General features: G+C 36.6%; 3 protein-coding genes across 11 annotated transcripts; 1 reads left to right on the forward strand and 2 right to left on the reverse strand.

Moving 5' to 3' along the window:
* Window positions 1-12613: 12613 nt before the first annotated feature.
* Window positions 12614-54693, reverse strand: AMER2 (APC membrane recruitment protein 2). 5 transcript variants are annotated; one of them, XM_087937161.1, is made up of 2 exons: window positions 52568-54547; window positions 12614-12736 (listed from the first exon to the last, which is right to left on the reverse strand). In XM_087937161.1, exons 1-2 carry the CDS (start codon window positions 54444-54446, stop codon window positions 12699-12701), a joined length of 1917 nt encoding a protein of 638 aa, XP_087793287.1. In that variant the 5' UTR covers window positions 54447-54547; the 3' UTR covers window positions 12614-12698. The 5 variants fall into 5 exon arrangements, with proteins under 5 accessions (XP_087793287.1, XP_087793288.1, XP_087793289.1 ...); XM_087937162.1 differs by lacking the exon at window positions 12614-12736 and adding an exon at window positions 31301-31414; XM_087937163.1 differs by lacking the exon at window positions 12614-12736 and adding an exon at window positions 31968-32068.
* Window positions 54694-88899: 34206 nt separating this feature from the next.
* Window positions 88900-106295, reverse strand: MTMR6 (myotubularin related protein 6). Of its 4 annotated transcripts, none has more exons than XM_087937165.1 (15): window positions 106083-106200; window positions 104328-104574; window positions 103990-104106; window positions 103165-103327; window positions 102908-103065; window positions 101650-101778; window positions 100493-100627; window positions 98967-99099; window positions 97864-97973; window positions 96891-97016; window positions 95746-95795; window positions 94341-94541; window positions 93259-93393; window positions 93053-93179; window positions 88900-92250 (listed from the first exon to the last, which is right to left on the reverse strand). In XM_087937165.1, the coding sequence occupies exons 5-15, from the start codon at window positions 102959-102961 to the stop codon at window positions 91996-91998; spliced, it is 1455 nt and encodes a 484-aa protein (XP_087793291.1). In that variant the 5' UTR covers window positions 102962-103065; window positions 103165-103327; window positions 103990-104106; window positions 104328-104574; window positions 106083-106200; the 3' UTR covers window positions 88900-91995. The 4 variants fall into 4 exon arrangements, with proteins under 4 accessions (XP_087793291.1, XP_087793293.1, XP_026564571.1 ...); XM_087937167.1 differs by having other exon boundaries at window positions 103990-104033; window positions 106083-106132; XM_026708786.2 differs by lacking the exon at window positions 104328-104574 and having other exon boundaries at window positions 106083-106295.
* Window positions 106296-112751: 6456 nt separating this feature from the next.
* On the forward strand, window positions 112752-138047 carry NUP58 (nucleoporin 58). Of its 2 annotated transcripts, XM_026708778.2 has the most exons (16): window positions 112752-113125; window positions 115303-115439; window positions 117009-117044; window positions 117669-117818; window positions 118936-119070; window positions 119509-119619; window positions 121279-121303; window positions 121845-121910; window positions 122171-122345; window positions 123390-123469; window positions 123896-124014; window positions 125254-125336; window positions 126384-126585; window positions 131645-131743; window positions 134622-134717; window positions 135880-138047. In XM_026708778.2, exons 1-16 carry the CDS (start codon window positions 113013-113015, stop codon window positions 136047-136049), a joined length of 1797 nt encoding a protein of 598 aa, XP_026564563.1. In that variant the 5' UTR covers window positions 112752-113012; the 3' UTR covers window positions 136050-138047. The 2 variants fall into 2 exon arrangements, with proteins under 2 accessions (XP_026564563.1, XP_087793283.1); XM_087937157.1 differs by lacking the exons at window positions 131645-131743; window positions 134622-134717; window positions 135880-138047 and adding an exon at window positions 128779-131209.
* Window positions 138048-144179: the final 6132 nt, after the last annotated feature.

Here is a 144179-nt window from a genome sequence, read left to right on the forward strand (position 1 = left end):
ATGTCTATGAAAATATTTTTGACTGGTTTTCCCTATATCCCATAAGAATGCGTGCCACCCCCTTTGTAAGTCGTGGCCTTCTAGAAATAATATTCTTTTATTAGTTAACTTCACCCAGTCCTTCAACCAAACTAATGAGGTGGCCATATAATATAACTCCCAGTTTGGGACTGCTAACCCTCCTCTGCTCTTTGTATCTTGCATTGCTTTTACATTTATTCTGGGTTTTTTCCCTTGCCAAATAAATTTGAGGGTTGTTTTGTTGAGTTCTTCGAAGAACTTTTTGTGTAATTTAATTGGAATCGTTTGGAATAAATATAGAAATTTAGGGAGAATGTTCATTTTAATGGTGGCAATCCGGCCTAATAGTGAAATTTGAAGTTTACTCCATGATTCTAAATCTTTCTTTACCTGATGTAACAATTTGTCATAATTGTTTTCTTTAAGTGACTTACAGTGTGGTGTTAACCAAATTCCTAGATACTTCACTTTCTTTGTCACTTGTATTTCCATTGTTCCTTCTAATTCTATTTTCTGTTTTTCTGTTAAATTTTTGGTCATTAATTTAGTTTTTTTCTTATTTATTTTAAGTCCTGCTACTGCTCCAAAATTCTCCAGTTCTTTCATCAATTTTAGTCCCCTATCTATTGGTTCTTCAATAAAGAAGATCATATCGTCCGCAAATGCTTGCAATTTAAATTCCTCTTTCTTAACCGTTAATCCCTTTATATCTGAATTTTGCCTAATTCGCGTTAATAATGTTTCTAATGATAATATGAAGAGCAGTGGGGATAGTGGGCAGCCCTGTCTCACTCCTTTTTCTATCTTTATTGGGCGGGTATGTTCCCCGTTTATTATTATATTAGCTTGTTGTGTGTCATAGATAGTTGTTACAATATTTTCAAATTTGGTACCCAGATTCAAATTATAAATTTTTTGAATTAAAAATTGCCAATTCAGATTATCAAAAGCTTTCTCTGCATCTAAAAACATGAGTGCTACTTGTCTCTCAGGGTGGGCTTCATAAAATTCTAGTACATCTAATACTATTCTTAGATTATTCTTTATTTGCCTAGCTGGGAGGAATCCGTTTTGATCTTCATGTATATACAAGTTTAGCAGTCTTTTTAATCTGTTTGCTATAATAGAAGTAAATATTTTATAATCAGTATTTAGAAGTGAAATCGGCCTATAATTGTTTATATATCTAGGATCTGTATCCTCCTTCAAGATCAACGAAATCAACGCCCCCCTCCATGAGTCCGGCATCCTGGCTGCTAGTAAAACATCATTAAAAACTTCCAACATAAATGGTCCAATTTGTTCTACTATACCCAAGCTATTTTCTAAAGCACCCAAAGGCCAGACAAGGAATAATGGATGGAAACTGAACAAAGGGAGATTTAACCTGGAAATAAGGAGAAACTTTCTGACAATGAAAACAATCAACCAATGGAGCAGCTTGCCCATGGAAGTTGTGGGAACGCCATCACTTGTGACCTTCAAGAAGATATTGGCCTGCCATCTGTCAGAAATGGTGTAGGGCCTCCTGCTTGAATCTGTCTTCAATCTGTCTTCCTAGGACTTTGATTCTAGTTCCCTGATTATATTCATTGTCTTCTTTGAACCAAGTTAGCTGAAACTTCTGAAAGATGGACGGTTAAGAAAGATAGATAGATAGATAGATAGATAGATAGATAGATAGATAGATAGATAGATAGACAGACAGACAGACATGGCGACCAACATGAAAAAGGAGGGAAGATTACTTTCCACCATTTGAAAACTAAGCTTTTCTTGATGTATAAGCATTTTCTGTTTTACAGCTTGATCACTTATGCTAATTCATATTCCACTGGTAATTAACAACTTTTCATTAGTACTCTTGCCAAGTCACATATCTATGATATGCCTGTGCATTTCATTTCTTTCTTTTTTAATCGTTAACCTTCTCATTGCCTGTTTCTTCAGTCTTAAATATAGCTGAAAAACAATGATCAAATTCACACAAAGCCATGATTAGTTATCATCTGAGTTTGCACATTGCACCCTGTCTGCAAAATGTGTACATGGCAAAAAGGAAAAGGAGGGGGGGGGCAATGAAATTTTGGAATGCATTCAATGACTCTCCAAATAAAAGCATGCATCTTGCGAATATAATTAGAACAATTCAGTATAGTTCCTCTAAAAAGGAAGCTCTTTGTTTTAACCTTCCTTTTAGACTATAACATCTGCAATTGTTACTATGATAAGGGAGGGATAGAGAAACTGTCACTGAGCCAGATTTTTCAATTAGCATTGAGAGGAACATTTTAACAGAAATCAGATTTCACAATAAGTTCTGGAGACTATTACAGGAGAAGACAAGGATGTTACTGTGGATAGCTAACTAAAAGGTACATTTTCATATATACCTTTTGTATACAAAAATGGTTTAATGTAAAAGAATGCTCAGTACTTGAGAAAACACAACTAATGAAAAACTCATCCTGATCACTGTATTTTTCGGGCTATAAGACATCCCGATGTATAAGATACATCTAGCTTTGGGGGAAGAAAACAAGAAAAAAAATAGCCTCTGCCTTCCAGCAATTTGCCTCCTTGCAGAAAACAGTAAGGTCAGTTTCAGCACAGCCTGATTAGCACAAGTAGCTGATTGTCGGTTGGATTAGCCTCCCGATGATCAGCTATTTCAGGCTCAGGGATTGCCATAGCCTATTGCCACCTCCACGTGCCCCATTTTTGGCCTCCACATCCTGTGTTCAGCCTCCGGGCACCCCATTTTCGGCCCATTTTGCGGCAGCAGGGATTGGAACAGGCTGAAAATGAGTGGGCCAAAGAGGCAGAAGAGTGGGGACCGATGGGTGGGTGGGGCTTCAGCAACATTCAGCTGTATAAGACACACAGACATTTCCACCTACTTTTTTTGTGGGGGAGTGCGTCTTATACACTGAAAAATCCGGTATGTTACAGCAGAATTACAGTCTACACAAAATGCCAAATATAATCTCAGAAGCACAGCCCAAATCATTGGAGATCATACTGCTGAAACAATGCAGATTTAATCAGAAATAAATCCCATTGTATCCTGATTTGCTTATTTAATATATTGAATATATTTCTTTTAAATATTGATGGTAATTGGTTACAAACTATATAGAAACTCAGAAATGCACCACTTAATGCTGATAATGTAACAATTTCTTTGAGTTCAGTTTAACTCTTGGAAATTTCATAAATTTTCTTGGGAACAAAATGTACATGGTTTGTTATTTCTTCTTTCCAAGATGTTTTTTCCAATTTCTGAGTCTATGATTGATGGAAGAGAAGTCTTCCATAGAACTGTAAACTTAGCCTGAGCCTGTTCAAATTATGATCCAGTCGAAGTAGCCAGATGCTACCATCTGATGAGATTTATTTTTTATACTAATATTTTTTTAGAAGTACAAGACATGTTAAGTCACAATAGAGCATAAAGAATAGAATATATGGTTCACTAGTGGTGAGAAAAGTAAGGTTATGCACTTAGAAAAACCACAAGCACAGGATAGGCAGTACTCCGAACAACAATAGTGGTTAGGAGAGGGATCTAGGTGTCCTGGTAAACCACCATTTAAGTATGAGTCAGCATATACTGCGGCTGCCCAAAAAAGCCAATGTGGTTCTAGGCTATCTCAATAGATGAATAGCATCAAGATTACAGGAAGTGATACCAAATGAAAAATAAAAATGCTGAGGTCCTAGAAAGAGTGCAGAGAATATCAAGAAAAATGATAAGGGATCTGGAGACGAAATCTTACGAAGAATAGCTAAAGAAACTAGGTATGTTTAACTTAATGAAGAGAAGTCCGAGAGGAGACATGAAAGCAGTCTTCCAATACCTTCCAATACCTCCATCAGCTTTCTCTTCCTTTTCACATTAAACATTGCAATCTGAGAATAATCTCTGTGATATCTTAAAGCTTTTGAATGGGCAAAGGAAGCCTTCAGGTTCTTGGAATGTACATCTCTGATAACTTATTTAATGTGTTGTGTGAACTGGTCTATTTTGACTTATTTATAGTAAGTTATGGTTAATTATTACAATGGGAGAAAGACCTTGCAGAATAGAGATGCAGAATAGAAACCTATGGTGTAAAAGATAGTTCAGCCCATAGAACGAAAAGGGGCATGGGAAGCAGAGGTGGTATTCAGCCAGTTCTGACAGGTTCTGGAGAACCGGTACAGAGGTGGTATTCAGCAGGTTCTGACCAGTTCTAGAGAACTAGTAGTGGAGATTTTGAGTAGTTCAGAGAACTGGCAAATACCACCTCTGACTGGAGATTTTACAGTATCCTTCCCCTGCCATGCCCACCAAGCCATGCCCACCGAACCGGTAGTAAAAAATGTCGAATCCCACCACTGAACTGATAGTGGAAATTTTGAGTAGAATTCAGAGAACCAGTAAATACAACCTCTGGTTGGCCCTGCCTCCATCTATTCTCTGCCTCCTGAGTCCCAGCTGATCAGCTGGGTCTTCTTTTGTTGCCCTGAAGAGGAGAACAGAGCTGGAAAGCAGTTTAGTGGGGTGGGGAGGGAATGGGGATTTTACAGTATCATTTCCCTGCCACACTCACCAAGCCAGGCCCACAGAACCAGTAGTAAATTTTTTTGAATACCACTAGTAATGGGAAGCATTTTAGATGGGACCCTCCCTAGTTTCTGGAAATCTTCTGATAAATGAGGGGCGAAATGGTTTCAGACTTTGATTTTGTTAGTGTAACCTTACAATAAAAGTCCTGCTACTATTCATTGTTTGTGCTTCTTGTCAGACTTCCACAAAGGGCCAACGTTATGTCTGAACTTAATGTGTGAACCTAGTTAATGAGTAAGGATAGGACTTAGATTAATTTGTAGACTAACTGTCTGCAACAAGTTATTTTTTCAAATAGTTTTCAAGGTATGTTTTTTATTTCAGAGTGACCCATTTTGAGATGGAAACAGTTGTTCCATATTCAAAACAGGCCGCCTCATTTCAAATTCAAGACAGCTCTGCTTAGTGTTTGATGCATTCTGTTTTGAGCTTGAAAAAAAGCTTACAAAATGGTCAAAACACCCTGTCTCAAATACTGCATAAAACAACCGTGAATTTGAATTAGAAACTGTTTAAATTTGAAACATTTTGCACATCACCAGAAAAAACTATTATTGCCTACTTGACTCGGGCTTTAAAATTTTTAAAAGCAGGTTCTGATTCAATGAAGCTGTGGATACAGTGTGCATCTATTATTTAAAGAAAAAGACTAACAGGATGTGAGAGATAACAAGAAATGATACTGAAAATAGGGATGCCGATATTATAATACCCTTACATAAACCCATGATGCAAATGAAATATTGTTTGCAGTTCTAGTTAGTGTGCCTCAAAAGGGATATAATGGAGCTAAAGAAGATCTAGAGGAAAGCAACAAGGTGAACCTGGAGGCATAGCAGTTAAAGTGCAGTATTGCAGGCAAATTCTGCCCACAGTCTGAAGTTCAGTCCTTATGGGGCTCAAGGTTAACTCAGCCTTCCATCTTTCCAAGATTGATAAAATGAGGATCCAGATTGCTGGGGGTTATATACTGACTGTGTAAACCACCCTGAAAGTGCTATAAAGCACTACGGATGATATATAAGTCTAAATGCTACCATATTACTATGATCAAGAGGCTAGAACTGTTTTTCCTGAGAAAAAGTTGTGACATTTGGGCCTTTTTGGTATAAAAAGGAGACAAATGAGGGGGGCATAATTGAGGTGTACAAAAGAAGCATGCATAATATGGATAAAGTGGATTAAGAAAAAGCTATTTTCCCCTTCTCCATGCACTGAAACCAGAGTCACTCAATGAAATCGATTCCTGGAAGAATCAAGACAAACCAAAGGAATTTTTTGTTTTGCACAAAGTGTAATTCAACTTTGGAATTCACTACTGTGAGAAATAGCTTGCTGGCTTCAAAAAAGGGTTGGATCACTTCATGGAAGTCTGAGGATCCTTGGCCATTAGTCCTGTGGGCAGTTTGATTGCTTCTGAAGGCTATTTGCCAAAAGACTAGCAGGCTTCCTTGCACAATTTTTTGGCCACTGTGAGAACAGTCTGATTAGAAGAGCCAGGCCTCTAATCCAGCAGTGTGCTACTTAGGATCAAATCTGGTTACTATCTGAAGAAGTGACTGTCAGGATGTCTACAGGTTATAGGTTAGATTAAGAAGTCTCACACTCTTTTTCTCCTGGAAGAAAAAAATGGCAAATTAAATCTGTTGCTGAAAAAACAACATGAATTTGTCTAATTATCAGCAATCAAGACCAGCTTTAAAGAGATTTTTTTAAAAAATTTATATTTGTAATTTTAAAAATACTTCAGAATTATTTGTTTTATTCCTCCACCTAATGAGGATGGAATTCTTAGAATGTTAGAATTTAATTACAGTAAAATATTTTGTAATTATACATCTGTTTATTTTTGCAGTGGGTATATTGCTTTCCAACACAAAATTGCTTCAAACTGGTTAGTCAGAAAATAGCAAAGTTCTGATTATCTTGTAATCCGAAAACAAGTAATAAGCAGGTGGTTTGGGCTCACTAGCCTGGGGGAATGCTAATTAAACAGTCCTTTGGTAACCTAACCCATTGATTTTATACTAACTGACCCTAGTGGAGTTCAAGTGAATAGAAAGTCTTTGCCAATCCTTTTCAGAGAGACATATGCATTATCTCTTTCTTTTTTCTTCATACACAATGAAAGATTTTTGGGAAGACCAAGCTATTCCACCCTGCTTTGGGAGGGGGGGAGGGAAGGTGTCGGTATATGAATTCAATGAGCTGCTTTTTATCTGTTTTCTTAACTGATGTGTTTTAATATCTTGTTTTATAAGTGTGTGATATACTAAAAAGGCAGAATATTTCCCCTAGAAACTCAGAGGCAGAAACTCAGTCCCCCACCTTTGTAAATTACTCTGGCCTGGGCCAGTCTATTTTACATAACAGAGATCGACCTCCTTCAGGCAGAGCTATAATAGGAATTGCCCAAAGCCCATTCATTACATCATCAACCAGCAAAGCTCAACAAAGCCTGGGACTCAGGACAGCCTACAGCAGTGGTGGCTAACCTTTTTCGGCTCCTGTGCCAAAAATTGTGTGCGCACTCGTATGCCAGCACCCAGAAGGCAATGCGTGTTGCGCCCCCCCACACCCCCTGAGCATGCATGTGTGACCCCTGAGTGCCACACATTTCTGCGCATGCATGCATAATCCCCCATGCACCATGAATCTCATGCATCTCTGTGCACATGTGTGCATCTCCTGTGCACCCCCGCCCCCGTACATATGTGCCAGATACCCGTCAATCAGCTGTCAGGTGGCGGTGCACACATGCATGTGCAGTGGGGCTCTTCCGGGTGATCTCTCGCATGCCAGCAGAAGTGGCTCTGCATGCCACTTCTGGCATGCATGTCATAGGTTCGCCATCATGGGCCTACAGAGTTGTCCCTGCATGGCCCCATTGGAGTTTGACAACCAATCAGAATTCAAGCTCACATTCAAATCCCAACAGAGGGCATAAAACCAAGGATCTCTCAGCAATTGGCCTCTTTTTTCTTTTCTTTCACCCAACATCGTGAAGTATGTGATCATGCTTTTCACTTTGGAGCTCCAAGCCATGTGGTCCTGTCCACCATTAAACCATCTTTCCAAACAGCCTCAATGTTATATTAGTAGCCTAGAGGATAAATATTGAACATGTTGACCAAAGCTTAGACAAAAGTGAATGCTAGCTTTACAGTCAGAAGATGTATGTCCAAGTTTCTTCAAAATGTAGCTTTAATTAGATATACATCCAGTACATATATTCGGGATCAAGACAAACATTTCCCATGAAGTCGGGTATCATTCTAATCTATGGCTTGTTTAAACAATTCATAGCAGATTCAGTTCAATCATCAACTAAACCATAAACTAAGTTTAACAGTTCACAATGTCTGATTTCCAAGAGACTTACAATGGATGCTAACCCAAACAAATCACACTACAGTTTATTGCAGTATCTTTATTCAGCCACAAACTTAAAAGGGCTTATGGTAAATTAATCTATGCACAAGTGAATAGTGCATTAGGAATGAACTTATTATGGTTTGCAAGTTAGAGTAAATGTATACAACTACTGTGTTTGCAGTAGCAGATTGCTCAAAATTACTGGAGTAGTTTATGCAGGGCACCAAGCCATGGTTTAGCTCAGGTATGGCTTAATAAATAAAATGGTTTCATATAGCACAATAAACTATTAATTTTAAAAATCACAGTGGATGAGAGTGAGCTTTATTTATGTAACCCCAAGAGGTTGGGTTTCACAAACAAATACTGTATAATTTGTCTGGTATAGACTTAGTGTGTTTTGTGAATTCAATTGCTTGTGATTTTTTTAGTTGGTTATTAAACCATGGCTACCCACACTTTAGTTAACTGTGTTTCTGAACCACTCTAACTCTGGCAGCACCATTCAGCAAGTGAGTCTTGGTCTAAATCCTACACTCTGTTTCACAAAGTCATCCACCTTCATATTCTTGGGAGCTAGATTCCATCAATTAGAAGGTGCTAGATTGTTCTTGAAACACCAGTAAGTGTGCTAAATTCTTATAGACATTATTTTGAACAGGTGAAGTTTCTCTCATTTTCTCCTTACAGCACATATATATTTTTTACTTGCAACTACCAACAGAACTGAAAGAGACTTACAAGCAGTTAAAAAAAAACTGTGGCAATTAATGCCTCACAATGGAATCAGTGAAGCTGGTCTCACTAAGACCCTAAAGGGTAATTGAATAGCTAAGTCTTCATAGTGGCTAAACAAAAGCAGGGGAGCATTATTCTATTGTCAAGGTACCACAGCAGGGAAGATCCTTCCTCTCACCTTCATGCAATGTACTTCAGCCAGTGCTGACAAGAAGAGAAAAGCTTCTTTTAATGTTCACAAGGGATATTTTGACAGAGCAACACAAAGCAAGACGCTTTCAACTTTTGTACATGTCCCAACATATAGAAATGCTATAAAAACATTAGGAATTGTGCTTTACATGAAAAGACATCTGCAGTGTCAGTTGGTAGGACTTTATTATTATATATGATTAAGCTGCCTCCAGTTTTGTCAAAAACTTCCAGCACCTTTTCCCCACTTTGGTCTTCCTCTGTGATGACCAGTCAAATAAGCAATAAGAGTCCCTTTATTATCTCCAACTTTGCCCCCAATGTCCAGGTTACCTTTGGCTGGAAAAAAAAAAACTCTCCCAGGAACAGCTTTTAACTGGAGAAAATTCAGTCCAAAACAAGGTACATACAAACTATAACTAAAAATCCAAACAAACCAAGCTGAAGTAATTAACTTGACAGGGCAGGAGAAGGAATTTCAGACTTGAAAGCACGGCAAAACTCACACAGTTGGGAAGATGCCAGGAACACACATAAGCCACGACGATACAAGATAAATTCATGTTTGCTCCCAACATCTTGCAGTGAGCACCTTCCTCTTTTGTACACTGTTTTCCTAGCTGCAGCTAATGAAGGGAATCAGGACCCTTTCCTCTCCCGTAAGCCATGCAACTTATGTTGCTCCCTTCTCTGTACCTCCCTGTGTGCCCTAGGATGAAGAGGAGATGGACCTGGGTCTTTCTCTGAATTCCCTCTCCCTTGCTCTACCTCTCTCCTGCTCTGCCCAACCAGACTTTGCCCTGCCCCAGTTTCTTCCACAGCCAATGAAGCCACACTCCCACTCCCTGTCAGCTGCTCGGCTTCCCCCTCTGAGTCAGATTCTGACAGGGGCATGACATCCTCTGTATGTAATGAACTGCAATTCCTATAATTTCCATCCAGACTTGGGACCCTTGTACTTTAGCGTATTTGGAGGCTATTAGGACGTGAACAGTTGTTAGATGGCCACTTACTGAGGCCATGCATTGTTCAAAGCCATGGTTTGTTGATTAAATCACAGTGGATTGGGTGTATGCATCACTGTTTACATAATCCAGTGGTTATGTCTATACATACAACTAGGAAAACAAAACCATTTGACACTTCATATGTGAAACAAGCCTATGTAATCAATACGCAAGAGGAGAAACTGGTTTTGTGAACCTGAAGTTAGCTAGTATTCCTATCATTGTCACAGATTTTCTCTTTTTGAGTTTAGAATCCTACTTACTATGCTTTCTACAAATGGGTTAAGATTTAAGGCAATCACTATCCACACTACTGCCCAAATGAGGGCTCTTCAGATTTCTTAATTAGCAAATGTGGGAAGTTGAGCTGAAGGTCAAAAGATGTGATGATCCTTTGCTGGCAGATCAAAGCAACTCTTTGCGACTCAAACTGTTCGGCTTGGGAAAATGTTGTAACTCAATCTGGATGTTTCATAATGAGTAAATGGGCTTGGGGCAGCCAACCATTGCTGCCTCTGCCAGTGAGCTTAACAAAAGGTTAAAGCCATACAATCAGGACTTGAAGCAAAGACCAGGTTTGAGGCCTCTGTTACAATGGCTGCCCATTTGCCTGATTGCTTGTCATGGAAGATTGGTAAGGGCTTGGAGCATTGAAGGAAGGCTGTACATGCCATCTGGCATTTTAACTTATCTTGAGAACATATGCATCATCTCAGTCTCAGGACACTTAATGTCTTCCTTTACAAAATCAACACCATAAAACCCTGACTCCTTTTTCTAGTAGTATTCTCAATAGTACAAAGCTCCTTCTTGGAGGTAGATACATATACAGCAAAACACCCCCGTGTGTAGAGAAGCCACAGGCAGAGAAAAGCTTTTCACTGGTGTTTCTGGCCTCTAAAAATCTCAATCCTTCAAATGCTGACAGAAATGTCAGGTAAGATCTCTCTCCTCCCTGTCGGTTCCACTTGATCTACCAACTGTGAAAAGAGCCCTGATGCCACTTCAGACTTTCTTAACACCCTCAGCATGTAAGAGTGACTGACTTTTTCATCCATATGTGAAGGAGTTAGTTCACATATGGTGGGATTCAAAAATTTTTACTATCAGTTCTGTGGGTGTGGCATGGCTTGGTGGGTGTGGCTTGGTGGACGTGGCAGGGGAAGGATACTGTAAAATCTCCATTCCCTCCCCACTCCTGGGGGAAGGTTACTGCAAAATCCCATTCCCTCCCCACCCCACTAGCCTACTTTCCAGCTCCGTTCTCCTGTGCAGGGCAACAAAAGAAGACCCAGTCGATCAGCTGGGACTTGGGAGGCAGAGAATAGATGGGGGCAGGGCCAGTCAGAGGTGGTATTTGCTGGTTCTCCGAACTACTCAAAATTTCCTCTACCAGTTCTCCAGAACTGGTCAGAACCTGCTGAATACCACCTCTGGTTATTTAGATTTAAATTGGAAATCCTCATTTCAGACAAGAAATGCAATTTAATTTTGGAACAAATATTTCTTAGCTCTTTTGCATACAACAGACACAAGTGAACCTTTTCTATCCTGATTGATTGATTGATTAGGTACCATGCCTGTTGATTTTTAGCTATCTAGCCACTCCTTATTTCTTTTACTCTAAATATTTTTTATTTAAAAATTACACAGAAATAAAAGATAAACATGAATTAAAAGTAAAAGTGAAAAAATATTTTTAAAGGTACAGAAAATATTACAAATCAAATTAAAAAGGACAGATATATAAAGAAGCAAGTTTTAATTTTCTTTGCAGCAATTACAAACTTAATATTTCTCCTCCCTCTTTAAGGATACATCATACCTTCTTTTCCCCCCAAATTCAACCCTTTTTAACCAGCAAATCCACAAGTCACCAATTTATTTTTTCCCCATTTCCAGCAAAAAGTCCAACAGAGGTTTCCAGCTTTTAATAAAAGTACTTGTTGACCTATCCCTGATGAAAGGACAATTTTGACATTTCTGCAAATTCTATCTTCTTCGCAATCTAATCCTTCATTGTAGGACTACAGCATTTTTCCAACTTCATGAATGCAATAGTCTCACTTTTTGTACCATGTACAAAAAGCAATCTTCCATAAGTCTTTTCTAATTAGCTATCCACAAGTCCCAATAAAAATGGTTTCATCTGAATATTAATCTTTACTATTTTTGTATCATTATATCTATTTGTATTCATTATGTTTTTGCTTTTTCACAAGTTTTTCATGCATGTTAAAATGATTCTTCATGTTTTCCACATTTTTGGCATGATTAGAATTACCTTTACACATGTTAGATAATTTCTCTGGTGCCATACCAACAGTGCATCCTTTTGTAAAAGTTTTCTCTTAAATTGTAATGCAATGTGAATATCAGTCCTTTAACCACATTCTCTTCCATTGATCCATCCATATATTATAACCAAAATTCTTAGCTCATATTATCATACACTCTTTAACTTGTTCTTCCATTTCAAATGTCAGCAAATGTTTACAAACACAATAGCTGAATTCATTGTGGTTTACCAATATACACAAATCCTGCTTTAGGATTTGCTAGGACATTTTGTGTAAACCTTTTGAGATTAAACCTCTAGCAGAGATGAGGGCAATAGAAGTCACTAAGACTTTGAACTTTTGAATCAAAGAAAGTGTTCAAGGGGGTTATTCATGTTCAAGTATCATACTTCTCAGCAAGCAGAGCAAGATAGATATTTGCTTTAATGTGTTGCGTATTGTTCTCATATTTTGCTACCATTTTGCTTCATCTTTTTTTGTTTGATTCTTCCCTAGAAAAAAGAGAGAAAGGAGTTTGTGAGAGAGATATTATAGATAATCTTTCAGCTTGTAAGTCAAGTATTCTTAAACAGAGGAAGCCTAGAAATTTTCTCTTTTGATTCCTAAATGGGATTCAAAAGCTACTACCTCGTGTCAAAATGAACCTCCATAATGAAGAGGCTGAACAAAAGGTTTTCTGGGAAGACCAGTTTAATTTCTGCCCAGTAGCATCTCTAAACATTATTCATATTCATCTCACCTTACTCTTTAAACAGTGAAAAATGGCAAGATTTGGGGCTCTTTAGAAGAAAGTCACTGAAGGCCTACTAATATTTTGCAATATTTGAGTTTATTTCAAATAATTCAAGGGTAGCAAGGCTTATTTTAACCAAATTTATTGTTCTAGAAGTGGCAAACAATTATTTCACTTTTAATTATTATGGAAATCAAACGGGCAGACATCGGGATTGTGCGATCAATTTTGTTCATTCATGCTAGCTGAAAATGCCGCAAGATGTACCATCAACACTTCTGGAGAGTTGGATTTAGAATTAATAGTAAAAACTATGAAATGCGGAATTTTTTTCTAAGTACCAGAATAGAATGAATATTTCTGAATCAATGTCTAGTTTGATTCATCCACAGCAATTGTTCAATGTTCAGCCTGTTGCTTATAGAGCCTCCATAGTTCAGAGCCTAACAGCAAATAGCTTTGTCTATCTATTTATTATTTGTGAGAATTGGTAAGTTTTTTTTAAAGAACTACAGAGGAATGTAATATAAAAGAATATGAAGAATATTTTTTGGAGATGGTCCACTCCATTTTAAGTCTTTCATACACTGTTTAATTCATTAAACAACCTTATTCGTCTTTGATATCACCTGAGTATATTTGCAAGAAACAGGAAGTAAACTCTGATGCTCAATAAGGTAGTTAACCACAGATGCCCTGTGAAACAACATGGTATAACACAGTAACATGAAGGGCAATCCTGATTATTTTTCTGCTTCATGAAAACCCTACTGGCTTGATAGAGGCAACAACCAAGCTATGAACTATAATGAATGTTACCAATCTTATTTGCATTTTGAGAACTTTATTTAAGCTAGATCACCCTCAAATGAGGAATGAATCTGCAAACTTATCAGATTTCTTGATGTTCTCTAGAGTGCAGGAGTATAATTTCATCTCTCTTTCATGCTGACTAGGGACTCCTGGCACAATATAATTGAAGGGCACTCGGTCAAGGAAGAATGCATATGTGTGCTCAGCTGGGAATAAGGTTTAGAGCAAGTCTGCTTGTGAGAAGACATATATGGGACTACCTTGTAGGAAGAACGAAAGTTCAATTCATTTAAAATTTGGATTTAGAAACAGTCCACCTTGAGCTAATTTCTTACATGAAATTTGTTCCTTTAAAAAATTGTTCATGAAAGGGATGGAGTGCTTACCAGCCAGAGAACACAACTGTTCTATTCATCCACAGTAAAAGATGAACATAAGAGGAAGCTAATTCCTCCCCTTGAAAACTACAAAAGCCAGCTTTGAAGCTGGCATCCCTGAGCACAATGCTGACAGCCATTCATCTGAACTCCTTGGATCTACTTTGAAGTTTTCTTCTGTCCTGTTTTTAAAAACTCCTTGCGGACAGCAGTATAAAAAAGAGAAAGAATCATAAAGTGTGCTTTCTGTTTAAATATTTTAACAGTGATGATGATTTTATCTTCCTTTCACATTTGCTTTCTAAATAATATGAGCCTTTATTCTACCATTCAAAAATAGAAACACCTTCTCAGGCTGTTGACCCTGCTGAGGTCTGTATGTTATTTTTGCAGATAGATGATGAAATCATGTAAAATACAAATGTCACATAAATGTTTTAACAATAAGCCTATGATGTTTTGATACTGTGGTTTTGGAAAAAGCAGTTCAAGGAGCAAGCTGGTAAAAGCCCAAATAATCATTAAAAGTGGATCTTTTTCTCTTTTCAAATAAATTATTATTGAAAATTGTACCCTAGGGTTATAATAAATTGAGTGCAATATAATGATAATTATAAAAATTGCAGAACGCATTCAATTATTCAATGTAAATAATAATCAAAATATAATAATCCAAATACTATCATTACTATGCCATCCATTCATGTAGAATGTCCCTACTGTATGCATTCTTCCAAAATTTGATAAAAAGATCCCTGTCAGTCACAATTCATCAATTACAAGGGATGAGAAGTCATAAGTGAACAATAACTTTGGAATTATGTATGGTTTTAAGTGTGACATGATTGCAAGTATAGAAAGAGACCCCTTCAAAAGAATATCAGGGTCAGCCAGTCAAATGTTCTCGATAAGATCACATCGGTGAAATGAATGCATAATTTATGCTTGAACAAAGGGTTTTCTCTACACATAGGAAGCATTGTAACTGAGAGAATATGGGCATTGTTTTACTTTCTGTATTCTTTTTATGGCTGAAGCCCAATTTCCCTTGTGAAAATATCAGCAATTCTACGTAAAAGAGACAGTGCTTCACTTATAAAGAGATGCCATCATAGTTTCCTTTTTATGAATTAATAATTTCCACTGAAAATATTTTCTTTTCCTAGCCTGTAAGCTCTCAGGGAAAACTCAGCTAGTCCTTTGCTATTAAAGCAGCCCTGTGTTTTATTATTAAAAGACGGTAAAAATGTAGGATATCATAAATGAATGGTATGTATGAACTTGTGAAGGAAGTCCATACAGGTCTTGGGATGTAAGGGCATTTGGGCATTAAGAATCCAGTTAAGAGCATTTGGATAAGAATATAAAGAAGGGGAAACAACAAAAACAATGATATGACTGTCTAGATTGTGCTATACACTGTCAGGCTAGGCAGAAGGTCTGGATGACGCTCTCCCATGTAAGATTTCAGAATTTTAGAGAGAAAAGACATTGCAAAGATGGGATATCTATGGAGGTTCTCAGTCACCCAGGTCATGGTTATTCTAAAGGTGCTTTTTCAAGAGGCAACTGGGCTTTCTGTTTTTTTCTTTGAAGATGTTTCGCTTCTCAGAAGAAAAAAACCCAAGATAGTCGAGTTGCCTCTTTAAAAAGCATCTTTGGACAAAGATGAGATAATTCAGTTACCCAGACATTTGTTAGAAAACTATCTCGGGCAAGATTGCATGGTGCTTTTGCTGCCTGATTCATTTTACAAAAGTTTGAAGAAGAAATAATGAATTTGCTTTCCTAGATGTGATACCAGCCAATTGGGAATTGCTTATTGAAGAGATTACGTAGAAGTAACTTTGGGGGGAAGAGATTACGTAACAGTGAGTTTTCAGATACTACAGAATCTAGTGTACATGCACACTAAATTCAAGTCACCCAATTTCAAAAACAAAGTGCTAGGCAGGAACTCATGGCTAGTAATCTTCAAATTAAAGAAAGTACAAGTAAGTTGAAAACTTCTGAAAACTTTTGCAATCATAGGCTTCAGCCACAGAGATGCAATGTAGTACCAACAGAAATGCAATATGGTATTGAGATGAAGAAATATCATTGTTCCTCTTTATTCTGTGTTAGGGATATCATATTTAGAATATTATGTCCTGTTCTGGACAATGTATTTGTCCAGATGATATCACTAGCAATAGCACTTAGACTTATATACCGCTTTATAGTACTTTACAATCCTCTCTAAGCGGTTTACAATGTCAGCATATTGCCCCCAACAATCTGGGTCCTCATTTTATCGACCTCGGAAGGATGGAAGGCTGAGTCAATCTTGAGCTGGTCAGATTTTATAATAAATATGATATGATATGATATAATTTCATAAATATGATAATAAAAATTTTAAATTGTTAACTAATTGTTGAGGAAATTGCACATATTTAGCCTGGAAAAGAATGGACCGGGGAAATACGATCTCTGTCATCAAGTATCTTAAGGACTACTGTATTTTCCATATATAAGACACTCTCATGTATAAGATGCCCCCATGTTTCACGTAGTTTCTTGTAGTGAGCACATTATAAGCCAGGGGGTTTAGCTAGGGGCGTCATGGCGATGTCATGTGACATATTGGGACCCCTTTGCTAAGCCGGACAGGGGCGGGGCCAGCACATGAAACATCCAGCCCATGGACCACAAGTTTGACAGCCTTGCTATAAGCCATCACTGTGCAGAAGCCATTTTGTTAGAGTGAGTAATACAACAAGAACAGGAAATGCATCACAGGAACAATGGAGATGAAATCTAGAGTGGCAATGTGATGACAAGTGACAAGTATAATAGAGAGGAGTGATAAAGCTGCATATAAGATAGAGAAAGGGAAATCATCAAAACCATAAAAAAGCAAAAGTTAGAATTATTTTGGACATGTGATACGACACCTGGAAAAATATAGCATACTTCACTTAATCCTCCAGGGGAAAACTGAAAGCAAAGGAGGTCCAGACAGTAGAACAACATGGCTTCAAAATCTAAGGAACTGGTTTAGACAAAACTCACCAGCACTTTTTCGTGCAGCTGTTGATAATCACCAACATGACGGATATGGCACAAGAAGAAGAAGAATTAAATGTGTATACCATGGGTGTCAAACTTGCCATGTCACATTGCTGTCACATGACATTTCGTGAAGTTTTTTCCTTCCCAGAGCTGAGGTGGGCATGGCCTGCATGTGATGTATCTAGCCTGCCGGCCACCAATTTGACACCTGGTGTATACTATTGAATATTTCCAACCTCCAGTGTCTTTACAACAAAACAAAATATAATGGAAACTTCTATTGCAAGAAAATGAAGATATAATACATTCAAGATAGGAAAAAGACTTTACAAACTGAGTTCTGAAAAGTCCAGCTAGAACTTCTCTGCAAAGCATCAGAGATGGTCTTGTAGGTCCTGTTCAAGGGAAGAAACTTCTTCATGACTTGTTCATAACCTAGGAATCCAGTTTCTCAAATAAGCACTCCTTTTCCTGGCCATTGACTGAATGTAGGCTAGACCATGAGTTGAAAAAAAGTGTAAAACTCAATGGAAATCCACTAAGAAAAATCCAGAGATGTGTTACCAGGAATTAAACTTGTGATTTGTCAATCTTACATAGGGCTGCCTGATAGCTCAGAGGCAGGCATATCTTTTACATCTTCAGAAAATAGCTCTGAAAGAATTTTCCTTAAACCTTTACAGACAATCTTTTACAGTCCAAGGACTGTCTTTTGAAGAAATGCCATTTTTTTCTTTTTGAAGGCCACAATAGATAGGTAGAGAGGTTTTGGGGTACTGGGAATGTTTGTAAAACATTTAAAAATATGTATATAGCTCAAAAAAATGAAAATATGTTGACTGTATTTTCTTTTTTTTTTAACTGAATGAGTTTCCCTTGGAAAAAAGTTTTCTCCAGAGGAAAGTAGGAGCAAAGTGCAAATTTGTTTGTACTTTTATAGTTGTTATTTTGGAGTGGCCAAATTTTATAATCTTGGGACTAGTGGTCCCCAGTCCCACTAGATTTGGTCTCTGTTTCTGACAGATCATAGATTAATGTCTGTCAGAAGGCTTCCCAGATCTATTTTTTCACCGTGAACTGATTCTACTTGTGATTTGTCAACACTGCATATAAAGCCAAATTCAGGTAAAAGGCTTTTGGTGAGCAAGAATGCTTAGTATAGCTAACAGGCAAGGTGAAGTTGTGTTTTTTTACTGCCACCTTCTGATAGAAATAATAATAGCAGTTGCTGGTGTTCAGATCAGGCACCTACTCTATCAAAGACACGTCCACAGAATATTAAGCAGATCCAGCACTGTGGGAGAAATGCAAATTTGCTTCCATGTATATGGGTTGCCTTCTCTTTCATTGGTGGAATTAATCACTAGTGAAATTATGATGGGCTATTTATAACATTGCATTACCAGTCATCTAGAGCAACCATACGTAACTTTATCAAGCAGAAGACGGATGACTGATTTCATACAATTTTTAAACACTACGAATGCTTTTAAAAAAATAAAAACTAGTCCCAAACTCATAAAAGCTCATATAAGGATACAAAGCTCTTGTAAAATTTGGTGCTGTAATGATCTTTGGGCTATTTATTATTAATATTAAACTTTGGAAGTTAGTGGGTATTATTTAAAACATCAGGCCTGTCATTGCTTCTCAAACTGCTAAATCCTGTTAAGACAACAATGTATACCTGTCTTTTTTAAAAAAAAAACTGGAGAAATTTATTTTTCACATTGGCAGCTGGATGTCCACAGGAGTGGCCCCAAAAGCCCAAGAGTGAGCAGCAACTGTGTGTTTAAGCCCTGCTCTTATCAAGTGCTGGGGAAATCAGAAGATCTAGGCAGTTCAAACAGATATAAAGATTTTTGCAAGCTTAAGCTCTCTACAAGAATCTGAACTATTAACAGTCCAAACAAACTGGTGGTAGATAAGAGTCAGTGGAATTCAAGGTGGGTTGGACTTTGATCTCTTTTGGGTGTGAAGGGACTCAGGACTGTTGACCTCTCTCTCAGGCTCAGCCTTGTCGTCTCCTACAGTCCTGTATTTAATCCAGTTCTTGTAAAAAGTGGGGGTAGGGCATTGATTGCATGTTCACTGCTACCTCATATCATATCTATATATTGCTGTAAGCCACCTAAAATCGTTTGAAATGAGATGGGTGGCAAATAAATGTAATAAATAATAAACATGAAATTGAGAAACTGCCTATCTCACTCACAGAGCAATTCTGGGCAGTGTACAACTAAAAACATAAAAAACATACAAATCTTATATCTCACTAAGATGCAGTTAAAACAAAAATAGAATAATTAAAGTTAAAAGGTAGAGGGGAGGGATTTCAAGGTGCTAACCCAGGGGTCAGCAACCCGTGGCTCTGGAGCTGCATGTGCCTCTTTCATCTCTCTGCTGCAGCTCCCTGTCACCAGTCAGTGCCACAATTTTGAGAGCAGCTTCCGGTTAAAGAGGGGTGGGGGGAAACACAGCATGCCAGGAGGAGACTCTATGGTAAGGGGTGGGTTTTCCGGTTGGATCCACAATTGATAGGACAAGTTTCAGTTAGGACAAGTAGGGGAAAAAGGACACCGTGCTAGGAGGAGACACTGTGGTGGGGGAATCGGACTTCTGGACAGCTCCAGAATTGAACAGGGGGGCTTCCGGTTATGACCTTTGTGCTCTTTGAGTGTTTAAGGTTGCCGACCCCTGTGCTAACCTATCCCCAAGGTTGTGTATCCATCTTTGACACCAAGCAAGTGCTTCAGATACTCCTGAAAGGCCAAGGGAGAGTGGGGTCCTGTATCACCTCGGGGTGAAAAATATTCCAAACAGCGAAGAAGGCACTCTTTTTTTTTTTAATTGATGGGGTCTATATGATCAGGTGAGACAGGCTGGTGTAATGGTGTGAAAAGGATCCTGCAGATAACCTGGCCGCATGATTTTTTTTTTTAAATCCCTGTTGCTTAACAAAATTAGCAACTAGAATCAATAAATGAAAAACTAAGGAAGTTAAAATACACAGTTCTGCTTAACAGGACACAAGTCTACACCCAGAGGGAGAGAGCAAAGTCCATAATGGCTAATCTCTGAACTGTGAAATCCCTGTGAAATTTATCCTTGCCTTGAACTACCTAACTCCGCATAATCAGGCGTCTTAAAATCACTGATCTTAGAATTTGTTCTTTAACATCAGAAGCAACCAGCCTCTCAATTCCTGTTGCTTCACAGATATACACAGAAGTTTCTTGTGGGAAATCTGGTATCCTGGAACCAAAATCCCGGATATGATGAGTTGTCTATGTGACCAGCAATCCTTCTCTTAAGCCATACAGGAGAATATAGATTTTGAAGGTATATGTGGATTCTTTTATGGCTTTCTGTGACATGTGCTCTAGGTTGGAATTTGTCCTACAGCTCGATCAGGCCAAGCACAGATGTAGGTTCTACTGATTATAGATTGCTGATATTCACTGAGAAGATATTCTTTGTAGGGGAGTATTTTTAATAAAAATTGAAACTTATTCATCTGTACAAATCTTTCCTTGATTTTGTTGGTGCCTAAAATAATAATTTGATTAAGTTGATTTTGTTTGATGTTTTCAACTGTTTAGACTTTATTGTATTCATTACAACTGTTATCATAAACGTGTTTGTTTTTTTAAAAAAGGAGTAAAACACTGTAAATTCATAATAAATAGAGCAATGATATTAAAAACATATCAGCAGTGAAAACACCAACAGTGCAGGGGAAAGGGGTGTGAATTTCAGTAAAATAAATACTGAAACCAAAGCAAATATAGGCTATAATTCACATAATACACTGAACCATAAATTAACCATCTTCATTTTAACCTAGAATGTTGTATGAACTATATACACAGGAAGTTGGTTTATGGTTCAGTATCTTTCAGGAATAGAAAATTTCAAGCATCCAGAAAATTAGGCTGATTAGTCAACATCAAATTTATTTATTTATTTATTTGTCAATCAATTATAAGATAACAGGTATAAGTATAAACATAGTTATGAATACATGAAATGGGTACATATAAGAGAAATAAAAAGAAACAATAGGACAGGGACGGTAGGCACATTGGTGCACTTATGCACGCCCCCTAAATCTGCTAATTGTAGACACACATCTCATCCAAACACATCCATTATAACAAAATCAGGGTATTGGAATTGAAAAGCCTGACCAGTCAATTTTGAAGTTGTGTTTACCTCTTAAACACAAAGATTCATTTAACTAATAGCAGGAAAGGTTGAGATACAGGACAACATGTAACATCTACCTCTGTCTGTCTCTATCTACCTTTTGTTTAACATCCCATAAGTGCATAGAGATTATAGAGTTTCCTGTGTTATTCAGGTATGATCCTGATATTTATCTTTTAATCTTTTTTTTAAATATACCCATGATAGAGAGAGATCATTTGGCTCTTTCATGGCTCTTCAGAAACTTCTGCCCTTCTAAATTTTCCTTTCCCTCCCAAAGTCCATCCTACTTCATTTTGGCCTACTCAGAATTAAGTCCTTCATTCTCACCTCTTTGCTTCTCTCTTCCTTCAAAAATAAAAAAAAAAATTCCCAGTTCAAGGTCCATCCGCTCACACTTGTGATGTTCCCTCTCTAAACTCTTCATGCTGCCATTGTCAGATAGTCACTTAATTACCTGGTGAGTTTCCTAATGTCTTGTGTTATGTGTACAACAGACAACAGATGTCTTACTGAGTGGGGGAACATACTGGGGGCAAAAGAGTTTGTTGTTTGTCAATCTCAATTGCAGATTTTGTGGACTGGGTAAACACTAAGCAATTCAGAAATTCATTTCCAGCTCCTCAGGGGTCCCAATATTCTATCTTATGAGAGGTGGTACCAGCACATCGATAGGTGTGAGTTCTATGAATGCTGGCTTAGTAAAATAAGTTTAGGTAAAAACCTTGCCTTTTTGTAGAAGAAAAGTGGGTAATTTTAGATTAAACCTGAGAGCAGAAAAAAAATATTTGACCAGCTTGGACATCAGCAAGGACAAATATTTAGTTGGCAAACTCAGCAAGCACCCAGTATTCTATTCCCTCTGCACTTAATGAAAAATAACATGGAAATATCAGAACAGCTTAAAAGGTAACAGTTACCACATTAGTGTTATATGTAATAGCTAAGATTTAATTGTGGCATGAGCTGGCCATTTGGAAAAACCACAAGCGGAAATGGCCTTCAGAAAAGGGCCTAAATCTGAACCTGGATTCTACTTTAGGCTATAGATATTTTCTTCCGTTGTCTATTCTGTCGTTATCTCTACTTGTTGTTTGGTTCTTTAGGGATAACTGGATTTTTTCGCCAAAATACTTGACGCACAGGCTGGTACGCATTTTAGTCTCCAGCTTTGTTCTCAGTGTGCTATTCCCTATGGGAGAGGTATGCTATCCCTCAAAACTGACTGCCTTTGATTAAATTGAAGCTTGTCTTCCAGCTGGAACTCTTTCAGGTTAACCGTCCCTAATCATTTTGGACAGGAACCATCTGTTAAATCTCTTGGTTCCCAAACAGCAGAACAGAGCAGAATGGTAAGATTGAAGAATAATGTTGTGGGTGAGGTGTTTCATGAGGACATGAAAATTCGCCATGATAACTAATTGGCCACATGTTAGTACAAAGGTAGAGAGCGGTACTGAATCTCTAATCAGTGATCCTCTAGGATCCAACTCATAAGCAGCTTTGAACTGTGAATCTGGAATAGTCTCTTTTTCTCTCTGAATTTCTTCAGGGTGTTTTATGTCAGTCATTTAATGCGAGTTAGGTCCTTTTGTTGTTGAAAACAAAATGTAATAAATTGACATTTGCTCCAGCCTTAAAACTACGTAAACAAATTATAAGATGAAGGAGCTGGCAGAGAGGGCTAAACTGACAGCCTTGATTACAGAAAAAAAAAAATACTATGTTAAGTTTAATGCTGATTGGAAAGCCCTTTTGGACCTTTTGCACAAACTAGAAAAACAGTGAAATTATGATATATGGATTTTATGACTAGAAAAATAGTACAAGACAGAAAAAAATGAAAGTAACCATTTAGTTGAAACAGATATTGGGAGCTCTATTCAACTCTGTTATTCTAAGGGTGTCAATTTTGGGGGTGGGGGAATGAAATAGGTTCTGAAGTTAGTACATATAAGTAACCTCAACTTACGCCCATAATTGAGCCTGGCAATTTTCAGAAACCAGAGAATAACGCTGGTTTCTAGCAAAATCATTGTAAATCGTAGATGGAAACTGGTTGCAGCCAAAATGGGGGGCGGGGAGAGGAGCAATGTCAGAACATTTAATCCAGGTCTTAAATCCCTTTTGAGGTGTCTATTGAAACTTCAAATAGTTGCTAAGCAAAGAGTCATAACTCAAAGACTATTTGGATAATGTTTTAGTCTAGATTTCTTTATAAATTGTAGTTCTTCACTGAAATCTAATTAGATTTTTCAAAATTTTCTATCTCTCATTTCTGCATTTGCCCAGCACCCATTCTCACAATCTTCTTTTCATATATGTCCTTATATACATCCTATGAGCTGATCCTACCATGTATTTGAAATAAAGAATTAAAATGGCACTTCTAAAATCCAGATAGATTTACTATATCCAAGAATGCAGCTGAAATGGCCGCAGCTTTGTACAGTAGGAGAAATTTTGGCCTTGGTTTTCTTCCAGGATTGTTCCTTCTTAATTTATGTGGATTAAACTATTCTTGTTTCTGCACAATGACTCTCTCACATCTGTGTAAATCAGAAGTAAGCAGCCTCGTCTTTCATTTAGGCCAATATCCTGTCTCTAAGAACAAGCATTTGTGGATGCCCTGAAAGGAATATAAAATAGAATGAAATATCCCTGTTCCTGGCATATTGTACTTTCCCATCCCTGGAAAAATTGTGATTTTGCCAACAAGAGCTGCTTCCTGTTTCTTTCTTATTCAAACCCCAAAGAAGCAGCTAGCTGATGTTTTTTTTCCTCTTGCCATAATGCTGCTTCTGTTTCTGATTTCTATTAAAATCACAACTTCATATTCTGTTGAGAGGCATGCTAGAGTGACATGAGGAGATGAGAGGTTGATAATTGTATTCAGAGACCTTCCTTTAATTTCACTTAAAAGCAGTCATTGAATAGTTGTGGAACAGAACAGTTGGAGGAAGGGATGATGTTGCCATCATCTACCTCCTGCAGCTATGTTGGACTGCCACTTCTGTCTCTTTCAGCTTTAGAGAACTGAAGTTGGAGTCCAAATTATCTAGACAGAAACAGGTAAGAGGTATCATCCTTTCCCTGTAGCCATCTTCTTCCGTTCAAATTAAACTCCAGTTTGAAAACTATACTATAATTGTTCCACCAGTAAAATAATAATAATAATAACCTTTTCCTTTATTGATGCTTTTGTGATCCAGTTTTCTTTCCCATTTGGGAAGTAACAATTATTAAAGGTGTAAAATATTGTATTGAATGGGGGGAGAGTTGTCAATCCTTTATGTAAAGCAGACATTTAAAATAGTCCCTCCAGCTATGTTATAATGACAATTTCCAAAATTTCATACTTTCCTTATATGTCAATTTAAAGAACAGTTTATTGCCTTGTTGATCTCTAGTGCTACTGTAATATTAATACTAATTACAAAATCTGTGCATGGACATAATTTCCATCTGTCAACTACAAAAGACCACACTGCTTGGATGACATATATCATATCAATACATTATGGCATTCCAAGTTCTTGGAAAGAACTCTAGGCATAGAAAAGCCAACATCAGCTGAAGAATTGACAGTTGTGATTTCATATTTTTGTGTATATAATAAACAATAGCTGGCTAAAAATGCCAAGTCCAGTCTGAACATCTGGCTGACTGTGTGATGAACCATAAACAATCAATAATTCAAAATAATGCAATTAAGGCCAAAATTGAAAAATCGTCAAATGATTCAAAGTAGAAATTGTGCAAAGAAGCAGAAGAAAGAGTAGACTATATACTTGTGGAAGAAGATTGCACAAACTTATTAAAAAATGATGTAATACAATTTGTCAAAATGATTCCCTGGAACATCTTTACAAATTATCATCTGCCAATAATACGGTAAAAAAAATTAGTGGGAACATATAGTTGAAACAGTAGTTGAAAACGAGCAGGAAAAAATATTGTGAAATTTCTGAATACAAACTGATGGCTCACGAGTCACAACATACCAGATTTAATTGTAGTTGAGGGGGGAGTGTGTATAATTGATGTCGCAATACCAGAGAATAGTGGAATAGAAGAAAATAGAATTGCAGAAGATCAGAAAGTATCGAGATCTGAAAATCAAAGTTGAAATACTAGGGCATAACTTTGCACACTGGTTATCAGCCTATTGGGTGATACCAAAAAATCATGGACAGCATTTTGTCAATCTGCACATTTTCCATACAATTACAAAAGGTCACACTTCTTGGTCTGTACATGTGATAACCAATACATTGCAACATCCTAGGTTCTTGGAAAGAACTCAATGCATATGAAAGTCAATATCAACTAATGAACTGGCAGCTGTGATTTCAGGTGGCTATGTATATAATAATAACAATAATAATTAGCAAATGTCAATAAGAAAGACAACATGTCTGAATAGTGGATGTAGCAGTGCCTGGAGCAGAAGAGAAGAGAAAGAACTGGAGAAGATAGAAAAATACAAAGATCTACGAATAGAAATAGAATGATTGTGGCAAAGGCAAGCAAGGGTAGTACCAATAGTAATAGGTGACTTGGGTGCAATCCCAAAACAGCTGAAGCACCACTTGAGCACCATTGGTTTGACAAATTCATCATCAGTAAATTACAAAAGGCGGGTTTACTGGGAACAGCATCCACCCTGCAACGATATCTGTAACACCATCCAACATCCACATCTGCCTATCCCAGGTCCTGGTAAAGATTCAATAGGCAGACAAAAATGCCAAACCCAGTCTGAATATCTGTCTGACTGTGCTATTATTATTATTGTTTAATAATAATAATAGCAATGCTACTTTTTTCCTAAAGTATCCCTCAATGTATCTCATTTAATTCTGAATATTTAAAACAAAACTATTGCCTAGAACAGGGGTTGGCAACCTTAAACACTCAAAGAGCCATTTGAACCCATTTCCCACAGAAAAGAAAACACCAGGAGCCACAAAACCCTTCCCAGGCCTGACTATATCCTGAGCAGCCACAAAACTAGCATATGAAGTTGAATTAAACGTTCTGTTTTCTTCTGAAACTTTTCTTTTCTTGGATTTACCTATGGCTGGACTACTGGAGGTTGAAAAGCTCAATAAATTGTGTTCCAGTGGGTGTCACACATTGGCAGTTGTGACATATTTTGAGTGACAGGGAATAGAATGGAATAGAATAGAATAGAATAGAATAGAATAGAATAGAATAGAATAGAATAGAATAGAATAGAATTCTTTATTGGCCAAGTGTGATTGGACACACAAGGAATTTGTCTTGGTACAAATGCTCTCGATGTACATAAAAGAAAAGATACATTTGTCAAGAGTCAAGAATCATAAGGTACAATACTTAATAATAGTCATAGAGTACAATAAGACTGTCTAGGAAACAGTCTATAAAAATCATAAGGATACAAGCGACAAAGTTACAGACATACAGTCACAAGCGGGAGGGGATGGTGATAAGAAGTGATGAGAAGATTAATAGTAATAGTAGTGCAGACTTTATAAATAGTGGGACAGTGTTGAGGGTATTATTTGTTTAGCAGAGTAATGGCATTGAGGGAAAACTGTCCTTTTGTCAGGTGTGGGAACTGGGAAAACTGTCCAGTTGTTCGGGTGTGCAGTGCTCTATAGCGTTGTTTTGAGGGAAGGAGTTGAAACAGTTTGTGCCTGGGATGTGAGAGGTCTGTAAGTATTTTCACAGCCCTTTTTTTGATTCATGCAGTATACAGGTCCTTGATTGAAGGCAGGTTGGTGTAATTGTTTTTTCTGCAGTCCTAATTATCCTCTGAAGTCTGTGTCTGTCCCGTTGGGTTGCAGAACCAAACCAGACAGTCACAGAGGTGCAGATGATAAACTCAATAATTCCTCTATAGAACTGCATCAGCAGCTCCTTGGGCAGTTTGAGCTTTCTGAGTTGGTACAGAAAGAACATTCTTTGTTGTGCTTTCTTGATGATGTTTTTGATGTTAGGTGTCCATTTTATGTCTTGTGATATGATGGACCCTAGAAATCTGAAGGTCTCTACTGTTGATACTGTGCTGTCTAGTATTGTAAGAGGTGGTAGTATAGGAGAGTTTCTTCTAAAGTCTACCACCTTTCTATGGTTTCGAGTGTGTTCAGTTCCAGATTGTTCTGGTTACACTGCAAGGCAAGTTATACAATTTACTGTCTGTATGCGGATCTGTCATTTTCTCAAATGAGACCAATCACTATTGTATCATCTGCAAACTTCAGTATTATAACAGAAGGATCATTTGAGATGCAGTCATTGGTATATAGTGAGAAGAGAAGTGGAGAAAGCACACAGCCTTGGGGGCGGGGGGGGAGCTGTGTTAATTGTACAGGTATCAGATGTGATTCTGCCTAGCTTCACCTGCTGCTTCACCCTCCTGTCTGTTAGGAAGCTTCTGATTATTTATTTATATTTAATAATATAATAATCATTTATGATTATTTATTTAGTTATTTATCTTTTCTCATATACAACTCAAGGCAGATAGCTTACATAATATTCCTTCCTCCTGCAATAACAATATCTGGGCTCAGAGGGAGAGCAATTGACCCATTATGTAAAATGGAGTTGGATTACAATTTGATATATGTTTTATCCTGTGTTATAACTTTAGTTCAACTACATTGCCAAGGCATTTTGCTTCAGACATCATGACATGGATATTTGTAGTCACTGATTTTTTTTTATGACATCAATTTACCAAAAGCTCCAGAATATTTTAAAATGAATTTCCATTTGTTCAGTTCTTAATTATTTACCATCCTCTACTGGTTGAGTGGAAAGGCCTAGAATAAAAATCTAGTTTTCAAGCATACACGAAAGTATTTTAAAGATTTAGGGAATTAATGTTATTTAAAGGTTTATCTCTATGAAAAAAATCTTCAAAATGTGCATTCCTCTGGGTTTCCACTGGAAAAATAACTGATGAATATTATTAAATAAGGAAAATACAAGCAGAATCCCAAGGTCCTTTTTCAAGTTGTTACTCCTTGCTTTTATGAATATTTTAGATTTGACCTTTGAGGGGCTAAGTAAATGGACATTTTTTTTAAAAAAAACCCTCTAAACTCTCTTTTGTGTTGGGAAAATAATATATGTTTGCTGCCTTGAGTAACTTATAAAGTAATAAAGGTGTAATAATATTACTGTATTACTATAATAAAGAAATTAAGCTAATAAATAAATAAAACATTTGGAGACAAACCTTTTTCTTGGCAAAAATGCAGTACGGAAGTGGTTGACCATTGTCATCTTCTTAGGCACTTTTCCTTTCTCCTGTGACAGACATAAGTTGTTCTTCCTCTAAGTCCTAAGTGGGACTGATCCTGTTTCATTCTGGGAGATTGATTTGTGGTAGGCATATTAAAGAAAACTCCAGCTCTGCAAATGCTTCAAATTAGATATTTTGGAATCTTCGCAGTGGTGGGATTCAAATCTTTTTACTACCAGTTCTGTGGGCGTGGCTTGGTGGGCGTGGTAGGGGAAGGATACTGTAAAATCTCCAGTCAGAGGTGGTATTTGCCGGTTCTCTGAACTATTCAAAATTTCTGCTACTGGTTCTCCAGAACTGGATAGAACCTGCTGAATACCACCTCTGAATCTACACAATATATACAAAATATATCCTTGATTTTTAAAAAAAATCAGCCATTTTTTTTTCCAGACACTTCTCCCAGCTAACTCTACAAGAATGATTGTTTTCCAAAGTAGCTGCACCAACTTAGAAAAAGACATGTCTGCTTTAACAATTTAGGGAAAAACAGCACAAGTGTTTCATGTTTTAAAGTACACGTATTTATTTTGGAGACTTTGCATAGTGATCATGTACAGTACTTGAAATCAATTACTAGCTTATTAATTATTACATTATTAATGGGTTATGCTGAGAATTCTGCCTAAATCTGCATCTTTCTTATTCTACATCAAGGTGGACTAAATTTTTACTTGAACCCTTAATCCTTTAACCTTACCAGCATGTCCATGGAAGCTCAGCTTTAAAAATGGTTAGATTCCAAGTGGCAATCACAAATGATAGTGTTGAAAAAAAAAATCTGCGTTCATGAGAACCACTTCAGAATATTGTAAGCAATTTGGCTATCATATTTCTATGATTAAGAGGAGTGAAGTGGGTTTATTTATAGTAATAGCTGCTCAAAGTCTACATCCTCACAAAGAAGCTTTAATATTTCAAGTAGTAGGATTCACACAGTTGTACCTATGCTCAAAATATATCAACTATTATGAAGCAATGATAAACATTCATGACTTTCATGTGTGTCAAAATGTGGATGTGAATTTATGCATGTATATATGTATACAGGCACACATGCATATATATTGGGAGATTTTTATTCCTGATGAGTATTGATGGCAGCTGAGTATCTCTAATACATTTAGAAATAGATAGGTGGATGTACAGATGAGGGAGATCAAACTTTTTTTAACATATGCAAATCCCATAACAGCTTGGACCATTTATTCTCCAAATCCTGGAAAATTACAGGATTACCCAAACTTCACTTCTTGAATAGATTAAATTTAAAATAAGTAAATTAATCTTGCTCTGAGATCTTATTTGAAAAAGCTGAAACCCTAAGATCTGTCAGTGTTTTCTGATGTGAGTAGTAATTTGAATCTTGCATTATTCGGTGAATCCATAAGATTATGGCCATTTTTTTTTAGTGTTTTGAGTTATCTGCATTATAACCCAATGAGAGGTGAGTGTGTAGTCTGGCCAAAGATAAGCAAGGCTGAGTATTGTAACTCAGCAGCATTTGAAGAGCCACAGGTTCCCCTGTACCATTGCTGCTTTTAAAAATATATTATTAACACATAGATGTAGAAGGAGACGCAGAATCTGGGGGGGCAGAGTTAAAAGAGGGATCAGCCTAGAATCCCTAAATAGCCACAAGCGAGTTAAATCCAATCTCCCTTGAATTCCATTGATCTTCATCTAATTTAAAGCAGGTGCTAATGTTAGTTGAGAAGGCTTGTGTGCATACACATGGTTAGCATTAAATCCGTTTAATTTGATCTTTACATGTGGATCCAATATTTAGTGCCTGACAGTACAATTGCAATAAACTCACTTATTAATGGGAATATCAGAACAATAAGGAATTATGATCAGAAAAACTGTGTTCTAAGTTGTGGTGATTAGAAAAGTATGAGATATTTTACTAGTGCTCCAATTTGAGCAGAGGGACCTGATTTCAAAAAGTCTTCCAAGGGAGAAATACATTTAACTAAAAATATTTCATGGAGGGAGTAAGTAGGTTTCTTTTGGGTTGGGGCAGGTGCCAATATGCTGCAAACAATTGTCTTTCATTGCACAGGGAAATTTCAGGTATCCCAGGAGGTTTCAGAGTGATGAAAAGATATATAACTGAAAATCTAATTATCAGTAGGGGCATATTTGGTATCTCCAGTAATAAAATAAGCTCAAAAAGAACTGCCAAGAAAAATATAAAATCTCAAGCACTCTGAAAATAACTTAGAAAATCAAGAATGTATGCAGCAAGAGAAGAAAACTTCTGAAAAATTGAAAAACCAATTTCAGCACCACATTAAAATTCCCTTCATATCTTTATGTAACTCCCACAATAAAGTTTCATAACAGTCTAAAGCCAGAATTATGTAACTATGCCTTCTTTTGTTTCTCAAGCCAGTATAGATTAATATATAGAAGCCATAAGAAATGTGCACAAATCTAAAAGAAAAAAATAATTTTCATGTGCCAGTACAAACATCATACTTTCTAGATATAAAGAAAGGAGGAGCAAGACATCAAGAGTTAAAATGCATTTTATTCTTAGCCAGATTTCAATTATTTATTAAATCAGTCTTGTGAAAAATGTAAACCCATTTCTTCTGTGATTAAAAGGGAAACATCAGAGTACTGTTGCCGATAATGGACAATCTTCATGCCTGGGTCACAGGTGGGCTCTTCCATCCTTGATTTATTTTATTGCCCAAAAGAGAAAGAAGAAATGAAAGAAGGGATGTTGTAAATAGTTTATTGCCAGCCTAGGATTTAAGGAAAACAAACTCTAAATTGAAAATTTGACCTTAACATTCATCACCCCTAACTTTAATTTAGTTTAGTTTGTCAAGATCAAATTCCTTCGAATCTGCTATATATTTTCAGAATTGCCACAAAAAATGAGAGCTGCTTTTGCAAGCACTGGTTTTGCATTGCAATAATAAATTATTCAAATTTCACATACAATCGGTCAGTCTTGTTAAAACTATATCTCAGTTTTTTGTTTTGTGCTTAGAACGCAGTGTTAAAAGAACTCCACCCTACCCCCAAACTTGCTCAATCCAGAAACAAAAACAAAGACATTAAATGAATATGTGTTTTTTTTCTCAGCAAAGCTCCCTTATTGACTCAAATCCTGGATGAGCTGGCTGTTTGTGACAATTTTTCTTGGTGTGGTGGGGAAGCTTGCAGAATGCTTCTCTTTGGTTTTACAGAAACCGAAACTATTAAGTCTAGCCACAGTTCAGTATATCCAGCGCTGTTTGTTTTTTTCCATAAACATCATCAGGAAATTGATTGTGATTGCTCAGTGGTTTTTGCCATTATCTCAGCAGCAGCCTGATTTCTTGAATGGGGAGGAGAGGAGAACGAATATTATTTGGGCACTAAATGGAACCCATCAGTTGCTCATCTGCTAGCTAAATTACGAAAGAATTTAACCTGGCTGAAAGATAGATATGAGGGGTTAAAGGTAAGCATTTACAGAAAACACTAGACCTGTAGGAAATTTAAGGTAAAGTTAAGGTAAAACTGTTTGGCTCAGCTACTAGACATCCCATGCAGTGGTGGGATTCAAATTTTTTTACTACCGGTTCTGTGGGTGTGGCTTGATGGGCGTGGCAGGGGAAGGATACTGGAAAATTTCTGACTGGAAATTCTGACCGAACTACTCAAAATTTTTGTTACCGGTTCTCCAGAACTGATCAGAACCTGCTGAATACCACCTCTGATCCCATGCTACTTTCTAGGGAACAACCCAGAAATGCTTTTCATTGTTTTCATCTGGAAATTTGTTCAGTACCCCAGCACATAGGCTAAAAATATTATGCTGGGCTCTTATAAAAATATGACAAGTATTACAAAGTAAGTTGGCCAGGTGATGCCATTTGCTGAAACAAAGAAAGGATGAGTATCTTAAAAATGCATTTTGAGCAGATTGGAGTTGGAAGGGACTCTTCACAGTACCAAGCCAAAGCTCTTATAGATCAACCCATCCCGCATCTTGAACTCAATCCAGATTTTTTTTCTGTGGAAGAATTTGTGAGGAAAGACACATTATTTTAAGTGTAGGATGCCATAATAAGAACCATTTTTTGTAAATATGTCAGAGCATTGGCACAACAAAAACATTTTCAAGTTTCTCAGATAACAGATAATCAGAGTTGGAAGGGATCCTATGAGTCATCTAGTCCAACCCCACTCATTTGTGAATGAGACAGAGCAGGTTATAATAATAATTAAAAGAAACAGATAAACTCTTTTTCAGGTACTTGTTTTACAGCCAGAAAATGAAATCTTAACAAGCAATTATGTCTACTCTCCATCCTGAAAAAAGAAAAAAGGGGGGATGGGGAGAATAACCTGGAAAGTTCAAAATCTCTGGATATTTTCAAGATGATATTACACAGTTATATATATTTTTTCCATCTGCAAATCAAATACAAATACAAATATAATAAAAATAGCTAAGAATATCATTTTCTGTTTCCAGTATCACAGTAGTAATGTTTACAAATAAAAAAGTTAAAGCGTGAAAGTATCAAGACCACACACACAATTTCCATGGAATGAATCCTACTGCATATTGCAGAACCCATTTCTGTGTAAACATATCTAGAACTGACTCCTAAATATGTTCTTAGGAAAGTGCAAATTGGTTTTAAAATACATAAAAATTTTCCCTTGTTTTAGTGAATTCACACGTGCCCATATCTTTTAAAGATGGTTTTTTGAATGAAAAAGAGTGGTGTTTTTTTTTAAAAAAAAAAGCACCTCACAGCGATTAAAAAAGGAAAAGAATGTGTTTCAAGAAACCACTGGATATTTCTTGGACCATTAAGTATCTTCCTTTCCCTCATGTATGCAAAGTCTGTCTCTCATTAACAAGCTGAACATTGCCATTGAGACATGACAGCATCTGGTGCTGAATCTGCGAATACTGTAGAATTATTCATTGCCATGGTTACAAGTGCTGGAAATACTCCCCTCTGCTATTAGTGTAAACACAGATCCTTTCAAGACAGACTAAAAATCAGAGCACTTTAAACAATTAATGAAAATTATACATTGCTTAGGAGTGAGATTCACACACATTGTAGCTGCACAGCTTTCCAGGAAGAAAGAGAGAAGATACACAGAAACTCATTCAGGATGAAAGCAAATCAAGATTGTTGGAAGATCGATATCCAATCAATGGAAGAGACGCTAACCTGTTAATTTACTGTGATGCAGAAATAAAACAAACAACCCATTCCCTCCCCAAGCAAAACAAAAATAGTAGTAAAACGGATACCCCTGTAATCTTCTTTTGGATTTAAATTTTCAAGAAGGGACATGGATTGACAACAATCGGGAACAATCTAAGGTTGCATTTAGACATCACACTAAACCATACTATTGCTGAGTTACAAACTTACATTATAGTGTTGTTTGGATCGGCCCAAGCACAAATGGCTTAGAGCAGTGGCCCCCAAGTTTTGTGCACCAGTGACCGGTTCTGTGGAGAGAGGTTTTTCCGAGGGGGCATGATTTTGCATCAGAGGTGGTATTCAGCAGGTTCTGACCAGTTCTGGAGAACCAGTAGTGGCAATTTTGAGTAGTTCAGAGATCTGGCAAATACCACCTCTGACTGGCCACGCCCCCATCTATTCTCTGCCTCCCGAGTCCCAGCTGATTGGCTGGGTCTTCTTTTGTTGCCCTGCACAGGAGAACGGAGCTGGAAAGCTGGTTAGTGGGGTAGGGAGGGAATGGGATTTTGCAACAACCTTCCCCTGCCACACCCACCAAGCCACAACACGCCCACCAAGCCACGTGCACAGAACTGGTAGTAAAAAAATTTGAATCCCACCACAGTTTCACATGCTGCCTGCATCCCACAGATGGAGCTTCGCTTGTCTGCATGGCCCAGTTTCTGGGATATGGAAACATAAAACATCCGTGTCTTTCCCCTGCAATACCCTGTCCCTAAATCCCTGATTCATGTGACTTGGCCAGCAAATTTATATCTTGTTAGCTGCAAATTAACAATCTATACTATGGTATAACCCAGCATAATCTTAGCAGAAGGAATAACTGCAGATTCAATTATTAGCCTACCCCTGCACCCCCAATACTTGTCACTTAAATGGAAATTTCTAGTCCAATCTGGTGTATATTTCTTGGCTCTATTTTTTTTAAAGAGATAAGGAATTGTTGGTCATTATTTGTGGCACCTTGATGTTGGATTAGACCAGGAGTCTCCAGCTTTGGGTACTTTAAGCCTGGAGGACTTCAACCCCCAGAATTCCCCAGCCAGGAGACCCCTGGGTTAGACTATTGCAGTGTTTCCCAATCTTAGCAACTAAAATTTACCAAGGTTGGGAAACCCTGGACTATTGGCTCAGGTCTTTCTTTTGTCTGCCTTCTTCTTAGACCTTGTCCTCCCACTGCCAGCTTTCCTGGCAACACTTTCACCCTCACCTGGCATGACTCTCCCTGCAAACCACGTCCGGCAGGATCTCAAATTAATCACAGTACAACCAAGTGAGATTGCACCCTGCCAGCTTGCCCTTAGTCAAAGTCCACTCATCTTGATATCAACACAATTTTTATTTTTCACCTGAATGGTAACAGTTAATTTGACGAAAGATTAAAAGTTAAACTGGATAAGTTGAGCATGCCTTATGGAAGCTGATGCTGTTTCCTGACTCTTTGAACCATAGCCCAAAGTCATTATATGGATGACTAAATATGATTGAATTGCTTTGGGGGGGGGGGTGTTAGGTTTCCACAGTATATGCAATTCTTCCCTTAGAGAAAATCCTATTTGAAACTGAGATCTTCCAACATGTAAACTGTTTCACCTTGTCTAGATATGTGCACCACACTAATCTGCTCTATTTCCTCTTGGTTTAGCCATTTGCAAACCATAGTTTTATTGCTTAGTGTAAAATGGACCACAGTAGCTTTTCCAAGAAAACAACATTAAAACAAACCATGACTTAGCAAGATATGTGAACCCAGATGGCGAGTCAGAGCAGGCAGGAAGGCCTCAGAAGGAGGGAAATATATTAGAAAGAAAGAAAAAATAAGTGTGAGGATATGTTGCAGGAGGAAGCAGAATTCTTCCAGGTTTATATGACATCAGCTGGGTTTAAGCTGAGGAAATCTAGGAGGAGCAATGCCTTCTATTTTCCATCTCTAAATCAAATCACCATCTTGGAAAAAACCAAATGTGACAAGATCAGGTTGAAATCAAATCCTCAAAAAGAAAAGCTCGTTAAAAAAATCTGCTGCCATCTGGAAAGCAGTAAGAGACATAGATTGGAAGAAATTAGCTTTCCCAAGGGACCCACCAAGATGTTAGCAGCTGTCCTAACAAGAGCAGTTGTGCAGGCTCCTGATACCTGTCTATTCTCAAGGGGCTTTTGAGCAGCAATGTGGATTAATTTTGAATGTGTATTGTGGTAATACTCCCCAAACCGAATGCTGTTCCCAGTTTAATTAGAATGATAGAGCTACTTTTTTTGTGCTTTGATGAACCTTGCTCTTCTTTAAGTTGCCCATTAGTGAAGGGGCCTGGGGGCAGGTGGAAGGAGAAGGAAGGGAATACAAATGGGTGAAGTCATCTCACTTTGGAAAGGCTGAAAATAAAGTATCTTTCTAGTGCATTTTGCATTAAATAAAACCTTTGTACTTTTTTTGCGGTGACATGGGAACTTATAATCTGCTGCTTCTTTCAAGCAATGGTTGCCTAATTTTGCTTGTTGTCAGATGACCATCAAATGTTGCACGGCCAGTTGATCTTGAAAGAAAAACTACCAGGACACTGAGGATCCCCTGTGCCACTGCCAGCAAGCTATTGCAATGTTTTGCTTTTCTAAAAGCTTCATGCTTGCTTGCAATGGCACAGGAGTTCTCCAGGGCCTTGCAGTTTTATAGTATTGAACATTGATACCGTGTTGCTTCTGAAATGTAATTCCTTCTTCTACAATCCACTTTTGAACATAATTGAGCAAATTGCAAATTTACTTTTTGGGCTCATGAATAAGGAATCTAAGCTGCAGTGCAAAGATAGACAACTACATTTCTTAGCAATTTCTGCAAACTAATACTGGCCTTGTGGATAAATGTGCTACTTACTTCTATATGCCAAAGGCAGTTGCATTGGGAGAACTGTGCAATCATAGGTAATAGGGAGGGCAGTGGCTCCACAACTGGGTGACTCTGACTATTTAAACTTCTATGGCTGCATCAGTGGGTGACCTGTGATGCAAACTGGATGAATGGGGTGCACCCCCTTAAAATCCAGCTCAAGCAGCTGTTGACACTTCAACCAATGTTTCCTTATGAAACATTTAATGGGACTAGTAAACCTTAGGGAAACTATTTTGCAAGACTCTGGTGCTTCTTATCAGGCCAAAGCCAAATTAGGGCTTCTGAACTCCTGTTTCATACCTAGGTCACTGGCTTGTGGTCTCCAACATCTTGTTTCCTCTACATCAGGGGTATCAAACTCATGATCCATGAGCCAGATGCCTCACGTGTGGCCCTGCCCCAACCCAGTTTAGCAAAGGGAGGGGGGAAAGTCCCAATATGTCACGTGACAACACTGTGATGACATGAGTTTCATGCGCCTGCTCTACATCTATAGGTTTCTGCAGTTTCAGATTGGACACCCATAGCTCTTTTAGTTTGGCTATCTGCTTTGAGTATTTATTTGAGCAGGAAGGTGAGGCACACATCAAATCAAATAATTAAATGTCTTTAGAATAATTTGCAGTGTTCATGCTAATAAACAGTGGACAAAGCAAACACTGGCAGAGTCAAAAATGCAGAGACACAACCACAATCTCTGTCGTCCCATTTCCCCCTCTACCACCCTCTTTTATCAGCTTGTCTCTCTTTATACAATAAGACAAATTGCTCTTGACAGGTTGCAGACATTTATGAAATTAGACTCAGGGCCAGATCAAATTAAGCTGTGAGCTGTTGGTGGCCCAATCCCATTCCAGCCAGTGGCCCACCTAGTATTTCTAAATCTCTTTATTCTCAGTCTCTTCTCCATTTTTTCCTTTTGGTGCTATCTTTCTTTTGTCATGTGTTGTTCACTATGCTCCTTAGGACCACATCTTAGCAACATGATAAATGATGGTTGTGGTACCAGAACCCCCTCTCCCTCCCAGTATGCAATGACAGTCTAGATAGCAAGAGATAAGAGAGAAATAGGTTGGCTTGTCCCACTTTTTAATTAATTAAGAGGAATGAAGGCTTTGCTTACATTATGCTTGTGGCAGGAGTATGCCATGATTATTAAATATCCTCCCTTTCAATTGTGTTGTTTGTATGACACATGTATAAAAGGACAGTTTCAAATCATGTGGTTGCATGAAACATATTGATTTTTTTTGACATCGCCTGCAGATGTCCATCCTTGTAGTCCAAATGTACCTTGTAGGTCTACTCTTGAGATTTATTAATGTCATCGTAGTAGCTGATTATTCCAGACAAATACTCATTGCTCTCAAGAAACCTGTTCTCCTGCTGGTATTTCTGCATGGTATCATATTGGCACAAACTTTGTTTTCATTAATTACGTAGATTCTTTGAAAATCTGCTAATAGAATGGTAAATTCTGCCAAGAGAATAAGTTGAACAGAGGCAGAAGGGAAGGACTCTAGGATATGCTTATCTCATTCTTCTTTCTGAAAACAACTCCACATGGCTGAGTAAATATGCTAGCCGTCACTCAAGTCAGAAGAAAACTATATCAACATAAAATTAACTACTGCATATATATGATGCTGGCCCATGGTCCTGTTCTTATTTTGGTGTAGAAGGAACAAGTAGAACAAGAATTGGTGGATTTCCCTGGCTTTGTTTCTTTCTCCTTCCCCAAACATCACCATTAAGCAGAAAAGATTCTGCCAATCACTGCCTTTCATGTGAGCTAGCCTAGGGAGGGGGCAAATTTTGACTATTGAATACAGTAGGTGGCAGATTTAGCCATCTGTCAAAATTAATTCTGGTTTAATATATATATGTTGGCCACACATTCAAGAAAACTCAAATATCAGCTGATATTTGCCAATTATGCTTTTGGACATAGAATTACCACTAAAACTGTCAAAAAGAAGCTTTACAATCTGATGAACTCAGTGAACGGACTCTTTTTAAATTATTAAACATTTGTGCCAAACCATAGTTGACAATTGGGTTAGGGTTCATGTTGGATTTGGAATTGGTACAGTGAAGAAATCCATTTCCTTTTGTGGTTTAATTTTTTTATTGTTGGAGTAGGCATTGGAATATCAACTAGTTGATTGAGATTCCTTTGTATTGGTTATATTTGAAACTGTGTCTGTGCTTTATGCAATCTTCTTCTTGTTGTAGATATTTCAGCCTTTTTAAAAAATGAACCTCTTGTATTTCCTCTACAGGGAAAATAATACGATACAAAAGCCAAACTGAAAATCAGAGGCACTTTAGAACCAACAAGTAAAATGCTGGATTACAAAGGTTTGTTTTAAAAGCTGATAAAAAAGGGTAGCCCTCAACTCTCTAAAGAGAGATTTCCAAAGAAAATGTGATTAATGGAGGGGGGGGGGAGATTTCCCAGAAAGTTTGACAAATCTTTAGCATTTATAAGCAAACCTTCTCAGATGATTTAATTTAAAAGATTTCGAAAGAGGAATTCTCTCTTGGAATGCTGCCAAGCCATAGAGAGCTTTAGAGGCAATCATTTCTTTGCATTTCATCCATATTTGCAGCCAATGTGATGCTTTTAGCAGAAGTGTGTGGGAATCTATTTCCCCGGAGATCAACCTGGTTGCTGAATTTAGTAAAAATAGACACCCTTGACATAGGTGTATTGTAGGTTACCAACATACACACTACTAACAAACTACTGTAGGTAACATCATCAGTGCTCATCATTAGCACTGATAATGTTACCTAGCTTGGTAATTAAACATCTGCATGAAAACAACTAATCTCAGAGAACACCAAGAACTACACAGTTCAATCCTGAGCTAGAAATATACTCAGTTATCAATATGCACAAGTTATTCCCTTTCAGAAAAGCAAATAATGGCACATCACTAAAAGTGGTAAAAAGTTATTCCAATCTTCTAAGCAATCTTGGGAATCGGAGATTTAAATGAAGAAGGATTCCTAAACGCACTCATTCTGGGAGACTGTGACCACATTCTGGCATTGTCACTCATAACACTGGACATAAGACAATTTTGGTTGTTATGTTGATTGCTATAGTGACATTATTGTATTGATACTGTCATATTACGTGTTCATGTCATTAATTATTTGGGGCTTATTTTAGAAAAATAGGTTTTAAATTCAAGAAAAGAAGAAAAACAAATAAGCCTTGCTGTTTTGAAGGAACAGGATAGAAATAAGCAGGACAAAAATAGTATTGATACTTTGGAAGACTAGTATTGGAGAAGACTCCTGAGAACACCATTGAAAGCTGAGAAAACGAACGACTCATCAAAGCAATCAATGCAGAGTTCTCACTAAAGGTACAAGTGATCAGGCTCAGAATATCCTACTTTGGATACATTATGTGAAGATCCAGCTCTCTAGAGAAGACTGTAATATCGGGCAAGGTGGAAGCAAAGAGATGTCCAGGAGCAAGGTGAAGGGTCTCAGTTAACATAGCAATTAATGCACTGTTGGAAGACCTGAAAATTAGGTATAAATCATCCTGCAGAAAATCCATCTATGTGGTCAAGAATACCAATTTGATGGCACACAATCAACCAATTACTGTTCAACAGTGGAAAAGGCATGCTACATTAAGTTAGTTATGACACAGAGGTACATAATACTCTGAACAATAACATATAACTATCATAGGAGGTGTTGCATTTCCCTTTTGCAGTTGAACGGGGAGATTTGCTTTTGGAGGAGGAAATTCAAGCTGCAAAATTTTCTCCAATCTTCCACCAAAATTTCAAAGGCTGGTGGTTTGGTGGTGAAGAAAGGAAGAATTTAGTGGCATCTTAGGACTAAACCAGAAAAGTTAATCATTTGACAGAATTCATTGTCCTCCTGGTCACCACTAAACTTCCAAATCACTTCCAGATTTCTGTTAACCCTCTAGCTGCTACATTACTCTTTCCTATTGAAACCAGAGGGAAAACATTTTTTTAATGGTCAAAACCATGTGTTCATGCATGCATGGAAAAATGTGGCTATTCCTTTCTTTCCACCATGAGTATAAGCACTCTTTGAGAAAGAGAAATTCTACACACATACCCTTTAGATTTTGTCATTGCCTCCAATAGAATTACTTTGTTAGTGTTTGGAATAGATGAAGAAATGAGCCCACTCTTAGTTCCTTTCTTGGTGTGCACTTTTGTTTAATAAAAGTTTTTTTATTTTACATTTATTTCTTGGTGTACACTTAATCTTGCCATAAAATGGCTGCAATATTTTCTTTCTGCCTTCCCATGGTTTTTTCACGTAAGAGGGGACAAGCTTAAGTCATTCTCTGCAGAAGTAGCATTTTCTCCCTTAATCTCATACTATCCAAGAGCAGCATCAAGGTGTATGTAACCTTTTAGATATCAGCCAGTATCAGAGGAAAAGTCAGGTGACTGCAGTGACATGAAACAGAAGCAGGAGTTGGCAGTGGAGACAGGAAATTTCCTGCTGGCATAATTTTCTGCAGAGTCCAGGATAGAAACCCAGTTTTGTCTTCCAAGTTATTAAATATATGTTTCCAGTGCTGTCTGCTGCTTAGATAAGAAAACCTGGAGGGAGAGAAAGTGGATGTGGGACATCTAAGAATGTATGTGTGAGATCTTCTCCAGAAAGCCACTCAATCCTGGCACCATTATTGGATCTACACATAATTTTCCCCACTGTACACCATGTATATTCTCCCATATCAAGATGTTAGAACTCATATCTTGCCCTCAACACTCCTGTGTATTAGTGTAAATGTTCACCATTGTGCTCCACTTGTAAGGTGATGCACGAAAGGTTCTATTTTGAGTAATGAAGCATCTCTGTGCATACAACATGCACTTAAATTGATTAAGTTCTACGTAGATATCTATGACTGAAATGTAAGTTACATTTACATTAAAAAAACCCTTTCAAAAAAAGTGTAACTGCTGATAGAATTTTTCAGAATTTTTTTCTGTGTCCCATTTGAATAGATGCACACTGCTCAAGAGCACTTCCTTCTACTTCCGTTTTACTCCTGCAAGTAAATTGTGCTCACAGATTTAGTTTTAACATGCATACATACATCGATGTCTTGGATAAATGATAAAATGGACATCATGACACAAACTGTGATTCTGTAATTGTATGTAAGGTCAAAAGATTGCACTATGACATCACATTGTACATTGTTATTTTTTATCACATTTTGTACTGAACACTTATGAATATGTACCCAAAATACTGGTAGTGCTTATTGCATTAAATATTCCACATTAAATAAAAACCCTCATTAAAACAAAACTATGTCCAATTTTTAATGGCATCAAACAATTATACAAATAACCATGTGTTAAGCAACATAGTTTGTACAGTTGGTGTCTTATCGTTCTCATCACTCACAACATACAGCATATTTGATTTCTAAGCAAGGTGAAGTGAAGAGAGAAATTCTGGATTTATTTTTAATGCTACTGCACTGGTAACAAGCTGAGCAGAAATAGCACAACAGGGAAAACCGTGTAGTTAAAAATGAGCTGTCAGTTGCAATATGCTGAGTGCAATTTACCAAATCAATATTTTATAACAATACAAATCTATCTCAGTCACTTGTATCAAGTCTGTTCTGGATCTTTCAAAAGTAAGTGCTGTGTTTTCCTTCACGGTTGTTTAAAGAACTTGGAAAGAAGTTCCTTTTAGAATCCATCTAAGTTCATGTTGTTCTCACAGGCTAGCAGATTATCTCCCAGCTGTTTCTTAGATTCACCTGAAGATACTCAAGATTGAACGTGGAACTGACTCTGCCATTGTTATTGTCAATCAACTGAAATTATTGACAGACCTATTGTGCACTGCATGTTATAATAATCTCAGCAGCTGTAGAGGCTGAAGTAACTCTTTGGGCAAACACTTACCGATATGCTAGAAGGTACCAGAAACAACGTATGGGTTTTCTAGGCTCACTGAGACTAACATGATAAATGCTACATCAGTATTCAGATTAGAGGTTTCTGTTTTATTATGGAAGCTAGAAACCACGGCCCTGATGCAGCAGTCATTGAAGACAAGTACATATACTGAGTAATTACAATTCATGGGTGTAATTCTATTCTTTGCTGCAAGTGCCCACAAACAAAAGGCTAGTTCTAGACATGGATTTGCTTTACTGAATCAGGAGAAATATTTATGATACCAGACATACATTTGCATCCTAAATCTTCCTTATATGCCATGGCAACTACTTTTAGGATTCATGACTGCTCAGTCAACATCAATTCATGTTAAATAACATAACTTTGGGTAGACTGCAATTGCAAATAGCATCAATATGTCATAAACCAACAAATAAATAATTACCCAAACAGCAAAACTAATTTTAGTTCTTACTTACTTTACTTCTGTATGAAAAAAATAGACTGAACTGTTTAGATACTTCAATGACTTCTTTAATGAAACACAGAAAATAATTATCATCCTTACAATCCCAAACCAGTATTATCAACTTGCTAAAACATTTTTCTTTAAAAATTCAAATTAAAATTATAAAAGAAAAAAGCATACAATAAATCACACAATGAGGAGGCAGATAGCACAGTAGACAGCACATTCAATTTACTGTACTTGAAAGGATCTGATCCCTTTTCTACCATCACAAACTAAATTAAGTTTGGTATTGATTGTGTTAATTTTAAATTGCACAGGTCAAACACCAAGTATTAGTCCTGGACTGATTTGCTGGTAGCATTACTGGCAAAACAAAGCAACAGCAATAAAGTTTGCACGTAAATGTGATGGGGAAGATCATCAAAATATGGAAAGCAATTGGATTTCCATCTGCTAGTAAAGCAAACCTTTAAAAAGAAATGAGAATGCCTATTCAGATATTCAGCTTTTACTGACACATTATGTAGACTTTTTTCACTTCAGTTGACTGATACTCAAAATCAAAGCTTTTCATTTTGCATGAAATGCTATGAAATAAAATATCCAGCTTTTGAGCATAGGAATTATCACAGAATCTTTTAAATGATTTCTGCACATTCAAAAATAACAAGGTGGTGGCATATATTTTATTATAACTATATTGATACCATGCATAATGATTGAAGCTTATGATATAGTACCTGTTCTGTATTAGCTGGAAACATCTGCCTTTCCTTAAAACACTGGTTGCATTAGTTTTAGTCAGAATGATAGCTCATGGAAGGACAAATTCCCTTTCTTCATATCTTGCACACTTTTAATTGTTGCATGTTGAGAGAGAAATGAAATAAACAGCTCTCTATCGTGAAAGGTAATAATTTTTACAAAGCACACTAGTACAAAGCAAAATAATTCTTTAAAATGGTACTGATCAGCAACCCCACATTTATTCTTTTAAATGAACTATATCATTTGTCAATTAAACAGTATCTCTTTTGGAGAATGCAGTAACACAATTCTGGCAGAATGAAATGGGCTGCTCATAAAAAATGCACCAATGAAGATGTTCACAGAAATGTATGACTGATGCTATGTGACATGCTTATAAACAATGCATATGCACCCTGCAGTGTGCTTAGACTGCAAAACAGACATTTGGCAGGAAAAAGTGGAAAATTCGCCTGGAAAATACACTTCTGGTTAAGTGAAAGGGGATGGGTATGAAGAAAGTATTGCTGCAAAAAGCAAACTGAATGAAAGATAACTGGGACATCATTATTGCTGGCATTAGGGCAAAATAAATAAGCATGGAATACACAGCGTACGCAGAGAAAATGTAGAATAGCAATGTAAGGAAGTCATGCTAAAAGCAATCCAATCAGGCTATGTAAATGAGTTGAATAAAACTACACAAGGAGATATGCAGTAACAAAGCAGAGAGCATTACGTTTAGAATGCATTCATAATGAGAAGTGGGTTTGTGGCTATATATGAATGGAAATGAAAAATAGATTTGCGATACATAATACAAGTCCACTTTAAACAAGTGATAGAAGCAATAACACTCACAACCTATAATTGAATAATACATCAGGTGTGAAGGGATTTTCTATAAATGTATGAATACATAGATGCAGGGCCACTGGGATTTTGACACGCTCTTACATGTTAGATTTTGTGTGCTTCATTCAAATAGGTGGTATTAATCAGGTCACTCCAAAATATGGGATATAAAAAAAGCAGTTTAATGCAAACTTTAGGATCATCTTAACTGGTGGCTTTAAAGTTTAAAGAAAACTTAAATGGTATCAATGATGGAAGTGGATTGCATTTTAATTGAGATGCCCAGGTCTGTTCTAATTCATAACAAATATGAATGAAATGTTCTAGAATTCCATGTTTTCCATGTTTGCAGCTTTTCATTTTAACTTCTGCTACATAGGCATGGTTCCTAATGATATGCAGCCCCTGAGTTCAATATTTAAGAAATAGCTTGCATTGTTTTATTTTATTCCTCTCAGTTTAGTTATATTAATTACTGATTCTATATCTGTTTAAAAAATAATTATTACTGCTGCTTTGCCTAAAGATTCAACAAAGAATGTCATACATATCAAACAAAATTAAGGAAATACAGCAAATGAAAAAATTAAGAATATTTAAAAGCACAAGGAAGAGATGTCTGCACATTCAGTAAGTGCACTATTGCTTATGGCAAAGAACTCAAGTCACCATAACTCTTGTGCATGTAGCTTTGCATGGTAATACAACATTCACCTCATAATAGAAAGATATAGGTTTTCATATTTCAGGTTATAATAAAATCAGATTTGCCACCAAATTCATGTCTGACAAGGAGAACCAGCCTTGGCTCTATAGTAATCCCTGGATATTTGAAACATGTAATAACATCAGGCACATATTGAACACGTTTGAAGTGACCAAATTGGATTTTCTGAAAGACTGGAAGCTCTGGCATCAAAGTAACTATGGGATTGGGCAGGGTGAAGTGGTGGTACCTTCTTCACATCTATTTGAGAATACAAGTACCAGAACCAGACTTTATATGTCAGTTATGGTATCCTACATTTGTGAAATATTATATTTGTAAAATTTTGGACTTTCAGCGACAATATTCCCCTTCTCTACAATTATAGTAGGGATGGATTGCAATACAGCACACTAGATGAAAGTTAAATCCCCCATGTCCACATTCAGACTCATGCGGTCCACAAATAGGTATTTTTACAACAAAATTGGAACTCCATGCAATTTACTCTCAACTTTTACTGTTAACTTTCATTGTATCCACTATCTGGTTTCAAAACATATTGTTCCACTGCAGCAGAATATATTCCATTAATATTTAAAAGACCTCATGATTATGATCTCCTACTCAGAATGAGAATAGTGTGAATAAAACTACACATGAACACATATGTGATGTCTGTTTACAAAAGGAGAAATCTGGAACATATTGTTGCACTATTTAGTGTATAAATATATCAATTTCTACTCTATCATAGCCTTGCTAAAGTATGTTCTTTCTCACCTAAAGACAAAAACAACATAACTTCCTATGGGTAATAATGTAGTTCCTCATACATCCTATTTTCTTACAAAACGTAGCTTCTGTACTATATTGTGGAATCGAACCCTTTTTTCATAAGCATTATCAAAAACAAAAAAATGTTTTTGAGACCATGCTGTTGACAGCATGAAAAACTTCAGAGTGAGAGGTCAGGTTTAGAACCAGACAGCTGCTCCCTTGCATTTTAGCAATCCCATACATTTGCAGACTAACTAGTAGTTTTGCTTCACCAGGCAAAACCATGGCAATTTGTTGTGATATAGAAGCATGCTGGAATTACCCTCAGAATCAGATATTTTAAAGACTTTGATGCAATATCATTTAAGTGTTAATAAAAAATTCAGTAGAGGGCATGAAAAATTAACCAGAAATGGAATCTCCAAAGGATAAATTTATAAACCAAAGTACCACCAATTTTGTGTGCTTTTTCTTCATTCCCAAACTAGTCAGGATGTTTACAGGGTAATCAGTTTGCTTCTTCAGTAACACCAATCATGCATTTGCTTTGTAATGGCAGGGCCTGTTTTAAATCTATTCCATGTGCTTTATTCCCATGACTGCAGATGGCTACAGTCCACATCCCATTTATCCCAGACTGAAGTCAATTGAATTGCTTTAGAATAAGTGGGTTGTGGATTTCTGCCAATAAAGAGCAATGCGTGTACACTGAAATGAGAATGAACTCTTTGTGTCAAATGCAGACCACATTTTCAGCACAAATTTTGGTATCTATGAGAGTAAACTAGGGGTGCAAAGGCAGTTCATGCTACTAAAAGAAAAAAGTATCTCCTTCTGAAAATAGTTTCCTAAAAACATGTGATATAAAATATTAGAATTATACTATACTATACTATACTATGCATTTTCTAAAAACATATAAAATGTACTAGGTGAACAGTAAGTGCAAAGAGATTAAAATGCCTGCTCTAATATAGTATTTAAGTACAGGATAATAGCACAAGCATCATCCCAAATAGAATTTTAATAAAGTCTTCTTTAACAAATAAAAATAGTGACAATTATTAAAGGATACAGCATCTTTGGGACCTGAAGAATCAATTAGCCAATTAAGGCTGCAGAAATACAGGAATCTATGATTCACCTGCACAACTCTAAAGAATGCCTCCAAGATGATAATCTTGTTTCCTTCTTAAATTTTTAAGTTAACTTTGCCCCCCTCAAACATTAATCTATTAAGAGGGGTATGCAGAGTACCAACAGAACTTTGTTTAGCATGCTTTTCAGTGCACTGTCTTGGGTATTGTTTATTTTTCTAAAATACAAATATATATATATTTAAAAATAAAAGGAACCTGGCAAAAATTAGCCGCATTTGCAAGTTGCAAAATTAAACACTTGAAAATAATTAACTACTTCATATTATGCCTAAGGCCACTGAGCAGTAGAAATTACTTCAGGAATAAACTGAATTGCATGTAATAATGGTTTGTCAATAATTAAGGACCACTTTTAAAGACACTGGTTGTAGCAACATGTAGATGGACTGTAATTGCAGATAGTCAAGATTTGACTGTGATACTTCTAATTCAAAGGTAGCACCAAAATGTTTAATGTTCATGTCACCAGAATATGACATTTCCCCATGCTATGTTCTACAGTAACTAAAGTTTTCCATTGCCTTTTTTCCACATAAATTTTACATTTTCTTGGTTCCTTAAAGTGCCCTGGTCCTAAATTTCTAGCCACAGCTTGGCAAATTCACAAAAGTCTTGTGTAATGACAGTTATTTGTTAATTACAGCCTTCTAAGACCTGCAAACACCTTATTACTATGACATCTGCCTGTAGTGTGGAATTCAAATATGGACTGCAAAAATTCAGATAATCACTAAACAGTTATAATGGGCTGGTTATCTATATCTCCTTGTTATTAACCAGTGCTCTGGATTTGAACCAGCCACGATCTGAACAATACACTATAAGGCCTTTTAAATAAATATTACTTTCATGGCAACTATACTTTGTCTTCCAAAGATAGAATCACACTATGGCTTTTACATGATTTATAAATATCTGTATTATTATGGTAAGGAGTACAAATACTTGGCTTCAATTTATCTTTTTCAAGATATGATTGTCATCAACTTATACATACTGCTAGCAGATAAATGAGTTGCTACTGTACTGGGTCATATCAACTGATACAAGAAGTGATTCCTTCTTAACTTCCTTATGGATTTTTTTTTTGCCAGAGTCATTTTAACTTCACAGCCATATGTTAAGACAACAGCTACCTTAATATTTTCCTTATTAGCATCATGCATTTCCAACAAATAAACAGAGAAATAATAACCTCATCCTGACATTACAAAATGACTATTGCTGATAGGTTGCCAGTATGTTTATCAGAACCACATACAGGTAGTCCTCAACTTACAACTGTAACTGAGCCCACAATTTTAGTCATGGCTGTGCTCAGGTTTACAACCTTTTTGGCAGCAGTCGTTAAGTGAACATGACAATCATTAAGTGAACCAATTTTTCGTTACAGAGCAATTTTTGCGAGAATCAAAAGTAAATGTCAGTTTCAGGCAAAAGTGTCATAAATCAAAATCACTTGACTATGGGGCATTGCAAAAAGCCGTAAATGCAGGCTGGTTGCTGAGCATCCAAAACACGACCGCATGACTGCGGAGGGTGATCAACATTAGAACTTTGAATCTGGATCGTAAGTCCCTTTTTGAAACTCCATCATAAGTTTGAACAGTCATTAAGCAACCTGTCGTAGGTCAAGGACTACTTAAATATATTTCTAATTAATCATGAATACTTTCAATCATAAGTTACGCCTTGAGCTGTGTTTATTAATTTTCAGAAACAGGACAAGATGAAGTTGAAAAAAAAATGAGAAAAATGAAAGACAATGTATGTTTAATTTCTCCAGTTATTCATGGAAAGGGAAACTTATCTATAGTTAAATTTATTATTTCTTCTTATGAATATTCTACAGATAAACAAAATGTATAGGATGAAAATTTGGAAGAAGAATAAGGAAATTTAATTATTAACTTTAACTGGTGCACCACTGTTCTGTAATTAACTCATCTCACAAATGACAACATCCTCTGTCCATTGCAACTTTAGCTCCCTGAGCTCTTGTGTACGCACTATTTTTATAATAAAACAAGGAGCATGGTGATAGACTTGCTTAAACAGCATGCAAAAGGAGAGCATGCCCTTCACTGATATAAAACAGAGTAAACATTTCTTATATATTTACTAGCATTAAAGTTCTGTGTCCTTTATATGTTTCCTTCCAAAAAATTACAGTTACAGTACAAATAAAAATAGTTTCCTCTGATGTAGTTGCAGAATTCCCAATGAAAGGGCCTACATTAAAGTGAGCCACTATCTTCATCCTATTTTTTAAAGCAAAATCACACTAAATACCAATCCCTTTCTCATGAAAAGGTGATTAACTGTTATTTGAACAGAATTGCTCTGTATATCCTTGATCTTATCCTTTGGAAATTAATATACATGCCATTTATCACTTTGCTAGAAATGTGTGCATGTATGGTATGAGTATCCATGGGAATATACATGCATATATACATTAGGTTTGCATAAGGAGTGCACCTGCAACAACCCACAAATACATTTTGAGACAATACCATATATAAAGTATACCACCAGATAGTGCCTTCACATTCTAATAAGCATGCATTTTACATGGGAGATCTCATTTATTATGACAAAAACTATTGCCAACGTTTAAGCATGTTTAGAATGGATATTTCAGGCTTGAATATACAGCCACGTAACAAATATAGAAAGGTTTTGATTTTTGCTTCTTTCACAGGATAATGGATGACATGACCCACCTCAAGTTTCTGACACATTATCTACAAACCATTAGAAACAGTTTTCTTACTTTCTAGAACTTAGTGGTTGAGGATCAGAACTATATATGCAATATTACAATCAAGACACATTATTAGCTGAATCCAAAGATCACCCTTGCTTTAATCTCATACTTGTTTTTCTTAACTAGACGTATTACAAATTCCCTTTGAAAATTTCAAAAACAGTTTACTGTAATGCATGGGAGCTGCTATTTTGGATAATAAACCTAAAGTCCAACTTACAGCACAGAACATCCATACTTCAGAGCATGACCCATGAGTAGAAAAAACCTGGCTAGGATCCCAAAACATCCTGAACTAGTTCCACGTGCCTCATGCAGAAAGGAATAGGCTGTGTTTGTTCCTTTATTTCTACTCTGCATAGCAAATTACTTATGAAAGTGAAGTTACTTGAAAAAATAGCTTTGTAACACCAGTTGTTCTCAGTAAGTGGGGGCGGGGGGGGGGGAAGAGGGGGAAATCCCAACTGGCCCATTCTCAGGTATCTAAATTCACTTTTTGGCGCTTGAGCTTTACAAATAAAGAATCTTGTTTTTTGCACTGCTATACATAGTCTACTTCAATATAATTTAATTAATATAAGCAATTAAACAATTGTTACATTCCAAACTTGAATTTTTAGCTTTTTTTTCTTAGCACATAGCCTCTATTCTTTTGATGTGTATTTTGTATACCTATCTTTATTTACTGTAAAAGCTAAAAGGTTAAACAAATGCTTAATGAGTAAAATGTTAGTCATGTAAGTAATGTGTTATTTTTTTAGTTAATACTCTATATTCGGTTTTAAAAGCAAATTTTAATTATAAATGGATTAATTTCCAAATTGATTGACATAACACCCTACCCTTCCTATCTATCTTGAAAATAAATCTTTAGGCATATAATAAGATACTTTACTGAAAAGGTATCAACACTGTACAGTAACTACTTCGGTAGTACTCATATATTCTGTGGCCCTCAACATGTCTATTGTTGCCTGAGATTTAAAAAAAACACTTGATGGACTAAGAGTTTGCCAGTTGTTTTATTTAACTATAGATTAAATTTTAGGGAAGCAACTACTTTAAATATACCCCAAATTAAATACGTTATCTTTGAAAATATTAATAAGTTGGCAGTGACAGCCTTAAATAAACTAAACATATTCTATCTTAGAAATTCCTAGGAATTAGGTTTGTAAAAAGAAAACATCACTGGAACTTTGGCTCTGATGCATGCATCATCTTGCAGGATCATTACAATAGAGTTTTTATTCTGGGGTGGTACAGCCTATATAAATTTTTAATTCTAGTTTACATTATTATAGGAAGGCCCACACATTTAGAATCATAAAATTACCAAGCTATAAAAACTATTTTTGCTTCAACTCTAGTAAATACAGAAAGACATTTTAATTATTAAAAATTGTATCACTAGGAGTAACTTATGCACCTATTTATACATGAAGTACAATTTATTGTATAAAGGTTGTAGTTGCCTCTATCTTGACATGTAGGGAAGTTCCCTGGAACCTGATTATTTTACACATTGGAAAAATATTGATGTAAACATCTGAAAGTTCAGTAGATGTCTTGAACATCCATTTATATTAGTTCAGATCCAAAGCAGACAGAAAAGCAAGCAAAATATATATCTTCCCATTATAGAAACCCACCTAGTTTGTTAATCAGCTACCTTTAATGAACTGAATCTGCTAACAGTAGACAGCACTCTATATCTCAAATTAAATATCTGAAGTTTTACTGCTGTTACTACTTTTTTTTTTTTTACACTTTCTCACAGTATTGGAGCAAGCATTTTCAATATAAACCAAAAACATATTTTAAAAAAGCTCGTATATACTGAATAACTTCATTTGGTCCTCTCTCTCCCACAGCTCTGATTTTTTAATACAAGTTTGCATTATTAATTCTATTCCTAATCAAATTTCTGCTTGCACAAAATGCATGGAAATGTGGCCTTCAAAGTATTTTAGCAAATCAGGAAAAACAGATACAAATGTTAAAAAAGTGCTCAAAAAGAATACATACATATATATATGAAGTCACATATATATATATATATATATATATCATTACACACATACACACACATTGTATTTCAAGATGGAATTGAGAAGCATTTGTCCCTTGCATTCATTATTCATAAAAGGGGCACATGGAAGTGTCTTCCTTTAGATGAGGTCAAGGCCAACCTGAGGGTTCCTGAAAAGACTGGGATACCCATTATTATTTCCTTTTATTTTTTGGCACTTTCATGATATGTGGCTGTTTTACCTGTTGTCCCTGCTAAGCTTCGGTAACTGGCTCGGTGTACAAGCACTTTTGAAACAGGGATTTTTGTTCTAGGGATCTCACTTTTGGTAGCCTGGTGATGTACAACGTGGTGGCTATTGTTGGAATCCTGGCCATGGCTACTATGTGGCGATGTAAAATGCTTGATACTGATGGGTATCTTGGAATCCTTGAGTGAAGTTGTATGGGTTTTCACTGGACAAGTAGTTGTTGTCGGAGATAATGGCTTGCAACAAGTCACTGTGGTGATATTTTCTGCAGAAGTCACAGTTGCTGTGTTTTCATCTGGATCAGTATACAGATCATAGAGAGCATCCCCACTGTAGCTGTCCCTGGGAATTACCTCTTTCTGAATACTATTAGCATTGTCTTCTTCAGGTCCGGGTGTAGTAGAATCCCAATAGCCCTCATCGCTGCTGGGGATGGCTTCTTGCTGCTCCTTTTCTCTATTTTTCGGGTCTTCTTTCTGGTGGTGAACTGGAATCTGGCTAAGACCAATGTGCTTTCCATTTGCTGACCCATCCTGAACTCTTCTGACAATCTTATCACCTTTGGAGGCCTCAGGGGATTCCTTCCTTCCTGATGTCCCCTGTGATTTCTCTTCAGTGTGTGACAATAAATCCCAGAACTCCTGAGTACCTCCCACCTGTTCAGGGCTGGCCATCTCCTCTCCTCCTCCCTGGTAAGTCACCACGCCGGTAGGCTTCTTGGAGGGCCCAGCTTTGCCAATCCCAGGGGCACTCCTCTCACTTCCACCTCCACCACTTCCACCGCCGCTGCACACGTCATCTTCCTGGTCAGCAATAATGTCCCCACAGCCTGTAAGAGAGTCAAAGCTTTTCAGTGAAGTCACGTCAGCAAACATCAAACAAATACGGTCAATAGACGGCTCAGAGGGTGGATCAAGAGAGGAAGGGTCAGGGGCTGCTGCCGTCTCTTGGCTGCGTTCATACTTGGGTTCAACAGGGGGGAAAGACTTGATGGGGAGGTCACCTGTTTTAGCCGAGTCCTCCTTGATCTCTTGGCCATTGCTACTGGTGGATTCAGGATGGATCTCCTTCTCCTGGGGCAGAATCCCGGGAAGCTCCTCTCCTCCAGAGCCACATGAGGCCGGCTGCGGTGCCAGTGCCAGGTCCGGGGTGGGCACGACCTCCATGGCAAGGGGACTCGTAGGCTGTTCTCCATCCTTAGTGACCAGGGGGGTCCGGACAGTGTCACCGGGCGCTGCGGGCGGCACTGCTTCCTCTTTGATGCATTCCAGGCTGGCGGTGAGGGAGCCTGTATTGAGGATGCTGGGACTGGCCTGGCCCTCGGAGCCCTCGCCGGCCTCGTCGTCTTTCACCCCGCTGCCCGGCTTCTCCCGGCGGGGCCACCGCATGCTGCTGAAGAGCCCTCTGAGGCCCCCGCGCCCTTTGGCTCTCTCGCCTTTGGCGCCTTCGTCGGAGCGGCCGTTTTTGCGCAACAGCGAGAAGAAGCTGTGCGACTTGCCCGCCGCCGCCGCGGCCGAGGGCGAGCTGGAAGAGGCGGCTTCCTTGGCGGGCACAGAGGCGCCCCCTCTACCCGCCACACGGCCGCTCTCGACAGTCCCTGGGCCCTCGTTCCTGCCGCTTTCCAGCTCCAGCACCTCGGCCAGGCCGTCGTGGGTCTTGCTCCTCACCATGCCCGTTCCCTGCCCTCCGCCGCCTTCGCCGCTTTTGCTTTTGCCGCCGCTCCTCACACCGAAGATGCTTGGCATGGCGCCCCCGGATTTCCTTCGCTTAAACAATTTGAAGGCGGTTTTGTTCAGCTTGCCCGAGGGCGGCGGCGGCGGCGGCTGCTCTCCCAGCGCGGTGGGTTCTCCACCATCGCAGTGCGCGTCCATGGCGGCCGCGGCGGCGCTGCTGCCTTCCCCTCCTGCAGCCCCCACGGATGCCTGCGCCTGATTTCCGCCGCTCGCTCGCTCGGCTGGCTCTCACTGACAGCCTCGACGCCGCTGCTGCTGCTCTGCCTGCCGCCCGTCACCATGGCAACCCAGGCAGGGCTGAGCAGCTTGCCTCCGAGCCGGGCCTGGGCCTGCGCCAGACTCCGCCGTCCATGGCGGCCAACCTGAGCCACGAACAGACCCCGTCCGAGCCGCGAAGAGGGGCCGGGGGAAAAGGGGGCGGCTCCTTTCCCTTCCTTCGCCCGAACGAGGAGTGTGGGGAGGGGTTGGGGGAAGAGGCTGGTTTAACCTAATCCACTTGCGGCGGCTGGGACTGCGGCTGCTCATTCGCTCAGCCTCGGGGTCTGCGTGAGGGACGCGGGTTGGGGGCGGGTGATTTGGAGCATACGAAGCTCTGGCTAACGAACCGGGAAACATGGCCCCGGCTTCACAGGCGCCTGTGTGCTCATGGGGACCCCCGGGAGTCCCTCTTTCCAGGACTCTTGATCCGCTGAGGACACAATTTTCTACCGGCGGGGCGGGGCTGAGGTGGGAAACGGACATAAACGAAGGTACCTAGAGCGTGACCGTGTCCCGTTCGATCTCTACCTTCGAAAGCCCCCCTGAGTCCCCCTTGTTCAAGCCGAACAAAGCGGAGGTTGCAAGAGCCAGTTTGGGCTAGATTTAAGGCACCCAGGTAGAAATTAGGAGGCAGTTCTGCTTTAGGAATGAAAACCAGTTGGATGATTTTGAGCTACTCATTCTCTCTCACCCAACTCACCTTACAGGGCTGTTGTTCTTTGGAAAAGAGAAGGAGGAAGGAGGATTAGGTTTGCCACCCTTAAGCCATTTATAAAAGGAATAAAGGTGGGGTTTAAAAAAGAATGCAGATGTTGAAAGCTTACCAGGTACTAAGCTGGATGACAATAAACTTGGAAAGATATGGTGAGTTCTTTGAAAGAAAAACATTTGACAGATAGTCCTTGACTTATCACCACAGTTAAAACTAGAATTTCCTTTGCTAGGCAAAGCAGTTGTTAAGGGAGTCACACTGAAGTCATTTTTTGCCATAGTTGTTAAATAACATCTGCAGACGTTAAGTGAATCACATAGTCATTAAACAAATCTGGCTCCCCCCCCCCCCACTGACTTTGAATTTTGGAAGCTGGCTGGGACAATTGCAAAATGGCAATAATCCCAGGATGCTGCAAATGTGTAAATACATGTCATTTGCCAAGCACCAAATTTTGATCACTTGACTGGGGAAGCTGCAACAGCCATAAGTACTAAAAGCAGTCACTTTTTTCAATGCTATTGTGACTTGGAACTATTGAAATGTTTGTAAGTCAAGACTGCCTTATACTTCAAAATACAACATTAAACCCCCAAATGCATTTCATAACTGTTTAGGCAATTAATCAGAGGTTCTGGATTGGTTAAAATAGGTTTTATAGCAAAGCTAGTAAATTGATTGCATCAAGCTGGTGCAAAATGCAAAAAAAAAAGTTTTGACTCAACCTAGTCTTGTTTATTTCAGGAACAGCAGCTGGGCCATATTTTTTGTATCAGAACTATGTAAAAGAAAGAAGTGGAACTATGCCCACCATGAGCATCATTTGCTGCATTAAATAGTGATAGCTTTCCTCTGTCTTGGTGCTTTTGAAACAGAAACAAAAATCTCTGGAGATCCAATTAACATCTTCCATGTGTCACACAAGACATCTCATTGCTCCCAAATCCTTCCAAGAACCAGGTATGTTTTGCATTCATTGGCTGTTGTCATGGGTGATTCTGCTTTCCTGCAAATATTTTATCCATGTAACTTTTTCAGAAATTATTTTGAGATTTGCAGTTAAACCTGTCACCATGATGCTACTTATATAACTCCAAAAATGCAAGTTCAGATCAATTAAATTACTACGTGTACCTATATAGCCATCATCAACATATTTAATACTTGAGTTTTGCGTATGCCTTACTTATAGACAATTCTGAACATATTTTATATGTGCTGATGATATAAAAGATTGCTTTCTAGTTGAATATTTTATTGATAAATGTTAAAATAGCATCATAATAACCCCTAGGCATGTTGTATTAAAGCTGGTAATTATTTTTGATTTTAAAAAAGTCTCTGGATGCTTACTTAAAAGCTTCACCACTTTTAACAGGTTATATGCACTTGCACTAATTCATCTTGGGCATAAGAGGTATGCAGAATAGTGATTTTGTCTCTTAGTAATCTGAACAATGGATAGCAAATGTTTGAGGAATATAACAAGAATAAAGAATAAGGCAATGTACAACAATAGCTACCCATAACATTTCCATTATTTTTCCTTTATGTTTTATGCTGCTTCCTTCTCCCTCCCTTTGCTTATCAAGGTAAAACAAACATGTTACATAAGTAAATCAAACAGAACATACTGTACATGGCAAAAGGATATTTGTTTTAAAAGCTGGATTCTGACAAACATTTAATACAATTACAGTATACAATGCACTGTAAGAGGAAAAAAGAGGAAGCAAATTGAATGAATTTTAATCCAATAAACCTATATGCCCAAGACTTAACTTGATTTGGTTCCTACAGTCCTAGTCCAATGTCTTTATCAGCACACCACTCTTGCTGTATATAAATTTAAACCAGCTCTTTCAAAATTTAAAATCCCCAGCCAGTATGATAGTTTAGAAGGAGATTAGTACAGGCAAGTAAGGCTAGTTTTGAAACTAGCTTCTTGAAAATTACAAGCAACACACCTTGAAACCAGCTAGGAGTGCCTAATGTAGTTTTTCATGTGTGAGTTCTTATGCCCCACTCATATTTATGCTCATTTGTTCCAATTAAACTATTTAGAAAATGGAATAGTGGTAAGTTTGAAGCAGAAAATCTGACAGTTTTGATCCCTATAATATTCTAGAAGTTTTGCTGAGCTGTTTTAGATCAGCCATGCTTTGCCAGAAACAAAGATTGGAACATTTTGCTTGTTTGGGTTTGGGCCAAAACAAAATCTCCGGATGTCAGAGTCATAAAATGACTCTGACTATAGGAAAAAGTTGGTGCACATCTCTATCTCTTTCCTTCTTCCCTGCATGGCAGTGCTGGCACCCTTCCCCTCCACTTTCTATTTTCTTCTCTTTCTCCCCCTTCTCTTTCTCAGGGCCATTCTTGCTATCAAACAGTCATGTTTCATTTTGTATCCAGATCAAGCCCTATGCACGTGTTTTGGTTTGGGCCTGGATCACTCAAAGCCAACTTTGGCATAGAACCACTTGTGCATGGAATATATTATATATTCTTAATTTCTAATATAATTCCTAACACCAATGTGTTTGATAGGTTGGTTTTTTTAACAAGAGTAAAAAGGGAACTATCTAATTTATACATTCTCTGTGTTTCAGAGAGTGGGTGCCACAACTGAAAGTATGCTACCATGGCAATTAGATTTTTTTTAAACTTTATGTAAAGAAAAACGTATGATTGGAAAAAGGATCATATCTTGGTAGTAGAACAGTATGTACAAGGTGTCAGATTAGAGCTCAAATATTTCCTGTAAAAAGAGTCAGATAGCAGGAAATGAAAAGAAAAAAACTCTGATGTGCTGAATTTGCTGTGTTGGTCAGGCTGAAGAGAATACTGATTCAATTGAACAAATATTTGCAGTAAGCGTACATAAAGGCGTTGTTAATGGAATATATCCTGTGCATGTGAGCAGTCATAAGATCTTTTAACATATATTGCTTTTGTTGACATAATCAAAGTACTTTGAGAATGGAAGACCTACTCCATGCTATTAGCTAAGGAGCACTATAGACACAGTATGTAAAATCTGGGTCAGAGAGAAGGCTTTGTGAATATATTAAAAGGGGCTTGTTTTAGTGTTTTTTCACTTTGGGGAAGAAAAGGCTTCTAATGTTTGGTCTAGAGTCTAGTATGTAATACTCTGTACCAACAACCCATCCACAGCTGCCACATTACATAAGGCAGATATTCAGACAAACTATTATTTCACAATCTGAATAAACAGAAGCTTATGTTGAAGAAGCAAACAAAAACAAAAAAAACGAGTTTGGAATCTAATTGGAAGCCACTACAGAATACATGCAAGTTTCCAAATAACAAAATGCTATGATACAGCTGGTAGAATTAAATACTGTTGTAAAGGGATCAGCTCCTTGAACTATGTATTCCTCCATTTTGTTGAGCAACCCAGCAAAGTGTCTTAGAAAACCTCCATTCTCTGTGTCTCTGCAGGTGAGCTTCTCTATGGTAGTGGTGAACATTCAACTTTCCACAGCATCTTCTCCATAATATTCCACCAAGATAGGCTAAGAAATTAAAATGAGAGGCAGATTATGGATGAGTCCTATCAGGCAAACAGGCTGTGACTACTGCTGTGGAATGCCAGGGCTCGGCCTTTATAACGTAGATCTAATTATGTTATCCATAATGACACAAAACCGTGCTGAACAATATAGCTGCCAAGTGTTATTCTACTCTGCTATAAGAAGTTTGCAGTTGGCTGTGGTCCAGCTCTAGCAATAATTTAAAGGAACACAAATGTCAATATATCACAGAGAAAGAGAGTACACATACATATGCACTACACAAAGCGTCTCTTTATTACCTTTTATCTCCTGTTTTGAATAGTTTAGTACAGAATGCTTCAAGACACAATTTGCACATCCTTGGATTAAAAAGAAAAACAAAGAAGGGATTGTTTTCAAGCTGACTGAGAAGACTTGACTTTGTCCCACTTCTGCCATGAGTGCTGAATGGATCTATGGGTACATTATCTTTTAGCCCTTCTTAATAAAATGTTATTGAAGTATCATGACAAAAGGAGGGTTCAGAGTTGCATAATATTTACATTATGGGAATGCAAATTGAGAAATGCATTGCTATACTGTGAGTGGAAATAAGTCATCTTATTATTAGAAGACAAATTGCCACCAGGAAAAGTGTATACCTGCTCAACTTTTGTGGATGAACAACTCCAGGATCCTCCTTTCCATTTTTAGGATTCTTTACATTAGAATTGGCCTATGCAGCCCTTTAAATACAATAGTTTTAGGCCTGCAGCTATCAGTTTCCTATCAACATAGCTGTTGGCCAGATGAGTAGGAATTCTGGGAGCTGCAGTTTCAATAAATATGGATGACACTATATTAGGAAGGCTGAAATATAAGATGTCTTTCTCTATAATACAGGACCTAATTGCTAAAAGATGGCAGTCAACCAGAAATCAACTAGATTTTCCTAGAAACCAAGCTCATGAACTCTATTTAATTTTTGTGTCACTACAGTATCTAAAATGAAATGGCTCCAGATCCGTAGTAGATTGTCTGTTTATTGCATATATTTGGGTGTATGTGTGTGTGTGTGTGTTCATGTGCACATGCATTTCCACACATATACTAGTCTTTTAACCCTTAATTTTCAGCTATAAGGCACAAATGGTACATGTGTAAGAAGTAATTGGCAAATTATCTTGGGCTCTTGAGGAAATGATGAAATATAATAGATAAATACAAGTCCATTATAGTATACAGTAGTGTATTTTTGGCCCTAACTTAAACTATTGCAATATCAATGGGACAAAGTAGGAAGGTTTGTGGAATTCACAGCTCAGCAGTGTTGACATAGATGGTCTTAAAATGGAATCTAGATTTAAAACATCATACAGTTTATGTCAATTGTGAACAGGGATATTAGGTTTTAATTAATAAGATGATGGCAAAATGACCTACATATTATCATTCTGAGAACTGAGCTCTGAAAGAACTAAAATGCCCAACTCCTGATTTATTTCCACAAAGAATACTGCTTAGGATTTTCATTTTAACTAGATGGAAGATATAAAAGAGTCAACAATCATTCCCCCCATCCAATTGCAACTCGTAAGACTTATGCAAATCAATCCACTGTTAACAGATGCTTGAAACAGATAAATGATCATACATATTAAGATCCTACTATTAGTGGAAGCTTCTTATAATGCATTCTGTTGTAATGCTTCTGACTTGTAGATTAGGATACTGACTTGTAGGTTAGGATACTGGGCCAGAGTTCTAGAAACTAAACACACAGAATCAGAGAGTTTGAAGGAGTACTTAGGGCATTCAGTATAACTGTTGGACCATTATATTACAATCATAGTTAACTTAATCTATCATGACTATAACTTACATAGCTTAGGTACCTTACTTGACCTCTTTCATTTGTAACAGGAGAATGATTATTTGTCTGCCATAAAGCAGGCATGACAATCCTTGATGGTGAGTTTATGAAACCCTGGAGCAGCATTCTCTGATAAATGCAAGTTATTGTAAAAACATTGTTTTTGAGTAATTGATCATTGCTCTTAATTATGTAGAATCATTTCAAAGCGTTACTGGATTACTCATTTATGGAACCAACAAAAAACAACTTTATGGTCTTGTTAGAATCTATATAGTACTAAAACTCTTCTGTCTGTTTGTAATCTTCAATTAGCCCAAGTGGTACTTTATATCACAACAATTTTTTGAATCAAGATACCTCAAATCTGCTAATATAAAGAACTGGTACAAAAAGCAGGACAGATTAACCCTGTGGAATTGAAATTTTAAGGATTTTCCAATCAGTTGCATTCACAAAATTGTGACCTCCATCACAGTCAGCTGAGGAACTGTGTTATTTCTGATACTCCCTGCAAGCTGCCAATAAGCAAAGTTAATGGAGAAGCCAAATGGAAGTCAGAAGTCGCTCCTGCTGTATTATACCACAACAATTTTTTGAATCAAACTACTACAATCCGGGAACAGTGGAATTGAAATTTCCACAAATCAGGGCACTTTACTTCACAATATTCTAACCACTGCAGTACCCCCACAATCACCTGACATAGATACTTATCTGAGACATTGACAAGAACATCCAGCATTCAAGTAAACAAATCTGGCCAGACTAATAATGCTGTGTGGAAAGAAAGGGGAACATCTTGGTCAAGAGACGACACCAAACATTGACAGGAAGAGTAAAGAGTTAAAGAGCAAGAATCAGATGAAGCCAGGGCAACACAACTCCAGGATCAAACAGTGATAATGGCATGAGAGAAGGAGAGATAAAGGAGGAGAAAAATGCATGTATGATAACAGACACAGGATAAGAGAGGAAGAGACAAAAGAAATTCACATCTCCAGGATTAGAGAACAAATAGCAGAAGAGATGAAAAAAATGGAGGATGAAACAGCTACATACTATTTCTCCTGATGTTGGTGCAATAACCAAAACCTGCCGTTTCCGTTATTATAAAACTGGAGCAATACAATTCAGGGAAATTTGATGTTCATTCTGTTCACATCAGACTGCACTATCTTTGTCACAAAGAATGAACCAGTAGGTCTACTAATGGATAACATTATAATGATTACTTTTATTGCAAGGAGCCTTTTTTATTTTATTCCAACTTTATTAGAAATGTCATCTACTGTCCAACCCTTCAGTGCTTGAAACTTTTTCTTCATTCTTACCACCATCTCTGCTTCTATGGAAATTTCTAGATGAACAAATATTTATTACATGTTCTGTACTACTAGAGGTTATCACCTTGAAAGCTGTTTGCCTTCGAAGGGAGGGAAAACAATTATTGTAAAACAGAAAATGGAAAGTGGTGCTTTGAATTTCAGGTGGATGTAGTTGAGTTCCACAGGAAGAAATACACAGTTGTGGTAGTTGCTGATTCACTGCAGGGAGTAATAGAAATAAATGTCTAAAGATCATACCCATAAGGTCTGAAATGTGCAGCCTGCCAGGAATGAGATGGTTTAGAACAACTTCTGAAAACATCGAATCCATCAACAGTTTTCCCTTCTGGAAAATCTGTGTGGGGATGAACATCACTGCAAAGAACAGCTATCATCAGATCATCATGGATTTTAAAAAATTAGAAAAAAACCTCAAGATTTGCTCTTATCCATTCCTCCAGTCCATTCCAGAGGAGGACTGGAAAGAAAGTAAAATGCTGCCAGAGAACATCTTGACTGTGCAGATGGTGTAGATGGGAAGATTTAAATTTTTGTTGTGGTCTGGGTTATCTGAATGATGGATATGAGATAGGTTGCATCTCACAAGAACTGGTATCTGTTTGTCCAAGGAATGGTCAGCTAGCTCAGCAGGGCTTTAAAATGAATCCTAGGGTGGTTAGAAAACATACACGCACACATGGGAAATAAGAGTCTTATTTACTGACTTCTTCATTGCAAATGGATGTGGGAATTTTCCTACAATATATGAGCCTTTTCAAAGAGTCCCAAGGCAAGAAGCAGACATTGCAAGGTTTACAGGAATATAATACATTGTAGAATATACTAACACAATTTGAAAACCTGCCAGATTATTCCTCTGTCCCTTTTTATATCAAACAGAATTGAAGCAGGATTATTTTGAGAGTTCTCTTACCCTCTCCTTTGTCAGGATTGAGTTGTTATTTACTTTCTCTTAACAATTCTAACAATTTTTTGCATGGTTTTGTCAATCCTATGTTTACATAAAAAGATTACATCACTTGAGGGGAAAAACAGAGAAAAGGCTGTCCTTGTTGTCTATACACTAACTTCAGTATATAGAAAATTGATAAATTTGATTTTGATAAATACGATTTAATTTAAAAATCCAATTGGGATGGTTTCTATTATTGAGATATAAAAACTGAAGGCTACAATTGAAAAGGAACAAAGGCACTAGAAAGGGAAAACAAGTTATTAAAAAAATCTGCTCAGTAACCCAAATGAATGAATTTGGCAATGTACAAAGAATATATCAGCTAAAATGAGTGAAAAAGCGAATAAATGTAATACTGCTGAGTGTCTACTATTTTTGACCAAGAAGAAAATGGAGATGGTGCTTTCCAAACAAGAGTGGTAGGTCTTTTGAAGAGAAGGGAAGATATCATGCCCCTGGTGGAGACTGACTCTGAGGAAGAGGAGGAACAGCCAACAGGAGTGGAAGTGTGGCTCCAGAGGTGGTGGAGGAGGCTGGAGAAGGGAAGAGGCTGGCTGAGCAGTCAGAGGAGGACCCAGGCCCATCCCCTAACCATCCTAGGTCACGCAGGGAGGAGAGGATCAAGGTAAAACATGGTCTACTAGGGAGGAGGGCGCCATGATCCTCTTCATGGGTTGCAGGTGGGAGATTTGCATAAGAGTGTGGATCTACATGCTAACAGATGCTGGAGACAAATTAGTGTTTTATTTCTAAAGAAGGTGTATCTTGGTTGGCGTTCTTCCAACGGACTGTACCTGGTTATCTTCCTGAAGATGGCAATTATCTATCCTGGTCTGTTGTGGAACTTTATTCAATGCGGTTTGTTTTTGGTTTTTGCTTCGTTATTGGCTCTTTGAATTTGAACTGTGTGTTTCTTTCCTTTGAAATGTTATTTTGAAAATAGTTTACTCCTCCACTATGAGCAATTAAACAGTGAAGCCAAGTTAAAGGTATTAAAGGACTTTTAGTTACGTTTTGGGTTTTCTTATATTTCTGATATACTCTGGGTCATCACAGAAGGCTTTCATTTCCCAACTTAGTTTGGAGACAAACTCTGTCAAGTGCAGACCTTCCAGAATATTTCTGACTTGCCCTTTTTCCTTCGGAATATACAGGGAGGAAGGTATGAAAAGATACAAATCGACAGTAAAGACCTTGTTGATGAAACGGAAGCAGCAGGAACATTTGTGGGAAAATTATCATGCAGTGTTACAATTCTTGCGGATTTTAAACGAAGCAATACTAAGTGTAGCCAAATACATATCTTGGACTTCAAAAGAAACATATAGAGCAATGATAGGTGGGATTCCAGAGCAGAAGAAGCTAATAAGAACAGAATCTCAGTATGGGTTAGAATTCATATATATTGTATATGAATACAATTGTGAAAAAATGAGGAAAAAATAGACTACAGAATAAGCCAAAGAAGAGAATGCAAAAAATGTAGGAAAGTACTGAAAAAAATAAGACATAGAAAATCAAAAGATAAAGAATGCTAACAAAAATCAAAGCAGGGCTTCGGATATATTCAGACTAAAATGAAAAGAAATATGCTTGTTATGCTCAGTAAAGATGGCAACATACATAACAAATACAAAAAAGCAGAGTTACTTACCTTGATAGAAACATGAGCTGATTACTGGGAATATATTTAAATCTCTAGGTCCTAATGAATTGCAATCTAGGGTACTGAAAAATAGTAATAATCTAATGCATTATTTCTGAGAAATCCTGAAGAATGGGGAAGTGCCAGATGATAACAAGAGGGAGAATATCTCTTTAAAAAGAAATATCTGGGTAATTAGAGATTACTCATTCTGCCATCAGTTTCTGGAAAGATTCTAGAGCAGATCATGAAGAGATTAATGTACAAGCAGCTTGAAAACAATGCAGTAATCGCCAAAGATCTATGTCCAAGGCTAGTATTATTAGACCAAATGTAATTTGATTTTTTTTTTCTGGGTAACTTTCTCAAGTGTAGATTTCTGCAATGTTGTAAACATAATGTACTATGATTTTAACAAAGCAAAATAATTTTCAACATTTTAATTAATGGAACTATGATAGTATCATGAACTACATGGCATAAAAGTCCATTTATTTTTATGCCATGTAGTTCATGATACTATCATAGTATCATGAACTACTAATTTTCAAGTAATTTAATATATCCATTTATATATTAAATTACTTGAAAATTATATTCAGAGAGTATTCATTAATAACTTTTTATCATACTTGAGTAAGAAACTAAATGGAGTGCTACAAGACTCAGTCAATCGGTATTTAAAATTTTTACGAATGACTTGGAAGACAAAAGAGAGGAAGTAATAATTTTGTAGGTTATAATATGATAGGTAATAGACGACAGTAGGAAATAACAACATTCAAAATTATATCAATAAATTGGAAAAATGAGTTGAAATAATAGTAAAGATAAATAGAGGCAAATGCCAAGTTCTTCTCTTGGAAACAGAAGTAAAATGTAGAGATATAGAAAGATAGATTATCTTGGAATAATAGTTGGAATGTATAGCTGACTATATATGGATCAGTAGTACTGTACAATGCAAAATAGGCACATGTATTTTCAGGTTGTGTTAATTGAAATATTAATTTTCTATTGTGGGAAGTAGTAGCTCCTATTGTTATGGTCAGCCCCCATCATGAATTTTGTGTTCAGATCTGGAAAGAACACTTTTCAAGACTATCATCTTTATAATACAAATGGGGAGTGGGGGGGAGTGGTTTGCCTAAGAAAAAATGTTTAGGAAAATATCTGTATTACAGATGTCAAGCTAATCCGCTTTAATATACTTTAAATTAGAAAAAAAATGCAAGTAACTGAAGCGTAGAAATTTGGCCTGGGGATCTAAACAGCGCAGCAATAACATAATTATTATTTCAACCCAACCTTAATGCTCATGTCATGTAGATAAATTTGCCTTTGGTTGGTGTACCTTTTTAAAACAATTTCCTCTTGTGGCGTTCTTCCTTGCTTCCCCTTTTGTATCTTGAATCATTTAGTCATTTTTATTGAAGAGCTAAAATTTTATGTACATAGAAAATGACTAATGCAAGTAGAACTTCTGCAATATAAATACTGCTATTATTGCAATAAAATAGTAGGTAGCATCGACAAGTTAATTGTAAAATTGTTTCTTCAAGCTAAAAACCTTCTGCTATAGGAAGTCATGTGCCCATGATTACTAAAGAGTATTTCCCCCAGGAATACTTAATGTAACCCAGACCTCAATATATTATCTTGCTGGCATAATGATATGCCATCCTGACTGTTGTTGCCCTAGTTGGCTAATGAAGTACATAGCCTGAATTTTTTCTCCTCTCTCTTTTGAAAGCACATATAAATGATAAAAAGTCTATGGCAGGTATTTAAGCACCAGGCAAAAAACTAGGGGACTATGAGTTCTAATCCCCCATTCGGCATGAAAACAAAGGGGTTTTTCTTGGGCCAGTCGCTCTCTCTCTCAGCCCAACTCATCTCATAGAGTTGTTGTTTGGGAAAAATAGGAGGAGGAAGTAGCTAGGTATGTTCACCACCTTAAGGTATTTATTTAAAAAATAATGAAAAATAAGATTAAAAATATGTTAATAAAGTTACTTTTATTCTGGTCAATATAATCTGGATAAGGGTAGCTACCAATGTTGATTTGAGAGGGTCCAATAAAATTATATCTTGAAAAACAAGGGGCAGAGTATGTAACAAAGTTTGTAGACCATGGCTCTATTGCAATTTGGGATTGGTACTTTGCAGAACACAAAACGGTGGAATAAAATGATTTTAAATTTTAAATCATGCTCTGAGAAAAGTCTCATATAGCATCATATACATGTAGGGAGTAAAACTGGGTTTGATAGTTCATTCAGGTGTTTCTGAATTTCAAATGAAGAAAGAGTTTAAATGAATAAAAATTATAACATTGCATGGGACAACATGTTCTAGGATGAAAAATTGACCTCAAGTAAAGCTGCTCTCACCACTTCTTATACAGCACAGACAAGCAGGAAATGTAATTGGCTCCCAGTATTTGCCATTCTCTTTGACAGTGAAAGACAAAACTGGTCATACTCAAATTAGGACCAAATTAGATCTCTCTCTCTCTCTCTCCCCCAAATTTGCACAAGATGTGGAATATCTTTTATTCCACCTTGCCTGTCCATTGAGAAATGCCACAGTTGAGATAGGAGTTGTAGGATTTTTTTTTTAAAGGTCATTTTCAGGTAAAGATGTGGGCCATTGAATGTTTCATAGAGTCCTTTCAAGGCCTCAATTCACTTCCATCTCTTTATTGGAGGAAATTATTTTGGTGCTGTCCATGGTCCTTCAGCTGCGTGTGTATTACCAGGAAATACTCCTGACGCAATGGCTGCATTTAGATAACATGCTTAGCTATAGTTTACTCAATATATTTTTACAGTCCTATTACACTGGACAATAAACCTATGAGCTAGATTCTATAGCATTCAAGGCTAAAATGTGATTGGCTAGTTAGTAATTCAATGTGTCACAAGAACATAGTCAGCAGTTCTGCTTTTTTTCTTTTTTTTGTACAAGCACATGTGCACATAAAACTCTTCTGTTCTTGTTCCAGCTAGAGAGAGATTTCAAATGAGTGCCTTTAAATAAGTTTAAATGTTTTTTATCACTGTAGATTTCACTGAGTAAATACATATTTCTGGGCTTATTCTAGAAGTAAATGTCTTATTTCTGGTTCCTTCTCTGTTCAGATTTCAGTTTATTGACCACTATAGATGTTTTTTCAAAACTCTGTGAGGAATTCCCCATTATTTCAAATATCACTATTCAGTGAAATCTATATTTTAGTTTTTGATGGTTTGCAATTATAAATGTGGCATTTATTTACCGCATTTATTTATTTACATTTACAGTAATTAAAGGTTGTAATGTTGCTAAAAATGGTAAAAGGTACCAGTTGATTTGTAAAATCATAATTGCATCTAGAAAAGTCCAGACAAATGTATACTGTATTTTTAGCTACATATAAATGAGCATTGACGCCAACTATGAATTATCTTCATGGTTCTTATTTACTTGCAGAAGAAAAATATTTAAATGAAATTGTATAGCACAGAGATTTACACTAAGATTCTCCAAGTGTTCATCACAGATCATCCCACTAGATTTTCAAAATAACCTTTCGAGTTTAATGGATTTGTAAAACACTGAAGACATTATCTTGATGTTATTAAGGAAATAAAATACGAACATCCTTCAATTGTTGTTAATGGACTTAATTGATGAAATCTGTACAGCTTTCAAATAAATGATTGAACATAACTCAACTGAAACATAAGTGGAACTTGTGACTAATTTCTTTGTAATATATATTCAGAGATAACAGTTTCTAATTCCACAGTTTTTCATTGCAGAATTTTATCTTCATGCTTTAAAAAAATCATCAAAAATGGGGAAAGAGGAAAAAAGTAGGGACTCAGTAATTGCTTCCTATTTTTTCAACTTCTAATTAAGGTTAAAATATAGATTTGAAGTGTAAATATTAATTTATTAATGTCATGAAAAATAGGTTGCCTTAATTGAGGGGGAACTCATTGCTAATTTAATAGGGATTTATTGAAAATTATTTGAACTTCTTATAATATAAATCAATTGAATTAAATTGAAGACATCAAACAAATATGCCTGTATAACAAACATGCCTACCTCATTCGTGTATAAATAAGTATTTAGATGAAGAAGGAGGGAAACTATTTTAGAAGAAAATGTGCATAACAGAAAAGAAGGATGGATACTCTCTTTCAATTTCCTTATGTATTGTCACTTTGTGCATTTTTCACCAGCCTGACATTGTTGCCAGAATTGAAACGGGCAAAGAGCCTGAAGCCCTGAGCATAGGGTAAGGGTGATATTCAGATCCTCTCACCCATGCATAGATTTTGTAGAAATCCAACTCATTCCATTCCCTTTTTAGTCCAAGGAAATCTATTAATATTCTATTGGCCTTTATAAATTGGTTGTGTAGAAAATACAGGAAAAGTCCAGATATATAGGTGGTCCTTGACTTATGACCACAATTGAGCCAAAATTTATGTTGCTAAGCAAGATAGTTAAGTGAGTTTTGCAACCTTTCTTGCCACAGTTGTTAAGTGAATCACTGCAGTTGTTAAGTACCTCAATGGTTATTAAATGAAACTTCCATTGATTTTGCTTGTCAGAAAATAGCAAAACGTGATCACATGACCCTGGAAAACAGCAACCATCATAAATGTGAGCCAAAAGTCTGAATTTTGATTGCATTACCATGGGGAACCTCCAACAGTTGTAAATGTGAAAAAAGTCATACTTTTTCAGTGCCATTGTAACTCTGATGGCCACTAAACAAATGGTTCTAAGTTGAAAACTACCACTCTTGCCCTTAATTTTATGTGAGAAAACAGTGTAGAAATATAAACAAAAGACAAAAAAGGAGAAAAAATATCTTATGAAACAAAAAAACAGTTTGTTGTTATGAAAAATTAGTGTGCTTCCATTGCACTTAAATTTGACATTGACTTATCTGACACTAGAAAGTGTCACATGTAATTTAATTTAATTTAATTATTGTTTTACGGGCCACCCAACTCCAGAAAATTAAGGTAGTTTGAGCTGGTTACTTGTTTAGTGTGAATTTTTAAATGTATTTAGTACATTACAAATTTTGTCATCTCAATGTAGTAACTAAGCATGGCATTATTCATTATCACAGACCTCCCCCTCATCCCTAAAAAGACAAGTTCTTCTAGTTATTTCATTCTTATATTTTGAGGTTTATGCTTTTATAAAATAGATTTTTTAAGTATTAAGTACATATTCACGTACATTATAGATAAATACATTGTTAGGCAGTCACTTGAACATGATACTATGGATTAACACACAAGCAACTACGATCCTAGATGATTGTACTATCTTTCCTTACTGCCTCTTAAAAGATCTTAATAGTTGGAGCATCCATAAAGACATCCTTACTGCTTGAAAAATAAAAAGGTGCCTATTCCATTGAAAACAGATTACTACTAAGCACTCTTCCAAAGTCTTTATCTGTACAAATTCAATTTGGAATTTCCCTAAAGAGACTAATAGGGCCTGAGCAGTTTAATCCTTGTTCGCCTTATTTGTTTTCAGAACCTCTGAATAATTTTACTGGTAACCCATATTTTAACACATGCAGATTACTGACCTTTTAACTTAATAACTTGAAATGAGGATTGGGGCAGAGTGGAGGGGTTTGCTTCAACCATATATAATATTTTTAATTTAGGCAGGTTTTTTCCCAAGCTAATATATTGAAAATCTTTTTTTTTCTTAGATACTTTAGTATACAATATTAATTGTGTTCTAGATATATGTAATAAGACTTGAAGAAAAATAGGATGCATTCATTTGTAGTACTACATATAAAAAGATAGGTGCTGATCCAGAGATAACTTTATAACTTGTGATAAATTATTAGTTATAAATTTTAAAAAATAGTGTGCAGTGATGCCAGTTGCTGAATGCATGTAGATAACAGTTTTGCAACTATAACTGGGTATTAGAAATGTCACTCAAAGCATGAACACGAGCTATTTTCTCTCAGTTTAGATTCAGGATGGAGAATGGAATGAAGGAGAAGAGATTTGAGAGATGTGAGAGATAGATTTGAGGATGAAAGTCCAGAGTCCTCAATGTAGTCCTAGGCCAGTGATGGTGAATTTTTTTGGCACTGAGTGCCCAAAGTGCGCATGCACCTCCAAAATGCATCATGCATACCTCCGCACATGTGTCTCCTGTGCATGTGCCCCGACCCTCGTGCATGCGTGGCAGAGACCCAAAGACCACCAGGCTGGCGGGAGGCATGTGCAGTTGCACAGCAGAGCTGAGCTGAGCCAATGGTGCACGTGCCCACAGAGAGAACTCTGCGTGCCACCTGAGGCATGTGTGTCATAAGTTCGCCACCACTGTCCTAGGCTACTTATTTATTAGAGGAAAAGGTTTATGAAGATATGCAATATTTAATGTTAGGAAAGCCTAAGATTGACAGCCTATATGTTGCTTGTAATAAGAGAGCCTGTTTTCAACCCATTTTAATTATTGAGGCAATGTTCATTTGATTCTTTGTTTACATTATAATAGAATATTACATTACAGAGAAGTTCCAGATCAGGAAAATATGTGGAATAGCAGCAGAATCAATAGCCTATAAAATTCTAAGTTAATGAAGTTAGATTTTTTTTGAAAGGAGAAAGAAAAATAATAAATAAAACATTTTGGTATGGCTGCCCATTTGCTCTGAGTAGGATACAGGGATTAAAACAACAACTACAGCAAATAATCCTTGACGCCCAGGTAAACAATGCATTCCAAATATGAATAACCAACAGCAGCAGAGCTCACCTAATCTCCTGCCCAAATATCTGGAGAAATACCCAAGTCTTCAGAGCTTTGCAAAAGACTGTTAGAGTCAAGACCATACAGGTCTCCAGAGGGATCTTCAAAGGGATCTTGGTAGAGTACATAGCAGTAATTCATGTTCTGTGTGCTGTGAAAACTATAGCTACCATGATCCCTTTCCACCCTATTTGTGCTATGGGAGCATGGGACATGGAAGGCAAAATTCCACACATCCTGGAAAGTATCAAATTATATCTCTCTCTCAGATATATAAAATGGCCTTTTGTTAACAAATGTTAAAAAGTATTTCTATGTCAGATTTTTTTAAAACAATGTATTTGTCAGTAAAAGGCAATTTTATATATATAGGACAGTCTTCTCCAATCTGGTCATTGTAATGAAAAGCTTTATGCCACCCTCATCATATAAGCTAAGAAACATGGCAGATATAAATGAATAACTCTAAATAATACAATGTGTATGTTTATTATTGTAGTTCTATGATAATATCTACCTTTGCAGTTTATTAATTTTCATCAGATGAACATTCCCTAATTATTCATGGCATGAATTATTTAACAATCCTATTATTTCATGTAAAATTCTGCCCGGTTTGCATTATGTGTTCCCTGATATCTCTAGGATCATAAATTCAAATACTCCACCTTGAGAGAAAAAACTTTTTCCTTCATTATTTTGCTCAAAAATAAAAAGAACTAATTTCTGAATTAGTTACTGAATTACTGAATTTCTGTTCAAGAATTATGTTTTGCTTTGTAAAAGGTTTGTTCTACACTTTTCTTTCTAAAAGATATGTTCTGCACTTTATGTTTTATACACATAGAGAGAGATACTGTCTTGAAACATATGAGAGATGCATAAAAAATAATGACTCCAATGTTATTACTTGCCAAAAGATGGCAGTATTAATGCACCAGAAACTCTGACGTGTTCTTTAGTATCTGTTCTTTCATTTTATTAGGTGGGACATAACTCAAAAATGTGTGCTATTGCTCATGAAGTGGAAGCCTGCAGTAAATATTCACTCGTGCCATTTAAGTAGCTGAATGTTGAATGAATTCCTCCAATTGAAATTTACTGCTAAATGCAGTTGGTTTATGGTGATGAGTAGGGAAAACTCTCATGGCAATGGTTTCTTATTCCATCTTCCCTCTATAATAAGTCAAACTTAGCACCATGCAATATCCTCTTTTTCCCAAATAGAGGAATATTTTTTGTGAGCATCTGTTTTGCCCAAAGTGAAGAGGTGGAAAAGTCTCTCTCCTGAGATCTGAAGAGATGAAGTGTGGAGTTTTTTCATGACACAAGTGAATAGTGATTATATGGGTAAGTAAAGACAGGTAACAAAAGAGCTCATTTTACGGATTATTTTTCTGTTTGTTTATTTTAAAAATCCTTATTTAAACTAAAGATATGGAGATGGAGACATTACTTTACATTCAACTATCATAATTCAAATTCCCAACCCCAATTATACTCTTCCCTCCAAATGTTTTGAACAAGAACTGTCAGAACTGTTGGAATTGACAGAATTGTCTGGTAATCAATAAAGTTTAAGCTACACTAACTACACATTGAACTACTTTATTCATTACAAAATTCATTATTTTCTCACAACTGCTGCAGTCTTGTCACAAAATCTCTTGTGCGAACTCAATAATATTGAGAAAATGACTATCAGTGAGTTAAGGCGGCAATAGCAGAACCTGGAAACATCTGAATGGTCTTTAAAGGACATCAAGGATTAGAATTCTTTGTAGCTCTTCACTGGGCTTTTATACCTTACTCCCTTCTGACTCTTGACCTGCTGTTACCATCAGTCCTGCTGATGAGATTTTGTGCTATAAGAGCCCTTGATTCTTCTTCATTTTCTGATGATTGAATTTCTCCAGAGTCTATAATGAAGATGGGAATTCTCATTTAAATACCTCTTGTATTTTTCTCTCTCTGAAAGTCTGTCCAGTCACTATTTGGAGAAAAAAAAATGGCGTAGTATCTCTGATACTTAGAAGAAACACAACCTAGCCTGGAAACAAGAGCTGCTCTCTACTAGCTACATGAAAAAACACTTTGAAACAGGGTTTAGTATTCATTGGTCTATTTATATTGACATGTTTTATCTGACTAAAACAATTCTTGAAGAAATAGCTCCTCTTTTATATGCTTTCTTTCTCCCTTTTCACTTCTTCCCCACTACTCTTCTATTGAAAAATGTTGACCAACGAACGCTAACAAGAGAATAAATTATTCTAATAATATAGTTAATAATTTCCCAACTATCCTTGTTCATCTTCCATCTGGATACACTTCTTCAAACGTATGCTTTTGTTTCACACCCTCCATTTACACAGCAATATGTGCACTGTAGCCCAGCTCCAGACTTCCCGCTTCCTGTTTCAGCTACCAGTTTTAACATGTTTTTATCTGGGTGCTTTGATGTAGAACCTACCAGTTGTGAAACAAAAGCTTGAACAGTGTTGAAAGTCAGCCAAGGGTAAAAACCCACTGTGGGCACAACAGCTTTTGAGTGACAGTTCATGGAAGCTATTCTGAAGTCCTCCATCAAATGATTACCATGGGGGGGTTGATATCCTAAGAAAAGAGGGAAAATTTGTGCTCATCACTTTTGTAAGGGCAGAAACATTTTAGACTGTAAAAGGTGATCTCAGTCCCCAAAGCATGCAACTAGTTTGCATGCCTAAGGAATGATCAGAGATTGAATTTTGAATCATAGTCCCTCCCCCATACCATATGGCAAATCTCTTCTGAAACCAAAGGGAGTTCCATAAAGCAGCTTTTTGTAGAATAGGAGAGTCTGCTGTTCAAAGAAGAAATGTCAAAAAAAAAAATCCCCTGGGGATGAATCTAACATTGCCCACTGGATTCTGGCCAGTGAAACTAATTATATCAGTAAAGCAAACAGGATTAGGTCTGAGCAGTTATAATGGCTTTCAATGCATAATCTGTTGTATGTTTCTGGAATACAATTCCTTTTGGAAACTGGACTTGATATGAAATATTGTTTTTCTCATTTGAAATAAGTCAAATGACTATTCCACCATACATGGACTGTTAGTTTTATTTGGCCAGTTCTTTGAAACACAGGCTTGCTTTGGGGGTTGCTAAAAGTAACTATTAGAAATGTGATTTTTTATGACATTCTGATCTACACATAGAACCAATTTGTCCCTAAGTCCAAATGTGAGATGCCTCTATCAATAGCAAAATTAAAACTATCTCATTACTAAAATTAGTAATTTTAGTAATGCTACAAAGAAGAGATGCGGAGTAACCCCATTACCTGGAATGAACTACAATGAGAATTATTTATTTGGCACTTCTCTTTCCATGTATAGCTTTACTCTTTGAAAAAATCGGAAGCAAAATTTTGCTTGTGTAAAAAATTAGTGTAATCATTTGGTCATTTCCACATTCTCTTCCATATGCTTTCTCCAGCATAGAATATACACCAACCTTTTTTCCAATGTGTAGGCATAGGTGTCTACTGCTAATCACAATGGAAAACTGACAAAATGCATGTTGTGATACAAGGAAGTAAGTCATAGGGTTTCTACAGTGACAGTGTGATACATGCATGATCACTTCACATGTACACACCCACACACACTTTGCTTGCAAGCTACTTAGTTTTGTTCCATATTTGCTGATGTGAAGTTGTTAGCCCTTTGACTATTGCTTTGAACAGTTCAGTGGGCATTTTGTCTGCCTGGTGCTTTTTTATTTAATATTTGATTTATTGCCTTTCTGCCTTTTTTTCCTGAGGCTTCAACTGGTTCAAAATTTAGTAGTTTCTATACTGTTAAGAGGTGATACAGTGCTATACCAATAATGGTTGTGCTGCATTTCTAGACACAAACTAAATTGGCCATTACCTATGTAAAATAAAATCCTTCATTTTAAATGTGGTTTGTTATGTGGCACAAGGACTAGGCTCAATTTTTCCGTAAGTATCCTATTGGGAATGGACTTACGATTTAATCAAATTTAAATCAGCAAATTTAGATCAACGTTTGCATTTAAGCTTATCTAGTATTACAGAACAAATCCCTACTCTTGATCTCTCAACAAAGAGATCAAGAAAGAAAAGAAAATTTGATTCCAGACGTCTGCTGCTTTATCCCTTTTCTCTACTTCAGTCTCCAAGTTACAGAAGAGTGGAAGGACTGTGTCCCTTTACCAGTTCCTTGAGAATGTTTGGCTTCAGTTGCCACCTCCTCCTGTCTTTCTTTTTACTTAACCTCATTGCTTTTGAGGCATGGAAGAATTACACATTTGTGTAATAGTTACTGAGTGTGGGTGTGGGTGTGGGTGTGTGGGTGTATTCAAATCAGGGTTTTTTTCTTAACTCCAGTGACTGCCTGGTCAACTCCCTGCAGTTTTCTTGGCAAGACTTTTTTGGAAGTGGTTTGCTGTTGCCTGCTTCCTAGGCTGAGAGAAAGAGTGCATATATACCCAAGTTCATCCAACTGGCTTCGTGACTAAGGCTGGACTAGAATTCATAGTTTTGCAGTTTCTAGCCTGAATCCTTAACCACAACACCAGATTGGTCCCAGCTACTGGTTTATGGGCTATAATTCCCAAACCTCTTTTTTTTTTAACATACTTATTGTAAAAGTTCAAGCTAGCATCTGAGAATCTGAAAACATCACTAAGTCTAATGAACATTACTATTTATCGTATCTATTATTGAAACCTGGGGTAGATTTTCCTGGAGAAAACCGTTCTATATGGTTGACTTGATAGTACATAATCAATCAATTATCTATCACATATTGAAATACCCATAAATTTTCCATTGGTGAAGTTTGAAAAACCTATCCCTATCCTCCTCGTCTTGCTACTCTCAGAAATGGAAGAGTTTGTGGGATTGCACTGTTTTCTCATGCTGAATTAAAATTGTATCCTTTGCCACTGGTCATTTCTGAATTCGGTACAGCCTCATTTGAGATGATTATAAGATTTCATCAAACCTTTTAAGGTATTACTAGCAATGTTTTACTGATTTCCAGGTGTTCACCCCAGCTTCCTTGAAGAATTTTCAACCTGCATCAATATTTTAGTTGTCTCAGTGTTGTCCTTTTAGCTGTGGATTTCAGTATCTGCCCTGATAGTTACAGTTTTTCCCAGAAGATCTTAAATCTTTGGCAACTTTGGCTATCTGTAAACCCACTGCAAAGAAGGAACATTTGACTTAATTATAGAATTTTAGATCCAATATTTTATTATGTATTTTGTGTTGATAGGTCTGTTCATTATCCAGTGTACTTTTCATTGTATTTCTTAAGTGACTCAAACTAGAGACCTTTCAGTTTTTTGCTAGCACATCTGCAGCAAGTCACTAAATTTCCTGAAGTATGCGTTGAAGCCACAGGACCCTGGTCTGATTAAAAAAATCTATGCTCTTAACCCAAGCCGTCCTCATCCTTTGCTTACTGAAACGATTCATTCACAGTACTCACTGGCCCAATGCCTAGAGAGCTATTAGTGGGAAACCCAGAATTTTTCACAGCTTAAAGAGTTTACAGCTCTCTGGCCTCTTAGTAGCACTGAATTTACATAAGCAAAATTATTATCCACAGATAATTTTGGCGCAGGCGACCTGGCAACTTTTCAGGAGTTTTTAATCATTCCTATCACTAACGGGTGATCATGCTGCCTCCACTGATGAAACTCCACCAGCAAATGCTCCAGATAATTTCTTTATATCTAAGATTTGGGCTGGTCTTACATGTCCTTCCCTTCAATTGTCCCTCCTCCCCTCAGCAAGAGTTTACTTTTACCTCAGTTGTTTCTGTCAGCCATTTGAGGTAGACTAAATTGAAAACCAAAGCCATAAATACTAATACTACTTTTATTGTAAGGTTACAATAATAAAATATCCTTTTCAAAAATAAAAAATACTTTAAAAAGCTACAAAGGAAACAAAACATCTCTCTCACAACCAATATCCAGACAAAAAAAATCAGGCAGAAAACAATAGCTTAATTAAGGAACTACCGAGAACACCCTTCCCCATACTCACACAAAAATAACCTGGCAAGCCAATGCTGCTGTTTATAAACAGAGAGTAAAGCGTATACTCACAGTGATGATGTTACCTAGTTGAGTAATGAAAAATCTGCTAGCAAACAGCTAAACTTAGATACCACCAAGAATTCCACACTGAGCAACAGATTTTCTCTTTTACTGACATATCTGACACAGCATACAACACATAGTTCGATTGGTAGATTTCCCTTATGTTTGAGAATAAATTCTGAAAACATATGCCTACCAATATATTTTGTATTTCTGAACTTCCACATTAGATAGATCATTTTTTTGCTATCAATTTAGACCACAAGTTTCAGTTTCTGAAAATGTATCTGATTATACAAGATGATGTTCTTTGCATTTTACAGATCAGTCCCTGCTGAGTAATTTGCTAAACCACCCTAGCCATCATAATTGTGGCTGCTCTTATAATTATTGCAACTTTATATGCTGTGCAATCCTGCCAATAAACATATACATCACAAAAACGAAAAGTAACATTAAAACCATACAAGCAACATAGAGGTCTACTTGACTTTTTCCAAACTGGGTCAAAGCAAGCCATAGAAGCAATTAACCTTGTGCTTCATTAACAAGTAAATTAAATTCTGTGCATATTGAAGAGTCGGTGAATGTAACATTCTGTTTAGGGTACAGAGTTAAAGGGCATGAGTCAATTCTCCAATGCTTGCCAAAAGAGTTGATTTATTTTATGCACCAGTTAGTAAGTTAGTGGAGAGAAAAAATCAATATTTGTGGCACATTTCATAAAGTGAAAAATATTTCAGACTTGTCATGTTTGATAGATAAAACGGTGGAAACTGCAAAGTGCGTGTTGGGAAGCACAACTGCTCCTTAAATCTTGATAGATGATGTCACTGGCAATTTATGGAATAGCAGCATTCAGAACATATTGTTCAGAATACAAAATGTGTTTGAAGAAAGAATTCTTTTCAGTTTGTTGACCTTACTCTGAAACTGGGCAATGAAATTCCATTTTGTCATTTGCAGTATCCTAAATCGGATGAAACTTCTCAGTATGTTTCTTGTGGTTTATTGGGTCCTTTTTTTGATTCTGGAAACTATCCAAGTAAGGAGCATAATGGTAAGGAGAAATTTGTGATCTCTTTATACAACTACCATTGGGTGCTTGTTTTACAAGAAAGAGCATCACCAAGCAATAGAAAAAGAAACATTTTTATAGAAGTTGAGAGCTACAAGGAGTGAAATCCTAGAGAACTGATTGGCTGTCTGTCTTGGGGAAGGTGGTCAGGTCCTTGGTGGTGTACCTGAGTTTAATTGTTAGGCAAAACAGGCCTTTTAGGAAGACAGCAAAGCTGGAAATTCCTTATTAAGGAATATGCAATGTTGAAGTCATCAGGATGACCTTGAAATATTGGGATTTCTCTAGGTTCAATTCCTTTGTAAGGGCATGAACTGCACCATTTAGTGGTAACTGGTTTAGTCCAAGGGAATTACAAATTCACTTCGACTGTACCATTCACTGGTGAGGAAGCGTCTATGCTTTGGTTTAGATGGGATTGTAAGTGACTTTGTTGTGGGGGAGCAGAAGGGTCAGTTTGAATCTACTAGAATCAGGCAAAGAGATGAACTGGATTTGACCCTACTTTTGTTCAAAAGCTTTTGAGTGGGGTGGGATTTTGCAGTCTCCATTTTATTTATTAAATTTATTTTCTCCACCCGTTTTTCCCAGTAAAAAAAATTTTTTTTTGCATGTATGTATGTAGTCACTATAAAAAGCTTTACATCAATGGTAAGGCTTCAATGTTCTTCTTAGTAGAAGAACATCAGTTCACTAGCCAAGGCTTTCCAGGCCAATGTAAGCAAGTTTTCGTTGACTCAGATGAACTTCTAGCAGAATTTTCTTCTCCTCAGCCATGCAAGCTGTAAAAACAGGCAAGTGTTTAATAGAGCAAATAATTCCTCTAGTGAGTTGGAATGACCATATTTTTGAATTGCTTACATAAGTCTTCTGTTGGCTTTCAACAGTTGCAGAGGCATCTTTCTACACAGGGTGCTGTATATTCTGAACTGCCAAGTTACACAGTACTGTTGGCATGAACAACTGCTAGCATGGGAACTGTGAATTATTTTGTAGCAGCACCTTAAAGGATATGAGTTTCCCATCCCTATTCAATTATTTTAAAAGGTGAGGACCTCAGCCAACAGGACTCCCTGGGAGCTATCCAAGGTCCTATTTTTTATTGCTCATTCCATCCAAAACCTCTGCCTGATGTGCTCATCTCGCTGGCTCGGATTTTTCCTATCTTGTCTGACACCACTGACTCTCCTAACAAATCTCAGGCACTCTTAGAAATGTGTATATTCAAGTTCAATAGCACTGCAGCAAATGTAGCATCATGATATAATTTCAGCCATGATACAGTTGGATGCTAGATGATTATTTAGCCAGTGTCTTTCAATCTGGGCAATCTGTGGATCTGAAATATGGAAAAGCAAATATAGACTCTAGAATTAGTCAGTGAGGGAGGCTATATGTCAATCTTATACTTACCATCTTACACTTAACAGTTAGTGTCATTGAGGTCAATATGACTTATTTCTGAACAGGCAGGAATATGATTGCAAATAATTCAGGAGAATGAATGTGGCAGCCAAATAACAGGCTCAAATATTATTCAGAACATGTAAAATTATTACAATTTAGTATTTTTCTGTAAAAATTACCCCATCAGACTGGTTTGTTTTTGCCTTGTATATCAAATAACTGGAAGAACCCTAGGCCTATCTATTTATGATATTTACACTGAAAGTGTTTTATATGCACCTGCCATATATATATATATATGCATGCGTAGTAAATTCATTCCTTCCTTCCTTAAGTTAATTCATTGGTTTATTGTAATTCCAGATAATTTATCTACAAAATAAAAATACTCCACTGCAATGAACACCAGGGGATCCAGCTTTGAGCATCATTCCATTTTAACTACACACTAATTCCTGTTGGAGTCATACTGAGCTTTTTCCAGTCCTGAGGAAAAAGTGCCTTCTTAAAGAGAAGCTACATATTTCTTATCAGAAAGTCAGTAAATTTACTTTTTAGTTTATAGGTCACTCCTGAAAAAGCAAACTCAGACAAAGGTGCCTGTCTTAGATCCTTATCAGTGAAAACAGATGCATATTCATTTAGTTTATTTATAATTACTGTATCCTCTTTTCACTTATTTTACATCCCTTCATCCTACCAGTTAATAGCCTTCTGGAACAATTTCCTATTTGAAATATATTTAAATAAAATGTGTTGCTTGTTTTAATGTTCTTTTATTATATGGCCTTCAAACCTTTTCTGCAGCTTTTATTGACTGCCTGCATATTGTTTATTTTTTTGGTCCAAATATTATGTTCTTTTTTATTCTTGATTGAGCAAGAGTTCCACTTAAAAATAATATTTCTTACTGCTGTTAGGTTATCTAACCCTGTTCATTAGTAACTGTGAACTATGTATTCTTATTGAGGATATATTATTGTGGTTTTAAATAATCTACAAGATTTCTAGAGAGACCCTTTTTATTCTATCAGCTTCTTAACACCCTTATTCCTTTGCAATGTTATTCTGTTGAAATCAAATGTTATTTTGACCATCATCCACTGTCTTACCAAGCATATACAACATTAAGAACATTATTTCAAATTAGACTAGTAATTTTTATATTATGTATTCGACCCTGGGCACTTCTTAGAATAAAGTTAGGGCTACATCCCTCCTTCTGGGCACTAAAGGAACTGTCCTGAAGCAAAATCATTTAGTATTATTAGAAAGATGATCTCTTTAACTCATCCAGAACATGCATTTTCTCAATCTATGTGAATAGAAATGAAAATTACGTGTATTGCTTCTTTTGCAAGCATTTAGTTTTCTACCAACTTTTTAACCATTTAAGGAAACATTGTTCTCAAAGTTCCTTTCATATAGAACTTCCCAAGGTATCTGTAGGAAATGACCAGGCTGAGCCTGAAGGAGGAGTCAAAAGTGTCATCAGTCACGAGTCCCCATGCACCCACAAGAGATCTAAGTCCAACCCATCTTGAATTCCTTTCTATTCTTAACTCCCGCTAATTTCCCTTAACTGTTAGTAGTTTGGATTCTTGTCAAGAGCTTAAGCTTGCAATTAATCTCTAAACTAATTTGAATTGCCTGAATCTCCTGACTTATTCCGGCTCTTGACAGTATCATGTTGATTTTCTCCATTCTACCACATTTCTGTAAAGTTCATTATATTTGCATCCCCTAGCAATAAGTGCTCCAGTTCTCTTATCTTGGCTAATGGCCTCTGGTGCCAATGTATAAATGTTTATATGTTTTCCCTCTGACACACACACTCCCAATATCCTTATCACTATAGCCTTAGGGCTTTCTCACTGGAATATACAACTCTCCAAATTTGCAACATTCCTCTTTGAACAAAGATAATAACTTTTATTCTTTGGGATCATCCTTCTCAAACCAAATATTCCTTACCTCCTGTCAACTTCTCACATTCATTCACCAAAATCAAATTAAAAGCTTCTCTACTGTTTTGAAATTAAGAGCTAGCATTTTGATACATTTTTGATGCAGCACTTTCTTTTATAGAAGCCTGGTTTCTCTTGAAAGATAACATAGGTGTAAGGCCTTACACTAGGAGCCTTCAAGGGATACAAGGGACATACATAGACTACACCCAAGCAGTGTACCAATGAGTAGCTAATAAGCTGCAGAAAGAGAGAAAAGCTAAAATGCAATTGAGAACTTTGGTTAACAAAGCAGTTAAAAGCGGCAAAAATACATATGCCACCTGATTCCAAGTGACTTTGTAATATATATAGAGTATATTGTGATTTCAGCAAAGCATGGAGGACAGGATTAATATTCAAAGGGATCTTGACAATCTGTAAGAATAAGCAGGAACCAACACAATTAATTTCAAAAGAAATACATGCAAAATGTATTTGGATGGAAAAAAAATTAAATACATGAGTGCAGGATGGTGTAAAGGGAGAACATTATTAGGCAGAAGTGTATACAGAAAGAAGCTATGTGTCTTGATAGAGCATAAACCAATAGTGTGATACAGCTGTCAAAAACAGCATATACAGTATAGCGCATAGCATGGGCCTACAGACAGTTTCACATAGAGGAGAGTACAAATCACTACACAATTATAATTACAATGACTAATGACTATTTCTTTTTTTACAAACCATGATTCTAAAGAGCTGAAGTTGTACATAGTTGGCACCAAAGTACAGTTGCACGTGATAACAGGTTAATGTGTGACCCACTTTTTCTTACTGTTCTATCTGACTGTCAATTTCTTTTCATCCAAAGGATCGTTGATCTCTTGCTGCCCTTCCTAACACACATTCCATGAGGGTCTCTGCCTATTTTGAGATGCAAAGCAATGAAAAGCACTGAGACAAGCAGTGCTATTCAAGCTCACTAGCTCATGAAAATGCCTTGAGAACTATAAAAGGGGCCCACCAAATCACGGTCTTAAAGGAAACAGGCTCCTCACTGGAACTTACAATTATAGACTGAAGCGCTTTTTTAAAAACAGCAATCAACACAAAGCACCTTTCTGAATGCAAATGCTATTGAAGCATTCTCTCCCAAGTAATACACCTTGGACTATATTCTCTCTGTGTGTCTGTGTGCTCATGCATGTGTGTGCAAGGCAGGGGAAAGATAAATGCACTCCAACCTATTTGGCAACTATTCCTGCAAATTTTGCATTACTTTAAGGGTTATGTGGTGAAACAAATGTCTTGCATCAACGATGACAAAGGCTTTCTTTTGGTAAACAATCCAGAAAGCTGCTGTTTTGTGGATTATTGTTTTAAATTACTATCTTTAATAAAAAAATATTTAAAAATAACTTTTAAAAAGGAACAAATATGTAGAAAGGCGAAGCGATATACAGAATACTGTAAAAAAAACTTGTATTGTGAAGAATAAAAGGCACAGTGAGTAACTGCAGATGCCCTTGAAATAACCCTAGCTTATTTTCTGTGGAAAGGAAGGGGAAATCATTGTAAAGAGTAAAGCTTGTAAAGAGAAGAACAGACCAACTCAGGCACTGAATAAGATGCCATTAAGGAAGAACATGTAGTATATTTCTATCTGTTGGGAGAACCTGATTTATCTACAACACAAAATATTTTATCACCAGGTTGTAGGAAGTTAGCACCTACCCCTCTCCTAGAAAAATGAAACATCCTGGGAAATATTAAAAAGACAGAATATTTTCCCTAAAAAGAGTAAAGTAGAAACTCAGAGAAGCAGAAACTCAGCCCCCCCTACCATTGCTAATGGGCCATTAAGGCCTAGGCCATAGTATTCTACATAATAAAGGGTCTACCCATCTCAATACCTGGCCTGGGAAGATTGTATCAGTCAACACTCAGGTGAAGCCATGTGGTCCAGACAAAGCCTACAAAGTTAGCTAAGACTCCTGCCCCTGGGAGTCTGACAGACAATGGGATACATTTCTTACACAGGAACAGGAAACACTAAGGTGGGGCCCAACAGAGGTTATATAAGGGTCTCTCAGCATCTTGGTCCACCCTTCTTGACCTTCTCACCTTGAAGTATGTGATCATCCTTTCTTTTTCACTTTGGAGTTCCAAGCCATGTGGTCCTGCTGTCCACCATTAAACCATCTTTCCAAATAGCCTCCATGTTTCCAGTGTCTTTTTCCCCACTTGGAACTGAACCCAGAAGGATATTTCTTTCAACAAGGTCTTCCCAATCTCTTTGCCTCTCAAATCTTTTACAGCCATAAACCTGAGGGTCAGTCACGTTGGAAGACGTGGAAGTTCGGGTTAGGGACAAACTGTTAAAGAGAAAATCTACTGTATGTCATTGATAACAGTTGACACTAGTTTGATGACACCTAATTAATCAACCGTGTCCTGATTTGTTAAGGCGCAAGTAAAAATGCTGAAAGCCATTATCAATATGGCAGCTAAATTATTTAACTAGGACCAGAAAGATCCAGGTTGTAGTCATTCTCAATCAATCTTAGTCACTCATAGTGTGTAACTATCTCTTAGGCCATCTTATCTCACAGAGTTGCTGAAACATTGGAGGCTGAAACTCTATTAACACTATCTCAAATTCCTGAAGGAAAGATGACTATAATTGTAAAGAATGATGAATAAACTCTTGGGAAGGTTCATGAAAAGGAGAAATCATATGGTTTTAAAAACCATTTTAATATTTCCCTGGGGTTTTTAGTTCACTGCTTCTTTTATTCAAATTACATTTGCCTTCTGCTATAAGGACTTTGGTAATTCATATGATACTCTATAACATTTTTAGGTGGTAGGGCCGTTCATAACACTAGGGTGTAACAACTAATTTTCATTTGTGACCTAGACCATAGACAGAAATCCCATGCTTAAATAATCTAAATAACAGATATCCATACCTAGCACAATTTGAACTGAGACCTTATAGTATCCAGAAACATCTTGCTCAGTGCTATCGGCTCTCTGGAGTTAGAAAGGACTAGAGGTTTTCAAGAAGAAACTAGACAGCCATTGGTTTGGAATGTATTAGTATAGGATCCCCTGCTTGAGCAGAGGGTTGGGCTAGAACAGGGGTCTCCAACCTTGGCCACTTTAAGACTTCAACTGGTGAACTTCAACTCCCAGAAAAGCTGGCTGAGGAATTCTGGGAGTTGAAGTCTACCAGTCTTAAAGTGGCCAAGGTTGGAGAACCCTGGACTAGAAGATCTACAAGGTCCCATTATTCTATGTTCTGTGAGCCAATGTGGGGTTTTTAGCATAAAGCAAATGCACTACCACAGACCAACGGTCCTTCCTTTGGTAATAGTATCTGAAATAATTACTGTAGATCAAATTCTACTGTTGCTGGTTACACCATAGGGCTTGTCAGATTTAGATGAAAGAAGAAGATTGTCCTATTGCCACAATTTCCTCCCGATTTAAAACCATCCCGCAAGCTACATAGAGTATTGAGAAGTGCTTTGTGGGCATTATTGCAAATTAGGCTGAGAGGTGTTCCATAGACATATGGTAATATTTTTTTTCCTGTAGGGATCAACATGTTGAAGACATTGTTTCTTCATTTCTCTTCTTTTCTCTCTAGGTCGTGCCTTCAAATAGTCTGAGCAATTGGGAAAAGGCTGGATTTATGCAGCAGAGAATTTTCTAACAAGATAGTAACATCTAAAAGGCTGCATGCTATTTAGCTATGATTGATTCTTTTAATGTTACTGAGAGGTTTAAAATGTAGGATGTGTATGTTTATTGGATAAACTTTGTTCAAAATATTTTATCCTTAAAAATACATTTTTGTTCTATGTGGTCATTGGACTGATCTCAGTTATGTACAGGGAAACCTGATGGGGGAAGAAAAAACGGAAACAGAGAGAGAAAGGGAAGTTCACATAGTGGAAGGTTATCTCCTTTCTAAACAGAACTTCTAAAAAGGTAGAACACAGGAAGGAGTGGATTTTATCCATTTTCAGATACGAAATTCCAGGAGTCACTTTGGTGTTCCATAAAACTACAACAGACAGACAGAGCAACTACCAACTACCAAAGAACACAAGGCTAAATGGTCAGATTGATTTTCTTGGGGCAATAATGAACGCATTGTTTTATAAACAAGTTTTCCTGACCATCTCCAACCTTAATTTCAAGGACGCTCTTTATTACCGGAAAAATCAAATCATCATTTAACAATATGGTGGGAAGCTAGAAAAAATATAACTAAAGGCAATACAGCTTATTCACAAAGGGACGATTATTGTAGTGGAGATGGAAAACAAATGGCAACAATCATATCCTATCACAGACTAGGTAAAAGTTTGGCCATCTGGCCTCAGTGTTTGGTCTCTCTCTTGATAAAATGACTGTGAATGGTTTTGTTAGGCAAACAATTAATGGAAATGGGATTATTTTGTGTAAGGCTATAGATTTAGAGTGATGCTTTCCAAATGTGACACACTACTGTTACTTTATCTATTTTACCCTGGAATTGCATTGTGGGTTTTACTTTTATTTTCTTTGACGTAGTCACCAGAGTAATCAATTTATAGACTATTACTACTTTACTGTTAAGAGTCAATGAAAGAGACTTTGGGAAGAAAATAATAATAATGCCGCAGTGGAAAATATAGAAGAGTATTTCTTGGGAGGACTTTCTGTCATGTTCGGGGAGAACTGAAACTGTTCTCTATGTCAGTCTATTTCTGAAGCTCATAAAGTGATAATGGCTTTTAATTTGAAACAGTAGAGGGGGAAGGGGTGAGACAAGGCCCGTTGTAGAGATGATTGTATTCCCCTTTGTGAAGAAATGCTTTTAAATTGCCACGTTCCTGGATTCAGGTCACTGGAAATTGGATATGGAAGGAAAATGCACAGAGCCCTGCTGTACTTCCTCATATGCCCATTTGGCAACTGTCCTACAAAACTGAATTGTTGGGAATTTAAAGCTCCAATTAAAGAAAAAGCAGCCTACTGCACAATTCTGTTATAAGCATCTTTAATGACTATACGCACCTGAGGGATCACATAAAATTTGCATGAGATTTTCATAGTGAGATATTTTTTAAAAAAATCAGGCATCTCAATAGGATGCAGTCTGATTCTGATGTAAAACTGGCTAGATTAAATTCCACTTGAAGATTAGCTTTGAAAGCACATCCTTCACCTAATATATGGGTGTACAACTTAAACATATTTCTAAAATAAAATTAAGCATCTACTGGAATAGTGCTGTAAACAAAAAGTCTCTACTTAGATAAATATGTAAGGAAAATACTCTAGTTTGAACAAAAATCTAAAATATTTCAGAGCATGAGACCCCAGACTCATCAGCTAAGTTTTCTCATGATAGCAATGTGTTTGGAGAGCTGTAATTAGGAAAACAAGAAACAGTTTTGATACTTGATGCTTTTGTGGTGTTGTATCTACACTGGAATAGAGATTTAAGTATTTTTTTTCTACTGAAATGTAGAGCATGAAATACTGCTTTAAGAAACATTAAATTTTAAGGTCTGGGTTTTTACAGCTGAAGGAAATTGCCATGTGAGAGAAATCTTGGAAAAGTTACCAGTTTTTAGCAAATATAAGTGGAGACCTCACCAATGATTTAAAAATAATATTAAAATATTGTTATACTTTTTAATTTAAAACTCCTCATGGTATATTATCATAGATGCTATCTATCCTGGGATTTAGTTTGATGATTTGACTTTTACAAACAGGTGATCTGGTCATAATCTAGCTTTTAATCCTCTCAAACATTTGGCCCAGTGGATCAGATACCTCACAGGCTTTTGGCCTGATCCAACAGGTATCCTGAGGCTTTAAAATATGAAGAATATGAAACACAGTGGCTCATGTGGGTGGGATGCTGGTGTTGGAGGTTAGGAGTTGCGTTCAAGACCCAAGTTCTGCTGCATGGTGGGGTGAGCTCCCATCATTTGCTCCAGCTTCTTGATGGAGGGACGTAAAAGGACTTCCCGCACCCAGCATCCCCAGGGCAACAGTGATGTTACCAACTAATCCTTTCAACCGGAAGTGCCTTAAAAGATGCCTCCAACAAGAACTGGATGGTGATATGAGGAATGTGAACTTGGCAATTATTAATTAAATAGATATTGAGGAGTAATTGAAAAACAGCTTGTCAGAATACCCACCATGAAGCCGTAAAACTACATCTAAATCTGAAAAGTAATATTCAAGTTACCAAACCTGCATCAAGACATACATAAGTTAACCAAATATCTAATTACTTGAGCACATTTTAAAGACTAATTCATATAAAATATGTTGCTGCATGTAGCACCTGAGATTGTGGTTTTTTAAAAATTATGTCATGCCTTCTTAAATCTGACATTTTCCAGATGTGTTGAGGCATAGCAATAGCTAAATTTTCTACTAGCAGAGCCTTTTATGCCTGACCTGGAAATTGGATGGAAGGCAGTTCGTTAGCAGCGATCAGGACCCATGAGCAGCTATGTGATGAAAGGGGCATTGTCCAACAAAATAGCACAGCAAGAGCGAGTTTAAAATCTCCCTCCTTCTTATATGCCACATACTGACAAATTGCCCTAATGATGGCTATTAATGTGCACAGTGGGCAAATGCACACGCACCCAGCAGATTTGTTTAAGGGCTTTATAATGTTGGCAGTTTTATTTTCAACTCTTATCTTAATGATCCCCAGAATAGAATTGTTTTTTTTCCCCACAACTACCACCTTCAGAATTCCAAGATCTTTTTCTGGTACTTACATCAATCATACCAATTCATATGGTGATGTTAAGAATGCTTTGCCCCAAACGGGGCAGACTTTACACCCATTTAAACTGAATCACACTTGCAATTTGGTTGACTACTCATCCAATTTAAAGATTTTTTTTTTATTATTCACCACCATCATAAACAGAGTTATCCACATTTGACATATTTACTACTTAGTATAAGATCATTTATGAATAAGTTAAAAAGCATTAGTTTCAATACAGATCCTTAAAGAACTCCGCTTCTTACATCCATGATCAATATTTATTTCTACTCTCCACTTTCTCCTTTTTAGCCAATACACAGCCTGACACTAACTCTTCTTTAGAGTTTTAGGTAAGGAACCTTGTTAGACTTCTGAAAATCCAAGCACAGAATTGATGTAATCACTGCCATCTATATGGATTTTTTTCTCAGTAAAGCTGTGGGCAGTTATTCATTCTTTAATAATCATTTCAATAATTTGTTAAGGACAAACATGAAGCTGAGTAGCCTATACTTTCCTGATTCTCTGTTTAAAAACTGTCACATAGCTAGGTTCCAGTCATCTGCATCTGATGTATAAGTTATACATTTTGCTAGATCAGTCATTCCAGCAATTACATTCATTAAGAGCACTCAGGTGGAGGGCATCCTGTTATAATCTGTCTCTCAAGTATTCTGATTCCTCGTTTCTCTTGCATCCCAGTAATAGGAGGGGAGGGGAGAGAGGGAGGGGGGAGGGAGCCCACCTCAGCTATCAAAGGGTGATTTTGGTTCAGTCACTCTCTCTTAACCCAACCTATTTCACAGGGTGGTTGTTGTGGGGAAAAATAGGGAGGACTATGCAAACCACCTTCAGCTCCTGATGGAAAAGTAGAATATGAAACAAATATAGGCAGATAATTTTACATGAGACATGAAATATCCAAAGACCTGCATTTCTACTATTGAAGATGATTCAAGAAGCTACTTATATAACTGTTCAGCAAGATTAATGCAGCTACACAGTTTGTTTTTTTTAATCAGAACACAGTTGCAAGAAATAATTTGTAATACAATGTTTGGTCTTATACTTTAAGTATATCTGATAACAAGCGATTATTAATCTATAGGAAGAAACTGGAGAGAAAAACAACTAGAGATCCAAATTTCTCTGCCCTAACATTTTTCAAAATTACTGCTGTGCAAGATCTGCACAATGCCTAAACAGGCAAAATAAATGAGAATGCACCATCTCTTAGGTAAATGATAGATCCCATTTTCTCCTTTTAATCGGTTTTTGTAGTTAAATAGGTCTATCATGGATATCAAAAAACTTATTTTTTGCCACTTATTCCTTCTTCATATTGTTATAATGTGACCCTTGAAGTGTTTTAGGTAAGATTCTCCTTACCTGTTATTATTCTCCTTACCTATTATTAGTGTGACTGGATCCCAACCAAGATAGAATGAGACAGCCAACTGTGCCAGGTTTTATATAGCCCAATGGCGGTAATGTTCACGCAGCCTTCAATGATTACTGCAAAGCTAAACTTAATTTTCACTGTGTGTGTAATAAGCATTTGGTCCCTCAGGTACAAATTACCTATTATACCACCTGGGATGTTTGATATCCCCAAGGCATGCCTGTTTACCATATCAGCTTTCAATATTAATTTTCTTTTCTTCATTTGAACAATTAAAACAAATTGTGAGAAAGCAAACAGAGACAGAGTCCCACTAATGCAAATCCATTCCTTTTTCTGCTGAAGTAAAAACAAAGATATTGGGAACACACTGATTTACTATACAAATACATAGCATATCTTTTTACCTAAGCATTCTGCTTAACTGGAGATCTGTTTCCTGTGACTTTGGGATACTGTCCTGGATAGTAAATGTCAACATTAATACATTTTCAAAACATCTGAGATTCTACAGTCATCTTGGCTTGTAGACCTAAATTTTAGTTTGTTCTTAGCCTTTACCCAAAAGTGGCTACTTGATTAGTAATTCACATTTATTCACCTTATACATTAATGTGATAATCCTACTGACTGAAAAACAAGCTTTTTATTTCAAATTAAGCTCCACCTTCTAAAGCAGATTTACAAAACAGATTAAAAGCTTGCCAGATACTGCAAATATATCCAATCAAAAAGGTAGAGTTCTTATACTTTCCATTTTACTGAATGCTCAAGTTTCTTTATACAGAACTGCAAGAAGCCTAAAAATATGACAACTCTGAAATATAGCCTATTCTTGGAAATGAGTACTCCAATTCTGAAATACATGCGACACTCCTGGTTTATCCATTTTTATCAACTGAACTGTACTTCTAATAGCTGGACAGAAGTATATGGAAGGTACACAGACTTGGGGCTAAAATTTTAACTTATTAACCAGGTAGAAAACCTTTTTTTTAAACTTATTTTTATAACTAGAGCTTCATCATAAAGTAAAAAGAGAGAAAGGTTTCTTACTTCTATAATTGGTTAAAACTGAATACATGAAATTGATATTCCATAATTACTGATGTGAATCTCATGGTACTGTTTTGAAAGAGAATAATTTAAAGAAGTCACTAAGCATATTTTAGATATTCTAAATGAACTGCTCTCAAAACATGAGCAGAACAAATATATTTGAATATCATTCTTACTACCTTGATACTAATTAATGATGTAAATATCACTGTAAATACTGTAACAGGCAATAAACAGGAACATACACCCACTTTACATTTATATACAGATGTTCACTGATCCCAGTAAATTGTCTTCATCCTAAAAGCAAACATTCAAATATCATTTACTATTTGGCAATAATCAGACTGGGTGAATTAGTAGTAATCATATGTTAGTCGATTCACTGAAATCTTGGCTTGTTTAAATCTCACTAATTTCAATGGGTTTACTATGACTCCATCAGAATCAAAACCAATGACCATTTGGAATAAGCTAGTGTAGCTATAATTTATTGTGATGTTTGACTTTCATTCCCCAATTTCCCATAATAGGTTTTCTAAGTTCTTCATATCCTTTTCAACATCATTAAATTCAATTACCTCTTATAAGAATGACATTTTCAAAACTAATGTGCACTCTAGTCTACGTTAATGAAGCACTCCATTGCACACATCAGTTTTTGGTTACATTCCAAGAGATCAGACTCACAATGCCCTGTCCTGAACTTCAATCTTTTCAGAAAAGCAGAACTGCTTTGTGTGACATTTAACAGGTCATTTTTGCCACTCCGTATTCCAGGCTGACAACAGTAGGCTCTGTTTTGGAGAACTCTTCCATGTACTCGCTGTATCGGTTGTCTGCTGTGTTGGAGCCCTCTATTGTCCGAACACAGTCATTCTCGTCAAAGAGAGGCTGCTCCTTCTTAAAGCAGAGTGAGGTTTTAACTCCTGGTGACACGGGACAGACAGATTCCTTGGCAAAGACAGCATCCAAATCCTTGTGTAAATTGTGGCCCAATTTCTAATATTAAGAAACATAATTCAGAATTAGTAGCTTTTATCTCTTTTCTTTCAACTGTCTCACTAGTAATAAATAGTACTTATTCTAGCCTCCAGTCTTTTGGATAGGAAACTACTTTGTAGCTAAGTCTAGTCACTGGCTTTTACGTTGTCTCCTCTGACAAGTAATGGCCTTCCTACCCTCCACTGGAGGCCCTTTCCAGTTATGTTAATCTAACCTTCTACTTGAAGATATCATGGACTAAATAAGGGTTTCCTCTCACTTTGGTCTCCAGTTTCACCCACTGCTTCCCTGTAGTAGGCTTAGACTTAGGATACTTTATTGTCACTTTGAATGTACGCTAATTGGCATACATTAAAATGAAATTACATTGCATACAGCTCTCAAGGGGTTACCACTTCTAATATAAATATAAATATGACAATATAAATAAATAGAAAATTATTGTATTGATTGTTCATCCATCCATCCTCCTGTTCCCGGTGAGCAGTAACTCTAGACTGAAGTGATTTTACCAATTTACTATTACAATCAGCTATCTACTGTAAAGTAGTAAAAATGCTAGTACTGGAGACTGTAGTACAAGAAATCAAAAAATTCAACTGGATATCAAATCAGTGGACTCTTATTTTCTATATCCAATGGCAAAACACAAAAGCAACCCTCCGCCAAACTATAAATACTACACGAAACAATGAATGGAGATTAAAATCACTCCTAATTTTGGAATAAGGAAATTATTTTTGAGGGGGAAGCTGGTCCTATTTTGGAGTCAGGAGTGAAATTAGTTGCCAACACTCACATTTTCCAATTCTTTAATATCTTTTTCCAGTTGTTTATTTTGCTCACTCAGGCTCATCACATGGCTGAATACAGATTGCCGGGGATGCATTGTGTGATCAAACTGATGATACATGTTTCTCCAAAACCTGTATGTTATCAACACAATGCTACGTTAATACTCCAATCCAGGTGATGGGTTTATAAAATGCATACATTGAAACTTACTTAAAATTAAAAGCAGCTGTATCCGGCTCCAGAATTGAAAGTGACCGTGAAAAATGTTCATTGTAGATTGGATTTAGGTATTTCCTGCGGTCATCCAAAAGAAAAGGCCACAAGGAAAAAGTCTTCTCTTTCAATCTTAAAATAATGAGAGCCTAGAATTAAACATTTGGCAGTGGCTGAGGAATATCTACACTGTATCAAGGTGCACAAAATGTGAGATATTTATGATAAGAAAGGCATAAAGAACAGAGTTAAATTACAATTATGAACTACAAAGAACTGTTTAACACTGCCTTCCTGCCCATTTCTATCCCACAAACATTCCCTAATTTAAAGAGGACAAAAAAGAGGTTACAAGACGGATATCTATTCGGTTCCAAAGCTCACACCCAACAAACTGACTGGAAGGAATTTCAGGATGTAAAATGGCCATCAAAGGGAGGAAAAGAAAAGATATCGAAGGAGGACTTAGGTTCATGTGGTTTCCGTCTATATTAAAGAAATATATTAATCTCAGGAAGATTTTGCACATATTAAAACCCAAACAAGTAGCTTTCTCTCCCCCCACCACAATATGTAAGTGTTTCCTCCATGTGAAAAAGGATTCTAAGCCATCAGCACTTAAAAGAGCTACCTCCCTGTTCAGCCTAGCAAAGCTTGATTTCTAGTACTGATTTTATCTGATAGTTAAATATTTAATAGCCCTGAGGGGAAACTCTTTGACTACTTTTGGCAGTAAAGTGCAGCCATTCCATTAGGCTGTAGCAGAAAGAAAGATTAAGTACTGGAACTCTTATTTCTGTTTTGCCACCACATTCCCCTCCCCTCCCTCTCCTCTCCTTTTTTTCTCTTTTGAAATTTTATTTTAAACTGTTGTCCCTCCCATACTTTAGACAGTGATTTTTTTTTTCAGACTGTAAGTCCCTGAAGATGGGGACTTCCTTTCTGTATTGATCTGTAAGAACAGTGGGAGGCTTTTTAATTGTAGCACAAAAATGGTGGAAGAAAAGACACAAGGGAGGAGGGAGGAATATATGGAGAAGTGCAGTTCTGTGGTAATATATTGTTCCTAAGAGCCTTACTTGAGCTCCTCTCGTTCTTTTTGGCAGTTTCCAATGAAGTTTCCAAACTGGCAGGAATGGATGTGCTCATGGATCTGAAGGAGAAAAGCTTCATTGTACTCAAAGGCCTGTGGAAACTGCTCTGTCAGGTGCCAGACGCATTCTAAAAATTGGGCAAACACTGGGGATATTTCCTTTGGGTCACCATCCAGTTGTCCACATCTATAAAATATAATATTCCATGTTAGTTAGTGAGAGATAAAAATGATGCATTTCCCAGAGTATATGAGGAACGTTCACTAAGCAGTCTATGGTTACACATAAAGACTTGTAAAAAATGAAATGAAATGTCCTTTTGTAAACCTTTTTTCTGTATTATACTTTTAACACAGTTAAGAGGGCAATCATTACTCAGGCACAAAAAAATTTCTAGGCACGTCCACTGGACTGCCACAAGAGAACACAGCGCTCGCTATAAAATTGCTTTTTGGGGATCCTGACTTGTTTCACACCCAGTCCACCATATAGTTTGGAGTGGCTGATATCTTATGGCTCCCAGGGACCTCTAGATTGTTCAAAGCGAAATATTGGCATTTGATTTTGGGGAGGGGATGGATTGCATAGGTTTAAGGAACAAAATGATTGCCTTTAGCCTTCCAATGACTTAGGTATCCATAACACTCCATGCAAAACCCCAAATCCTCCAAAAGAAATCCTTAAAAATTTCAGCACTACCCACTCTGCAAAATTAGTGTGTTTGCTCTATTTCCTGCCCTATTTATGTCTATTAACAGGGCATAGAGAAATGGCTTTCTTGGCATGGAATAGAATGCTGTCTGAAATACATCACAACAATTACATTGGGGAAACTGTGTGCAGCATTTGGACCTTAATGATTCAAATATAAATTTTTAATTTTAAGTCCAGTTAGAAAAATAACAGAAAATAGAAGGGGGGTGGGGGGGAATTGAAGCTTATGCAGCATCTATGCAAGTAATAATGGCAAAGGTACTTATTGTTAATGGTCTATGACTGTTTTGCCAAAAAATCCTTTGCAATAAGGATAGCTCTTCCAGCGAGAGAAAGAGTGTTGGGTGTGTGTGATCATTTGAACATACAACCTGCTAAAAATCAGAAAAGGGCTGTATAGCATTCAAAAAAATCTGAACAGTTAAGAGTTAAGTCAGTTAATTAAATTGGAAATAAGGCTGCTCGGGTTTATTTTTTCAATCTTTATAAAATCTTGAATAGTATATAAAGCAATCAACTGTTCTAAAACAAAGTAAATATATATTTCTAATTTAAACTGAAATATGTTTGAACAAGATTACAATATGCAGGCTTATACACTGCATATTAGTTTAACATGATAAAGCACATTACATAAAGAATTCAAATGTAGACTTTTTAAAATGAAAAACATTACCTATCTGAAAATTTGTGTCCAAAAGCAATCCAGTCTTTTTCCACCAAAACCTAGAAGAAATCATGTATCAGTTTTTAATCATGTAGTATGCTTTATGTTTTAATTTAAAAAATATTTCCCAAGTCACCATTTTCATTCTGGATTTCTTAGCTCGATAGAGAAAACAAAACAAGTTTTCCAGAGCTGGAAGATGAGGACTACAAGTACTCCTTGCTTACCAACCATTCAAAGTTATACCGTTGCTAGAACAGGAGGATGTGTGTGACAGGTTCTGGGCACTATGGTTATCACAGTGTCCCCACGGTCACATGTTCACAGTTTGGATGCTTGGCAACCAGTGTATGCTTACAACAGTTGCAGCATCCTGCAGTCATGATTGCCATTGGCGTCCTTCACAGTCAGCTTCTAATAGGCAAAGCCAATGGCGAAGCTGGAAGGAAGTTGCAAGTTGTGGTCACATGACATCACCCTTAATGACTGCATGTGATTAACGCAGCTAGAACTGACATGTTGGTGTGATCACATAATATCATACTTAATAATTGTACTTATACAATTGTATAATTGTAATTGTAGCAATGGAGATACCAATCCCAGTTGTGGTCAGTGAGAATTACCTATATTATACATATATCTTTCTATATAAATACCACAAGTAAAAGAAACATAAAATGCAGGTTTCAAATAACACTGTAAAGTTCATTAATTACAGGATTTAAAAAACAAGGCACAGAGGAAATCTTTATATCTAGTCCAAGTTACCGGATATAGCAGACTCAACTGGCGTGCTTACAACTTAAAATTAGCACCAGAAACACATCAATAGCTTATAATCTTTTTCCCCATTTATTGAGAAAATATCAGTATAATGTCTGGTTTTCTTTATCTGTTTCAAACATTTTTGAAATTACTTATTTTAAAATTCATATGTAGTTAATATCTGACTCTTACTGATTCAAGAATTATTTGAATTGGGATCCACTGTATAATTTAATTACGTTTGAACGTTAATGCACAGTGCTATGTTCAATAGCTTCATTATTAAGCAGATGAACACATCTGAAACACAAAATTATGCAAATTTAATAAAGTTGGTGAGCTTTAACATTGGCCGAGTGTGACTTAAGCTTGCTTTGCATACTTACCATGAATCCTTTAATTGTTCTATAAAAGGGATCCAGTAATAGAGAACCCAAGGAACAGACCTGAGATGTCCGGTCCCAACCATCAGAACAATGTACTAATACACTTGCACTCTCAAAAGCTATGGCCTGTGAAGAGATCAAAGCTTACTGATGTGTGTATAACAAAGAAAATGAATTCAACCGCTCAACTGAATTAAAATATTTAATTCATTCCAGCCTTTCAAGAATTCTTCAAATGAGCTGGAACTCTTAACTCCCAAACATTCTGGCCAACCTAAATGCAGAACCAGAGGATCTGTAATCTATGTCACAGTGGAAATAAATTCTGGGAATGCACTCTCAACGTATTTGTAGGCCTGTGTTCTCAACTTTGGCAACTTTAAGATGTATGGACTTCAATTCCCAGAATTCCTCATAATCACTCCGGGACAGCGTATTTATGTCTGGATCTCACCTAATTGTTCAACAATTATTTACAGCTGATTGCTTGAGGGAAAAGAGTAATTTCCCTCAAGAGTATTCAACCCACATAACCTTGTTTGCCTTAATGACAAAATATGATTATCACTGCTTAAGCTATTAGTTTTGGCTCCTTTACTTTAGAAACACAACCGATTGCCTTATGGCAGGATTGAATGCTTACCAACTAAATATTTAGTTAATACATGTGACATGAATAGCATATAAATTTAATAAATAATAACAAGAACTGACCTAAACTACTTAGGAAGTCAGGTAGTGGCCAGTTGTGATTAACATGATATATACTTCTTTTTTAAAAAGGCAAATTCCAAACAGAATGTGGGATTTTCTAATTAAACACATATGCTCTACTACTGAGCTATGGTTGAAGACTTTAGAAATGAAATTTCCAAATTCTCTTGATCTGATGGTGTTTACTGAAGGCCATCTATATTCTCAAATGAATAATACAGTATTAACAACTTTTGACAAATTATTAAATGCAAATTACTTTAGCTAAGAAGATAGCAGCATCCAACACTGCCTTGATGTGTCGCAGCCATCCAGAGCTCTCCAAGCCAGACAGAAAATCATTAACTGAGAGGCCTCTTGTTCCACAAACTAAAATAAAATGAAACACAGATAAATTCAAGTGCAATAGTAGCAGCTCTCTGTGCAAGAATCAAAAGTGGATTAGCAACTGTATGAAGAAATCTGAATTTCTGAACTTGTTAAACATATGAAGCATTTTTCTCTATCCCAGTTTCTTTTATATATCCTGTTTATACCCCAATCTGTCTCAAACTCTGGTTTCTTGTATTAACTGTTAATTATGCGGAAGCAATCTAGTGTAAACAGTCCTTTCGTCTTATAAATTAACATAATTATACTTGAAAAGAGTGCATCCATCATCTTACTCAATATGTTCCTGTTGTTTAGAATGCACACTTGTCTTTTATCATTTAAATACTTACTATGAGGAATCACTAATGCAGCCATGCACTTGTTTGATAAGATACGACTCCTCAGTCTCCTCAGATGGACTGTCCATCACTATTGTAAATAGTGCTAATAGCTGCTAAACTCGAAGGAATCATGAAATTCCAATTAGGCAGCTTCCCACAATTAAGTAATATTTAAATGATATATTAATTATATTATATAAATACATTGTAATTAAATAAGTACATATATTATGCATTATATTAAATATGTATATAATTTATACATTCATATAAATGTTTAATAAAATATCCATTACTAGGATGGCAATCTTTAATAATTTCTGAAATAATCAATACATAAATGAAACCCTAAAAACTGATTAAATGTATATACTGCACGACTCCCAATGATTCTGCCTTGTTTACATTAAAAATGTAGCTGTTTTAATTGAACTGAAATATATTCAACAGAGGAAATCTCATTAAGAGGATAAGCTCTCATAATACTGGAAAGTAGAATTTCACATTAGCAATATGTATAGCATGAGAAATACACTATTTCAATAAATCCTTTGATATGAACTTGATTTATGTAAAATCACTTTTTTGCAAGAGTGAATCTTGTACTCGAGAAATGTTTAGTATTAGTGAAAGGCACACATATTCATACCTTCCAGAAGCTTTTGCAGGCTTGATCTCATTACATGGATATTTTCAATACCAACAAATTGGAATCTAATGTTGGAATAATTATCTTCATTTTCATAGCCTTTACCTGCTGCTCTATTGGCCATTGCATTCAGCTTGGAGAAAAAGGTTTAATCATGTATAGGAAGCAAAGCAATATACAATTATTATAATTTCCTGAACAATATGAAACAGAAGAAAATTATATTTTTATAACTTGGCTTCTAAGCCTTAAGACTGTTGTGATTTTGCATGATTCTTTCTCCTAACTCAAATGATTAGCCATGCTGCCTCCCAACTCAGTATCCTCAGATATCTTAGTTTCCTGTAAGTCACTCAGATCCTTTGGGAATAGAGTGGCATTTAAAATAAATAAGGAAAATAAAATGAACATGATAGTTTTCACAACATATTGAGAATTGAGAAAGTCTTCCTATTCTACTACTCACAAAGTATGGTAACCCATGATATATTTAACTATTGGTTATTAAATTAAGTTACAATTAGCTAACCTTGAAGACATAAGCCACAATTTACAAACCAAAATGTCTCTTTAAGGAACATGGTTGTGCAAAAAGTTTGAGAAATCCAAAAACAGCACCATGGGCCTAGAAAAAAATCAGGATTGCTTTAGGATTTGAAAAGTAGTGCTTTATATGAATATTTTGAAGCACCCCTTCTTTCAAAGAACGTGTAAACTCCTAAAAACAAAACAAGTGGTGATGATGATAATGATCATATTGCTCATACTGGATCCTAAAAGAAATCCAGAACAGTATGGATTACAACAATCCAATTTGATATTTTCCACCTAAGACGTTAGTAATACTGCTATGCAACACTTTGGACTTCATTCCAGAGAGATTCTTTTTTTCAGAATTAAGGTACCTATCTCCAATTCCAAAAGAATCAAATCATTTCTGGAACTGTACAGTTGTCATATAATCCTAGGAAAAGGCATGGTTGCATTAAAGTATTCCTGACAGACCTGCAGTTACAAAATGTATTTCCAAATACTTTTTTCAAACTGAATGTGAGCCATTGCATGACCCTATTTGTAAAATACTGAGAATCAATAAGTAGGAAGGAAATAACAATAACAATTGATTAAACATATATGCTGCTTGTTCCAAAGGTGCTTTTTCAGGAGGCAACTGGACTTTGTTTTTCTTTTGAACTTGCTTCTCCTCCAAGAAGCTTCTTCAGCTCTGACAGGATAGTGGGAAATGAAGAAGCTTCTTGGATGAGAAGCTAAACGTCTTCAAAAGAAAAAACAAGACAATCCAATTGCCTCTTGAAAGAGCACCTTTGGGACAGCCATGACCTGGATGACTGAAAATCTCTACAGACATACATACTGCTTGATACCCAGTGACTCTGGGAAGTTTATAAATTACTCTTAAAATATTAAAAACAGGAAAACCTCAACAATAGATAAAATTAAAGAATAAAGACAGCGAGAATGCCAAAACCAAATAGGAGAAAAGAAAAACACAGCTACAAACTTACTTTTGGTCGGGTATCCATGACATACATATAGTGGTTATTGGGATTAGCTTTACTTATTGCTTGCAACATGTGTTCATCCTCCAGACATCTGGCACTGAATCCTGAGAGTGGTTGACTACATCTGCAAATGGTAGCCTGGTAAGAAAAAAGAGGGGTAAATATAAAGAAAAGGTTGCACTTTAAACCTGGTGAAGGCAGGAACAGTAAGTCAGTGTGTTGCTATCTTGCAATACAACAAAATAAAACAGGGAAAACCAAGGCTCCAGTGTTTCAAATCTGTACTTGCAAAACTTTTTTTTGGGGGGGGGGGCAGGTGTGTGTGTCTGTGTGTATAGGGAGAATATGCTCAGATCTTCTATATAATGATTTAAAACACAAATACAGCTTGTGTTTACTGCACAAAAATAGCTGATTCGCATCAGTGTCACTGACATTGTCATTGACCAATATGTTCACTTGCTTCTAATGATCACGCATGTGAGCCTAGCTGCAGGCTATGGATTCCTCAGAGAAAGGACTGCCAATCTGTGACTTTTCTAACCATGGATAATTGCTACATTATTAACTAAACAGAAAATTAAGGAAACTAATACTCTTTATTTCATTTGACAACTTATTATGGTCGTAAATACGCAGTCATATTATTATTACAGTTTATCCTTGACTTACACCTGCTCATTTAATAACAGTTCAAAGTTATTAACAACCTTGGAGAAAGCAAATTAATGACTTGTCCTCAAAGTTATGATGGTCCACCTCCTCAATGGCCATGTGATGTCAATTTGAGAATTGCAATGTCTCATGGTCTCGTGATCATGATCTGCAACCTTCCCAGCCAGCTTCCTACAGGCAAAGCCAATTAGGGAAGCCAGATTCACTTAACAATCATGATAATTCACTTAACAATAATAGTTAAAAATAGTTTGTAAAATCAAGCGTGATCAAGTGATGACTCATTTAATGACCACATTGTTTAGAGACTGAATTTCTAGTCCAAACTGTGGTCGTAAATCAAGGACTACTTGCATTATTAGCATTCAATTTCTTTGCTCTAGAGTAGATCTAGGGACCTAGATTACTGTACTTACCCACTTTGTCTTTTCCTGTACTGGAAAATAGCCTTTAGATACTTGCGTTGAAAAGAAATCAGACTATACCTCATTATCTTTATGATAATATGAGAGCACAGGGAACCTTCCTTTGCTTCGGAATTTAGAACTGCCAACAATTATGGGCTTGCTTGCACTCCTGGGAACGTAAAGGTCTCTAGGATATGTCTCACAAATCTGTGAAGGTTTAAAAAAAGGAATTGCAAACAAAAATCATGTTAGGTATGTTGTATATCCAATTAGCATTTTTATCAGAAACACCTAAGTTGGGATATCTAAGAGTTCTCAATATCAGAAAAATGGATGAAAGTGAAAAGGAATGAAAGAATAGAATATAGTTTCGAATGCAGTTATGTCTATATCTTCTGGCTGAATGTAATGATCAGGAATGAGACCATAGCAACTGATCACATATTTACATGAGGCAATATAGTTGTCCAACAGTTTGTGATAAAAGCCAGAGCTAAGTTGAGGGTGTTTACATTATAATTCTCCAAATTTCCTGGTTCTTCAAAAACAAAATATTACTAAACTTTAAAGTCTGACTTTCTTACAATAAAGTATAGCAAGTGAAAATATGGGCAATCATGTGATAAAAATATATACTGATGAATATTACTACCAGTTATCCTAAGTCTGTGGATTTCCATATTTCCTTTCTACAAGATGTCTATTTTAGTATATATTTTCAATACAAATGTAACATAAAGAATAAGTTAACAGAGTACAGCTCACTAGTTGCATTGAAAGCTGACATGAGAAACATAAACAAGAACCATCAATAAAAATATACAAGAACAAAAGACAAAACACATGAAAAATCATAAACAATTGCCTAAAGCATACAATCTGAGGAAAATGCTTGTTTAAGAATCTCCAATCAAGAGTTCTCAAAACTATATTCGAAACTATATTCTATTCTTTCATTCCTTTTCACTTTCATCCATTTTTCTGATATTGAGAACTCTTGATCTCTGTTATCAGGAAAAGAAGAAAGCACAGGTCTAAACACAGATATTCTGATTTGCTTTTCAACCTTAATGTGTACCACCTGAATAGTTCTTGCAGATCATCTTGTCATCCAACCACCTAGTTAGGGACTCCAAGAAATTATTAAAAAGTTATATGAATCAAGAGAGTGCTTTTGAGACAGAGTTCTGAAATGAGAAGATAATAAACCAATCATTGTTCCTTCCCTAACATGAAAGCAATTGTCCTAATATTCAAAAATCCATTCGATCTCTGTAAAATATGAGAGCACTAGAAAAGTAACAGGTATATCATAAATGCATGAGGAACCTATTACCTTATAATTGTGGTTAGCATCTGATAACTGCCATTCAGAGTTAGGCACACCCATCCGTTCGTATTCTTCTGTGAGGTCAATGATTTGCCAGCCTTGCACTCTCTCTTCCTCGTTTTGCTTTGGATTATATGAAAAGGCATACAATTCATCGTATCTTGCTGAAACAGGGTGAGGGGAAAAAGAAAAATATTAGCTTGATCTTTGTTGTTTAGTTCTTTAAAAAAAATGAAGTGAAATGAAGAAAGCTGCCCCCCTACCTGGTTTTGACAGCTGAAGCAAAGAGTTATAAATATCATGGCAGTCTCTTTCTCTAGGAACAATGAAGTGGACTGTTCTGAAGTTCTTACACTGAATCACTAAGGGGCAGCCAGAAGTAGTCAAAGCAAGTTTCTCCACTGCAGCAATATGATGGTGTAATATCTATAGCATACAGGAAACCACAAAAATTGTAAGTTAAACAATACAGATAAGGCTCTTTCAACAATCTTAGTTTTTAATGAGGATGCATAAAATCTGTGTATCCCGTTTTTAGCTATCTCCAGATGTACTGATGCTACGTCTCTCAGAATTGGCTATGCTTGTGGGCATTCTGAAAGCTGCAGTACCAACACACATAGTGAACATCAGGTTCACACGAGAGGACCTACTTGTTCACTATAATGAGCATAATAATGTAATATTATGTCAACATTGCTTGTTGCTCTTTTTCTGTTTGAAAAGTAGCTTTAAGCATATTCAGTATAGATTTCTCATTTTGTTTTGGCAAATACAGCCTATATATTCTACCTCATTGATTTCATACAGGAGACTGCAGTTAAAGCTTTAAATTTTTCAAATACACACTGTAATATAGAGGCAATGAAGCTCAGAAAAATCTTATGTAGATTATTTTTAAGAAGAATCTTATAAAGATTCTAAACACTCAACTTCCATGGTTAAGACTGCCTTTAGAGTTGTAACATAAATGTCACATGGCACTTTTGAAAAGTTGTGCACATCAGCCCATATGTTTCTTGGAAGTTACACAATGTAGAAAAAGATATAAATAAAGGAATGCAAGCATAAAACCTTATTCTTCTTACCCATGTCTCTTTCTGGCTGGAATCTATAAATAACAAGTGAGTTGCTGTAAGATAAAGAGTTCCTGTTTGTGACTTGATGTTTGTGCTGAATCGGTCTAGTAATTTTACCTGTTCAACCTGCATTTTAAAAAAAGCAAAGTATTGCATGTAACTATTCAACAATATCTCAACTGAATATCTCAACTCACCAAATGATTTCTTGCACAGGAAGCTGTCTTTATGATGCAGTTTGCTCATAGATTACACTAAAGTTAATAAAAATATAGTTCTTTCTTGTCTGCATGGATTGTTTTCTAGATATCAAAAATATCAAAAAAAATTGAAGAGGATGCTCTTACACTTTGTTTGGAGCCAGACCAAAATGAGCGTCCTCTGGATTCTGCTGTGAAATATTTTCAGGCTGGGGGAGCCTGAGATGAAATAGCTGCTCTAGGCTACAATCCACTGAAATTAGGACATGAGTGTCTCTAATTATGAAAGGGAGGGTCCTGTTCATGCCAAACTCTTCATATCTTAAGCTGCAGTATTAGATGTACAAAAGTTAAAAGTATGCTCCAAGAATCTGGTTCACACGTAGTGCTTCATCTATTGGACAGAGATACAGACCAATGTATTTATAATGACCAGGGAAATGCCAGGTTAAAAATACTGATAATTATTGCTTGATATGCAAAAAGAGAGATAAAGCAAGAGCTGTTGGCAGAGGAAGGCTATTATCAGTTACTTACAAGAATGCAAGGAAAACAAATCAATATTACATTAATCCAAGTCTATGCTCAAACCATGAATAGAGAGGAAACAGAAGCCAAACAGTGCTAGAGTAATTTACAACACATTGTTGACACACCATTCAAAAAGCATTATTTAATTTGGCAAATTTGAAAGTAAAAAACAGCATATGGAATAATGAGGAAACGTTAAACAGTGTATAAAAAGTAGGCAAACCTAGAAAATGATAAAATGCCAGCAAAATGATTTATTGCAAGATTATACAGTTGAATTGCTATTTGAAATTTATAAACAAATACAGAAAAACAGCAACAGCCAAGAAAATAGAGAAAAAGTTATTTCAACAGCAAAAATGACAGTGCTGAAAAAATGCTTAAACTTCTTAAGTATTACATTTATTTCACATACCAATGCTCAGTATTTTGTAGTCCAGAATTCAATAGTACATGGAATGACAATAAAATACAAGCTGAATTTGGAAGAGGTAAGGTTTTCCAAAATCACATGCTAAGATCTAATAAATAATGGAAATGGTAACAAAGGGTTTTTTTTAAGAGCATCCATCTTTGCTTATTGTGGGCCCTTTGAATTTTTTTTTAAATGCGCTGCTGGCAGCTTACCCAATGAGTGCCCTTTAGTGGCACACAATGGGTTTCAGCGATGTTGATCACAACTAACTGTGGAGTCCTGGTGTCTGGAAAAATCCAAAGCAATGAAAAAGCTGCTGATAAGCCTGCTAGTTAGGTTCCACTAACATATGCTTCCAGGAAAAGAGAGAACCCGACAGACAAATCTGTCAAAATGATAATTCAACGGATCAAGAAGAGGCTGAAGTTCCTGAGTAACAACCCTTGCAACAGGCTGCTGCAATTCCAATTCTATTTACCTTTAGGTTGGAACCATAACCGAAATGCAAATGCATTTATTTAAGCCTCTCCAGATAGGAAGAGCGCATGGAGCCTGAAAAGGTGGACGATTCCTTTGAAACATCCAAGTACTTCGCAGAAAGCAGTCTGCCTTATCCAAAACAAAAAAAAACCCTTTCAACAGAATGCCAGGCACCAGCCAGGTCATTGTCATTGTCACTCAGTATTGCACCCCCTCACCCCAAAATTAATTCTTTAATGAATAAAGAGTTCTAAACGTGCTTTGAATTCGGTGTGTGTGAGGATTCTACACATCTGGAGGGCAGCAGGCTGGGAAGGAGAGCCCGGAGGGAGCGGATCCTGGCCATCCCAAGGGTTGCCCGCTGCCACCGAGCAGAACCTAGGCAGCCGGAGGAATTAGCCAAGCCACAAGTTAAGTGTCTGCTCCCAGTTAGCTGGCTGCCAAACGGGCCGGCGCGGAGGGAAGAATGCTATTACCTTCGTGGTGCGGATGTGCTCCATGATGCCGCCACGCCCAAACCAGTCCAGCAGCCACCCGGAACCACCAACGGCAACCACCGCCTGTTTCTAACTGGAAGCAGACCCGGCGTCTCCAGGAGACGCTTCCTGAGACCTGAACTGAGAGAGTGGGAGGGAGGGAGAGAAGGAAGGAGGCAGGAAGGAATGGGAGCTAGAAGGCCGACGTCTCTCACAGCGACCCCTAGCGCCCGGAAGACCCAGTTTGTTTGTTTAATGAAAACGTTAAAGCCATACGCCAGCCACCTCACTATCCAAAGCGAATTTGAGCTGCTTACAGTTCAGTGAAATAGAAATATAAAAGCAATTGTCAACATATTTAAAATTATAAGGGTTAACATATCAACATTTCATAAAAGAGATAAAGCACAGACAGGTGGTGGGTAGACTTACCTGCATCCTTGTATCCTTGCGCCTGCATTGGTACACCAAAGAAAAGTTATGGATTCATGAAAGAGAAAAGTGGTGATAATTGACATATTATTACATTAACTTAATCACATCCTAAATGGGTTTTATATTACTGCATTTGATGGAGTTACGATTCAATAAATTTAGGAAACTGGCAGGGCAAACTAGTGTACATCAACAGGGAGCAAATCCCACACTGATTATGTTACCTAGCAGCAATGGTGGGATTCAAATTATTTTACTACTGGTTCTGTGGGCGTGGCTTGGTGGGCGTGGCAGAGGAAGGATCCTGTAAAATCTCCAGTCAGAGGTGGCATTTGCCAGTTTTCTGAACTACTCAAACTTTCCAGTACTGGTTCTCCAGAACTGGTCAGAACCTGCTGAATACCACCTCTGCCTAGCAGGTAATGAAACAACTACAAGCAAGCAACCAAGCTCAGAGAACACCATCGACTCCAATGACTCCAAAAATTCAGAAAATTAGGCCAGCATATTTAAGATTGTGCCCTGATTTTACTTATAGTGAATGAAGGATTAATATGTACAGGTAGTCCTTGAATTACAACAGCTCATTTAGTAACCATTCAAAGTTACAACAGCACTGAAAAAAGTGACCTATGACAGTTTTTGACACTTACGAACTTTGCAGTATTCCAATGGTCACATGATTAAAATTCAGATGCTTGGCAAGTGGTTCATACTTAATGACAGTTGCATGTTCCAGAGTCATGTGGTCTCCTTTTGCAAACTTCTGACAAGCAAAGTCAATGGGGAAGCCAAATTCACTTAACAATCATGTTACTAATGTAACAAATGCAATGATTCATTTAACAACTGTGGCATGAAAAATTGGAAAATGGGGCAAACTCACTTAACAAATGTTTCAGTTAGCAACATAAATTTGGACTCAGTTGTGGTCGTAACCCTAGCACTACCCGTATCTGCAAATCTGCCCGTGTTTCTGAACTCTGTGATTCTTTGCTTCTTCAGCATTCAGTTTTCTATCATTCTCTTTAGCCTGTCCTGGAAAGAAAGCAAACTGGCAAAAAGACAACAGTTTTGATAAGTCCTGATCAGAATATTTCTCTCACGTTAAATGTTCAGTTAGGTTCACTGATTATTGCCAAATACTGGTATTGGTATATAGTGCATATGCAACGAATATCTCTCTCTATGAAAATATAACACACCTATTTTGTTCCTTAATATATTTTGACACACTTTAATATTTTGACCTGAAGGCAGTGGTTGATGGCACAACAAATAAGTCAGTGTTGAAAGTGCCACAAAGACACTGATTGGTAAACTGGAATGCTTGTGACATCATCCTCCTGGCCAATCAAACAGAGAACTTCCAATCACCAAAGGAATTTGTGGAACACATTGGCTTGTAAATTTTCAAGGAAATGGTTAATGGTTTCTTTCAATTTTTACATATGACAGGGAAGATTCAAGTTAGCAATAATAATGTCAAGGAAGAAAGAGCTTTCAAACCTGGGGCTTCTCTGGAGAGGGGGTCCCAAGGCCAATAATACAACCAGGTAAAAAAGTCAGAGTGTCCCGGACAGTTATTAAGGTTGTTCAAAGATTTATTACATCCCAAAAAGGTCCTCTGGTGATACTTCAATACTTTGGTGATACTCTTGGGTTCTGTTATTGCTACTTCTAATTAATATTAAGTCATGGTTATTAGAGTGTAATTATTGAGAAAGCTGAAATTTATGAATAGTCTTAGGACATCTCAAGGACTAAAATACTGATTGTGGTAGGATGTCCCATGAAATGGGTTAAGAATTACCTTGAAAAAGTATTTTTTTTTCTGGATTGTTTTTAAATATCTATTAAATAAATTAAAAATGAGAAGGAATATTATGTACTGTATGCATATATCTTTCATTGGGAGTAAGATGAAGGAATAGTAAATGAGGATGTGAAAACTGCCTAAAAGTATCGTTTTTAACAATGCCATAATTGGCTGTGACATTTTGGAACCTCTTCTTTAACACCTATACAAAACAGGGAGTTTTTTTCCCCATCAGGAATGGACTACCTGTGGCCCTGGATCAGATTCAGACCTCCCTGCAAGAGACAAGTCCAGATGTATGGTAAGAACCATTTCTCCTTGTTTCACAACTAGGCAATCTCAAAAGATGGAGGGGAGAATCAGAAGGCTATCCCATGCCTTACCTGCTATGTGTCCTCCAATAAATAATATCTACAAATATTATTGCTGCTATTTCCCTTTATGTATGAATTCAAATTTGGAATTCAATGTTTTTTATTACCAGTTCTGTGGGTGTGGTGTAGCTTGGTGGGCCTTGGTTGGTGGGCATGGCAGGGGAAGGATACTGCAAAATCCTCATTCCCTCCCCACCCCACTAACCTGCTTTCCAGCTCCTTTCTCCTGTGCAGGGCAACAAAAGAAGATCCAACCGATCAGCTGGGACTCGGGAGGCAGAGGATAGATAGGGGCGGGGCCAGTCAGAGGTGATATTTGCCAGTTCTCTAAACCAGGGGTCTCCAACCTTGTCCACTTTAGGACTTGTGGACTTCAACTCCCAGAGTTCCTCCGCCAGCTTTGCTGGAGGAAGAACTCTGGGAGTTGAAGTCCGCAAGTCTTAAAGTGAACAAGGTTGGAGACCCCTGCTCTAAACTTCTCAAAATTTCTGCTACCAGTTCTCCAGAACTGGTCAGAACCTGCTGAATACCACCTCTGGTATATTTGGTCAGCATAAGGCAGAAAACATACTTAACACTCCTACCTATTTTCCCCACAATTCTGCGGCGTTTAATTTTAACATAGTTTTGCACCAGTTTAACATGTCTCTTAAGGGTGCAACAATCCTGTCTTCTTCCTTTGAGTGGGACATGTAGATTACTGTTTCTCAACCTCAGACACTTTAAGATGTGTGAGACTTCAACTCCCAGAATTTGAAGTTCACATATCTTAAGCTGACTGAAATTGACTACTCTAGACTTTATTTGCATTGCCAGAATTGCTTTTCCTCCAAAATATTGAACAAATCCAAATTCTTCCGTTCCATGTGAAGTAAGCCTATTTAAAATGGGGGGGGGGGGGTGTCCTTAAAACTGACGGCTGAGTTTCCCTAAAAGAAAGGGGCCCATACTCCGTGTGTAGGGAAACCGGAGTCCTTTCCAGACATTTTTTGTCTGAAAACTGACAGCTGTAGCCCGGCTAAACCAAAGTAATCCCCTCAAGCAGGGAATATGGGAAGTTATAGCTCGAGGGCAATGGAAGAGACCCCCTTGGATAAATTACTTGAGGCTTGGGACGAAAGGCGAGTGCCTGTCCTGACTGGAATGCATAAAAAAGAAGCAAAAAGAATTTGCAAAAAGTGGGCTTTATTGCAGGATGACACGGGTAGACAAATTTGGCCTGATAGCGGTACTTTAAATTATAAAACCCTGAAAGCACTTAGAACACACATTAAACCCAGTCAAATACCCTATTGGTACTGCTGGGGCTGAAACGGCTAGGACCAAAGACCTGACCGAGGGAAAAGATCAGGAAAAACCTGAAACCCATTCCCTGGAAGGAAAGACTGAGGCACGGATTATGGCTCCCCTTTTAAGCAAACCAGTGCCAGGCAGAAATAGGGGCAATTAGAATACATTTTAACCCACACTCCCTTCTCTGCCTCTGACTTGGTCATCTGGAAAAAGGATACCCCAGCTTTCAGGGCTGATCCTCAAACAGTAATTCAAACCCTGAAATCTATCATAGACAGCCATAATCCATCCTGGGATGATATGACCCAGCTATACTACAATTCTTTCTAACTAAAGATGAACTATTAAAACTATTTGAAAAAACAGAGCAAATAGCTAAACTACCAACTATCCCTGGACAGGCAGCCCCAGCCCACATCACATGGCCAGTACATCACCCTGACTGGGACTACAATGATACCAATCACTGGGATAAATACACAAGAGCAAAAAATAACTTACTAGAAGCTTTAGAGGAAATAGGTAAAAAGCCTTTAACTGGTCAGAAATTCAAAAAACAACACAAAGAGAAAAGGAAAACCCTGATGCCTTTTGGGTCCGCCTGTCAGAAGCAGCTATATGCCCATCTAGACCTTAGCTGCCTGAAGGACCAAAGGATTTTAGCTTCAGCCTTCGTGGACCAGTCCACCGTGGATATCAAAGAGCATTTCCACCGCTTTGTCTCTAACTGGCCAACCTTAGAAATAGCAGAGTTGCGCAGGATCGCTAACTTTGTCTATGATCAAAGAGACAAACTGAAAGAGGAGGAGAAAGATAGGAAAAGGAGGATAGAAAGACATGAGGACTTAAAAATGTTTGCTGTAATGCAACATGATGCCAGACAAATGCCAGATAAAACCCCCTATAATTCAAGGAAATGCTGGCATTGTGATAAAGCAGGATGGTCGCAAGGCAAATGCCAGCATTGCTATAGGTGCGGACAGGAAGGGCATTTCAGCAGGCAATGTAGGCAACACCTTTCCCGCGACCGGTATCACCCACCACCTAGAAACATGAAGCCAGGCAATAATCCAGTCCATTACACTGAACAACAAAGCTTTAATCATCATGTACCACCCAGCGCTCCTTTTCCTCAGATAAATCATAACAGTGGACCTCAATGGGAGCAAAGAAGGGAAAATGGCCTGCCGCTTTCCTGACTAGAACATGAGAATGAAAACACTGAATTCATGGCTACCTTTAACGGGCTAGCTATTCCCCTAAAAAAATGGCCCTGAAGGGGAACCCATTGTCACCATTCTTACAGGAGGGAAAAAAAATACAATTGCTTAGTTGACACTGGAGCCACCTCCTCATTAATTACTGAACCACCATATAAAGCTTCAGTGGCTGAAGGGGCTCGGGATAGCATAATGGGAGTGGTGGTGGGGGAATAATCCCTGTAGAATTTACCCACAATGTAACAGTAGAACTAGGACCTTTCACAGTAGACCATTCCTTCACTATTTGCCCCCAGTCCCCACTATCCCTACTAGGAAGAGATCTCCTATGTAAAATGGGAGCTACCATAACATGTGGCAAACAGGGACTGCAATTGGAGATCCCAGGAAAAGGCACACACAAGACAATCATGCTGATAACCAGCAACACAGGGTTTCATGAAGATTTAAAAAGCCTGCCACCCTCCTTATGGGGCTGGGATGCATCAGAAGTGGGATTACTTAAAGGAGCAACACCTGTTACTATCCAAGTGAAACACGGACCAAGGAGTCTAACACGTGCGTGAGTCACGTCGCCCCCACCCCCCGCCCCCCCCCGAGAGTCGAGGACTATCTGTACTATAGGAATTGATCTGTTCATTCCTATTATCCTTCTTAATATTTTCTTTATTCCCCTTTTATTGGTATTATTACTATTATTCTGTTGTTTTGCATGTACACACTGAGAGCTACTGTACTGGAGACAAGTTCAGATAACAAGATAATCAGAGTTGGAAGGGATCTTGTCGGTCATCTAGTCCACCCCCGCCCCCCCCCCCGGCCTGAGCAGGAGTTCCTTGTAATGCCTAATCACACTTGCCTAAGCAAAGTACAGATAGTTCTCCATTTACAACCATAATTGAGCCCAAAATTTATGTTGTTAAGTGAGAAATTTGTTAAGGGAGTTTTGCCTTATTTTACGACTTTCTTTGCCACAATTCTTCAGCGAATCACTCCAGTTGTATTAGTAACACGGTTGTTAAGCGAATCTGGCTTCCCCATTGACTCTGCTTGTCAGGTCACTAAAGGGGAATCACACACTTCCGGGACACTGCAACTGGTCATAAATGGTCCAGTGCGGTGGCCTAGAGGTGGCCTCTCACTTCATAATCAGAAGGCTGCAAGATCGATCCTAGGTAGAGGCTAACATTTGGAATAGACTCTCCTGCTCGAGCAGGGGGTTGGACTAGATGACCTCCAAGGTCCCTTCCAACTCTTGTTATTCTATGTTTAAATGTGACTCAGTTGTCAAGCATATGAATATAAATCCGATGTGACCATGGGTGTGCTGGAGGGGTCCTAAGTGCGAAAAACGGTCACAAGTCACTGAATTTCAGTGCCTGTGGTAACTTTGAGCGGTCATTAAATGAACCGTTGTTTAAGCCGAAGACTGCCCGTATTCAATGCGATGTGATTCCTATGGCGCTGATTTACTAGGTTCCATCAGGCGGGAGGGGAGGGGCCTGGCGACCAGCAGCCTCAGCGCGCGGGGGCGCGCATGCCCGGCGCCTTTTTTTTTTTTTTTCTGCGCCGTCGTTTTTCCGCGCGCCTTTGACCCGCTTGCGCTTCTGGCGCAGCCTCGAGCGTCCCTCTTTGAAGTTCCCGCGCGGGCGAGCAGGGCTGCCGGCTTCCCTGCCGCGCCGGGCTTGAAGTCCTGGCTGTGGGGAGAGCCCCTCGGGCCTGCTCCCTGGGGCGAATCGCCAGAGCCTGCGGCTGAGGTCCTTCCGCCGCCGCCGCCGCCGCCGCCATCATGTCGGCGGGCTTCTCCTTCGGAGCCGGGACTTTGGCTTCCGCTGCTGCGGCGGCTGCGGGCACCGGCGGGGGAGGCGGCGGCGGGGGCTTCTCTTTCGGAGGCACCCCGAGGTGAGTTCAGGGAGGGGTTTTCACAGGAGTCTCGGGAAGCCTCGGAGCTTCAAATGGGGCACTTGGCGCCGCACATGTGCCTGGTTTTTCTTTTTATTTTACGACGGTTTGGAGGCCCCAAAGATGGGGAAAGCTGCTCTAGCTCCCCCTTAATTAAACATAAGGATAAGAACAAGAATCCTAACTAGAAATTGGAAACAAAAGGATGAGCAACAGCTGTTCCAAGCTGGAGAGGGTGTCAAATTCAAATTTATATTTCGTATAACTTCAAAGGACTGAGAATCTTTTTTGACCATCAGGCCCTTTTTAGCGAGTCTTGTTTTAGGGCGAATTTATTTAAATAAGTATATGTATGACTCCCAACTCATGTAAGTGACTGTCTAGAGAGACCAGGGGTCTCCAACCTTGGCCCCTTTAAGACTGGTGGACTTCAACTCCCAGAGTTCCTCTGGCTGAGGAACTCTGGGAGTTGAAGTCCACCAGTCTTAAAGGGGCCAAGGTTGGAGACCCCTGGTCTAGATGGCTAAACAGTTAAAATGAAAACAGTAAAAGCCCATCAATGATTAAAAACATAAATAATTTAAGATGAAGTACATGTATGGCCTGATTATATGGCTTTTCCAAGAGATTTTAGGCAATTGATTTTGGCTTCCATGTCAGCTTAGGAAAAAACAACAGCCAAGCATTACAGAGTTTTTACTCTTTATGGGGTTATATGCACAAGTTGTTTTTTTTTCTCATCATAAATTTTAGTTCCTCCAGCTGGTTTGTCCCTTCTCATTTTCTTGAACAAATTATAGGAGAACTGTAATACACACCCGTTTTATAATGTTAGGTTATATACATACAGTTATGGGGTGTGTGTGATCCATTTAAAATTTATTTTCATACACAGCATTAAGTAGTTGATTGCAACCTTCCCTAATTCACTTGCCCTGAAATTTATCAATGATTGGAGATGATATGAGTTGCTAACAAATTATTATTATTAACAAATTATCTCTGGAAGGCATCAAATTAGGCTGGACTGCATATTTTCCATGTCCCCTTTCAGTACATCATTAACACAGTCAGCATTTTTGGATGAGTGTGCTCTGTCATATTTGGAGCATTTTGACTGGTTTTTATGCTCCCTTAGATTTTTGTATATTGGCAGTCATTTTCATCAAATCTGCTGATGCCTCTTCTGTGTATCAGTTAATTGATGAAAATTTGATTTTGCAATCATTGTGTAATATTCAAAATGTGAGCTTAATTTCATTTTTTACAGCTGAAATACATGAAATAATTCATTGTACTTTGGTGTGTGCATGTGTTTATTAACAATATACCAGGACAATAGCAGTAACTACAAGGAAGTGCTATAATAAAGTAGCAACATTTAAGAATAACTTGTGCTGGCATATTTTTGTGGAATAGATATGTAAGAAAATTATTGATATCTACCAATCTTTTTTAATTTTAACAGTTATTTTGGGAAGTTTAGGTTGAAATGTCAGTTTTAACTTAATTCTGTAAATATTTGATGTCTGGAATATCAAGATTTATAGGCAGTGAAGAGAAAAACGCGGTCCTTAGGACTTTCTGCAAATTAAAGATTTTGTTTGAGAAGCAGTATTAAATTTTATCCCCTCAAAATAGGAGATGTACTTATAACAGTCTTTCATAATCCTGTAATATAATAGAAGGTGCAGTAAGTTAATAAAAATTAAGGCAGGTTTCACACACAGTGCCAAATCATGTTTGATTTACCGATCAGCATCATATATGAGCCCATCCTTGGACAGCTGCTAGTTAATTTCTTTCTCGACAGTATGAGGCTATAATTTGTTTTAATTATGGCTTATATCTGAGCACAGAAATCTTATTTGGTTATGTGCTCTGTCCCTTTTTCTGGATACCACAAGAATAAATTAACCAAACAAATCATTAATTTGCCTTGTACAAAGTTGGGGTTCAGTACATGGTTTAAACAACTGATAGGATAACATACAAATACAGTAGCATTAATAGTTAATGTTAAATAAGTTTAAACAATCTTAGCTGTTACAAACACTTGGTTGAAGATGTAATGTTAATTACATTTAAATACATTTAAAGGTATGCTATTTTGTAAAACTAGCAGTGAAGAAATAAAATGAACATGTTCTTAATAATTTTTTTACTTTATGATTTAGCTCAACTGGAGGCCTTAACTTTGGGACCTTGGGTTCAACAGCTACTGCTACTACAACTACTCCTTCTGTGGGTTTTGGCACTGGATTTTTTAGCTCAAAGCCTACCACAGGTTTTACCTTAGGAGGGACTAATACAGGTAAAACATATTTCAGTTATTCCTATCAAAATGTACTTTGATTAGCTTGAATTAGTTATTGAATTGAATTAGTTATACCCTTCCTCTTGAAATTTGGCAGACCTCTACTCTCTTAGCCTTCCAAAAAGCACTTAAGACCTAGCTTTTACCCCCAAGCCCTGGGAAAGGGTGAGTTTAACAAGGGGACTGCATGTTGAAATTGGACATTGGTGTTAGGTTTTTAATGTTTATGGTTTTTATAGACATGCATTGTTCTATTTCTATTGGTATTTTAATTGTTGATTAGAACCACCCTTAGATCAGTATAAGATGATCAGCTACATAAATTTTATAAAAAATAAAAAAGTGGATTTATTTATTTATTTATATCCCACATTTATTATTTTTACAAAGGCAATAAACCTATCCAATATACCATCCTCTTATTTTCCCCACAACAACCACCTTGTGAGGCGTGTTGGGCTGAGAGAGAATAATGGCCCAAGGTCACCCAGCTGGCTTTCATGACTAAGGCAGGACTAAAACTCATAGTCTCAGTTTCTAACCTAATGCCTTAACCTTTAGACCAAACTGACTTAATAGCAGAATAGGCAAATAAAACATAAATTCCGTTATAATAACTTCTCCAAACGAAGACAAATATATGTGTCCCAGGACAATGCAGCAGGCTCCAATCTGGGTTGGTCACCAGGACCAGAGGTTTTGTTTTCTGAGCTTTTGGACTCATGCTAGAGCCCATCTTCAGAGAACTTTTCTCTAGCAGTGTGTGCTGTTCTGTGTATGGTATTTATATGATGCCTGTTGTATGTGGCTTTTTAGACTTTGTTTGGGTTGTGTTGATGGCTGGGTTTTAAGTCGTTTGGCTGTCATTTGCTTGTGCTTCCAGTCCTTGCCTTCTTAAGTACTTGATATCCTGGTGATAAGTCAGCACAGTTGACTGATGAGAGGCCTGTTTCCTAGACTTCAGTCATTTCCTTGGCTGTTTTTGTGTTTGCTTGTCCAACAATCTTAGTAGCTGCAACGTTGAATGTGTGTCCTTGTTCATGCAGTGTGAGGCTACCAATGAGTTCAGGTTTCCTCATATGATCACTTGCTTGTATTCTTACAGTCTGGTGGTTAGTTTCCTGCCAGTCTGTCCTATATAGTCACAGGGCCAAGGAGACCTGTGGACTTAGATTATAGCTACAAGGCATGGAAATGGTTTGACTAAAATAATGTGATTATACATGTGACTATTTATTAGATATATTTAAAGGCTAAGCATACTCTGTAATGCAATAAAACAATAGTGTTTTCTACTTTGGTCTGAATTTGAATGTTTGCTCCCAACATAGATCATTATCCTTTTTAAAGTACCTGGTGTTGAAAGCAGCTGCTGCCTTCTGGCTGTTTTGGAGGCGAATTCCAATCCTTTTTGGGCAGCACAGTCAGTAGGTAGAGATTATGGGAATTGTCCAGAACACCTTGATACACGAAGTTGCTTGCTTCTATGCTGAAGATTTTGAATTTTGTACCTTTCCATGTTCTTTAATAATGGCATAAATGTGTTTATTTTGTATTCCTACACAGGAACAGCTACAACTATTGCTGCAGGATTAACATTAGGTAAGTATTATATAATTATTAACATTTCCTTTTCCTTACCTGAGAAATGATAGCTGGAAATGCCCAAAGGAAAAACATTGGGCTTCAACGATGTGAGGCTTAGGAATGATTGGTAACCTTTTATTATGAGTATAATTCAGCTATTTCCTCTTGTAAACTAGTAGTAAAGATGACAAAGTAAACAAATGCTAGATGAAAAAGCATACTCTTATATCATGATAACTTTGTAATGTTTTGTATTGTGTATAATTATAACTGATGGCCTTATTTGGGGTTCTGGTTATTGTATGTGAAGCAAAGAATATTTTGAACCATTTGAATTTCAGATTAGCTTCTCTTTATGGATAGTGATTGGAATTCTTAAATGGGAATAGTTATATATATTTTTCTGAATAAATATGTATTACTTGTGTATTGTTATTTTTTCCTCAATATAAAGGAACATGAATAGGTATGGAGAGCCATACTGGTGGAATCAATGTTGAACTGGGAAACTTTATCACACTATGCCTTGCCTGGCTGTCGTGAATATTAAAATATATGTGTTGGGTGTGTACTTTCTAAGAAGAGAAACCACATAAAAGTATATTTGTATAAATAAATGAAACAAATTATTTTTTATAGGTGCGCCTGTTTCTACTACTACTTCTACTACGGGCCTTAGTTTGGGTTTCAGTAAACCTGCTGGATCAGCCACTCCTTTTGCTTTACCGATCACTTCTACTTCTTCTGGACTTGCATTATCTTCTGCCCTTACTTCTGCTCCAGCAGCAGGTAAGCTTGCAATAGTTTTGTCTTCAAGTTTTTTTCTCATGTTCCTATTGCCTACAACAGAATTGCAAAAGAAAAGAGAAACACAACAGAGAGGGAAGATTCAAAAAGTGGAATTTGAGGGGGGGGGGGGCAAAAAGATCAGAATTGATAAGAAAGGAAGGGAAAAAGGAAAGAGGAGCCATAAAGGTTTAAAATAAGATGAAAAAAAAAGGCTATAGTAAAGTTCTCTTTGAATTGAGCTCAACTCCTGAAGACTCCATTATGCATGCATGTCATAGGCAACTGAGCAAAAATGTTTTGCCACTGCCACTTTCTGAGATATTTTTAACTGTCCAGCTTAGCCTAAAGTCCTGATAATTCCTTGGTTGAGTCCCATTCAAATATCAATCTTGTCTTTTCAATATCACGTGAGGCTGATTAAATACTCCTAATGGCTACTTACAGTATTAATAACTGTAGCTAAACTAAAAGAAGCTTCTGTGACTTTCTGACAGTCACAGAAAACTCTGTTTTTTAAATTAAATTTGCATAACCACCTATGTCACCAAAAGTGACTTTGGGCAGTACATACAACTGGATACTTTTAAGTAATAAACAAGGGTACAGGATTTGAATCTACTTGCGATACTGAGATAAAATTGGGCTCAACAATGTCACACTATTTGTCTAACATGGCTTCAAGTTCTTTGTATATACTTAAAAAGATTAAGTAATGATTCACTTAAAAGCACTTGATTTCAGTAGTGACTCGGACTCAGTAGAAAGCCAAGTGCCTTTCTAAACTTTTTGTGGATTTATTGGAACCCTTGAGCATTTGAAGGTTTGAACATCACGAAAGAATTGATAAAATTTTAAGTATATGAGGTTACCACTGGGTGATTTCGTCTATATGGAAAGGTTCTAGAACATTCACCAAGGACTCCTTAAATTTCAGCAACTGCTTAACAATGTTTGATTTAAATAATGAACACAAAAATGGAAGTTGTGTCTGTAGTCTTTATAACTACATTAAAATAGTATCAGTGGGCAGCTAAATAGTTGTTTGGATAAAAAACCCAAGATGCATTATTTTGATAAAAGTTGAGGATCTGAATTGCATTCTCTGCTTAAAATTCAGGTTCTTCTGGTTTTACATTAAACTTGGGAGGCACCACTGCTCCAACCACCACTGTATCTACAGGACTTTCTCTGGGGGGAGCCTTGACTGGTTTAGGAGGAACACTTTTCCCAAATGCAAGCACAGCTACAACAGGTGATATTGCTCATATTTATTATTTAAAATGTTCAGAATGTGGATCTTATGCATGGATTTAATGTAATAATTTAAAGGATTACCAATAATGCTAATCCTTCAAACTGAAACAAGTAGTAATTAATCTGATTTAAAAGCAACGTTTGAATGTGTAGTTACAGCTTCGGTTATTGTACTCCTTTTTGAAATTAGAAAGAATTTTTAAGCTCAACACCTTCTGTATCTCACTGTTTGCAAGCGCTCTGTGGTGTTGTTGATGGTGGGAAGCAGCCTTAGTGATAAGGACAAATTTTAATTTCAGATTTCTGTTTCTATCAGCTTATAGTTTCAGAGTTTCTGCTGATAACATTAGAAGAAAATTCTTTCAGTATTTATGGATAATACATTTTACTTCACAAAATCCTGAATCTTACCCAAAAATATTTGCATTATTTTCAGGGCTTGGACAGAATGCTTTTGGTTTGACCCTTGGGACAGCTGCAGCACCTGCTACTACAGTTAATGAAGGTCTTGGTGGCATAGATTTCAGTAGCTCTTCAGATAAAAAAAGTATGTTTTTTAAAAATACAATTTTGTAATTATACCAAATCAGGAATATTTTGGGATTAGAATTCTTTATTGGCCAATTGTGATTGGACACACAAGGAACTTGTCTTTGGTGCAAATGCTTTCAGTGTACATAAAAGAAAAGATACATTCGTCAAGAATCATAAGGTACAACAATAATAGTATAGGGTACAATAAGCAATCAAATCATACAAGGAGACAGTCAGTATAAATCGTAAGGATACAAGCAGTAAAGTTACCGTCATACAGTCACAAGTACGAGGGGATGGGTAATAAGGTGTGATGAAAAGATTAATAGTAGTAGTAGTGCAGACTTTGTAAATATTTGGACAGTGTTGAGGGAATTATTTGTTTAGAAGAGTGATGGCGTTCGGGGAAAAACTGTCCTTGTGTGTAGTTGTTCTGGTGTGCAGTGCTCTATAGCTGTATAATGTTTTGAGGATAGGAGTTGAAACAGTTTATGTCCAGGATGTGAGGGGATCTATAAATATTTTCACAGCTTTCTTTTTGACTTGTGAAGTATTTACTCGTGTAGTGAAACAATTGCAGAGCCACTTGCCATCAAAATCCAAGGATTCCCTGTAACTTATAGATGTTGTCCAATGGGTATTAGTTTTTAAGAAGTGAAACAGGTTTTTCAAAGTAATTGAAAATGAAGAAAATATTAATGGTGGAAGTATTTTTCTGCTAATATATTCTCCAAGTTAGGTTACAGTTTTACAAGGATTTCAAACTTAGAAGCCAGGTGGAATGGTTTTATTTCATTACTTAATATTCATTACTTCATTTACCCATTACTTCATTTTTGTTACTTAATAAACAACTATATGACAAAAGTTATCACAATTCCTGTAGTATAGATGGGCAAATATTTGACTAAGAGAGAGTGGTATAAATCAAACTAGAAAATGTGCCTCAACATTTTTTAATGTCATGTTATCACTTAACAGCTATCAGGAACTAATTTTCAGATAAACTTAGAGGGATTCAGTCAAAATTCTGAGGCACCCAGGATAGGACTGATATCTTTGCTATTGATGTGTTTTGGGCTGTGTGGCACAAAATATTGCCACATATATTTCAAACATATTTATTTAAACTATTACTGTTCTGGGATTTATATTCCCTGAACAAGAGGTTTTGGTTCTAATAGAATGTTTCTCCTCCTGTTGTGTTCTGTTCTGTTCTAAGGTTAATAAAAAAGTGACATGAGATTTGTTTGAATATCTAATAATCTAATGATTTTGTTGGTATCCTTTTTATTTTTTATAGTGATTTTATTTTAAAAGTTCATAATTAAAAAATAGTGTAAACTAAAAAGAGTAAAAAGAAAGATAAGGGAGAAAAGGAAAAATAGAAAATCCTTCTGGAGACTGCTGTTTTGCAGTCTTCTCGTAAGGAGCAACTGTACAGAACACTTGTGAACAATCTCAAATCTTCTCGTTGTCCAACAAGTTCTTCATTCTGCCACAGTCATCAGATCCGCTTTTAGCGGAGCCATCTTCAGTTCACCATTTCTTCCAGAATGTCTGTTCATGTCCTTTTTAAAGAAATACAGAAAATAATGTTGGTAAAAGTCTATTTGAGAATCTCATACATAAAGCTAAGAAGGGCCTTCTGACTTGTAATGTTTATTTCTAGGTGACAAAACAGGAACAAGACCAGAGTAAGTAAATCAAATATTATAATTACTTCCATATCTATACAACATAATGACTTAATAGTCGATGTTAATTAAATTTCAATGGAAAGGTAAAAGAGTGAAGTTGGTGATAAAACGTCAGATGCTATTTCAAGCAGGATGATACAGCTTGGAGTGCTTTGTTCATTTTTGACACTTCTTAACTGTGATGTCTTTTCCGCTTGTCTGAGCTGAAAAAATATGAAGTAACATACACCCAACTTTCCTATTTAAGAATATGATATTCAATGCATGTGATTTATATGGAATTGAAAGCTGAGGAATGAAGTTTTTCATCTCTAGATTGTTTTACTTTTTAAAATCTTTTAAGAAATATACAAAATATAAGTAAAATGCTAAGATTCAATAAAAAATTGAATGAGATAATCCTTAAACTTACAAAAATTGTAACTCAGAAAAAGAAAAGATGAAAAAAACTCAGATGAACTTTTTTTTATTTCTACACTGATGTAAAAAATTCTTCTGTGGCACTAATTTGCTGACGATAGAACAAATCTGTTAACAGGGATAGCAAAGCACTAAAAGATGAAAATTTACCTCCAGTAATCTGCCAAGATGTAGAAAATCTTCAGTAAGTAATTTCTTGATCCTTGCAATTCTTCATAGCGGGATATGTTTTTAAAATTCTGAATTCCTTTAAAATTCATTTTGATAAGTAGTTGTGTTTGCATTTTTAAAATATTAAATGATAACTGAAAAGTCTGCATACATTTTCTCAGATGTCATTGAGTAATGCTGTCATTGCTTTTTCTAATCTTAATCACTCATATTTGGTGGTTGTTTTGGCAGGGGTTTTCTTTTTTCTGATTTCTTCCCTCTTTTCATACTTAGGAAGTTTGTGAAAGAACAAAAACAGGTTCAGGAAGAAATCAGCCGAATGTCTTCCAAAGCAATGCTTAAAGTGCAAGAAGATATAAAAGCTTTAAAGCAATTATTATCAGTGGCTGCAAGTGGATTACAGAGAAACACTCTTAATATTGATAAACTAAAACTGGAGACAGCTCAGGTATAGTTCTAAAGAAGCTAATTTATTCTAATTTTAATGCAATAACATTAACTGCTTTTTTAAAAAAATGTGGTTTTGTTTGTATAATAGTTCTGCTTCGTGTTTATTCTGTTGAAACATTTGTTTATCTCACTACTGTCTGTGTTCTAATTTTTAGTATGCCATTTCTGGGGAACTGATCATTTGATAGCTGGCAGTTTTAATCTCTTTACTCCTTGATTTCTGTAAAATTATGTATTTCTAACCTTCCTCCCAGGTGCTAGTATTCTCACACAGTATATGAGTGTAATTATGTTGATATATGGAGTTTAGCATGATCGGTTTGTTCAAGATATTTGTATATCTATTTGTCCTTTTCTTTGTCTTCATATTTGCAGTCAGTTTTAAGACTGGTTCCACTATCAGTTATTAATTCTCACTTGAGAAACATGACTAGGGTCACATGTTCGCATGTTGAAAATACTCTGCAAAGACCTTGAAAAATCCATGAATGTAGGAAGGAGGAGGGAAATGGAAGATGACAACAAGCAGTGAAATGGCTGGAATTGATTATAGTAGCAATGTTTGAACTATTAGGATGAGGTTAGGGAGTGATCATTGTGGAAAATCTATCTTTGCAGATGCTAAAAGTCAACATTTTGATAGCACACAATCTTATTCAGGCCTTTGTTGTTATTGGGGTAAATAGATACAAGTGAATGAAATGGTCACAGTGAAATAAATAATGCTTTAACAAACTTGGGGATGGAAAAACAATGCCTGCAAATCACTTTTCTAGTGATTCCATTCTACATTTATAGTTTAAGGTTGTTATAATGGATATAATTGTTATAATGGATATAGTTGGTATCTGGAGTTCTACTTACTAATTGTGCAAATAATCTGGTTTTTACCTGGCTTTCTTTCCATTGGTCTTGGTGATTTCAATACTGCAAGAATTTACTGTTGAGAATATTGATTAATAATCAGGAAAAATAGTTCACTAAAACACATGGACAAAATTTATTCTTTAAACTTCTGTTTTTTCCTTTCCTTCTTCTGCAGGAACTTAAAAATGCTGAGATAGCACTAAGGACACAGAAAACTCCTCCTGGCCTTCAGCATGAAAATACAGCACCAGCAGAGTAAGTAGAAAATTGAAAGGTGTGTTCTTAATAGAGATGTGTCAAAAACATTCTTTTTGCATCAGAGAGCCAATTTCCATAATAATTCATTATGCAAGAAATACACTTACTTTGGTTTGAGTGTTTCCTTGGATTCTTAGCAGGAATTATACACATTAGGAATAATCACATCTGGTGGCTTGGAAGTGATTACAAGTACTTAAAAAAAAGCCATTTTCATTGTGTCTTTCTCTAAGTGTTAACCATGACTTATATAAGACAAATCACAAACCAATGATTTGTTGGATGTGTTATTTATTTGGTATGATACAAATAAAAATATAAGAGGAAAAACAAAGCAAATGTAATTATTGTAATCTTGGTCTTCAAAATAATTACATATTTTTAGAGTGATACTTAATTCCACTTGAAATATACTTAATCTAGCTACTTCAGGATCTTGATTGAACAATTTGAAGTACAACTGCAGCAGTACAGACAGCAGATTGAAGAACTGGAAAATCATCTTGCTACCCAAGCAAACAATTCACACATAACTCCGCAAGGTAAAAATACATGTTTTAATAACTTGGTTAATTATATTATTCAGGACCTTTACCCATTTGGTAAGCAAACAGCAATCTCTGAGATAAGTATTGTGTAAGACTGCTAACTTGGCATTACTATGTTTGACTTGTAATAATTATAATTGTAAGCCCTTTAAAGGATGAAATAGTTGCTTAATATAGGAATAGTATATAAGTAGAAGATACATTGCCTGTGATTATAAATTAAGGAGCTATTTTAAAAACTTCTCATTTTTATTTCACTCTTTTCACACAAATGTTCCTTCATAGATCCCTAGCATTTATTATTTTAGAAAAAATTTAAAACCAAAAAAAAAATAGTTTGGACAAAACTCAGTACTTTTTCATGTGGCTGTTGATCAAAATAGATTTCCAACATGATCTCCAACGTCCAATTACAGATACAGCACAAGAAAAAGATTTTTTTTCCAGATTATTTATACATATATGACATAAGTTAGCATATATATATATATGTCAGCAGTGATGAGGCTATATGCAGAGTGCTATTTATAGTTTTGGGTATTCTGTTTCCAAAATAATATTGTTAGGTTGAAGAGGATTCAGAGGAGTGCAGCAAAAACGCTAGACTTGTGGACCAAAAAAAATAAAAAAGGAGGTGGGAAGTTCAGTTTGAAGAAGGATAATAGCCATTTTCAGATACACCCAGAGAAACAAGAGGAAGATAGTCATGAACCATTTTTCATGGCCCTAGAAACTAGAACCAGATATATAAGTTTTGGTCTACAGCAGGGTTTCCCAATCCCCAGGCTGTGGCCCACTATTGGGCCACGTGAGTAGCAGGCAAGCATGCACTCAGCTCCACACAAATGGAGCTATGCGTGCCTGACACTCATACCGAACTATCCCCCCTTCCTGCCGCACAATCAGGCCTGAAAGGTTAGGAACTGCTGGTCTACATTTCATTTATATAAGAAAAAAATCCTGGCAGAGAAATCTGTTAACAGTAGAGCAGCCTACCCATGGAGGTTATGGATTTGCTTTCTCTGGAAATCTTTAAGAAGAAGTAGATGGTTTAAAAGTATTTTCTGCACATTGTGAAAGTCTTGGGCTAAATTATCCTTGTGTTCCATTTCAGCACTCCAAATCTATTTCATGACGATTGATGAAAAGTGTGTTAGTTCTGTTGACAGCAATAAGAATTATGATTTTATACTGCAACAAGGCTTTATTTTGTCAATTTTTCATATTTCACAGATTTATCCATGGCTATGCAGAAAATTTTTCAAACGTTTGTAGCTCTAGCTGCACAGCTTCAATCAATACATGAAAATGTCAAGGTAAAATATATTTCCAGTTACATTAATATATTGTATAACATGTATAGCTATGAATAACTTGTATTCTTTATTGGCTCCCATTTGAGCTTTTTGACTTATGTTTTTAATTTCTTTGGAAGAAGAAAATGATAGTATCATCTTGGGTGCTAACTGACCCGTTAGTAATACATAAACCTTTTTTTAAAAAACAAGGAATAGAGAACTGATAAATTTCTCGAGGTGCTTTTAAATAAGTATATGAAATGTAGTAACCTTGTCATGGTTCTCTGTATATGTGTATGTGGTAAGGATTAGGAAAAGACAGATTAATAAAGCTTCCATAGAGAATAGTGGTCAGAAGTTCTCTATCTGCCTGCTAATGTATAACAAGTTATTGAAATCGATCTGATTATAATTGATTTATTGTTTTAAACAGACTATATGAAAAGTTAAGTCATCCTTGAAACAGAGCAAATGTGTACAATTAGTTCTCATTATGAATTAATAAATAATATTGGAGTCGCTATACATATAACATGAGAAAATAAAATCTGAGCTTTTTTTAAAGGGACTTGAACATTGAACAATCTAAAGGTTATGAATAACACTGTTTTAAACAAAAGTATCGAACTTAGGGGTTGCATTAGCAATGATAGTCCCAATAACAGGCTACAAAATTTGGTAACAAGTCTTGAGTAAAGGGAGTATGATTTTCTGCAATTTGGAAGTAAAATAATCAATGCAATATGTATATTAAACTTCAGATATCCTTATCATAATTTTATTGAAAATACACACAACTGAAATATCAGTGGAAAAAAATCTGAAAATTTGAGCCCAAGGACATCTTTATAGCATTGCCATACTTGTTGTGTCTCTAGTGTCCAAAAATGATTACACAGTTATGGTCCCTGCCTGTAAAAAGAGTTTAATTCAAAATTATTAGCAACATAAATATTGTATTATGATAGCATATAATTTTAATAAAATATACGTAACAGTTTTTTCAGAATAGGAAAATTCTGTAAGGTGGATGCAGTGTAAAATAGTTTTCTTGTCTCTGTTCAGATGCTCAAAGACCAGTATCTTGGATACAGAAAAACCTTTTTAGGGGATGCTGTGGATGTGTTTGAGGCAAGGCGAGTAGAAGCAAAGAAATGGCAGACTGCCCCACGTGTTACAACTGGACCTACTCCTTTCAGCAATATACCAAACGCAGCGGCCATTGCCATGGCTGCAACACTTACACAGCAGCAACAGCCTGCTACAGGTCTGAGTGCATTCAAGTTATAGCTTTTAGTGTTACAACAATAATAAGCTGATGTGATGTCTTATATCAGGTCTTCCTTTTGTTTTGGAAATATAAACATTGTGAATAGCAGTACATCTAAATATTGGTAATAGAAAATGCAGGCTAGACTTAGCAATAATTACACATCCGGTATTTAATCTTGCGATTTTTTTTTGTAACAGTTTTATTTACTGTATTACTCAGCCCTTTCAAATGTGAGTCTGTCACCTCTGAATATGCATAGGATAACACCCTTCAAAAATTAGGATGCATTGTATGAACTTTTATAATTTGTCTTGAATGTTCTCTTTGCTGATAATTTGTTTTGAAGTCTGATTTAGAATGGTTTTTCTCATGGAAGATTAGAGGGCTTTTCTATTATTTGTTTTTACATAGCACTTTGTTGTTGGAATAAGCCTCACAGAAGAACATAAAGGTCATTTTTATAGATCCAGCAGGAAGATGCTGAGTTTTGAAATTATGTATAGAAAAATATTTTTAAAATTACAACACTGGGAAATAGGCATGAATAGAAATTAAGGAGAGGTATTGATTTCCTCTTTAAAATAAACTCTATTGACCATCCAATGTAGTCTGTGCTTGAAAAATAGTAGTTGACTGCTTAAGAGTTCTGGAATTACAGGTTACAACTCAAACTTAGTTTAGGACCTAGTTTATACTGGAATAGTCTCTTCCAGACATACCTAAGAATATGCTTGGGTTTTTCTTCTGTACTTGACAATAGTGTAGTATATGTATGCATACTTTACTATGTAGACAGCCTTTAACTGTGGTACAGCTGTTAAATAATGGGATCTACAGGGTATTTCCAGCATTGACATAATAGGTGTTGACAGCTGGGGAAATCAAATGAAGCTTAGTGAGAGTGACATCGTTTATACATCCTTTTATTTTTACTGTAGCTACATATTTAATCTGTTATAGTTTAAACCTTTTGTTCTAAGTGTATTCATATATAGTGCTTTTACATTTTTTTGCAGAGGGGGAAAATACTTAAACTCTACCAAAATTGTATGTTAAGATCCCCCCCCCTTTAAATTAACTGGTGATGCTGCAGAAGCTGTTGTTACAATCCTAAATACCTTTATCTAGGGGAAAAAATAATACATTGATTTCATAGTCCCACATACTTTTCTCCCAAAGTTTACTCCAGCGTATTCTCCAACCTTATGGAGAAGATTAAGAGAGTTTCTAGGTATGAGAAGTAATTTCTGTGAACCCAGGTGGCTGACTGAAAGAATTCCATTAGAAAGAATGGTTCATTGAGTCCATCTCATGAGTGAAGTAAGCATCATCACTCTAGGCTTTCTGCTATGGAAAGAAAACGTAATTCTTTAGCTGTGGTTGTGCAATATGAATGATATTGGGTTTAATTTAAATTTCTTACACACTTCTGTTGTTCAGAATATATATAGTTCTATGCATAGATGCCTGCGCATGGCAAAAGGCACTTAATTTTCATCAAATACTTTGTATTTAACTGAGTGCTGAAAGAGCTTAATGTTTGGGTTTATGTTTCAGTTCCAAATTTATTAGGCTATGAAAATAAGAAATTGCAGGTTCTTGGCTTGTAGTACCATAATATTGTTTAGTTGTGAATAACTGTGAATAAATGTGTCAACATTTGGAAGGGTGACAGTGAACCAAGCAAACCACTCAATCACTGGCCAGATGGGCCAGTGATTGTTTGGCACTGCAATGCTGTGACCTTCAGCCCATATCTAAACTTTGTTATGCTCATCAAAGAGCAGCAAACAAAAGTAATATTTAGTAGGCTTTCATTTCGTGTTTAAATAATATATGGTAGGTTGATGTTATTAAGATTAGATATATGTGAAAATGTTTGTGTTTATGGTGTTGAAGAGACTTCTTATAATAGATAAACAAGTTTCTTTGAAAGGCCATTGAAAATCATTGATTAATCACATTGGAAATATTAAAAGAGCTTGCATTTTTAAAGTCCTAAAGCATTTTTGTAATTTCAAGCCAATGCGTAGGGAATGGTTACGTGTTTGTAGGAAATTGTGTTTGACTTACTTTAAAACATTTGCAATTAAATTCTGTGCCAGCTCCAGCTTTCGCTATTTAGAAATTAAATTAATAATTTATTGATTCCCTTTTAAAATCTTATTCCTTTTTTTAACCATTCAGGCAAAGAAGGTTTAATATAGATGGTTAGACACAATCATGTTTCTCCATCTTGAGCAATTAAAGAATTGGCTTCTTTACCTCATGGTTGGGGAAACTGTCACCCTGCAAATGTTACTGAATTGCAGCTTCTGGCAGTCTTAGCCAGAGGATTTGGAATCTTTGGAGTTGTTCAGCAAGTCTCAAGGTTGCTTCCCTCTGGTCTTGTAGTTTCAACACCTTTCAGCATTGAAGGCTTTACTTTGTAATTTGATCTTCCTGAGAGTACAGTTTAAAACACTTCTTGGAATGAATACCTATTTAGCATGAATATTAAACTGGATCTTCTGTTTCAACAAATGTTGGATAAAATTGAAGGTTTTACTACAGTATTGAGATTAAATTAACATAAATTGACTTTAACAAGAAATGTATTAATCAGATTCTTGGCCAGATGTTTGGAATTTATGCTTTTCACCTTTATTTGTTTTTAAAATCAGTTTGGACAACGACATTTGGCAAGCCTAGTACAGAATATTTACTCTGTCGGGGCTCTTAGGCTGCGATCCCAAACATAAATTATTAAGGGAAATCCAATTGAAAATAGTGATACTTACTACTGAAAAGCACAAATAAATTGCTTATAGTAGTAGTGAGCTTTATTTATTAAACTTAAATTGTTCTTTAGGGTAATAAATTTAAAATAACTTACAGCAAATAACTTATATTTTAAATGATTCATAACGTTATCCAAAGGTGACAAAGTTTATTTTGGCATGGATAATCTGTAGTATTATTTAAATTAAGTGTGGATAACTGACTTGAATGAGGTTATTTGATTTTCTGATACAAAATTGTGCCAATTCAAAATTGCTATTTAGTTGAAAGGTTGTCAGCTTGAATTATGAAATTTTATACTTATAAAGTTTAAATATAAAGTCTGTCTTGAACTACTTTAAAAATCTGAAAAAACCTACTCAGATGCAAGGTTGGCTTGGAGGACTGTGGTATTATTATTTTTCAAGGTCTTCCACCAATGGTGCCTCCTCCTCAGGTGGAAAACTGATACACTTCCTTAAAAGTGGAACACTGGACGCTTTTTGTTTTTAGAACCTAACTAACTTCAGATTGAGAACTTTTTATAGAGCTTCTGGTTACTAACATTAATTTGTTGAAATATACTTTCATTTCTAAATGCAAAACATCTTTTAAAATTAGATTAAGAATTAACTAATTCTTTGAAATCAATGTTTTTTTCTCGTTCTCATTAATTTAAAATAAAAACCAAGCTCAACTGACCCAAAGTCTTCAAATAATATGTATAATATGTGTTTAAAATATAAATGAAACCTCAGCTTGCCAAAATAAGTCTTTAATTGCAAGTTCACAACACTACTTGCCCTTTAACTTATGCTACCATGAATATTACAACCTCTTTTTTGCATTGGGTCATCTAGAATGAGACGTCCCTTGGCAAAAGATTTTTTAAAAGTGCCTTTTGCTTAATATATGATTATTTCTTTAAATAATGGTTGTGAGAACTTGAAGTTCAAGTATTTATAACTTTACAAAATCAGAAAGGGACCGTGCATATTGTCTGACCTCTACATCAAAGTCTGCAATTGTTATCAGTATTAATGTTATTTTAAATTGAAATCATGGTAGATGAATGTATTATAATGCAATAATGAGGTAGAATTGGGGGGGGGCGGGTATTTTAAATAGAGAATACAAATATTCAGGAAAAAAATGAAAAAAATCTTGGGAGTGTTTTAAGTAAAACACTTGATGGCAAACACTATCATATTGATTAAACCTTCCACTTTGATGATTGCACCATTGGATTTATAAGTAACAATAGGACATTCATTATTAGAAGGGAATCCACAAAGTGCTGTTCTGCATTGTCTTAGAACAGTATTTTCTAGATTTCACTGCTGGCCTTCAGCATGATATAATAAACAGATATAAAAAGGCAGGCACAGTATTTGAACTTGACAAACTAATCAAGTTTAATTAATGCACTAATTGCTGGACTTAAACAGTGTACTGTGAATACTGTCAAGTAGTTTGTATAAATTAGTAGAAAAAAATCTAGAACTTTTGTTTCACATTATTTATACCTGGGGTTGATAAGGAGATTTATTTACTACTCCTACCCTGGACTGATGCTAGACATTTTAACAATGATATAAAGCCTATTTTGACAGTTTGCTTATGTAGGAAAACCACTGTCTCCAATCTTCTGAATCTGAAATTTTTTTGAATGTATTGGGCAAGGTACACAATTGTGCCTTTTCTGTAAATGTTTAAATAAACAGGCAAAAATTGTTGTAAATGTAGCAAAGTTCTAACAACTCAGTAACTATCATTTTTTGTGTGAACCAGTTTGAATTGTCATGTTACTGTGTAATTGACTTGCTCAAAAATGAAAAATAAATTGAATAAAATAAAATTATTGTGTTGTGTTTTATCCACTTGTTTCCTTTGTTTTTTAAAAAAAACTGGATAAAATACTCAGCTGAGTATTTTAATACCAGACATTGGTAACATGATGATTTTATTTGTGTTAATATAAACTTTGATTTTAAAAGAAGCGCTGCTCGCATATACTCCCATCAAGGAGCTGACAGTTTAATTTTAAAATGACATGCTGAGTTGTCCATAAAAACCGTGGTCTCATGGTTTGACATAACATAAAAGTTTCACCAATAGCTTCAGTTTGTATTGCATTCCAGATCTAAAATTTAGCCATTGAAGACACTAAGAAAGCTTGGGTGCTCTAAAAAGCATTTGTTAAGCTATGCTTTAGCTTTAATGAAGGGTTTGCATCGTGGGTCTCTGTTGTGAAACAGTAAGGCAAGCTTTGTTTTCATTTTTTTCATACCAGGGCCACAGCCGACTCTGGGAATTAGTTTTGGAACGCCATTCGGTTCAGGTATTGGCACTGGCTTGCAGTCAAGTGGCTTAGGCTCTTCAGGCCTTGGAGGTACCCTTCTTTAATTTTTGTTTTTCCTAATGTTTCACTGAATTACTCTACAGCACTTCCTGAATTGAGTTAGTAGCGCACTTCACTGGTGTTAGTGATCTTTACATGTCTAAGTCCACCCTGTTGGACTCCTTATTAATGGATATGAAATATCCACAAGCCCCTGATTAATCTCAGTGTGCAGCTCACATCAAAAAGCCGCAGTGCAGCTGAAGGCATTTCTTGAGAGAGTGGGAAAATGGTAACCTTAGGGGCCCCTGGACTTTTTATAGTTCACAAACATGCTTTATTTGCATTGTTCTTTTTGTTAATTATTATTCCTGATTTATTTCATTATGGCCTCTGTTGGGGAAAACATTTTTGATACTAAGGATTCACCTTTTTTTCCCCTGGAATTTATTTAGTTTTTTAAACTTTTTTTTAAAACTTAAATGAACATTTTTAAGTAAATATCCATTTGGGGAGGCAAAGATTATTTCCTAAAATGTTATTGAATTGCATGTTTGCATAAATCGTATTAAATAATTTATAGTTTGTTGTGTGCCTAAATTTTATGGAATAAGATGCATATAAACTGCACTTTAATTTTTTGATTTTAAAAAAATCCCAAAATATGTTAATAGATTAATCTACCAGTTTTCTTTGTCTGGTGTTATTTCAGTGGGAAGTGGCTTGGGTAACCATTAGTCCATGGTTAATATGCAGATCCAGAAATTCTAATTAATCCAGAAATTCTCACTTCAAGAAATGTATTAATTTTCCTAAAATTGTGGAGAAGCCTGGAGATCTTTTTTCTTTCCACAAATAAATTAAAAATAATGCAAAATGCAAACTCAGCAGTGGTGTAATTATATTATTATGTAATCAAGGATAAATAGAAGTACAGGAGTTAATTTGCAAATATGGACATCAAAGAAATGTTAAAAGATTAACTCCATTCAGACTTCACAAATAATCATCTTGTTATTTGTATTATATTGCAATCATATTTTCCCTTTCAGACAACTAGTTTCTTAAAAGTCACATGGCTTAAAACTTCCATTCACTTTCCTATTTGGTTACAAGAAATTAAGCAGTAAAACAACTTTTCTTAGTATTTCAATTGTTCTGCGAGTTAACACATCAATGTAGAGGTAATGTAATGCATTACAAAACCTACCTAAAGCCTTTTTTCAGATTCAGTATTTGGCATTACATGCGATAGCAATAGTACTTAGACTTCTATATCACTTCACAGTGCTTTACAGCCCGCTCTAAGCTTTTTACAGAGTCAGCATATTGCCCCCAATAATTTGGGTCCTCATTTTAGCCACCTCTGCAGGATGGAAAGCTGAGTCAACTTTGAGCCTGGTGAGATTTGAACTGCCAAATTGCAGGCAGCCGGCAGTCAGCAGAAGTTGCCTGCAGTACAGCACTCTAAGCACTTCATTGCTGTGGCTCAATGTCAGTGAATAGCAGAAGGCTCTATCCATTTATTATCGCAAATCTTTCTAATGCTGCTGGCAGAAAAGACAAGTCTATATTTATTTTCAAGGGGCCATAAGTGGGCTAATGATGCAATGTACTTAAAGGTATGACTGCTGGAATGACAGGAGTTTTTAAAGAGATTAAACTTTTGGTATATCTGAAGTATATTTTTACTTCCTAATTTTATTTATTTAAAATAGTCATACAACCCCATCTTTAATCAACTCTCAATTGTCTACACATAACATGGAAGAAATCTGGTTCTTACAGTTTTCAATTGTTACGTGACTAGTTTGGCATTTAATTAGGAAGCACAATAGTCTGTCTATAGTATCTAAGTTTAAACTGACATAAGAAAAAAAATTCACAATAATAGTCACAAATGCTGATAAGATTTCCTTTGGATAGTTGGTTTTTTTTTTTCCAGAGCACCTGAAGAACACACAGGTTTTAGCGGTACTTTTTAGAGTAGGCTTAGGAAACATTTTAAAAACCTATAATACTTGAACTTTGGTTAGCGTTGAAAGAAATTACCATAAGTTCTGCCTTGCTTTAAGTAAGAAAAATATTTCCTTTCTTCAATGTTGCTTCAAAATGTTCTCTGAAGCATGTGTAGCAAATGTGGGCTGAAATAGGCTTGTGCAAACAGATTCTTACTTGGTTGTACATAAAAAGTACAAAGGGCATCTGATTAGCAAGTAGGACTTCATCTGGATTCACTGTAAAGTTTCTGAGAGTATAAATTATTATGAAGGGATTTCTGCCTCTGCCACATTCACTATTAAAGAAGATTTTCTGTGTAAAGGTGTTAATTTATTTCCAACAAGCAACTTTTATTATACACGTTATACATATACATACCTACCAAAGATATTGCATCGAGTGAAAATTCATTTCTCTAGTACGTTTTATAGCTTTTAGGGTCATTAGTCATGGACAATTCAATTTTATCGGTTTTTGCAAGCAGTGATTGAGCAAAGGCAGAATTATTAAAATAGGTTACCTACAACAAAAAGAGATGACAAAATTATCTATAGGCTCATGTCATTTTTTAAAAAATTGCAAACCAATCATTGCCAGCTGATGCCTCATATGGGAACCTTTAAGGTATTTCTTTATTCATAAAAAAGAACGAAAAGGTGTGAAGTCTAGAATTAAAATCACAATGTAAGTAATTAATACAAACTAACATGGCTGACCACCGTCAGATTTGCAAAGGATGTGCAATGAATCAGTGGGTTCTTAATACAGACACCGTGCAGAGTATCAAAGGGATGTTGATTTAGTTAGGCTGTAGAGCCTCACTGATAAAATATTGTGTGATAAACTTCACTCAACACGTTGTGGTTAAAAGCAATTCAACCTGTACATCTTAACTCGTGTTTCCTATTTTTGCTACTCTTTGTCCTAGGATTTGCAGGTAGCGCTGGTTTTGGAAGCAGTGCTCCAGTTGCACCATCATTTGGATTTGGAGCGGCAAATAAGCCTTCAGGAAGCCTTAGTGCAGGTTGGTTCTACTCTGAATGTTTTATGGGGCAGATAAGTTTTCTGTACAAAGTATTTTGGTCACAAAATATTTTCAGTTACTGATATTTTCCATGTAGGAATTTAGAATCATTCTTACAAATCGGGTCCTATGAAAAATTTTGACCCTAAAATATATCAGAAACTTTCAGTTGCTTATCCAGATGTTCCAGTCTCAGAATGGAAAAGGGGGATGTTTTGGTCTTAGAACATTTGTTCTTGTACTTTCCTGCTTTAAGGAAAAAATAATCTTACTGGGCTTTCCCACTATACACTTATATGGCTCTGTCTCTTTGTGCTTGACCAATTTCCCCCTGAATAAAAAAGGCCTTTAAATATATTTAATATGTCTATAATTATTCTGTGCACACTTTGAAAATGATTCTAAAGAATTACTTTGGATCTCACATGTTTTTTTCCCTTTTCATTAACAGTCTGGGTTTTTTTCAAGCTTCCACATGGGCCACTTTTAATGAATGTTCTCAAAATACCAGGTTTCATTTCTGTTTTTAGTGTTAACGTGACTCTTAAAACAATAGCATCTTTTCCAGATTTGCACAAAAGGTTAACAAATAGTTGGGCAGTTTTCTTGATTGGAAGAGAGGTGCTCTGCTTGCTCAGTGTTTGAAGCATTTTTTTTTTTTCCAAATCACTGTCCAGATATCATGGTACATTTTGGGTGCGTTAGGATTGCAATTCCAAAAAATTTGGATTAGTCAGGCTCATTGGGAATTGTGATTTCAGCCTATATGGGGGCCTTCAAGTAGCAAAGATTGACTCTGTGTTATTTTGCTTTGTCGATAAGATTATAAGCTTCTGAGAGTTACATTACTTTTGAGCTAAAGGTTAAAGTTAATTTGAAAAGTTTAATGTCTCTAAATTAAAAATCCAAATCCTATGAACCTATGTTCCGCTCATGGTAAAATTGAATAGACGTAATACTAGCTTTCTTTCATCCTCCCAATAATATTGTCCATATTATATAGATTATACTTCATTTAGCGTTATTTTAGAGCTCCCCACAGACCTTGTAGCTTATCAGGCAGCACTTTCAAATTGCACTTCATGCTTAAAAAAATCAAAATCCTTTGTCCTTTATGTGATCACATCTTTTCACTTTGAAATGTTTTCCCCTCCTTTACAAGGCTTTGGCAATTCGAGCACATCAGGGTTTAACTTCAGCAATCCTGGCATCACAGCATCTGCTGGCCTGACATTTGGGGTGTCCAATCCAGCCTCTGCGAGCTTTGGTACAGGAGGACAACTTCTCCAGCTGAAGAAACCCCCAGCTGGAAACAAAAGGGGGAAAAGATAAATATGGAAAAAAAGGATGGGTGGGATAGGGCCAGGTGAAAAAAAGGACGATGCTTTCATTTAGTTCATCCTGAAAATATATATTTTTTTAAACTGATATAGTAGGTGTTCTGTGTCCTTGGAGATTTATAACGTTTTGCTACTTCTTCCCATTCTGGGCTAAAAACTGTAATTGTTACAAAGGCTATCTATTTTTTGTGAATCAAAGCTTCTTTTGTCTTCTATATATGTAATTATTAAGGAAACTTATAAAACCATCTATTTAATGTAACGTTAGTAACAAACTATTTTTGTCAATATGATTTACACCATACATAGGTATGCATATTTTGTTTCTTTTTAAAGTGAAAGTAGATTCTAATATTCAGAATCTTAAATCCATATCTTCTGTTTTGTGATATGGCCTTTTAAAAACATCAGGGTGGTTTTGTGTATATGTATGTAAATATATACAGTATAAATGAATACTCACGTATATGAATTATATATAATGCATTTCAAACCATGTGGGTTATTTCTAAGTGCAAGTTTGGGGTATTCTATCATGTCCTTAAATACTGTTAGCATATGCAAGAGCAGTTGTAATATCTACTGCATGTAAGATATTGTGGCCTCTTTGGGTTCTCTTTTTTTCATTTCATTTTCCTTCCATTCAAAGCATTAACTGAATTTGGTGTTCCCTATAAGCATTCTATGTGGATTTGTTTCTGAACTAACGTGATCTATCTTTAGAGAGAAAGGCTTTTTGAGAATTTTGGAATGGCCTCAGCTTGGTTCATGTGAGTGATTGGTGGGTGCCCACAGTTTAACGTGGACAGAGAATTGTCCTATATGACACTGTGACAATTTTTCAGGAGAGTCAAGCTGCATAAAATTCCCTGCGAATCTAATTTGCATTTCCCATGGATTTTGTTTTCTCATATTGTACAGTTCATCCAAGTAGAGATTGCCTAGGCCGTAGCCTTGGTAAACCAGATTTACTCAATTTATGCTGAGGGATTTTTCTATCTTCATGAGGAAGACCAACTGACCTTAATCGCACCATTCCAAACAGATGCATAAGATCTCTAATCTGGGATTGATGCTTTGCCTATCCTTAAGTAGACAGCAGGTTTCTTGCTAGCTTACAAATCATAGGATGAAAGATGTTTGCTAATTAATAATTTGTTTTCAGACAATTTCAGCAGAACAATTCTTACTCTGAAGTTGAGTTTATGGTATTGTTGCATGTTGAGCTGTATTCCCAACTACGTGAATGTTTAAAAGAGAAGCAACAGGAATATTTATTGCCTTAAATGATGGGTTAGAACCCCAGTCCTTGAACTGTGTTGCTAGCGCTGACCCCATTTAGTTCCACAGGGTTTGTGCTAGGGCCTTTTTTTTTTTTTAAGGGTCAGATTGTAAATCTCAACAGCACGTGTGTACAGAATTTTGGTGAAGTCTAACCTTTTTACACAGAGAATATTTTGTATATAACTCAAATAAATGTTCACAATTAGACTGAGGCACCTTTCAAAAACCAACAGGAGTATGTATATATCCTGGTTATGAAGTTGGCTGCTTTCAGTTCAGTACTATTTTTGTAAGTTCTGAATGTTTTATGTCATGCAAGAAGAGTGAGTTGTCTGGCAAATGTGAGTTTTGAATGTGATAGATTCGGAGCCTATTTAGCACAAGGCTTTTCATATTGGTTGTGAATAGCACCAAAGTTTGAAGGTTTTTATTTTCTTTCTTTTTTCATTGTGGAAGGAGGAGGTTTTTAATTTTTGTTAAATTAAGGAGGATTAAGTGAATTTTGTTTTAAATTTGTATTGCATTGTGCTTCAGTTAAAGTTAGTAAACCTGATATGTGTATGTTACGGCTTTTTACACAATTACAATGTTAAAACCACTGAGTTCTTTACTGTATATAATTTGTGAAGCTATTTTTTAACAGTGCTGCTGTCTTTGTCTGTGTGTGCAACTTTTTGTTCTCAAATAATAAAACTGTTTGAAGGAAGTATGTCATTGACATTTGCCTTAATAACTTGACTTTCTTGTTTTTTCTAAGACACAAAATCACATTCCATGGTTTCTTTGGACGCTAACATCTTGTTCATACATATACATATCTAGATATACACACACATATATATCTGTAGAGAGTGTGTGTGTATTAACTGATAAATATTTTAAAATAATTGGCATATTATTACTTTTAATAATATGCCAACCCAGTCTATTTGTTCTATGAATGGGGATGTGTCACTTAAATCAATGCATCTTTCAGAACTCTTGCTTTTATTGAAATCATTCTGTCTTTCATGCAGATGACGCATCTATATGGACAACTAAGACATGATAATAAAAATAATGAATTTTCTCCTTTGCTATATAGTCAGATTCAGTAGGTTGAAATAATGTAACTTTTAATTTGTAGCTGGATTGTAAAAATGAAGTATTTATGTTCTGTTGCAATGGAGTTCATCCAGAAAATGCATCACTTCTTCAGCTCCTACTTCAGTGGAATTTGCACAGAACAATTTCTCATTACTGAATGCCCTTGGTTAGTTATTTTCTGTGAAACAGATGCTCTGGATTTTCCATGCTTTCCATGAAGTGTTTCAAATATTATGAAGATTTCTTGATTGTGTAAATTATTTTGAAATCCCATATAGCTTTCCCAGGATTGTGGAGTCAGCTAAAAGAAAAATGGTTTTCCATAGATAGTTTATATAGCGATGCAATTCATGTCTTCAAGGAAGACACTATATGTGGATGCTTGTGTGTCTGATTAAGAAGTCCAAATTTAGTTTTGGCAACTCCAGTTAAAAACCTGAAATACAGGAAATCGTCTAAATTAGAAGTTGAAAAATCACTCTAGTTAAAGGAAAAAAGTATGAATGCCTACAATTAGAATTTTAGTACTGGAAGATAATGTTAGAATTGCTGAGGCCAACTCAGTTTAGCAAACTTGTAACAACAACATCCATAATAGACTGTCTAGCTTTTACATACATCTAGAAAGAGCCCATTACAGCAGTAAGATTCTTTTACATTGTCAAACAGCTCTTAAAATTATTAGAACATTGCTTCAGCTCCCAGAATTCTCCAGTCAGCCTGGAGTTGAATTGAATACATCTTAAAAGTTGCAAAGGCTGAGAAATACTAGCAGTATGTGGGGAACTGGGGAAAAATAGGTTGTCAGAAGGAAATGAAGCTGGCTTCAAAAATCTGATCTGTCAAGCTCATTGGATGAAATATTCTCAGCCTAGTCTATTTTATAAGGGTGGATTTAAAGCCAAAATGATATTTAAAAATAATTAGCTTTAAGGATGAAATAATAAGGGCTTTTTTCCACCACGGTGCCCATGTGAAAATACTGTCAAATTATAAAATAAGTTTAATCATTTGTCATTTACTGAATGCAACCCCCTCATTGTAATGGTGCGAAAAGATTTTGGCATATTAGTGGTGCTGGTCATTCAAACACTGGTAGAAGACGAAGGAGAACTTGGTATTGGGAAAAGGAAGGAAGCTAAACAGTGGAGTGAATAGAGGATAGAATTGGTGGATATGATGCATTTGGAAGAATGTGGAGTTTATTATGGTCCGCATACAGCTTGTGGGCACCATCAAGCTCTATAAGAGTGGGAGTTCAGTTTGTCTGCCTCAAAAAGCCCTGTGCTAGTTTCCATCTAGGCTTTAAGATTTTCCTAGTAATTTAGTGGGTCCGTTTGCACACCTCTAGTCAATTTCTGGAATGCTTGAGAGAAAAAGAGTATTTTCAGCTATTGCTCCAAGTGGCTTCTCCGGTCTGAGATGCCCCTTGCAGAATGAAGGAACTGGCTTAGTGGGTAGGAAATAAATCTAGAGCTCTTCTTTGGATAGGGAAGGCATGTGTGAACTACCAAGAGGGGCTTGCAGAAAAGGTTTCACAGTCCTAACAAAGAAGAAAATGTGAGGAGAAAAAACAACTCCATCTTGATTTTGTTTAGTACAAGATGGAGAAACCTAGGCAGGTTTTCAAGATTCTGCCTTTACCTTACTACTGTACAATAAAGAGTATTTTTGGTATCTCTGCCTCGCCTATTTCTTGACCTGGTCTACTTCAAATACCTAGCAAAATGAAATGATCAGCAATCTTGGCAATATGAGCAATGTCACCTACATGCTGGATCAGTGGGCCTTCTTGCTCCTTTGGCTAGCCAAGGGAGGCATAGTTTATTGGATCAAAAGTGATTAATACTTCTTTGAGGAAGTATATAAACTCTGTTGCTATGATAGAGATGATGCTGTTGCACCTTTTCTTGATCCTTTCTATTAATCCAGCCGTACTGGACAACTTCCACCCAGGGTCTAATCTCGACTGTTTGAGGATGGTTTCACTTATTTCTGAGTGAAAGGCTTCAGATAGTGTTTATAAGTATTTGCATTTCATATATGTTTATATTTAAGTGTAATACAAGGCCTATTCTTCCAACGCCATACGTTAGGACTAAGAGACAGTGACTGGCCCAAAGACCTCCATGAGCTTCTACATCTAAAACTGGCCATCAACTGAGGTCTCCTTTATTGCTGGTAATCCTCAACCACAATTGAGCCCAAAATTTCTGTTGGTAAGTGAGACATTCATTAAATGAGTTTTGCTGCATTTTATGACTTTTTCCAGTGCCGCGGTAACTTTGAACAGTCACTAAATGAACTGTTGTCAAGTGGAAGACTAACTACTAAATTCAAACCTTTGGCCATTTTCCTCTGTGATGTTACCGGCTTTTACTTAGTTTCCTCATGTTGTCCAAACCATCTATGAATCTGCTTGGAAAGACCAGTCATCCGTATAGAGATGATACCCAGTAATAATATATCCAGAGCAGAAAATGCTATGGATGTTTTTAACCCAGTGTAGAAGAAGTGAGAGAATGGATGGAGGACGAAACAAGCTCAAACTGAACCCAGACAAGATGGAATTTGTTCAAAAATCACCAGCCCACTAATGACAGGTATTGAATGGCTTGTGGGTTTTTTTCCCTAAAAGAGCAAATCCATGACTTGAGGGTTCTCCTAGAGTCATAACTTCTGAGTGATCAGCTGGCGAATGTCATTGCCAGGAGTCCTTTACCTAGCTCTGCCTATATGCAAGTTTCAAAAGCCTTGATGATACCGAATCACACCACCATAAACAGAAGATTAGATTATTGTTGGAGCTGCCTATGATTCCCCAAAACTGCAGTTGACTTAGAATGTGGAGACTGGTTGTTGACAAGCAAGCGGTGCTACTACAGAAAAGTAACATTTCTGTTGCAACAGCTTCCATGGTATTGGCAATTATAATTCATAGTGCTAGTTATGACCTATAAAATCTGGTGTTAGACTTTTTGTTAAATATGGGACATTTCTTAAACTCAGTTTGCCTGTCCTGGGAGTCCAAACTAAAATGGGTCAGCGAATGGATCTGAACATGCTGCTTTGTTCAAGACCCATCTTGAAATTTACCTTATTTTTTATTACTGATTACTGTAATTTTATTACTAAGTATATATGCAATACTCTTGTCCCAACACTTATAGACATAAGAAAAGCATTCTGAGCCTTATTTGTTATTACAGGAAGGAATTCTCATCCATTAAATCTAACAGTTCTAATCTAGCCAATATCATTAAAAGTTCATTTTTTTTGTCAAATGTATATTTGGAAGAAATATCCGAAGTCTTGGATGGCCTCAAGCAAATGAAGTTCCAGCTGTCAAAGAAATCTAAAATAATAGGAATATATTATTTCTAAGAAAAAAGGAGAAAAAACCAATTAACCTAAAATTTCACTAAAATGTTGTTGGTATATTTAATAAAACAACTGCTTGAAGAAATTAGTTTTCTTTGAAGCATAAGCTTTATAAGCTGGGTATTACCATTTATCTACATTTCCACTAGATGGCAGTGGTTACCAGGTTATTTCCCCGTTGATATCAATATAAATGCATAAAAGCAGATGTACAGTGCTTGCTTGTTGTAAATCAAAATTCTGAACGGCTATTATAGTATTTTAGATTTTTGCTTTCCAGTTCCATACAAAACTCTACCTTGCTATAAGTGGCTGTATATATTTCTGTTAGCTACACCAAAACTCTTATTCACCTTGAACCTGTGCTAAAACATTGTACAGCTGTCTTGAGGCCAAATTGCTCTCTATGACTTTATGTGTATATTTTGAATTGGAGCAGCACAGATGTTTAGCTTTCTTCCCAGCCATCTGTTTTGGACACAATGTAAGGCATGCGTATATGAATATATGACAGTCCAAGAGGGCAAAGTATTTCTTCTACTCTGTCAAAACATTCATTTCTAATCAAGAAGTCTTCTTTTCTGCTTTTAAACAAGAGATTGCCAACTTCATTTTTACCACGGTCAATGGTGAATAGTACTAAGAATTGTAGTTCGACAACTTCACAGGCCGTGTTCAAAGATCACAGGCGAAACCAATCCAAAGATCAGGCTAAAGACCTATTGTCACGTAGTCTGCTCCTATGAAGAGCTAGCTCTATAACTTCAGATCAGCATCCCCTAAGGGGAAGGCAAAATATACATTCAGTCAATAAATAAGAAATGTGTACGGTTTAATGTTTATGGAGATTCTCAGCCATCCAGGTCCTGGTTGTTCCAAAGGTGCTTTTTTTCCAAGAGGCAACTGGACTTTCTGGTTTTTCTTTGAAGATGTTTCTCTTCCCATCCAAGAAGCTTCTTCAGCTCTGATTGGAACTGGGTGGTGGGGAATGGAGTATAAATGGAGCTGAAGAAGTTTCTTGGATGAGAAGCGAAATATCTTCCAAAAAAACCCCCCATAAAGTCCTGTTGTCTCCTGAAAAAAATGTATGGCTTAATGTTTTGGAAATAAACATTAGGAGAAAGTTTTTAATGGTAAGACCTGTTGACAGTAGGGGAGAGGCAAAATGGCTACTAGGGCTGAGAAGTTCAGGGCCTAACCAAATAACCAAGTTATCATAGTTTCTTCCCATCTATCAAATGGTTACCAGGATCATAGTTTCTTCCCACTGGACTGCCCTGCAGTTGTTAGAGACAAAAGAAATCTAGCACAAAATAGATTAACTGACCCTCATTGATAATATGGGTAGTCCTCAACGTACGACCACAATTGAGCCTGAAATTTTTGTTAAGTGAGACATTTGTTAAGTGAGTTATGCTCCTTTGTACAACTTTTCTTGCCACAGTTGTTAAGTGGGTCACTGCAGGTGTTAAATAAGTAACATGTTGTTAAGTGAATCTGGCTTCCCCATTGACTTTGCTTGTCAGAAACTTACAAAAAGAAAAGAAAAAGAAATCACACGGCCTCAGGACATGGCAACCATCATAAATATGGCCAAGCGTCTGAATTTTGATCATGTGGCCAGGGGAATGCTGGGGAATGCTGCAATGGTCATAAGTGAAAAACGGTCTTAAGCAGGGGTGGGATTCTACCAGTTTGCACCTGTTTGCTAGAATCGGTTGTTAACATTCTAAGCATTTTGAAGAACCATTTGTTAGAAGAAATTACTGGCCTAATCCTGTAAGGAAGGCAGGGAGGAAACATTCTGGTGTTGCCTTTCCGTTAACCCTTATTACATTCTTGAAGGTACTAGATTTCCTGTCTCTGGAACGTCTCTGGAGTTTTTTTCTCCTCCTTTGCTGGTACTTTGCTTGTGTGGAGTGACCATTCAAAGTTACAATGGCACTGAAAAAAGTGACTTATGATCATTTTTCACACTTACGACTGTTGCAACATCTCCACAATCATGAGAGGCCAGGCGAGGAGATGCGTGCGTCAACAAGACTTCTAAAAGATACATTTTAACTGAAACTTTGTAACTAAACAGTAACCCCAGGAAGAGAAAGTGAAAAAAAGAGCAAAAAGAAACAGCTTGCGTGTATTTCGATTATTTGGTGATCTTTGGATTCTTGGTTATTACATTTGAGTGACTAAAATTAATTGGGTGGTTGTTTAAAAATTTATACAATGGCACCACTTCTGGATGTATTGAAAATGGAACTTAAAAAGTACAAAGAAGATGCACAAGAAGGGAAGGGTTCTTTTGGCTTCATCTTTCAATTCTTAGAAATTGAGATTTGGAAGTATGAGAAACAACAAGAAATGTCTGCAA

This window comes from Pseudonaja textilis, chromosome 7, assembly GCF_049901715.1.
Source record: "Pseudonaja textilis isolate UNSWEBS1 chromosome 7, rPseTex1.2, whole genome shotgun sequence".
In the NCBI taxonomy this organism is placed as follows: domain Eukaryota; kingdom Metazoa; phylum Chordata; class Lepidosauria; order Squamata; family Elapidae; genus Pseudonaja; species Pseudonaja textilis.

What these genes read in the sequence shown, in the direction of transcription:
- NUP58 (XM_026708778.2), top strand. Translation starts at nt 113,013, where the DNA reads ATGTCGGCGGGCTTCTCCTTCGGAGCCGGGACTTTGGCTTCCGCTGCT. An exon ending in TCTTTCGGAGGCACCCCGAG is followed by an intron (nt 113,126 to 115,302) that starts GTGAGTTCAGGG and finishes TTTATGATTTAG; the next exon opens with CTCAACTGGAGGCCTTAACT. An exon ending in TGCTGCAGGATTAACATTAG is followed by an intron (nt 117,045 to 117,668) that starts GTAAGTATTATA and finishes TATTTTTTATAG; the next exon opens with GTGCGCCTGTTTCTACTACT.
- AMER2 (XM_087937161.1), bottom strand. Translation starts at nt 54,446, where the DNA reads ATGGACGCGCACTGCGATGGTGGAGAACCCACCGCGCTGGGAGAGCAG. An exon ending in AAGCTTAGCAGGGACAACAG is followed by an intron (nt 12,737 to 52,567) that starts GTAAAACAGCCA and finishes TCTTTTTTCTAG; the next exon opens with GGAAGAATCAAACAAAAAAA.
- MTMR6 (XM_026708786.2), bottom strand. Translation starts at nt 106,106, where the DNA reads ATGGAGCACATCCGCACCACGAAG. An exon ending in TCATGGATACCCGACCAAAA is followed by an intron (nt 99,100 to 100,492) that starts GTAAGTTTGTAG and finishes TTTTTCTCCAAG; the next exon opens with CTGAATGCAATGGCCAATAG. An exon ending in AAAGAACGAGAGGAGCTCAA is followed by an intron (nt 93,394 to 94,340) that starts GTAAGGCTCTTA and finishes CATTATTTTAAG; the next exon opens with ATTGAAAGAGAAGACTTTTT.